The sequence below is a fragment of the Somniosus microcephalus genome, unplaced genomic scaffold (genome assembly GCF_052327205.1).
Source record: "Somniosus microcephalus isolate GS21.2 unplaced genomic scaffold, FLI_Smic_1.0 unresolved_chr1, whole genome shotgun sequence".
NCBI lineage: Eukaryota > Metazoa > Chordata > Chondrichthyes > Squaliformes > Somniosidae > Somniosus > Somniosus microcephalus.
In genome coordinates, this window is record NW_028225179.1 from 167,231,543 (window position 1) to 167,375,721 (window position 144,179).

General features: G+C 46.4%; 2 protein-coding genes across 2 annotated transcripts; both read left to right on the plus strand.

Annotated features, from left to right (window-relative positions):
* Nucleotides 1–3,653: 3,653 nt before the first annotated feature.
* Nucleotides 3,654–59,841, plus strand: LOC147096507 (uncharacterized). Its single transcript, XM_085975309.1, has 8 exons — nt 3,654–3,859; nt 6,688–6,914; nt 10,710–10,890; nt 12,225–12,331; nt 22,266–22,412; nt 26,936–27,016; nt 37,854–38,066; nt 55,439–59,841. Exons 2-8 carry the CDS (start codon nt 6,717–6,719, stop codon nt 55,556–55,558), a joined length of 1,047 nt encoding a protein of 348 aa, XP_085831435.1. The 5' UTR covers nt 3,654–3,859; nt 6,688–6,716; the 3' UTR covers nt 55,559–59,841.
* Nucleotides 59,842–61,738: 1,897 nt separating this feature from the next.
* Nucleotides 61,739–121,317, plus strand: LOC147096508 (nuclear factor 7, brain-like). Its single transcript, XM_085975310.1, has 6 exons — nt 61,739–63,808; nt 63,909–64,004; nt 64,638–64,871; nt 111,643–111,665; nt 111,758–111,873; nt 115,442–121,317. The coding sequence occupies exons 1-6, from the start codon at nt 63,416–63,418 to the stop codon at nt 115,978–115,980; spliced, it is 1,401 nt and encodes a 466-aa protein (XP_085831436.1). The 5' UTR covers nt 61,739–63,415; the 3' UTR covers nt 115,981–121,317.
* The last annotated feature ends 22,862 nt before the right edge of the window (nt 121,318–144,179 follow it).

Here is a 144,179-nt window from a genome sequence, read left to right on the forward strand (position 1 = left end):
GCCGGGTTGGATTTGTCCTGCTTTTTGTGGACAGGACATACCTGGGCAGTTTTCCACATTGTCGGATAGATGCCAGTGTTGTAGCTGTACTGGAACAGCTTGGCTAGAGGCGCGGCTAGTTCTGGAGCACACGTCTTCAGCACGATAGCCGGGATGTTGTCGGGGCCCATAGCCTTTGCTGTATCCAGTGCGCTCAGCCGTTTCTTGAGATCACGTGGAGTGAATCGAATTGGCTGAAGAATGGCTCCTGTGATGGTGGGGACCTCAGAAGGAGGCCGATATGGATCATCCACTCGGCACTTCTGGCTGAAGTTGGTTGCAAACGCTTCAGCCTTGGCTTTTGCACTCAGGTGCTGGGCTCTACCATCATTGAGAATGGAGATATTCATAAAGCCTCCTCCTCCCGTTAGTTTTTTAATGGTCCACCACCATTCACGACTGGATGTGGCAGGACTGCAGAGCTTTGATCTGATCCGTTGACTGTGGGATCGCTTGGCCCAGTCTATAGCATGCTGTTTCCACTTTTTAGCATGTTTGTAGTCCTGTGTTGCAGCTTCCCCAAGTTGGCACCTGGGAAATATAGAAAGTACAGAGGAGAAGTGAAAAAGAAAATAAGTGGGGCAAAGAGAGGGTATGAGAATAGAATGGCAGCTAAGATAACAGACGCATGGAGGCAGAGGGTATGGCTGAGGTGCTAAATGAGTACTTTGCATCTGTCTTCACCAAGGAAGATGATGCTGCCATAGACATAGTGAAGGAGGAGGTAGAGGAGATACTGGATGGGATAAAAATTGTTAAAGAGGAGGTACTAGAAAGGCTGGCTGTACTTAAAGTAGATAACGCCTTAGAAACGGGGGTGGTGCCAGAGAACTGGAGAATTGCAAAAGTTCCACCCTTGTTCAAAAAAGGGTGTAAAGTTAAACCCAGCAACTACAGGCCAGCCAGTTTGACCTCGGTAGTGGGGAAGATCTTAGAAACAAAAATCAGGGACAAAATTAACAGTCACTTGGCCAAGTGTGGATTAATTAAGGAAAGCCAGCACGGATTTGTTAAAGGGAAATTATGTTTAACCAACATGAACTAGTTTTTTGATGAGGTAACAGAGAGGGTTGATGAGGGCAATGCAGTTGACGTGGTGTACATGGATTTACAAAAGGCGTTCGACAAAGTGCCACATAATAGACTTGCCAGCAAAGTTGAAGCCCATGGAATAAAAGGGACAGTGGCAACATGGATATGAAATTAGCTAAGTGACAGGAAACAGAGAGCAGTGGTGAACGGTTGTTTTTCGGACTAAAGGAAGGTATACAGTGGTGTTCCCCTGAGGTTGGTTCTAGGACCACTGCTTTTCTTGATATATATTAATGACTTGGATGTGGGTGTACAGGGCACAATTTCAAAATTTGCAGATGACACAAAACTTGGAGGATAGTGATAGACTTCAAGAGGACATAGGCAGGCTGGTGGAATGGGCAGACACGTGGAAGATGAAATTTAACGCAGCAAAGTGTGAAGTGATACATTTTGGTAGAAAAAATGAAGAGAGGAAATATAAACTGACTGGTACAATCCTAAAGGGGGTGCATGAACAGAGAGACTTAGGGGTATATGTGCTCAAATCGTTGAAGGTGGCAGGGCAGCTTGAGAAAACAGTTAAGAACATAAGAAGTAAGAGCAGGAGTTGGCCATACGGCCCCTCGAGCCTGCTCCGCCATTCAATAAGATCATGGCTGATCATCGACCTCACCTCCACTTTCCCGCCAGATCTCCATATCCCTTGAATTCCCTAGAGTCCAAAAATCGATCGATCTCAGCCTTGAATAGACTCAAAGAATTCCAAAGATTCACAACCTGAGTGAAGAAATTCCACCTCATCTCAGTCTTAAATGGCCGACCCCTTATCCTGAGACTATGCCCTCTAGTTCTAGACACTCCAGCCAGGGGAAACAACCTCTCCGCATCTACCCTGTTAAAAAAGCATACGGGATCCTGGGCTTAATAAATAGAGGTATAGAGTACAAAAGTGTGGAAATTATGATGAACCTTTATAAAACACTGGTTCGGCCCCAACTGGAGAATTGTGTCCAATTCTGGGCACCGCACTTTAGGAAGGATGTGAAGGTCTTAGAGAGGGTGCAGAAAAGATTTACGAGAATGATTCCAGGGATGAGGGACTTCAGTTACGTGGATAGACTGGAGAAGCTGGGGTTGTTCTCCTTCGTGCAGAGAAGATTGAGAGGAGATTTGATAGAGGTGTTCAAAATCACAAGGGATCTGGACAGAGTAGGTAGAGAGAAACTGTTCCCATTGGCGGGTCGAGAACCAGAGGACACAGATTTAAGGAAATTGGCAGAATAACCAAAGGCAACATGAGGAAAAACTTTTTACTCAGTGAGTGATTAGGATCTGGAATGCACTGCCTGAAAGGGTGGTGGAGGCAGATTCAATCACGGCTTTCAAAAGGGAATTGGATAAGTACCTGAAGGAATAAAATTTGCAGGGCTACAGGGAAAGGGCGGGGGAGTGGGACTAGCTGAAGTGCTCTTGTAGAAAGCTGGCACGGACTCGACAGGCCAAATGGCCTCCTTCTGTGCTGTAATCATTCTATGATTTAAAATCTATCAACCATTAAAAAGATTCTAATTTGAACCAGAGTGTCCAAAATCAAACCCCGTACAACCCTGGGATTGCCAGCTGTTGCAGGTTGCACAAGGGTGGGGACATCTGGAAGGAGTGGGCTGAATGACCTCCTTCTGACCTGTATCATTCTGACTGTCTACAATTTTAAGTTTGTTCTGGGTCAGTTGGTAGCACTCTCTTGCCTCGGAGTCAGAAGGTTGTGGGTTCAAATCCCACTCCAGAGACTTAAGCACAAAAATCTAGGCTGACACTCCAGGGCAGTGCTGAGGGAGTGCCGCACTGTCAGAGGTGCCGTCTTTCAGATGAGACGTTAAACCGAGACCCCATCTGCCCTCTCAGGTGGACGTAAATGATCCCACGGCCACTATTTTGAAGAAGAGCAGGGGAGTTCTCCCCGGTGTCCTGGCCAATATTAATCCCTCAATCATCATAACAAAAACAGATGATCTGGTCATTATCACGTTGCTGTTTGTGGGAGCTTGCTGTGCGCAAATTGGCTGCCGCGTTTCCCACATTGCAACAGTGACTACACTTCACAAAGTACTTCATTGGCTGTAAAGTGCTTTGGGACGTCCAGTGGTCGTGAAAGGCGCTATGGAAATGCAAGTCTTTCTTTTCTTTTTAAAAAAAGATTAATAATATAAATTTGCCGATGTAATAAGCAACAGGTGGAACGAATCCTGATTATAGACACTCAATGCAACCAACAAGGACTGCAGCCTCCCAGGGTGGGTCACACCCTCGTAAGTGCGCATGCGCTGCAAAAAACACAGGTGGGTGGGGCGGGCGAGTGCGCATGCGTGTACCTCTCCCCCCTCTCTCCCTAGTGCGCTTGCGTGCACATCGCCCCATCTAGTGCGCATGCGTGTACCGCACCCTCCCTAGTGCGCATGCGTGCACTTCGCCCCTCTCCCTAGTGCGCTTGCGTGCACCTCGCTCCATCTAGTGCGCATGCGTGTACCTCTCCCCCATTCCTCCAAGTGCGCATGCGTGCACCTCTCGCACCCATGCGTGCAGCTTGCGTGCATCTCTCCCGCACTCCCGAGTGCGCATGCATGCAGCCTCCCGCCCCGCGCGCTCTCGCTCTCACTGTTGCGCATGCGCTCCTGCTGACGGCCGTTGGTCGGAGGCGGTTGCCGGTTACCGGGATTCGGAGTCTCGGCGGTGGCTTAAAAAGGCCGGGCCCGGAGCGGAGGCTTTCCCCCTTCCGGCTGGGAAGGTCGGTGACTGAGGATGGCCATGGCGGCCCGTTCCCACCAATCAGCTCCCGTTCCCACCAATCAGCTCCCACCGTTCCCACCAATCAGCTCCCACCGTTCCCACCAATCAGCTCCCACCGTTCCCACCAATCAGCTCCCACCGTTCCCACCAATGAGCTCCCGCTGTTCCCACCAATCAGCTCCCACCGTTCCCACCAATCAGCTCCCACCGTTCCCACCAATCAGCTCCCACCGTTCCCACCAATCAGCTCCCGCCATTCCCACCAATGAGCTCCCACCGTTCCCACCAATCAGCTCCCGCCATTCCCACCAATCAGCTCCCACCGTTCCCACCAATGAACTCCCTCCGTTCCCACCAATCAGCTCCCACCGTTCCCACCAATCAGCTCCCACTGTTCCCACCAATGAGCTCCCACCGTTCCCACCAATGAGCTCCTGTCGTTCCCACCAATCAGCTCCCACCGTTCCCACCAATCAGCTCCCTCCGTTCCCACCAATGAGCTCCCTCCGTTCCCACCAATGAGCTCCTGTCGTTCCCACCAATCAGCTCCCACCGTTCCCACCAATGAGTTCCCACCAATGAACTCCCTCCGTTCCCACCAATCAGCTCCCACCGTTCCCACCAATCAGCTCCCACCGTTCCCACCAATGAACTCCCTCCGTTCCCACCAATCAGCTCCCACCGTTCCCACCAATCAGCTCCCACTGTTCCCACCAATGAGCTCCCACCGTTCCCACCAATGAGCTCCTGTCGTTCCCACCAATCAGCTCCCACCGTTCCCACCAATGAACTCCCTCCGTTCCCACCAATGAGCTCCTGTCCTTCCCACCAATCAGCTCCCACCGTTCCCACCAATCAGCTCCCACCGTTCCCACCAATGAACTCCCTCCGTTCCCACCAATGAGCTCCCACCGTTCCCACCAATCAGCTCCCACCGTTCCCACCAATCAGCTCCCACCGTTCCCACCAATGAGCTCCCACCGTTCCCACCAATCAGCTCCCACCGTTCCCACCAATCAGCTCCCACCGTTCCCACCAATCAGCTCCCACCGTTCCCACCAATGAGCTCCCTCCGTTCCCACCAATCAGCTCCCACCGTTCCCACCAATTAGCTCCCACCGTTCCCACCAATGAGCTCCCTCCGTTCCCACCAATCAGCTCCCACCGTTCCCACCAATGAGCTCCCGCCGTTCCCACCAATGAGCTCCCACCGTTCCCACCAATCAGCTCCCACTGTTCCCACCAATCAGCTCCCTCCGTTCCCACCAATGAGCTCCCACCGTTCCCACCAATCAGCTCCCACCGTTCCCACCAATGAGCTCCCTCCGTTCCCACCAATCAGCTCCCACCGTTCCCACCAATCAGCTCCCTCCGTTCCCACCAATCAGCTCCCCCCGTTCCCACCAATCAGCTCCCTCCGTTCCCACCAATGAGCTCCCTCCGTTCCCACCAATCAGCTCCCACCGTTCCCACCAATGAGCTCCCACCGTTCCCACCAATGAACTCCCTCCGTTCCCACCAATGAGCTCCCACCGTTCCCACCAATGAACTCCCTCCGTTCCCACCAATGAGCTCCCACCGTTCCCACCAATGAACTCCCTCCGTTCCCACCAATGAACTCCCTCCGTTCCCACCAATGAGCTCCCACCGTTCCCACCAATGAACTCCCTCCGTTCCCACCAATGAGCTCCCACCGTTCCCACCAATGAGCTCCCACCGTTCCCACCAATCAGCTCCCACCGTTCCCACCAATGAACTCCCTCCGTTCCCACCAATGAGCTCCCACCGTTCCCACCAATCAGCTCCCACCGTTCCCACCAATGAACTCCCTCCGTTCCCACCAATGAGCTCCCTCCTTCCCTTCCCTTCCCTCACCACGAGTCCTCATCTCCAATATGCTTTTTTTTAATGCCCCTATGATTTTTATCCCCGGTTTCTGGCAGCAGTGCCCAGGAGATGAATCTTGAATTCCTGGAGACTCCAGGACAATCCTAATTCCGAGGGTTGCCTGGACACACCCTCAAACTATTGTCAAGCCTGGGCTGGGTAGACAGAAGCATCGGTGCCCACCCCCTTGATCGGGACATAAGAAATAGGAGCAGGAGTCGGCCATTCGGCCCCTCGAGCCTGCTCCGCCATTCAATAAGATCATCACTGATCTTCTACTTCATCTCCACTTTCCTGCACTATCCCCATATCCCTTGATTCCCTTAACATCCAAATATCTATCGATCTCCGCCTTGAATATCCTCAATGACTGAGCCTCCACAGCCCTCTGGGGTCGAGAATTCTAAAGATTCACCACCCTCTGAGTGAAGACATTTCTCCTCATCTCAGTCCTAAATGGTCGACCCCTTATTCTGAGACTGTGACCCCTGGTTTTAGACTCCCCAGCCAGGGAAAACATCCTTCCTGCATCTACCCCTGTAAGAATTTTACATGTTTCCATCAGAATTTACCTTTGAGTGGGTGGGAAATGTAACGGATCTGGATTCTGCCGCAGTGTCTGGTGACCGAGTCTCTTATGCAGCCGGAACCTGCCCCAAGAATGAAGAGAATTCCTGGGCTGAAATGCCTGCTCCCAGGCTGCCTCTAACTAGCAAGGGACGGCTAACAGAGACTGAGAAATGGAAAGCTAACCGCCCCCCCCACCCCCACCCACCCCCTGGCCCCGCACTACTTTTTCCTTCAGTCTTGATGGTTACAATTCCTGTTGAGATATATCACCACCTGCAACTTTGCATCCCTTTGGGTATCTCAGGAGAAGGTGGGCATAGAAAAACATGTTACAAATTGTGACTCGCTGACCTTTTCCCCAAACACTAGGCTTCCTCGATGCAGTGACTGTATCCCAGATGGCCCGTCGGAAGCTGGAGGAAGCCATCTTGGCAGCTGAAGAGTTGGGGGTCAATGAGGAAAATAACGAAGGTTACACGGAGCTGTGTGTGCGACAGCATGTCTTTCTCAGCAAGGACTCGTATGGTATCTACAGCGTGCGGTTCTCTCCTGATGCACAACACTTGGCTGTTGGATTTGGAAATGGAGCCATTCAGGTATGGGCTACGTGGAGAGGGCAAGGTTGCCGGGAAATTGGACAGGGTAAGGTGGGGGAATTGGACAGGGCAAGGTGGCAGGGGAATTGGACAGGGCAATTGGACAGGGCAAGGTGGCAGGGGAATTGGACAGGGCAAGGGGGCAGGGGAATTGGACAGGGCAAGGGGGGGGAATTGGACAGGGCAAGGGGGCAGGGGAATTGGACAGGGCAAGGGGGCAGGGGAATTGGACAGGGCAAGGGGGCAGAGGAATTGGACAGGGCAAGGGGGGGGGAATTGGACAGGGCAAGGGGGGGGAATTGGACAGGGCAAGGGGGGGGGAATTGGACAGGGCAAGGGGGCAGGGGAATTGGACAGGGCAAGGGGGGGGAATTGGACAGGGCAAGGGGGCAGGGGAATTGGACAGGGCAAGGGGGGGGGAATTGGTCAGGGCAAGGGGGGGGGAATTGGACAGAGCAAGGGGGCAGGGGAATTGGACAGGGCAAGGTGGGGGGGGAATTGGTCAGGGCAAGGTGGGGGGGGAATTGGACAGGGCAAGGTGGGGGGGAATTGGACAGGGCAAGGGGGCAGGGGAATTGGACAGGGCAAGGGGGCAGGGGAATTGGACAGGGCAAGGGGGGGGAATTGGACAGGGCAAGGGGGGGGAATTGGACAGGGCAAGGGGGCAGGGGAATTGGACAGGGCAAGGTGGCAGGGGAATTGGACAGGGCAAGGTGGGGGGGAATTGGACAGGGCAAGGGGGCAGAGGAATTGGACAGGGCAAGGTGGCAGGGGAATTGGACAGGGCAAGGTGGCAGGGGAATTGGACAGGGCAAGGGGGCAGGGGAATTGGACAGGGCAAGGTGGCAGGGGAATTGGACAGGGCAAGGTGGCAGGGGAATTGGACAGGGCAAGGGGGCAGGGGAATTGGACAGGGCAAGGGGGCAGGGGAATTGGACAGGGCAAGGGGGCAGGGGAATTGGACAGGGCAAGGTGGCAAGGGAATTGGACAGGGCAAGGGGGCAGGGGAATTGGACACGGCAAGGGGGGGGGGGAATTGGACAGGGCAAGGGGGCAGGGGAATTGGACAGGGCAAGGTGGGGGAATTGGACAGGGCAAGGGGGCAGGGGAATTGGACAGGGCAAGGGGCAGAGGAATTGGACAGGGCAAGGGGGCAGGGGAATTGGACAGGGCAAGGGGGCAGGGGAATTGGACAGGGCAAGGTGGCAGGGGAATTGGACAGGGCAAGGTGGCAGGGGAATTGGACAGGGCAAGGGGGCAGGGGAATTGAACAGGGCAAGGTGGGGGGGGAATTGGACAGGGCAAGGTGGGGGAATTGGACAGGGCAAGGTGGGGGGGAATTGGACAGGGCAAGGGGGCAGGGGAATTGGACAGGGCAAGGGGGCAGGGGAATTGGACAGGGCAAGGTGGGGGGGAATTGGACAGGGTAAAGGGGGCAGGGGAATTGGACAGGGCAAGGGGGCAGAGGAATTGGACAGGGCAAGGGGGGGGAATTGGACAGGGCAAGGGGGCAGGGGAATTGGACAGGGCAAGGGGGCAGGGGAATTGGACAGGGCAAGGGGGGGAATTGGACAGGGCAAGGGGGGGAATTGGACAGGGCAAGGGGGCAGGGGAATTGGACAGGGCAAGGGGGCAGGGGAATTGGACAGGGCAAGGTGGGGGAATTGGACAGGGCAAGGGGGCAGGGGAATTGGACAGGGCAAGGGGGGGGAATTGGACAGGGCAAGGGGGCAGGGGAATTGGACAGGGCAAGGGGGGGGGAATTGGACAGGGCAAGGGGGCAGGGGAATTGGACAGGGCAAGGGGGCAGGGGAATTGGACAGGGCAAGGGGGCAGAGGAATTGGACAGGGCAAGGTTGGCAGGGGAATTGGACAGGGCAAGGGGGCAGGGGAATTGGACAGGGCAAGGTTGGCAGGGGAATTGGACAGGGCAAGGGGGCAGGGGAATTGGACAGGGCAAGTTGGGGGAATTGGACAGGGCAAGGGGGCAGGGGAATTGGACAGGGCAAGGGGGCAGAGGAATTGGACAGGGCAAGGTGGCAGGGGAATTGGTCAGGGCAAGGGGGCAGGGGAATTGGACAGGGCAAGGGGGCAGGGGAATTGGACAGGGCAAGGGGGCAGGGGAATTGGACAGGGCAAGGGGGCAGGGGAATTGGACAGGGCAAGGGGGCAAGGGAATTGGACAGGGCAAGGGGGCAGGAGAATTGGACAGGGCAAGGGGGCAAGGGAATTGGACAGGGCAAGAGGGCAAGGGAATTGGACAGGGCAAGGTGGCAGGGGAATTGGTCAGGGCAAGGGGGCAGGGGAATTGGTCAGGGCAAGGGGGCAGGGGAATTGGACAGGGCAAGGTGGGGGAATTGGACAGGGCAAGGGGGCAGGGGAATTGGACAGGGCAAGGGGGCAGGGGAATTGGACAGGGCAAGGGGGCAGGGGAATTGGACAGGGCAAGGTGGCAGGGGAATTGGTCAGGGCAAGGTGGCAGGGGAATTGGTCAGGCCAAGGGGGCAAGGGAATTGGACAGGGCAAGGGGGCAAGGGAATTGGACAGGGCAAGGGGGGGAATTGGACAGGGCAAGGTGGGGGGGGATTTGGACAGGGCAAGGGGGCAGGGGAATTGGACAGGGCAAGGTGGGTAATTGGACAGGGCAAGGTGGGGGGGAATTGGACAGGGCAAGGTGGGGGGGAATTGGACAGGGCAAGGGAGCAGGGGAATTGGTCAGGGCAAGGGGGCAGGGAAATTGGACAGGGCAAGGGGGCAGGGGAATTGGACAGGGCAAGGGGGCAAGGGAATTGGACAGGGCAAGGGGGCAGGAGAATTGGACAGGGCAAGGGGATTGGACAGGGCAAGAGGGCAAGGGAATTGGACAGGGCAAGGTGGCAGGGGAATTGGTCAGGGCAAGGGGGCAGGGGAATTGGTCAGGGCAAGGGGGCAGGGGAATTGGTATGGGCAAGGGAGCAGGGGAATTGGTCAGGGCAAGGGGGCAGGGGAATTGGACAGGGCAAGGTGGGGGAATTGGACAGGGCAAGGGGGCAGGGGAATTGGACAGGGCAAGGTGGGGGGGAATTGGACAGGGCAAGGGGGCAGGGGAATTGGACAGGGCAAGGTGGGGGGGAATTGGACAGGGCAAGGGGGCAGGGGAATTGGACAGGGCAAGGGGGCAGGGGAATTGGACAGGGCAAGGGGGCAGGGGAATTGGACAGGGCAAGGGGGCAGGGGAATTGGACAGAGCAAGGTGGCAGGGGAATTGGACAGGGCAAGGGGGCAGGGGAATTGGACAGGGCAAGGTGGCAGGGGAATTGGACAGGGCAAGGTGGCAGGGGAATTGGTCAGGGCAAGGTGGCAGGGGAATTGGACAAGGCAAGGTAGCAGGGGAATGAAATGCAACATTCTTGATATATATGAGCATATATATATTCTATTTTATATATGGTTTAGAGAGTACAGTATTTTGAAGATATGACGTAGATCCACACTGAGCATTGCTCAGATGAACTAGCCCAGTTTCATAGAAACATGGAAAATTAGGAGCAGGAGTAGGCCATTCGGCCCTTCGATCCTGCTCCGCCATTCAATATGATCATGGCTGATCCTCTATCTCAATACCATATTCCCGATCTCTCCCCAGTTTCACTCTGTGATTTACCACATTACTTACGCCACTCTATAGCCTCTCGTTATCTAAAGTAAACTGTCTGCTTTGGCTTTGACAGGTTCTTGTCGACATATATGTTTGCTCGATATGTCTAATTTTCCCCTGCCTTCATTTTCCTTCCCTTCCTTCCTATCTCATCTCAGGTCCTGAATGCGGAGACGGGTGAGCTTACTTCAGAACTGTCTCCCGGACACCGGAAACGGCAAGCGGTCACCGCCCTGAGCTACTATCCGAAACACGTCAACTTCCTAGTGGCTGCCGGGGCTGATGGGATCATATCCGTATATAACACAGAGACCGGACGGCAAGTCGTTGGGATCAAGGGTATAGTGTGACAGTGCTTGTCTACTGCATACCACTGGGTTTCAGCATCTGTGGGCGTTTCAAATTATTTCAGTTTTTCTCTCTCGGACCATTTTTACACAGGAGTCATACATGGACATTAGGATTTTTTTTTATTCCTTTATGGGATCAGGGCGTCGCTGGCAATGCCAGCATTTATTGCCCATCCCTAATTGCCCTCGAGAAGGTGGTGGTGAGCCACTCTTCTTGAACCGCTGCAGTCCGTGTGCTGAAGGTACTCCCACAGTGCTGTTAGGGAGGGAGTGCCAGGATTTTGACTCAGCGACGATGAAGGAACGGCTGATATATTTCTAAGTCAGGACGGTGTGTGACTTGGAGGGGAACTTGGAGGTGGTGGTGTTCCAATGCGTCTGCTGCCCTTATCCTTCTAGGTGGAAGAGGTCGCGGGTTTGGGAGGTGCTGCCGAAGAAGCAGCACGGTGGCATAGTGGTTAGCACTGTTGCCTCACAGCGCCAGGGACCCGGGTTCAAATCCGGCCTCGGGTGACTGTCTGTGTGGAGTTTGCACATTCTCCCCGTGTTTGCGTGGGTTTCCTCCGGGTGCTCCGGTTTCCTCCCACAGTCCAAAGATGTGCGGGTTAGGTTGATTGGCCATGATAAAAAATTGGCCCTTAGTGTTAGGGGGGATTAAATACATGGGGTTACGGGGTTACGGGGATAGGGCTTGGGTGGGATGGCTGTCGGTGTAGGGACCGGGTGCTAGGGTTTGGATGATCAGCCATGATCTCGTTGAATGGCGGAGCAGGCTCGAAGGGCCGAATGGCCTACTCCTGCTCCTATCTTCTATGTTTCTTCTATGTAAGCCTTGGCAAGTTGCTGCAGTGCATCTTGTAGATGGTACACACTGCAGCCATGGTGCGCCGGCGGTGGAGGGAGTGAATGTTTAAGGTGGTGGCCGGGGTGCCAATCAAGCGGGCTGCTTTGTCCTGGATGGTGTCATCCCATAAACGAATTTTTAAAAAGGGAAAGGGAGGAGGGGTGGAAAGGATAAAAGGGAGGGTCTGTGATAGGGTGGGAGGCAGGAGAGATTAAATGACAAAAGGGATGATGGTACAAGGCAAAAGTGGGTGGTAATGGGACAAGTAAAGAAACAAAAGGTGGGTCCTGAGGAGGTGTAAATGGCAACAGCAGAATCATCAGCCACAGCTGCCGCCCGAAAACATGGGGGCAGAGGTTCTGGTCTGAAATTGTTGAACTCAATGTTGAGTCCGGAAGGCTATAAAGTTCGGTTAACATCGTGTCAGTGTGCGATAAATGCGTGGTGTTCACAGTGTGTTCTGCCATATCTTTTCCCAGAGGAGGAGAATGAGATTCACGCCCTGGATTTCTGCTCCGACGGGGGTGTCTACGCCACAGCCGGGAAGGATCGCCACATCCGATTGTATGACAGCAGGACCAGCCAGGTGGGACCCCCCGCTGCGCCTGCGAGGCTCCGCGTGCTGGCAACCTCGCGTATTCTGTGCGCTTTCACTTCAGCCTGCCACCATCCTTGGCCCATTCTCGAGGAGCTTGTCGGAAGGCTCGGGGCTCATAGCTCAGGGCGCCGTCGAGCTTGGGCAGAAGTTGAGATAAATCTAGGAGCAGCGGGGTCAAGTAACCATCAAGCCGGACCGGGGAAATCTTTTATTTAAGTGATTGGTTCTGTACGATAGAGAGGGTGACAGAGGTTGGGGAATGGAATGCTTTTCCACGGGGAAAGAATAGGGTTAATGGGACTAATTGGATAGCTTTTTCAAAGAGCCGGCACAGGCACGATGGACCCCAGTGGCCTCCTGTGCTGTATCGTTCTATGATTTCAGGCACACTGTGGCTGTGTTGAGCACTCTCAGGTTGGGTGTAGCAGATCCAATTGTCGAGTACATCTCCCTCCTCAGTGATCTTACTACAGACGTGAGCCTAAGCAATATGTATTGGTGGGCTTTCCCACCACAGAGACATCACAGCCAATGCGGGGCCAGGGGTGGGAACCTTGGCGGATTTCCTGCCCCCCCCCCCCCCCCCGTCCCCCTCTCCTGGCACAGGCGCTGAGTCCAATTGTAGTCCCTTGAGATTGCCTAACTTAGCGCAGATCGCAGATGGAACCTGTGAGCTGCTTTCTGTGGGTCAGGATGGCACTCTCCATTTCTCTTACTGACCAGGGAGCTTAGAATATAATCTTAAAACTTTGCTTTTGGGAAATACTTTCTCCATCCGCTCCTTTCCAAGTATTCTCCATTTCTCTTTTTAACGACTCTTTAAGTTCCTTTTCTCCTTCCTTTTTTGTCCCCGAGATTTGCGCCCATTCCAGTCGTGATTGAGGGCCAGAACCTGAGATCAGTGTGCCTCTGTTGTGACTGATTGGGTAGCCGCGGGATCCCGTTATTCTCTGATCTACAAGGTGCTCATCACTCTGGATTGAAGAGTTTAATTATAAATTGGAACAGTTGAAAGTCAACACACCATTTGCCTTCCTAACTACTGCAAGCAAACATGCAGGTGCAGCAAGCAGTTAGGAAGGCAAATGGTATGTTGGATTTGAGTACAGGAGCAAGGATGTCTTACTACAGTTGTACAGGGCCTTGGTGAGACCACACCTGGAGTACTGTGTGCAGTTTTGGTCTCCTTACCTAAGAAAGGATATACTTGCCATAGAGGGAGTGCAGCGAAGGTTCACCAGACTGATCCCTGACAGGGCTAGACAGACTGGATGCAGGGAGTGTGTTTCCCCTGGCTGGGGGGTCTAGAACGAGGGGTCACAGTCTCAGGATACAGGGTAGGACATTTAGGACTGAGATGAGGAGAAATTTCTTCACTCGGAGGGTGGTGAACCTGTGGAATTCTCTACCACAGAAGGCTGTGGAGGCCAAGTCACTGAATATATTTAAGAAGGAGATAGGTAGATTTAGACACAAAAGGCATCAAGGGGTCTGGGGAGAGACGGGAATATGGTATTGAGATAGAGGATGATCATATTCATATTCACATCAGCCATGATCATATTGGCCCAGAAATTCGGGTCGGAGGCTTCCCGCGGGTGCAAGCCCCCGACCTGCATTTACCTAGCGCGCCGGCCGTTGTGCTGTGGGCCCGCGTGGGATTCCGATCCTGGGCCTGCTCCAACTACCGGCGCGCAGTGCTTGCGTATCCCAGGGGCGTAGTTAGTTCGATGCGTCCCCTGGGATCACGTGGGCCATGGAGAGCCAATGGTAACAGGGAATGCTTCATTCATAAGTTTGACAGGAAGAACTGTCAAACCTATAAATACTATAAGCCCCAAAACATCACTAAAACCTCAAATACATTAAAAAAAAATCACATTTTTAAAATAACTATAAATTACATAAAATAACTATTTTAAACAATAATTTAAATTTTTGATAACATTAATTACAGTTTCTAACGGCTAAAAATAAACTTACCTTTCTTTAAAGTATTTAAAAATAATAAACCTGTGGAAAAAATGTTTTAATTTTAATTAATTCACCACTTACCTTGTTAAAAGCAGGCCTTGTGACTGCTTTTTACATGTCTAACTCCTGGAGACTTACCCTGCCGGAGAAACCTGCAAAAAAACGTAAGTTCCATGCGTACGCTGGTAAAGGAGGGGATTAATGCAATGGAAAGGAAGGATATTAACTCGGATGAAACGGAATCTGTATGGGTAGAAATGAGAAATAGCAAGGGGAGGAAAACATTAGTGGGTGTGATATATAGGCCTCCAAATAGTAATATGGAGGTGAGGGAAGGCATAAAAAGGGAAATTAGAGAAGCGTGCGATAAGAGCACAGCTGTCATCATGGGTGACTTTAATTTACATATTGATTGGACTACCCAAATTAGTAAAAATTCTGAGGAGGAGGAATTCCTGGAATGTTTTCGGGACGGTTATCTGGACCAATATGTCGAGGAGCCGACTCGAGATCAGGCCATTTTAGACTGGGTATTGTGGAATGAGAAGGGACTTATCAACAATCTTCTTGTACGAGGCCCCTTGGGTCAGAGCGATCATAATATGATCGAGCTCTCAGTCGAGATGGAGAGTGAGGAAATTGAATCAGAGACTAAGGTCCAGAACTTAAATAAAGGGAATTACGAGGGTATGAGACGGGAATTGGGTAAGATTGATTGGGTGGTGTTTCTGGGGGGATTGACAGTGGATAGACAATGGCAAGCATTCAAAGATAGAATGGAAGAATTCCAGAACATGTTTATACCGGTTTGGCATAAAAATAAACCTAAAAAGGTGGCTCAACCGTGGATAACGAGGGAAATTAGGGACAGCATAAAATCAAAAAAAGGGCATATCAACTGGCAAAAAAAAGCACCAGACCGGAAGATTGGGGGCAGTACAGGATACAGCAAAAGAGGACAAAGGGATTAATCAGGAAGGGGAAAATAGAATACGAAAGTAAACTTGCAGCAAACATAAAGACAGACTGCAAAAGCTTTTATCGGTATATCAGGAGGAAAAGACTGGTAAAATCCCAAGTCGGTCCCTTGCAGTCCGATTCGGGAGAATATATAATGGAGAATAAGGAAATGGCAGACCAATTAAACTCATACTTTGGTTCTGTATTCACAAAGGAGGACACAAATAACCTCCCAGGAATATCGGCAAACATAGGGACTAATGAGAGGGAGGAGCTGACAGAAATTAGTATCTCTAGGGATATGGTGTTGGGTAAGTTGAGGGGACTGAAGGCCGACAAATCCCCGGGGCCTGATAAACTACATCCTAGGGTACTTAAGGAGGTGGCCCTGGAGATAGCAGATGCTCTAAGGATCATCTTCCGGAACTCCATTGACTCGGGAACAGTACCCGTGGATTGGAGGGTAGCTAATGTTACCCCAATATTTAAAAAGGGGGGTAGAGAGAAAGCAGGGAATTATAGACCAGTAAGCCTTACATCGGTTGTGGGCAAAATGCTAGAGTCCATTATTAAGGATAAAATAGCGGAGCACTTGACAAATGGGGAAAGGATCGGACAGAGTCAACATGGATTTACAAAGGGTAAATCGTGTTTGACTAATCTGCTGGAATTTTTTGAGGAAGTAACTGGTAAAATAGATGGGGGAGAGCCAGTGGATGTGGTGTACCTTGACTTCCAGAAAGCCTTCGATAAGGTTCCACACAAAAGATTATCATGCAAAATTAAGGCTCATGGGATTGGGGGCAAAGTATTAACGTGGATAGAGAACTGGCTGGCGGATAGAAAACAGAGAGTTGGAATAAACGGCTCGTTTTCGGAGTGGCAGGCAGTGACCAGCGGGGTGCCGCAAGGATCTGTCCTGGGACCCCAGCTGTTCACAATATATATAAATGATCTGGATCAGGGAATTGGATGCAATATTTCCAAATTCGCTGACGACACTAAACTAGGAGGAGGGGTGGGCTCTGATGAGGATGTCAGGAGGCTACAGTGCGATTTGGACAGGTTGGGGGAATGGGCGGATACGTGGCAGATGCACTATAATGTGGATAAATGCGAGGTTATCCACTTTGGGGGTAAAAACAGGAGGGTAGATTATTATCTAAATGGCAATAGATTGGGAGATGGGGAAGTGCAGAGGGACCTGGGTGTTCTTGTGCACCAGTCACTGAAGGAGAGCATGCAGGTGCAACAGGCGATTAAGAAGGCAAATGGTATGTTGGCCTTCATATCAAGGGGGTTCGAGTATAGGAATAGGGATACCTTACTACAGCTGTACAAGGTGCTGGTGAGACCGCATCTGGAGTATTGTGTACAGTTTTGGTCGCCCCATCTGCGGAAGGATGTTCTTGCCATGGAAAGAGTGCAGCGGCGATTCACCAGGCTGATACCTGGAATGGCGGGAATGACCTACGAGGAGAGATTGAATAGTTTGGGCTTGTACTCACTGGAGTTTAGAAGATTGAGAGGGGATCTCATCGAAACATATAAAATTATGGCAGGCCTGGACAGGCTGAATTCAGAGAGAATGTTTCCAATGGCAGGGGAGCACAGAACCAGGGGCCACAGTCTAAAAATAGCGGGCAAATCATTTAAAACAGAGATGAGGAAGAATTTCTTCACTCAAAGAGTGGTGAGCCTGTGGAATTCCCTGCCACAGAGGGCTGTGAAGGCTAATTCAATAAATATTTTCAAGAGAGAATTGGATATATTTCTGAAGGCTAAGGGGATTAAGGGTTACGGAGAAAAGGCGGGGACGGGGTACTGAACTGGTAAGATCAGCTAAGATCTCAGACGAAGATCAGCCATGATCTCATTGAATGGCGGAGCAGGCTCGAAGGGCCGAATGGCCTACTCCTGTTCCTATCTCTATGTTTCTATGTTTCTCTCCGGCGCACGCGTTCGACCTCTGAACCCTTTCCTTTAAGGGAACGGAAGTTCCGGTTTCCCGCGCATGCGCAGTGCATGCACGAAACCGGCACTTTCGTTGGGCCTACGGGCGAGTACCCCGCGCGTACTCACCCGTGGAGACCCGAATTTCTGGGCCATTGAATGGCAGAGCAGACTCGAAGGGCCGAATGGCCTACTCCTGCTCCTATTTTTCTATGTTTCTATGTTATTTGCTTGTAAAACGGACGGAGGTTTATCAGCAGATTAACTGTAAGGTGGGTCTGAAGGGCTCCCATTGGGCCTGGTTTCAGCAAGTTAACATTGAGATACACGGCTTACAGGCAAAGTGTCGGCACGGACTGAAGGACAGAAAGCAGAGGACCACTAGTCACGTTGGGGTGATGTGTTAACCATTTAGACTTTGGAATCAAAAACACCATTTCTAAATTTGCAGATGATACCAAATTGGGAGGGATAGTCAATACTGAGGAGGACTGCAACAAATTATAGGAGGACATTAATAAACTTGCAGAATGGGCATATAGTTGGCAAATGAAGTTCAACACAGACAAATGTGAGGTTGTGGCGGTACCACTGGTTGTACCTTACATAAAGATATACATAATTCCCTTTAACTCACCTTACTGTATGTATAACTTACTTGTTGGGGCCGTTGCCCCTTTAACTTCCCTGTTGGGGCCATTGCCCCTTTAAGATGCGCCCTAGCACACTGACGTCACGTCACGTACGACGTGATGTGCGTGCGCCGGCACAGCCCGGCCTAGCGTCTTCGGCCTCAACGGCCAGCCGACAGGAGCGACGCGATCTTCCGCTCCTGCAGCAAGCACCGGCACAGCCCGGCCTCCCGACTTCGGCCTCAACGGCCAGCGACGCAACGACGCGCATCACGTGACGCCCTAAGCGCGGGAAACGCGAACAACGTGATGACGTCACAACACAAACGCGATGACGTCATCACGCTCCCCACAGGACTGCGAACTCAGTCCTCGTGGAGTCCCCGCTGGGAAAAGACCTACACCACGGTGCTCCTGCAGTCAGCCATCTTACCTGCCATCTTACCTGCTGTAATTAGTCTGTTCCTGTAAATAAACAACTTGTTAATAGTTCGTCGAAGTCAAACTCTCTTATTTAGTGGTGATCTACTCGAACCGCTACATTGGTGACCCAACGACGTGAGTACGGGAACTCATCAATTCCAACGCTACAATTGGTGAACCCGTATCTGTGAACGATTTTCACGGTAGCAACGCGCGCCTGAACCTCGTCTTCCCACAAGACGACCAACGCACAACCGACGAACAACCACGGAACAGCAACCGCCTAACATCGATTCCACCAAAAGCGACCCCGTCTTTGCGTACGTATTCGCAACGGAAGCGCAGCTTGGAGGTGAGCCCGTTTTTCACGAACGATCTCACAGAGGTAGAGCACGACCAACGGCAACCGTCGTCCACCAGCGCTACAATTGGTGGGTTTGTGAACGTCTTTCACAAACGAAGCACGCTATGGAAGCATCAGCCGTTCTGCTGTCGCTACCGCAATCCAGGGAGCCACGGTCTCCCTCGTGCTTTTTGCAGGTAGAAGCCCTGTTCGCCGAGAACATCGATGTGGCACAGACCACGCACGTGCTCACAGTCTCCGTATTCGACTCTTCTACCGCCACACGGATCGTCCGCCTCTACGTCCAAAGCAACAGCAAGTATACATCTCTCCAAGCGCGGGGTACAGCATGTTCAGGCCCACAAGATCGGAGCGCGCCCCGCGGGGATACCACGAGGACTCACCCCCGCGAAATACGAGGACCCATCCCTCGCGAACCACGACGACCCATCCCTCATGCGAAACGACGAGCCTTCTCCGCCGACGACGCACCAGCCCTTCAGCCTGCTGGTTGTGTTACCTACTACACGATTCGGCGTGAACAAAAGCGCGCCGCCCTCCCGGCTGTTTTCTCCTAAATCTACAACAGTTTCAAGTGTTGCCGCCCTCCAGGCAGAGTTTACCCCGCCCGAAAGCAACAACAACCTGGACCGTTGCTGCCCTTTATCCAGTTTTCCCTTTAGCAAACGCAAACGTCTACTGAGGCTGCACACATCGAGGACGGGTCCAACGGGCATCCTGCGGCCCCGATCAGCCACGTGAAAGTTGCTGGCCTCACTGATCGCTGATCAACGCAGCAACTCTTCACCCTCTGTTGTGTTCACGTCGTAGCACTATGGCACGCACCGTTCCGTGCGTTCCAGCCTCCCGAAGGTTTCGCTTACCTGTCAGCGAGTTCACCGACCTCGCTTGTCAAGTCCTTCTGGATCGCTCGTTTGGCGTTCCTGCAGAGTTCGTCGGAACAAGGACTTGTTTCAACATCAACGAAGACATCGCCCGCGTCCGCCCAACCTGCCCGTCACTCTGACAAGGCCTGCTGTTTCGCACGTCTCCACGGTCCTTCGCCTGACGGATACGTTTTATTCGCCACGACGCGCGTAAGGATCCGCTCACGAGCAGCATCTTCATACCTCGCCTACCAAGTCAAGACAGTACGACCACCGTGACCACCAGCTCGTCAGACCATCTCATCCTTGGACTTTCGTTAAAGCAAATTCTGGGGGGGCCTATGTGGCGGTACCACTGGTTGTACCTTACATAAAGATATACATAATTCCCTTTAACTTACCTGTTGGGGCCGTTGCCCCTTTAACTTACCTGTTGGGGCCATTGCCCCTTTAAGACGCGCCCTAGCGCGCTGACGTCACGTCATGTACGACGTGATGCGCGTGCGCCGGCACAGCCCGGCCTAGCGTCTTCGGCCTCAACGGCCAGCCGACAGGAGCAACGCGATCTTCCGCTCCTGCAGCAAGCACCGGCACAGCCCGGCCTCCCGACTTTGGCCTCAACGGCCAGCGACGCAACGACGCGCATCACGTGACGACCTAAGCACGGGAAACGCGAACAACGTGATGACGTCACAACACAAACGCGATGACGTCATCACGCTCCCCACAGGACTGCGAACTCAGCCCTCGTGGAGTCCCCGCTGGGACAAGACCTATACCACGGTGCTCCTACAGCCAGCCATCTTACCTGCTATCTTACCTGCTGTAATTAGTCTGTTCCTGTAAATAAACAACTTGTTAATAGTTTGTCGAAGTCAAACTCTCTTATTTAGTGGCGATCTACACGAACCGCTACAAGGTATTACATTTTGGTAGGAAGAATGGGGAGGTCACTGATCACTTGGAGGGTGCGAGTCTAGGTGGGGTAGAGGAACAAAGGGATCTCGGAGTACAAATACACAAATCACTAAAAGTTGCGACACAGGTTAGCAAGGCCATAAAAAAAGCAAACCAAGCACTAGGGTTTATTTCTAGAGGGATAGAATTGAAAAGTAGGGAAGTTATGCTAAACCTGTATCGAACCTTGGTTAGACCACACTTAGGGGGAGAAATTCAGTAGGTTGCGCCACCTGTTAGCGCCTTAAGAGGGCGCTAAGTGGGTCGCAAGCCAACTCGCGCCCGGGCGTGGCACTGCCCACGCCTCCCGCTAAATTCCGCGGGACATTAGTGGTGACGCGAATCGTTAGCGCTGCGCCGCTGCCGATGACGTCATCGGTGTGCACAGCGCCCCACTGACGCCCCGGCTGCGATATTCGGTAGCGCCCCCTGATTTACCGCCGGACGCTATGTCCGACGGGTTCAGGGGGGCCTACCTGCGGCCCGAGAGGCGCAAATTAAAGGCGAAGTGCGGGGCGGCCATTTTTGTTGTTGGCCGCCTGCCAGCACCTGCCTGCGCTCCCGTCCCCGGCCTCCTGAACCCCCCCCCACCCCGCGGAGTGCCGGCTGCGCTCCAAGAGCCCAGCACTTCTCTTCGGTTCCGGGCTCTTTTGCCTGCACTCCCGACCCTCAGGGGCCCAGCTGGGCCCCAGATCGCGCTGCACAAGGCCCCGCTCCTTTCAGAAGGGGAGGAAGGCCTGCAATACCGCGGCGCGACGTGCCGCAGCGTGTGGCGCTGCGGCACATATGCGCCACGATATTCACTCGCAGCGCCCTAAGAGGGATGCGGGATGCCTCCAGTAGCGCCGCGCTTCCCTTTGGGGCGCAACCACTCAATTTCCGGTGCGGGGGCGCAAATGTTTCCGGGGCGCTACTTTTAGCTGGCGCCCCAAACGGGACTATACTCAATTTCTTCCCCTTGTATTGCGTACAGTTCTGGTCGCCATATTATAAAAAGGATATCGAGGCACTGGAGAGGGCGCAGAGAAGATTTACAAGGATGATACCAGAACTGCGAGGGTATACATATCAGGAAAGGATGAACAGGCTGGGTCTCTTTTCCCTTAAGAGAAGGCTGAGGGGTGACCTAATCGAGGTCTTTAAAATTATGAAAGGTTTTGATAGAGTGGATACAGAGAGAATGTTTCCACTTGTGGGGAAGAGCAAAACTAGAGGCCTCAATATAAGATAGTCATCAAGGAATCCAATAGGGAATTCAGGAGAAACTTCTTTACCCAGAGAGTGGTGAGAATGTGGAACTCGTTACCACAGGGAGTGGTTGAAGCAAATAGTATTGATGCATTTAAGGGGAGGCTAGATAAACATACGAGGGGGAAGGGAATCGAGGGTTATGCTGATAGATTTAGATGAGGAAAGACGGGAGGAGGCTGGAGTGGAGCATAAACGCCGGCATGGACTGGTTGGGCCGAACGGCCTGGTTCTGTGCCGTACATCCGGTGTAATATAGTCAGCAGGGTGAACAGAGGGATAGCGGAAGCAGAGAAATTCGTGGCCAATCTTCCTCTAGCATGACTGGTCAATTGTTGCGTAGTGCCGGAACTATTGAGATGCGGACTGACCAGCGCGGAGATTTTCCGCTTCTGCGCTTCCCCGGCTGTGTTCCCACGACGTTCCGCCCAGTAAAATGAACGGATGGGGAGCATGGAAGCGGAAAACCCCCCCGGCCAGGATTTTATTTCCCCAGCTCTTCCTTCACCCAGCCTGACCCTGGCTTCCGTGTTGTTTCCCAACAGATAGCGAAAGTAATAGCAGCTCCCGATTTCAAGAGCTGCGACGACCTGACGCTGCTGAGCGGCCACTCGCGCCGAATCTTCGCTCTCCGCTTCCACCCGGACGAGAGCCACATCTTCCTGACCGGCGGCTGGGACAACTCCATCAAGGTAGGGCTGCACACCGTCTGATGACGGGAAGGGTGGAGTCACCCGCCACAGCCTCGGTAATGCCAAAGGCGGAGGCACTCCCGGGGAAGAGCCGAACGCAGCAGTAACAACAACTTGCATTTATGCAGCGCCCTTCACGTCGTAAAACGCCCCAAGGCGCTTCACAGGAGCGTTCTCAAGCAGCGAGCCGCATGAGCTATTAGGGACAGGTGACCAAGAACTTGGTCAAAGAGGTAGGTTCGGGCGGGTTGTCTTATGAGGGAAGGTTGGACAGGCTAGGCTTGTATCCGCTGGAGTTTAGAAGAATAAGAGGTGACTTGATTGAAACAGAAAGGGGGAAAAATTCAGTTGGTTGCGCCTCCCGTTAGCGCCTTAAGAGGGCGCTAATGGGGCGCAAAGCTACTAGCGCCCGGGCACGGCGATGTTTGCGCCGCTCGCGAAATTAACTAGACATTTTGTGGCGGCGCTAAACACTACCGCCACGATCTCCTGAGCCGGCAGATCGTGACGTCAGTCGAGTGCGCAACGCCCCGGTAGCGCCCCGGACTGGATATTGAGTGGCGCCCCCCTGCCTTACCGCCTGCCGCTAGCAACGACAGGTTGAGGGGAGCGTTTTGCAGTCAGAAAGGGACTAGGGGAGCCCTATTTAAAGGCGACCGCTTCCTGCCTTTTTCTGTCGGTGACATTTTTGCACCACGCAGTCTGAGAGAGAGAGAGAGACTTCTGGAGAGATTCAATGCTGGGTGAAGGGGTTTTGGGTACTGAGCAGCACTTTGCAGGTTTATTTTGATTTGTCCTTCCTTGCTTCGCCAGCGCTGTGAGGTAGCGTCTCGCTCCTCGGCCTTTGCGCCTTAAGAGAGGTGTTAAGCGCCTGATTTAGCGCTCCAATCACCTCCAGGGACGATAAAAGCCAAGTTTGCTGTCAGAGGCGATAATTAGTGCCAGACGCTAAACTTTGCGCACGGCCGATAATGGCGCCCCAAATGGGGCGATACCGAGTTTTTCCCCCATAAGATCCTGAGGGGTCTGGACAGGGTGGATGTGGAGAGGATGTTTCCTCTTGTGCGAGAATCTAGAACTAGGGGTCACTTTAAAAATAAGGGGTCGCCCATTTAAGGCAGAGATGAGGAGAAAAATGTTCTTACAGAGGGTCGTGAGTCTTTGGAACTCTCTCCCTCAGAGGGCGGTGGAAGCAGAGTCTTTGAATATTTTTAAGGCAGAGGTAGATAGATTCTTGGTAAGCAAGGGGGTGAAAGGTTATCGGGGGTAGGCGGGAATGTGGAGTAATCCGATCAGCCATGATCTTATTGAATGGCGGAGCAGGCTCGAAAGGCCGAATGGCCGACTCCTGCTCCTAATTCGTATGTTCGTATGTTTTAAGGAGAGTCTTAAAGGAGGAAAGAGAGGTTTAGGGAGGGAAGTCCAGAGCTTAGGTCCTCGGCAGCTGAAGGAGTGATTAATATCGGAGACGCTCAAGAGGGCAGAATTGGAGGAGCGCAGAGATCTCGGAGGGTTGTGGGGCTGGAGGAGGTTACAGAGATAGGGAGAGTTGTGGGGCTGGAGGAGGTTACAGAGATAGGGAGGGTTGTAGGGGCTGGAGGAGGTTACAGAGATAGGGAGGGTTGTAGGGCTGGAGGAGGTTACAGAGATAGGGAGGGTTGTGGGGCTGGAGGAGGTTACAGAGATAGGGAGGGTTGTGGGGCTGGAGGAGGTTACAGAGATAGGGAGGGTTGTAGGGCTGGAGGAGGTTACAGAGATAGGGAGGGTTGTGGGGCTGGAGGAGGTTACAGAGATAGGGAGGGTTGTAGGGCTGGAGGAGGTTACAGAGATAGGGAGGGTTGTGGGGCTGGAGGAGGTTACAGAGATAGGGAGGGTTGTGGGGCTGGAGGAGGTTACAGAGATAGGGAGGGTTGTGGGGCTGGAGGAGGTTACAGAGATAGGGAGGGTTGTGGGGCTTGAGGAGATTACAGAGATAGGGAGGGTTGTGGGGCTGGAGGAGGTTACAGAGATAGGGAGGGTTGTGGGGCTTGAGGAGATTTCAGTGATAGGGAGGGCTGTAGGGCTGGAGGAGGTTACAGAGATAGGGAGGGTTGTAGGGCTGGAGGAGGCTACAGCGATAGGGAGGGTTGTAGGGGCTGGAGGAGATTACAGAGATAGGGAGGGTTGTGGGGCTTGAGGAGATTACAGAGATAGGGAGGGTTGTGGGGCTGGAGGAGGTTACAGAGATAGGGAGGGTTGTGGGGCTTGAGGAGATTACAGTGATAGGGAGGGCTGTAGGGCTGGAGGAGGTTACAGAGATAGGGAGGGTTGTAGGGCTGGAGGAGGTTACAGAGATAGGGAGGGTTGTAGGGCTGGAGGAGGTTACAGAGATAGGGAGGGGTGTAGGGCTGGAGGAGGTTACAGAGATAGGGAGGGTTGTAGGGCTGGAGCAGGTTACAGAGATAGGGAGGGTTGTAGGGCTGGAGGAGATTAGAGTGATAGGGAGGGCTGTAGGGCTGGAGGAGGTTACAGAGATAGGGAGGGTTGTAGGGCTGGAGGAGGTTACAGAGATAGGGAGGGGTGTGGGGCTGGAGGAGGTTACAGAGATAGGGAGGGGTGTAGGGGCTGGAGGAGATTACAGAGATAGGGAGGGTTGTAGGGCTGGAGGAGGTTACAGAGATAGGGAGGGTTGTGGGGCTGGAGGAGGTTACAGAGATAGGGAGGGTTGTAGGGCTGGAGGAGGTTACAGAGATAGGGAGGGGTGTGGGGCTGGAGGAGGTTACAGAGATAGGGAGGGTTGTAGGGCTGGAGGAGGTTACAGAGATAGGGAGGGTTGTGGGGCTGGAGGAGGTTACAGAGATAGGGAGGGTTGTGGGGCTGGAGGAGGTTACAGAGATAGGGAGGGTTGTAGGGCTGGAGGAGATTACAGAGATAGGGAGGGTTGTAGGGCTGGAGGAGATTACAGAGATAGGGAGGGTTGTAGGGGCTGGAGGAGATTACAGAGATAGGGAAGGTTGTAGGGCTGGAGGAGGTTACAGAGATAGGGAAGGTTGTGGGGCTGGAGGAGGTTACAGAGATAGGGAGGGTTGTAGGGCTGGAGGAGGTTACAGAGATAGGGAGGGTTGTAGGGGCTGGAGGGGGTTACAGAGATAGGGAGGGGTGTAGGGGCTGGAGGAGATTACAGAGATAGGGGGGGTTGTAGGGGCTGGAGGAGGTTACAGAGATAGGGAGGGTTGTAGGGCTGGAGGAGGTTACAGAGATAGGGAGGGATGTGGGGCTGGAGGAGGTTACAGAGATAGGGAGGGTTGTAGGGGCTGGAGGGGGTTACAGAGATGGGGGGGTTGTAGGGGCTGGAGGAGGTTACAGAGATAGGGAGGGTTGTAGGGGCTGGAGGAGGTTACAGAGATAGGGAGGGTTGTAGGGCTGGAGGAGGTTACAGCGATAGGGAGGGTTGTAGTGCTGGAGGAGGCTACAGCGATAGGGAGGGTTGTAGGGGCTGGAGGAGGTTACAGAGATAGGGAGGGTTGTAGGGGCTGGAGGAGGTTACAGAGATAGGGAGGGTTGTGGGGCTGGAGGAGGTTACAGAGATAGGGAGGGTTGTGGGGCTGGAGGAGGTTACAGCGATAGGGAGGGTTGTAGGGCTGGAGGAGGCTACAGCGATAGGGAGGGTTGTAGGGGCTGGAGGAGGTTACAGAGATAGGGAGGGTTGTAGGGGCTGGAGGAGGTTACAGAGATAGGGAGGGTTGTGGGGCTGGAGGAGGTTACAGAGATAGGGAGGGTTGCAGGGGCTGGAGGAGGTTACAGAGATAGGGAGGGTTGTGGGGCTGGAGGAGGTTACAGAGATAGGGAGGGTTGTAGGGGCTGGAGGAGATTACAGAGATAGGGAGGGTTGTGGGGCTGGAGGAGGTTACAGAGATAGGGAGGGTTGTAGGGGCTGGAGGAGGTTACAGAGATAGGGAGGGTTGTGGGGCTGGAGGAGATTACAGAGATAGGGAGGGTTGTAGGGGCTGGAGGAGGTTACAGAGATAGGGAGGTTTGTAGGGGCTGGAGGAGGTTACAGAGATAGGGAGAGTTGTAGGGGCTGGAGGAGGTTACAGAGATAGGGAGGGTTGTAGGGCTGGAGGAGGTTACAGAGATAGGGTTGTGGGGCTGGAGGAGATTACAGAGATAGGGAGGGATGTAGGGGCTGGAGGAGGTTACAGAGATAGGGAGGGTTGTAGGGCTGGAGGAGGTTACAGCGATAGGGAAGGGGCGAGGCCATGGAGGGATTTGTAAACAAGGATGAGAATTTTAAAATCGCGGCGTTGCCAGTCCGCGAGCCAATGTAGGTCAGCCAATAAAGTTTAGGCCAATGGCATCTCCCGCCACCGTATCTCCTAACACCCACTCATTTCCCCCGTCTATATTATTGTTAAATCTCCACTCCGCCCCCTATTCATCCCATATATATAGTCAGTAATCCCCCTCCTCGTTCAGTGTACGTCTCTCCATAGTGTAATCCTTGTGATAAATACCTGTTATGGATGAATTTTCTATTGCTCCAGATCTGGGATAAGCGAATGGAGAAGGAGGCTCGCAGGTTCCTCAATGGCCCCCATATCTGCGGCCATGGCATCGACGTCAAGGTAAGCGACCATTGGTAAAGGAGTAAGCTCGGTGTCGCGATGGTTCGCAGCCGCTCTTTGTCCCTTCAAACCTTCTCTGCTAAAGTCAACTCCTTGCTCGGATCAAATTCCCTGGGCACTAGTACCGTATCCAAATGAGCCCGCACAGTGAAGCTGTTCGACTTTGGGGGGCATTACAAGCGTCAAAAATCCACACATACAGTGATCAGGAGTGGGAGGCCTGGCTGGTGTCCCGGTCCAGAGAGACTGAGACCAATTATTGAGCCCCCTACCCCTGGCCGGAATCATCTAAAAGCAGAAAATGCTGGAAAACACTCAGTGGGTCGGGTCGGGTCGGGTCGGGTCGGGTCAGGCAGCATGTGTGGAGAGAGAAGCAGAGTTAACGTTTCAGGTCAGTGACCACGTGTCAGAACTCACTGGTTTTGCTTTCAATCAGTCAGCTCTTTCAGCATCTGTAATTACAGATGTTTGGCCCAGTCTTCCGCAACAAGGCACCCGGTGAACACACAGCCTGGTGCCCGAGTGTGAAGTGTGAACAAACAGCCTGGTGCCCGAGTGAGAAGTCTGAACACACAGCCTGGTGCCCGAGCGAGAAGTGTGAACACACAGCCTGGTGCCCGAGTGTGAAGTGTGAACACACGGCCTGGTGCCCGAGTGTGAAGTGTGAACAAACAGCCTGGTGCCCGAGTGAGAAGTCTGAACACACAGCCTGGTGCCCGAGTGTGAAGTGTGAACACACAGCCTGGTGCCCGAGCGAGAAGTGTGAACACACAGCCTGGTGCCCGAGTGAGAAGTGTGAACACACAGCCTGGTGCCCGAGTGTGAAGTGTGAACACACAGCCTGGTGCCCGAGTGTGAAGTGTGAACACACAGCCTGGTGCCCGAGTGTCAAGTGTGAACACACAGCCTGGTGCCCGAGTGTGAAGTGTGAACACACAGCCTGGTGCCCGAGCGTGAAGTGTGAACACACAGCCTGGTGCCCGAGCGTGAAGTGTGAACACACAGCCTGGTGCCGGAGCGAGAAGTGTGAACACACAGCCTGGTGCCCGAGCGTGAAGTGTGAACACACAGCCTGGTGCCCGAGTGTGAAGTGTGAACGCACAGCCTGGTGCCCGAGTGAGAAGTGTGAACACACAGCCTGGTGCCCGAGTGTGAAGTGTGAACACACAGCCTGGTGCCCGAGTGAGAAGTGTGAACACACAGCCTGGTGCCCGAGTGTGAAGTGTGAACACACAGCCTGGTGCCCGAGTGTGAAGTGTGAACACACAGCCTGGTGCCCGAGTGTGAACACACAGCCTGGTGCCCGAGTGAGAAGTGTGAACACACAGCCTGGTGCCCGAGTGAGAAGTGTGAACACACAGCCTGGTGCCCGAGTGAGAAGTGTGAACACACATCCTGGTGCCCGAGTGAGAAGTGTGAACACACAGCCTGGTGCCCGAGTGAGAAGTGTGAACACACAGCCTGGTGCCCGAGTGAGAAGTGTGAACACACAGCCTGGTGCTCGAGTGTGAAGTGTGAACACACAGCCTGGTGCCCGAGTGAGAAGTGTGAACACACAGCCTGGTGCCCGAGTGTGAAGTGTGAACACACAGCCTGGTGCCCGAGCGAGAAGTGTGAACACACAGCCTGGTGCCCGAGTGTGAAGTGTGAACACACAGCCTGGTGCCCGAGTGTGAAGTGTGAACACACAGCCTGGTGCCTGAGCGAGAAGTGTGACCACACAGCCTGGTGCCCGAGTGAGAAGTGTGAACACTCAGCCTGGTGCCCGAGTGTGAAGTGTGAACACACAGCCTGGTGCCCGAGCGTGAAGTGTGAACACACAGCCTGGTGCCCGAGTGTGAAGTGTGAACACACAGCCTGGTGCCTGAGCGAGAAGTGTGAACACACAGCCTGGTGCCCGAGTGTGAAGTGTGAACACACACCCTGGTGCCCGAGCGAGAAGTGTGAACACACAGCCTTGTGCCCGAGTGTGAAGTGTGAACACAGCCTGGTGCCCGAGTAAGAAGTGTGAACACACAGCCTGGTGCCCGAGCGAGAAGTGTGAACACACAGCCTGGTGCCTGAGCGTGAAGTGTGAACACACGGCCTGGTGCCCGAGTAAGAAGTGTGAACACACAGCCTGGATCCCGAGCGAGAAGTGTGAACATTCAGCCTGGTGCCCGAGCGTGAAGTGTGCACACACAGCCTGGTGCCCGAGTAAGAAGTGTGAACACACAGCCTGGTGCCTGAGCGTGAAGTGTGAACACACAGCCTGGTGCCCGAGCGAGAAGTGTGAACACACAGCCTGGTGCCCGAGCGAGAAGTGTGAACACACAGCCTGGTGCCCGAGCGTGAAGTGTGAACACACAGCCTGGTGCCCGAGCGTGAAGTGTGAACACACAGCCTGGTGCCCGAGCATGAAGTGTGAACACACAGCCTGGTGCCCGAGTGTGAAGTGTGAACACACAGCCTGGTGCCCGAGCGTGAAGTGTGAACACATGGCCTGGTGCCCGAGTGAGAAGCGTGAACACACAGCCTGGTGCCCGAGCGTGAAGTGAGAACACACAGCCTGGTGCCCGAGCGTGAAGTGTGAACACACAGCCTGGTGCCCGAGTGAGAAGTGAGAACACACAGCCTGGTGCCCGAGCGTGAAGTGAGAACACACAGCCTGGTGCCCGAGCGTGAAGTGTGAACACACAGCCTGGTGCCCGAGCGAGAAGTGTGAACACACAGCCTGGTGCCCGAGCGTGAAGTGAGAACACACAGCCTGGTGCCCGAGCGTGAAGTGTGAACACACAGCCTGGTGCCCGAGCGAGAAGTGTGAACACACAGCCTGGTGCCCGAGCGTGAAGTGAGAACACACAGCCTGGTGCCTGAGCGTGAAGTGTGAACACACAGCCTGGTGCCCGAGCGAGAAGTGTGAACACACAGCCTGGTGCCCGAGCGTGAAGTGAGAACACACAGCCTGGTGCCCGAGCGAGAAGTGAGAACATACAGCCTGGTGCCCGAGCGTGAAGTGTGAACACACGGCCTGGTGCCCGAGTGAGAAGCGTGAACACACAGCCTGGTGCCCGAGCGTGAAGTGTGAACACACAGCCTGGTGCCCGAGCGAGAAGTGTGAACACACAGCCTGGTGCCCGAGCGTGAAGTGTGAACACACGGCCTGGTGCCCGAGTGAGAAGCGTGAACACACAGCCTGGTGCCCGAGCGTGAAGTGTGAACACACGGCCTGGTGCCCGAGCATGAAGTGAGAACACACAGCCTGGTGCCCGAGCGAGAAGTGTGAACACACAGCCTGGTGCCCGAGCGAGAAGTGTGAACACACAGCCTGGTGCCCGAGCGTGAAGTGTGAACACACAGCCTGGTGCCCGAGCGTGAAGTGAGAACACACAGCCTGGTGCCCGAGCGTGAAGTGTGAACACACGGCCTGGTGCCCGAGCGTGAAGTGTGAACACACGGCCTGGTGCCCGAGTGAGAAGCATGAACACACAGCCTGGTGCCCGAGCGAGAAGTGTGAACACACAGCCTGGTGCCCGAGCGAGAAGTGTGAACACACAGCCTGGTGCCCGAGCGTGAAGTGTGAACACACAGCCTGGTGCCCGAGCGTGAAGTGTGAACACACAGCCTGGTGCCCGAGCATGAAGTGTGAACACACAGCCTGGTGCCCGAGCGTGAAGTGTGAACACACAGCCTGGTGCCCGAGCATGAAGTGTGAACACACAGCCTGGTGCCCGAGTGTGAAGTGTGAACACACAGCCTGGTGCCCGAGCGTGAAGTGTGAACACACGGCCTGGTGCCCGAGTGAGAAGCGTGAACACACAGCCTGGTGCCCGAGCGTGAAGTGTGAACACACAGCCTGGTGCCCGAGCGTGAAGTGTGAACACACAGCCTGGTGCCCGAGTGAGAAGTGTGAACACACAGCCTGGTGCCCGAGTGTGAAGTGTGAACACACAGCCTGGTGCCCGAGTGAGAAGCGTGAACACACAGCCTGGTGCCCGAGCGTGAAGTGTGAACACACGGCCTGGTGCCCGAGTGAGAAGTGTGAACACACAGCCTGGTGCCCGAGCGAGAAGTGTGAACACACGGCCTGGTGCCCGAGCGAGAAGTGTGAACACACGGCCTGGTACCCGAGCGAGAAGTGTGAACACACAGCCTGGTGCCCGAGTGTGAAGTGTGAACACACAGCCTGGTGCCCGAGCGTGAAGTGTGAACACACGGCCTGGTGCCCGAGTGTGAAGTGTGAACACACAGCCTGGTGCCCGAGCGAGAAGTGTGAACACACAGCCTGGTGCCCGAGCGAGAAGTGTGAACACACAGCCTGGTGCCCGAGCGTGAAGTGAGAACACACAGCCTGGTGCCCGAGCGAGAAGTGTGAACACACAGCCTGGTGCCCGAGCGTGAAGTGTGAACACACAGCCTGGTGCCCGAGCGTGAAGTGTGAACACACAGCCTGGTGCCCGAGCGTGAAGTGAGAACACACAGCCTGGTGCCCGAGCGAGAAGTGTGAACACACAGCCTGGTGCCCGAGCGTGAAGTGAGAACACACAGCCTGGTGCCCGAGCGAGAAGTGTGAACACACAGCCTGGTGCCCGAGCGTGAAGTGTGAACACACAGCCTGGTGCCCGAGCGTGAAGTGAGAACACACAGCCTGGTGCCCGAGCGAGAAGTGTGAACACACAGCCTGGTGCCCGAGTGTGAAGTGTGAACACACAGCCTGGTGCCCGAGCGTGAAGTGCGAACACACAGCCTGGTGCCTGAGCGTGAAGTGTGAACACACAGCCTGGTGCCCGAGCGAGAAGTGTGAACACACAGCCTGGTGCCCGAGCGAGAAGTGTGAACACACAGCCTGGTGCCCGAGCGAGAAGTGTGAACACACAGCCTGGTGCCCGAGCGTGAAGTGTGAACACACAGCCTGGTGCCCGAGCGTGAAGTGTGAACACACAGCCTGGTGCCCGAGCATGAAGTGTGAACACACAGCCTGGTGCCCGAGCGTGAAGTGTGAACACACAGCCTGGTGCCCGAGCATGAAGTGTGAACACACAGCCTGGTGCCCGAGTGTGAAGTGTGAACACACAGCCTGGTGCCCGAGCGTGAAGTGTGAACACACGGCCTGGTGCCCGAGTGAGAAGCGTGAACACACAGCCTGGTGCCCGAGCGTGAAGTGTGAACACACAGCCTGGTGCCCGAGCGTGAAGTGTGAACACACAGCCTGGTGCCCGAGTGAGAAGTGTGAACACACAGCCTGGTGCCCGAGTGTGAAGTGTGAACACACAGCCTGGTGCCCGAGTGAGAAGCGTGAACACACAGCCTGGTGCCCGAGCGTGAAGTGTGAACACACGGCCTGGTGCCCGAGTGAGAAGTGTGAACACACAGCCTGGTGCCCGAGCGAGAAGTGTGAACACACGGCCTGGTGCCCGAGCGAGAAGTGTGAACACACGGCCTGGTACCCGAGCGAGAAGTGTGAACACACAGCCTGGTGCCCGAGTGTGAAGTGTGAACACACAGCCTGGTGCCCGAGCGTGAAGTGTGAACACACGGCCTGGTGCCCGAGTGTGAAGTGTGAACACACAGCCTGGTGCCCGAGCGAGAAGTGTGAACACACAGCCTGGTGCCCGAGCGAGAAGTGTGAACACACAGCCTGGTGCCCGAGCGTGAAGTGAGAACACACAGCCTGGTGCCCGAGCGAGAAGTGTGAACACACAGCCTGGTGCCCGAGCGTGAAGTGTGAACACACAGCCTGGTGCCCGAGCGTGAAGTGTGAACACACAGCCTGGTGCCCGAGCGTGAAGTGAGAACACACAGCCTGGTGCCCGAGCGAGAAGTGTGAACACACAGCCTGGTGCCCGAGCGTGAAGTGAGAACACACAGCCTGGTGCCCGAGCGAGAAGTGTGAACACACAGCCTGGTGCCCGAGCGTGAAGTGTGAACACACAGCCTGGTGCCCGAGCGTGAAGTGAGAACACACAGCCTGGTGCCCGAGCGAGAAGTGTGAACACACAGCCTGGTGCCCGAGTGTGAAGTGTGAACACACAGCCTGGTGCCCGAGCGTGAAGTGCGAACACACAGCCTGGTGCCTGAGCGTGAAGTGTGAACACACAGCCTGGTGCCCGAGCGAGAAGTGTGAACACACAGCCTGGTGCCCGAGCGAGAAGTGTGAACACACAGCCTGGTGCCCGAGTGTGAAGTGTGAACACACAGCCTGGTGCCCGAGCGTGAAGTGCGAACACACAGTCTGGTGCCCGAGCGAGAAGTGTGAACACACAGCCTGGTGCCCGAGCGAGAAGTGTGAACACACGGCCTGGTGCCCGAGTGTGAAGTGCGAACACACAGCCTGGTGCCCGAGTGTGAAGTGTGAACACACAGCCTGGTGCCCGAGCGTGAAGTGCGAACACACAGCCTGGTGCCCGAGCGAGAAGTGTGAACACACAGCCTGGTGCCCGAGCGAGAAGTGTGCACACACAGCCTGGTGCCCGAGTAAGAAGTGTGAACACACAGCCTGGTGCCCGAGCGTGAAGTGTGAACACACAGCCTGGTGCCCGAGCGAGAAGTGTGAACACACAGCCTGGTGCCCGAGCGAGAAGTGTGAACACACAGCCTGGTGCCCGAGCGTGAAGTGTGAACACACAGCCTGGTGCCCGAGCGTGAAGTGTGAACACACAGCCTGGTGCCCGAGCATGAAGTGTGAACACACAGCCTGGTGCCCGAGTGTGAAGTGTGAACACACAGCCTGGTGCCCGAGCGTGAAGTGTGAACACACGGCCTGGTGCCCGAGTGTGAACACACAGCCTGGTGCCCGAGTGAGAAGCGTGAACACACAGCCTGGTGCCCGAGCGTGAAGTGAGAACACACAGCCTGGTGCCCGAGTGAGAAGTGTGAACACACAGCCTGGTGCCCGAGTGTGAAGTGTGAACACACAGCCTGGTGCCCGAGCGAGAAGTGTGAACACACAGCCTGGTGCCCGAGTGAGAAGTGTGAACACACGGCCTGGTGCCCGAGCGAGAAGTGTGAACACACGGCCTGGTACCCGAGCGAGAAGTGTGAACACACAGCCTGGTGCCCGAGTGTGAAGTGTGAACACACAGCCTGGTGCCCGAGCGTGAAGTGTGAACACACGGCCTGGTGCCCGAGTGTGAAGCGTGAACACACGGCCTGGTGCCCGAGCGAGAAGTGTGAACACACAGCCTGGTGCCCGAGTGAGAAGTGTGAACACACAGCCTGGTGCCCGAGCGTGAAGTGTGAACACACAGCCTGGTGCCCGAGTGAGAAGTGTGAACACACAGCCTGGTGCCCGAGTGTGAAGTGTGAAGACACAGCCTGGTGCCCGAGTGTGAAGTGTGAACACACAGCCTGGTGCCCGAGCGAGAAGTGTGAACACACAGCCTGGTGCCCGAGTGTGAAGTGTGAACACACACCCTGGTGCCCGAGCGAGAAGTGTGAACACACAGCCTTGTGCCCGAGTGTGAAGTGTGAACACACAGCCTGGTGCCTGAGCGAGAAGTGTGAACACACAGCCTGGTGACCGAGCGAGAAGTGTGAACACACAGCCTGGTGCCCGAGCGTGAAGTGTGAACACACAGCCTGGTGCCCGAGCGTGAAGTGTGAACACACATCCTGGTGCCCGAGCGAGAAGTGTGAACACACAGCCTGGTGCCTGAGCGTGAAGTGTGAACACACAGCCTGGTGCCCGAGCGAGAAGTGTGAACACACAGCCTGGTGCCCGAGCGTGAAGTGTGAACACACAGCCTGGTGCCCGAGCGAGAAGTGCGAACACACAGCCTGGTGCCCGAACGTGAAGTGTGAACACACAGCCTGGTGCCCGAGCGAGAAGTGTGAACACACAGCCTGGTGCCCGAGCGTGAAGTGTGAACACACAGCCTGGTGCCCGAGTGTGAAGTGTGAACACACAGCCTGGTGCCCGAGTGAGAAGTGTGAACACACAGCCTGGTGCCCGAGTGTGAAGTGTGAACACACAGCCTGGTGCCCGAGCGAGAAGTGTGAACACACAGCCTGGTGCCCGAGCGTGAAGTGTGAACACACAGCCTGGTGCCCGAGTGAGAAGCGTGAACACACAGCCTGGGGCCCGAGCGTGAAGTGAGAACATACAGCCTGGTGCCCGAGTGAGAAGTGTGAACACACAGCCTGGTGCCCGAGTGTGAAGTGTGAACACACAGCCTGGTGCCCGAGCATGAAGTGTGAACACACAGCCTGGTGCCCGAGTGAGAAGTGTGAACACACAGCCTGGTGCCCGAGCGTTAAGTGTGAACACACAGCCTGGTGCCCGAGCGAGAAGTGTGAACACACAGCCTGGTGCCCGTGTGAGAAGTGTGAACACACAGCCTGGTGCCCGAGCGAGAAGTGTGAACACACAGCCTGGTGCCCGAGCGAGAAGTGTGAACATTCAGCCTGGTGCCCGAGCGTGAAGTGTGAACACACAGCCTGGTGCCCGAGTAAGAAGTGTGAACACACAGCCTGGTGCCCGAGCGTGAAGTGTGAACACACAGCCTGGTGCCCGAGCGAGAAGTGTGAACATACAGCCTGGTGCCTGAGCGAGAAGTGTGAACACACAGCCTGGTGCCCGAGCGTGAAGTGTGAACACACGGCCTGGTGCCCGAGCGAGAAGTGTGAACACACAGCCTGGTGCCCGAGCCTGAAGTGTGAACACACAGCCTGGTGCCCGAGCGAGAAGTGTGAACACACAGCCTGGTGCCTGAGCGAGAAGTGTGAACATACAGCCTGGTGCCTGAGCGTGAAGTGTGAACACACAGCCTGGTGCCCGAGCGAGAAGTGTGAACACACAGCCTGGTGCCCGAGCGAGAAGTGTGAACACACAGCCTGGTGCCCGAGCCTGAAGTGTGAACACACAGCCTGGTGCCCGAGCGAGAAGTGTGAACACACAGCCTGGTGCCCGAGTGTGAAGTGTGAACACAGCCTGGTGCCTGAGCGTGAAGTGTGAACACACAGCCTGGTGCCCGAGCGTGAAGTGTGAACACACAGCCTGGTGCCCGAGTGTGAAGTGTGAACACACAGCCTGGTGCCCGAGCGTGAAGTGTGAACACACAGCCTGGTGCCCGAGCGAGAAGTGTGAACACACAGCCTGGTGCCCGAGCGTGAAGTGTGAACACACAGCCTGGTGCCCGAGTGTGAAGTGTGAACACACAGCCTGGTGCCCGAGTGAGAAGTGTGAACACACAGCCTGGTGCCCGAGCGTGAAGTGTGAACACACAGCCTGGTGCCCGAGTGTGAAGTGTGAACACACAGCCTGGTGCCCGAGTGTGAAGTGTGAACACACAGCCTGGTGCCCGAGTGTGAAGTGTGAACACACAGCCTGGTGCCCGAGTGAGAAGTGTGAACACACAGCCTGGTGCCCGAGCGAGAAGTGTGAACACACAGCCTGGTGCCCGAGTGAGAAGTGTGAACACACAGCCTGGTGCCCGAGCGAGAAGTGTGAACACACAGCCTGGTGCCCGAGCGTGAAGTGTGAACACACAGCCTGGTGCCCGAGCGAGAAGTGTGAACACAGCCTGGTGCCCGAGCGAGAAGTGTGAACACAGAGCCTGGTGCCCAAACGAGAAGCGAGGCCCTCTCTGTTCCTCCCATGGTCTATCTCCACCAGGTTAACACTAACGGGGAAAAATTGAGTCATGCCCCCTTTGGGGCGCTAACTTCGCCAGCGCCCGAAAAGTTAGCGCCCCCCCACGGCCGATTTTCCCAGGTAGCTCCCCGAGAGGGAGGAGGGGTGCTACTGGAAACGCCCCGCGTCCCTCTTGTGGCGCTGCGAGGCAATATTCTCCCCTTATTAAATGGGGGGGTGCCTGGCCACCAGGGAGTGGGAGTGCCGGCAAAGGAGCCCGGCACTCAAGAGGAGTCTGTGTGGTAAGGGCACTCCCACAGTGCTGTTAGGGAGGAAGCTCCAGGATTTGGACCCAGCGATTGAGTTCATTGTCCCGAGGTCCAGGCTCCTGCTCCACAAGACACTCTCTCGGCGGGCAGGTATATTTGTGGGTATAACAACATGTATTTATATAGCGCCTTTAATGTAGTAAAACGTCCCAAGGCGTTGCACAGGAGTATTATAAGACACAAAATTTGACACCGAGCCACATAAGGAGAAATTAGGGCAGGTGACCAAAAGCTTAAGTCAAAGAGGTAGGTTTTAAGGAGCGTCTTAAAGGAGGAGAGAGAGGTAGCGAGGCGGAGAGGTTGAGGCAGGGAATTCCAGAGCTTAGGGCCCAGGCAACAGAAGGCACGGCCACCGATGGTGGAGCGATTATAATCAGGGGTGCTCAAGAGGACAGAATTAGAGGAGCGCAGATATCTCGGGGGTTTTTGTGGGGCTGAAGGAGATTACAGAGATAGGGAGGGGCGAGGCCATGGAGGGATTTGAAAACAAGGATGAGAATTTTGAAATCGAGGCGCTGCATAACTGGGAGCCAATGTAGGTCAGCGAGCACAGGGGTGATGGGCGAACGGGACTTGGTGCGAGTTAGGACACAGGGCAGCCGAGTTTTGGATGACCTCAAGTTTACCTAGGGTGGGATGTGGGAGGCCAGCCAGGAGTGCGTTGGAATAGTCACACGATGACTCACGCAACAGGTTGTTCTACAACGCCCCTACAGTCGAACAGCCTGCAGCTACTCGACCGTGAAGTGCGCCACTAGGGCAAGATATTTAGAGAGCTACTGATGCATTTGGAGGTGTGCCCAGTATTAGACATCCAGCGAGCGAGAGGAGAAAGAAGAGAGAGAGAGAGAGAAAGGAGGCAGGAAAGAGAGAGGATGTGGGTGCAGGACAGTTTGAAACCTGTCGTTCTGAATGGGAGAGGGAAGGTCTAACGCTGGAATCCTGTGGACTGTTTCAGGGCAGCCATATCCTGACGGGGGCGTGGGTGGCCCGCAATGCCCTGAAGCTCTGGGATTATCGCAGCCTGCGGCTGGAGAAGACCATCCCCTTCCCCCTGGGCAAGGGCCAGAGCGAGCTCCTCTACACAGCCCAGTTCTGCAACAGCGACGTGGTTATCGCCGGCGGGAGCGGAACCCACAGCGCTCACGCCATCAACCACAATACCGATCAGGTAAGCACCGCAGCCCCACAGGTACCTGGCCCAGGTAAGGATCGCCGGCAGCGCGCGGCAGACTGTCGCCAGGTCAATGCAGGGAGTGGGGGGGGTTATTGGGTGGGAGCGAAGGCTAAGGAAGGTGCAGTCCTGAAATGGTTATGGTCCTGGACGAGCGCCGCCCCCCCACCCCCAGAAGTTGTCAGCTGAAATCCACCCCTGGAACTTTGTGGGCTAGCATGCAGAAAATGACCACGGGAGCTACTGGATTGGTTGTCCACAGATCATGCCACACCTGTCCAGCCTGGCCGACGCACCACTCCAGTCCCACACTGCACGCTTGACGCGGAATGGCCCAGCAAGCCATTCAGTTGCAACACAATTGATTCAAGGAAGCCCGTCACCTTCTCCGGGCAGCTTGGGCTGGGCCATCAATGTGGCCTCAACAGCGTCGCCCACATCCTGGAGCAAAGCTCACCGAGCGTGGTGAAATCGCCCATTTACCATGAACCCACTAAGCAGCTGAGCCGTGCACAGCAGGACGGCGCTGATTGGGCAGAAACATGGCAAATGCACTATAAAGTGGGTAAATGTGAGGTTATCCACTTTGGTGGCAAAAACAGGAAGGCAGATTATTATTTGAATGGCAATAGATTGGGAGAAGGGGAAGTGCAAAGAGACCTGGGTGTTCTTGTGCACCAGTCGCTGAAGGTAAGCATGCAGGTGCAGCAGGCGGTTAAGAAGGCAAATGGTATGTTGGCCTTCGTAGCGAGAGGGTTTAAACTAACTTGGCAGGGGGATGGGATACAGAGTGGAGCTATAGTGGGGGGTGATTTGCAGCCAAATACACAGGAAAAAACAAGTCAGCTGGGAAGGCAGAGAAAATATGTGAGGGCAAAAGGGAATATGGCAAGGCTGGAAGGCATTTATTTTAATGCAAGGAGTCTTGCAAATAAGGTGGATGAACTGAAGTTGTTGTTGAACACATGGGAGTACGATATTGTTGCTATCAGGGAGACATGGTTGAGGGAGGGTCAGGACTGGCAGCTCAATATTCCGGGGTATAGAATCTTCAGGAGAGACAGAGGGGGGTGTAAAAGGGGAGGGGGTGTTGCAATATTAATTAAGGAGTCGATTACTGCTGTAAGGAGGGATGATATATTAGCGGGTTCCTCTAATGAGGCCATATGGGTAGAACTTAAAAACAAAAAGGGGGCAAGCACCTTGCTGGGAGTGTACTATAGGCCCCCAAACAGTCAGGGGGAGATAGAGGAACAGATATGTAGGCAAATCTCAGAGAAGTGCGAAAATAATAGGGTAATAATAGTGGGGGATTTCAACTTCCCCAATATTAATTGGGATAGTCAGGGTGTGAAAGGCTTAGAGGGTGCAGAATTCTTAAAGTGCATCCAGGAGAGTTTTTTGAGCCAACATGTAGAAAGTCCTACAAGAGAGGGGGCGGTACTGGACCTAATTCTAGGGAATGTAGCCGGGCAAGTGGTGGAAGTGTCAGTAGGAGAGCATTTTGGCGACAGTGACCATAATTCGGTGAGATTTAAGGTGGTCATGGAAAAAGACAAAGACGGCCCGGAAATAAGGGTTCTAAATTGGGGGAAGGCCGATTTTAATATGATAAGGCAGAATCTGGCCAAAGTGGACTGGGAGCAGCTACTTATAGGAAAATCCACATCAAAACAGTGGGAGACTTTCAGAAGGGAAATAGAGAGAGTACAACGCCAACATGTTCCTGTAAAGGTCAAGGGTGGGACCAACAAGCAAAGGGAACCTTGGATGACAAGGGATATACAAAAATGCATTAGGAATAAAAGGGGGGCTTTTGGCAGTTACAAAAGACTAAAGACGGAGGAAGCCCTAGAGGAGTATAAAAAGTGCAGGGGCATACTTAAAAAAGAAATTAGGAGGGCGAGGAGGGGCCATGAAATAACACTGGCGAGCAAAATAAAGGAAAATCCTAAGATGTTTTATAAGTATATTAAGGGCAAGAGGATAACCAGGGAAAGGGTAGGGCCCATTAGGGACCAAAGTGGCAATCTGTGTGTAGAGCCAGATGATGTAGGCGGGGTTTTAAATGAATTTTTTGCATCTGTGTTCACTATGGAGAAAGATGATGTAGACATAGAAATCGGGCAAGGGGACTGTGACATACTTGAACATATTAGCATCGAGAGGGAGGAGGTACTAGCGGTTTTAGCAGGCCAAAAAGTGGATAAATCCCCAGGCCCGGATGAGATGTATCCCAGGCTGTTGTGTGAGGCAAGGGAGGAGATTGCAGGGGCTCTGACACAAATTTTCAGAACCTCTCTGGCCACAGGGGATGTACCAGAGGACTGGAGAACAGCTAACGTAGTACCATTATTCAAGAAGGGTAGCAGGGATAAACCAGGGAATTACAGGCCAGTGAGCCTAACATCTGTGGTAGGGAAATTATTGGAAAAAATTCTGAGGGACAAAATTAGTCTCCACTTGGAGAGGCAAGGATTAATCGGGGATAGTCAGCATGGCTTTGTCAAGGGTAAATCATGTCTGACAAATCTGATTGAATTTTTCGAGGGGGTGACTAGGTGTGTGGATGAGGGAAATGCTGTGGATGTGGTTTACATGGACTTCAGTAAAGCTTTTGACAAAGTCCCGCATAGGAGACTGGTCAAGAAGGTAAGAGCCCATGGGATCCAGGGTGCCTTGGCGCGTTGGAACCTAAACTGGCTGAGTGGCAGGAGGCAGAGGGTGATGGTCGAAGGTTGCTTTTGTGACTGGAAGCCTGTGTCTAGTGGGGTACCTCAGGGATCGGTGCTGGGTCCCTTGCTGTTTGTGATCTACATAAATGATTTGGATGAGAATGTAAAAGGTATGATCAGTAAGTTCGCAGATGACACGAAAATTGGTGGGGTGGTAAATTGTGAGGAGGAAAGCCTCAGGCTACAGGAAGATATAAACGAGTTGGTCAGATGGGCGGAAAAGTGGCAAATGGAATTTAACCCTGAAAAGTGCGAGGTGATGCATTTTGGATGGACAAATAAGGCAAGGGAGTACACAATGAGTGGTAGGACCCTAGGAAGTGCAGAGGGTCAGAGGGACCTTGGTGTGCATGTACATAGATCCCTGAAGGCAGCGGAACAGGTAGATAAGGTGGTTAAAAAGGCATATGGGATACTTGCCTTCATTAGCCGAGGCATAGAATATAAGAGCAGGGAGGTTATGATGGGGCTGTACAAAACGCTGGTGAGGCCACAGCTGGAGTACTGTGTGCAGTTCTGGTCGCCTCACTATAGGAAGGATGTGATTGCTTTAGAGAGGGTGCAGAGAAGATTCACCAGGATGTTACCTGGGATGGAGCGCCTCAGCTATGAAGAAAGACTAAACAGGCTGGGGTTGTTTTCATTGGAGCAAAGAAGGCTGAGGGGGGACCTGATTGAGGTGTACAAAATGATGAGGGGCATAGATAGGGTAGATAAAGAGGAACTTTTCCCCTTAGTAGGGGGGGTCAATAACAAGGGGGCATAGATTCAAGGTAAGGGGCAGGAGATTTAGAGGGGATTTGAGGAGGAACTTTTTCACCCAGAGGGTGGTTGGAATCTGGAACTCTCTGCCTGAAAGGGTGGTAGAGGCAGGAACCCTCACAACATTCAAGAAGCATTTGGATGAGCACTTGAAATGCCATTGCATACAAGGCTATGGACCAAATGCTGGAAAATGGGATTAGACTGGACAGGGATTGATGGACGGCGCAGACACGATGGGCCGAAGGGCCTCTTTCTGTGCTGTATAACTCTATGACTCAGTACAGGAACAAGGATGTCTTGCTGCAGTTGTACTGGGCCTTGGTGACACCACATCTTGAGTATTGTGTGCAGTTTTGGTCGCCTTATCTGAGGAAGGATGTTCTTGCCATGGAAGGAGTGCAGCGAAGATTCACCAGGCTGATACCTGGGATGGCAGGAATGACGTATGAGGAGAGATTGTGTCGATTGGGCTTATACTCACTGGAGTTTAGAAGATTGAGAGGGGATCTGATCGAAACCTTTAAAATTCTGTCAGGCCTGGACAGACTAGATGCAGGAAGGATGATCCCAATGGCCGCGGAGTCCAGAACCGGGTGTCACAGTCTAAGGATAAGGGGTAAGCCATTTAGGACTGAAATGAGGAGGAATTTCTTCACCCAGAGAGTGGTGAACCTGTGGAATTCTCTGCCACAGAGGGCGGTGGAGGCCAGTTCATTAAAAATATTCAAGAAGGAGTTGGATATATTTCTTAAGGCTAAAGGGATCAAGGGATATGGGGAGAAAGCAGGGACAGGGCACTGAGTTTGGATGATCAGCCATGATCTCATTGAATGGCGGAGCAGGCTCGAGGGGCCGAATGGCCTACTCCTGTTCCTATCTTCTATGTTTCTATGTTTAATCCTGCTCTGTGCCGAGTGGGCTGATGGCAGCAATGGGGATGCTGCACTTGGCCTCAGCACCCTGGGTTCGATTGCTGTCCAGTGTCCCCGCCTGAGGTGGACGACTCAGGACCCCCTACAGTCAAATAACCTGCCAGCATTCGCACCGAGTGATGGTTCAAGCCACGGATGGTGAGCTTTGGGACTGCACCCCAGCATTGAGTCAACACTCTGCACAGGCGACGGGGGGGGGGAAGAGTGGATGTGTTGGGCCTGCATGTTGGGGTACGGTCACTCTCAGAGGGGCCGCTCCCAGAGGGTCACTCCTGAAGGGGTCACTCTCGAAGCGGGTCACTCTCGGAGGGGTGGGTCGCTTTCGAAGGGGTCACTCTCGGAGGTGTCGGTCACTCTCGGAGGAGTCACTCTCAAGAGGGGCCACTCCCAGAAGGGTCACCCCTGAAGGGGTCACTCTCGGTGGGGGTCACTCTCGAAGAGATCACTCTCGGAGGGATGGGTCACTCTTGGAGGGTTCGGTCACTCTCGGAGGGGTGGGTCACTCTCGGAGGGTTCAGTCACTCTCGGAGGGGTGGGTCACAGAGGGTTCGGTCACTCTCGAAGAGATCACCCTCGGAGGGGTGGGTCACTCTTGGAGGGTTCGGTCACTCTCGGAGGGGTGGGTCACTCACGGAGGGTTCGGTCACTCTCGGAGGGATCACTTGCGGAGTGGTCGGTCACTCTCGGAGGGGTGGGTCACTCGCGGAGGGTTCGGTCACTCTTGGAGGGGTCACTCTCGGAGGGGTGGGTCACTCTTGGAGGGGTCACTCTCGGAGGGGTGGGTCACTCTTGGAGGGTTCGGTCACTCTCGGAGGGTTGGGTCACTCTTGGAGGGGTCACTTTCGGAGGGGTGGGTCACTCGCGGAGGGTTCGGTCACTCTCGAAGAGATCACTCTCAGAGGGGTGGGTCACTCTTGGAGGGTTCGGTCACTCTTGGAGGGGTGGGTCACTCGCAGAAGGTTTGATCACTCGGAGGGATCACTCGCGGAGTGGTCGGTCACTCTCGGAGGGGTGGGTCACTCTTGGAGGCGTGGGTCACTCTTGGAGGGGTCACTCTTGGAGGGTTCGGTCATTCTCAGAGGGGTGGGTCACTCTTGGAGGGGTCACTCTCAGAGGGGTGAGTCACTCGCGGAGGGTTCGGTCACTCGCGGAGGGGTGGGTCACTCTTGGAGGGGTGGGTCACTCTTGGAGGGGTCACTCTCGGAGCGGTGGGTCATTCGCGGAGGGTTCGGTCACTCTCGGAGGGGTGGGTCACTCTTCGAGGGTTCGGTCACTCTCGGAGCAGTGGGTCACTCTCAGGGACACTCTCATAGAATCATAGAAAGTTACAGCACGCAAGGAGGCCATTTCGGCCCATCGTGTCCGCGCCGGCCAACAAAGAGCTATCCAGCCTAATCCCATTTCCCAGCTCTTGGTCCGTAGCCCTGCAGGTTCGAGCATCCCAAGTGCACATCCAAGTACTTTTTAAATGTGGTTCGGGTTTCTGCCTCTACCACCCTTTCAGGCAGTGAGTTCCAGACCCTCACAACCCTCTGGGTGAAGAAATTTCCCCTCAAATCCCCTCTAAACCTTCCACCAATTACTTTAAATCTGTGCCCCCTGGTTTTTGACCCCTCTGCTAAGGGAAATAGCTCCTTTCGATCCACTTTATCTAGGTCCCTCATAATTTTATACACCTCAATAAGGTCTCCCCTCAGCCTCCTCTGTTCCAAGGAAAACAGACCCAGCCTATCCAGTCTTTCCTCATAGCTAAGATTCTCTACTCCCAGCAACATCCTTGTAAATCTCCTCTGTACCCTCTCTAGTGCAATCACATCTTTCCTGTAATGTGGTGACCAGAACTGCACGCAGTACTCCAGCGGAGGCCTAACTAGTGTTTTATACAGTTGAAGCATAACCCCCCTGCTCTTGTATTCTATGCCACGGCTAATAAAGGCAAGCATTCCGTATGCCTTCTTAACCACCTTATCTACCTGGCATTACCTCACACTTCTCCGGATTAAATTCCATTTGCCACTGTTCTGCCCACCTGACCAATATATTGATATCTTCCTGCAGTCTACAGCTTCCTTCTTCAGTATCAACCACACAGCCGATTTTAGTATCATCTGCAAACTTCTTAATCATACCCCCAATATTCAAGTCTAGATCATTGATATATACCACAAAAAACAATGGACCTAGTACTGAGCCCTGCGGAACCCAACTGGAAACAGCCTTCCAGTCACAAAAACACCCATCAACCATTACCCTCTGCTTCCTACCTCCGAGCCAGTTTTGAATCCAACTTGACACTTTGTCCTGGATCCCCTGGGCTTTTAACTTCATGACCAGTCTGCCATGTGGAACCTTATCAAAAGCCTTGCTAAAATCCACATAGACTACATCAAACGCACTACCCTCATCTACCCTCCTTGTTACCTCCTCAAAAAATTCAATCAAGTTTGTCAGACACGACCTTCCCTTAACAAATCCGTGCTGACTATCCTTGATTAATCTGTGTCTTTCTAAATGAAGATTTATCCTGTCCTTCAGAATTTCTTCCAATAATTTTCCCACCGCCGAGGTTAGGCTGACTGGCCTGTAATTACTCGGTCTATCCTTTTCTCCCTTTTTAAACAAGGGTACCACATTAGCAGTCCTCCAGTCCTCCGGCACCACACCTGAAGCCAGAGAGGATTGGAAAATGATGGTCAAGGCCTCTGCTATTTCCTCTCTTGCTTCGCTTAACAGCCTGGGATACATTTCATCTGGGCCTGGGGATTTATCCACTTTTAAAGCTGCTAAACCCCTTAATACTTCCTCTCTCACTATGTTTATTTCATCTAATATTTCACACTCCTCCCCCCGATAGCAATGTCTGCTTCGCCCCCTCCTTTGTGAAAACAGACGCAAAGTATTCATTAAGAACCCTACCGACGTCTCCCGCCTCCACACACACATTACCCTCATGATCTCTAATAGGCCCTACCCTTTCTTTAGTTATCCTCTTACTCTTAATATATTTATAAAACATCTTTGGGGTTTTCCTTGATTTTACTTGCCAAGAATTTTTCATGCTCTCTCTTTGCTTTCCTAATATCATTTTTAATTGCACCCCTGCACTTTCTGTACTCCTCTAAAGATTCTGGAGTATTTAGCCCTCGGTATCTGTCATACAACTCCCTTTTTTTCTTTATCCTACCCTGTATGTCCCTCGACATCCAGGGGGCTCTAGATTTGTCCACCTCTTTTCTTTAAGGGCACGTATTTGGTCTGAACCCTCCGGATCTCCTCCTTGAATGCCTCCCACTGCTCTGACACTGATTTACCTTCAAGTAGCTGTTTCCAGTCCACTATGGCTAAATCCCCTCTGAGCTTAGCAAAATTTGCTTTTCCCCAATTTAGAATGTTTATTCCTGGTCTATCCTTGTCCTTTTCCATAACTACCTTAAATCTAACTGAATTATGGTCACTAGCACCAAAATGCTCCCCCACTGATACGCCTTCTACCTGCCCAGCTTCATTCCCTGAAACTAAGTCCAGAACTGCCCCCTCCCTTGTTGGGTTTGCTACATACTGGCTAAAAAAGTTCTCCTGGATGCATTTTAGGAATTCTAATTTTCACACTAATTTCATCCCAGTTAATATTGGGGTAGTTGAAATCCCTTACTATTACTGCCTTATAGTTTTTGCACTTCTCAGAAATTTGTCTACATATTGGTTCTTCTATCTCCCTCTCACTGTTTGGGGGTCTGTAGTACACTCCCAGCAGTGTGATCGCCCCTTTTTTGTTTTTCAATTTGACCCATATGGCCTTGTTTGATGATCCCTCCAACATATCATCCCTCCCCACCGTTGTAATAGTTTCTTTAATCAATACCATGACCCCCCACTCCCTTTTTACCTCCCTCTCTATCCCATCTGAAAGTCCTGTAACCAGGAATGTTGAGCTGCCATACCTGCCCCTCTTTCAGCCACGTCTCTGTAATAACTATAATATCATAGTCCCAAGTATCTACCTGTGCCCTCAGCCCATCTGCCTTGTTCGCTATACTCCTTGCATTGAAGTATAAACCATTTAGTACAGGCAAACCTCCTTGTTGACTACTATCTAGCCCTTGATTCCTCTGTCCTTCCAATTTACTTTCTGCGTTTTTGTTTTCCAATTCCAGTTTTTCTTCCCTCCCTACTGACTCTATACTTAGATTCCCACCCCCCCTGCCAAGCTAGTTTAAACCCTCCCCAGCAGCACCAGCAAACCCTCCCGCGAGGATATTGTTCCCATTCCCGTTGAGGTGCAACCCGTCTGGCTTGTAGAGGTCCCACCTCCCCCAGAAACGGTTCCAATTCCTCAGGAATCTAAAGCCCTCCCTCCTACACCATCTTTCCAGCCACGCATTCATCTGCTCTATCTTCCTATTTCTCTCGGAGGGTTCGGTCTCTCTCGGAGGGGTGTGTCACACTCAGGGTCACTCTCGCGGTGAGTCACTCTCGGAGGGGTCACTCTCGGAGGGTTCGGTCACTCTCGGAGTAGTCACTCTCGGAGGGTTCGATCACTCTCGGAGGGTTCGGTCTCTCTCGGGGGGGTGTGTCACACTCAGGGTCACTCTCAGAGGGTTCGGTCTCTCTCGGAGGGGTGTGTCACACTCAGGGTCACTCTCGGAGGGCTGGGTCACTCGGAGGGGTGTGTCACACTCAGGGTCACTCTCGGAGGGGTGTGTCACACTCAGGGTCACTCTCGGAGGGTTTGGTCTCTCGGGGGGGGTGTCACACTCAGGGTCACTCTCGGAGGGTTCGGTCTCTCTCGGGGGGGTGTGTCACACTCAGGGTCACTCTCGGAGGGTCCGGTCACTCTCGGAGGGGTGTGTCACACTCAGGGTCACTCTCGGAGGGTCCGGTCTCTCTCGGAGGGGTGTGTCACACTCAGCGTCACTCTCGGAGGGGTGGGTCACTCTCAGAGGGGTGTGTCACACTCAGGGTCACTCTCGCGGTGAGTCACTCTCGGAGGGTTCGGTCTCTCTCGGGGGGGTGTGTCACACTCAGGGTCACTCTCGCGGTGAGTCACTCTCGGAGGGGTCACTCTCGGAGGGTTCGGTCTCTCTCGGAGGGGTGTGTCACACTCAGGGTCACTCTCGCGGTGAGTCACTCTCGAAGGGGTCACTCTCAGAGGGTTCGGTCTCTCTCGGAGGGGTGTGTCACACTCAGGATCACTCTCGGAGGGTTCGGTCTCTCTCGGAGGGGTGTGTCACACTCAGGGTCACTCTCGGAGGGTTTGGTCACTCTCGGAGGGGTGTGTCACACTCAGGGTCACTCTCGGAGGGTTTGGTCACTCTCGGAGGGGTGTGTCACACTCAGGGTCACTCTCACGGTGAGTCAATCTCGGAGGGGTCACTCGGAGGGCTCAGTCACTCTCGGAGGGGTCACTCTCGGAGGGTTCGGTCTCTCTCGGAGAGGTCACTCTCGGAGGGTTCGGTCTCTCTCGGAGGGGTGTGTCACACTCAGGGTCACTCTCGGAGGGGTGGGTCACTCTCGGAGGGGTGTGTCACACTCAGGGTCACTCTCGGAGGGCTGGGTCACTCGGAGGGGTGTGTCACACTCAGCGTCACTCTCGGAGGGGTGTGTCACACTCAGGGTCACTCTCGGAGGGTTCGGTCTCTCGGAGAGGTGTGTCACACTCAGGGTCACTCTCGGAGGGTTTGGTCACTCTCGGAGGGGTGTGTCACACTCAGGGTCACTCTTGGAGGGTTCGGTTACTCTCGGAGGGGTGTGTCACACTCAGGGTCACTCTCGGAGGGGTGTGTCACACTCAGGGTCACTCTCGGAGGGTTCGGTCTCGGAAGGGTGTGTCACACTCAGGGTCACTCTTGGAGGGGTGTGTCACACTCAGGGTCACTCTCGGAGGGTTCGGTCTCTCTCGGAGGGGTGTGTCACACTCAGGGTCACTCTCGGAGGGTTCGGTCTCTCGGAGGGGTGTGTCACACTCAGGGTCACTCTCGGAGGGTTCGGTCTCTCTCGGAGGGGTGTGTCACACTCAGGGTCACTCTCGGAGGGGTGTGTCACACTCAGGGTCACTCTCGGAGGGTTCGGTCTCTCTCGGAGGGTTCGGCCATAATCAGAGGGCTGGGTCATTCTCGGGGTCACTCTCGGAGGGTTCGGCCACTATTGAAGGGGTGGGCCACTCCCAGGGTCACTCTCGGATGGGGTCACACTCGGAGGGGTCAGTCACTCTCGGGGTTACTCTCGGAGGGTTCGGTCACTATCGGAGTGGTCATGCTCGGAGGGCTGGTTCACTCTCGTGGTCACTCTTGGAGTGATCGGTCACTCTTGGAGGGGTCAGTCTCGGAGGGTTCGGTCTCTCTCAGTGGGTTCGGTCTCTCTCGGAGGGGTGTGTCACTCTCGGGGTCACTCTCGGAGGGTTCGGTCTCTATCAGTGGGTTCGGTCTCTCTCGGAAGGGTCACTCTCGGAGGGGTGTGTCACTCTTGGAGGGGTCAATCTCGGAAGGGACGGTCACTCTCGGAGGGGTCAGTCTCGGAAGGGACGGTCACTCTTGGAGGGGTCACTCTCGGAGGGGTGTGTCACTCTCAGGGTCACTCTCGGAGGGGTCAAGCTCGGAGGGTTCGGTCTCTCTCGGAGTGGTCACTCATGGAGGGGTCACTCTCGGAGGGTTCGGTCTCTCTCGGAGTGGTCACTCATGGAGGGGTCACTCTCGGAGGGTTCGGTCTCTCTCGGAGAGGTCACTCTCGGAGGGGTGTGTCACTCGGGGTCACTCTCGGAGGGGTTGGTCACTATCGGAGAGGTCACTCTCGGCAGGGCGGGCCACTCAGGGTCACTCTCGGAGGGTTCGGTCTCTCTCGGAGAGGTCACTCTCGGAGGGGTGTGTCACTCTCGGGGTCACTCTCGGAGGGGTCGGTCACTATCGGAAAGGTCACTCTCGGCAGGGCGGGCCACTCTCAGGGTCACTCTCGGAGGGTTCGGTCACTATCGGAGGGGTCACGCTCGGAGGGCTGGGTCACTCTCGGGGTCACTCTCGGAGTGATCGGTCACTCTTGGAGGGGTCACTCTCGGAGGGTTCGGTCTCTCTTGGAAGGGTCACTCTCGGAGGGGTGTGTCACACTCAGGGTCAATCTCGGAGGGTTCGGTCTCTCTCGGAGGGGTGTGTCACACTCAGGGTCACTCTCGGAGGGGTGGGTCACTCGGAGGGGTGTGTCACACTCAGGGTCACTTTCGGAGGGTTCGGTCTCTCTCGGAGGGGTGTGTCACACTCAGGGTCACTCTCGGAGGGGTGGGTCACTCGGAGGGGTGTGTCACACTCAGGGTCACTCTCGGAGGGGTGTGTCACACTCAGGGTCACTCTCAGAGGGTTCGGTCTCAGAGGGGTGGGTCACACTCAGCGTCACTCTCGGAGGGGTGTGTCACACTCACGGTCACTCTCGGAGGGTTCAGTCTCTCTCGGGGGGGTGTGTCACACTCAGGATCACTCTCGGAGGGTTCGGTCTCTCTCGGAGGGGTGTGTCACACTCAGGGTCACTCTCGGAGGGGTGTGTCACACTCAGCGTCACTCTCGGAGGGTTCAGTCTCTCTCGGGGGGGGTGTGTCACACTCAGGATCACTCTCGGAGGGTTCGGTCTCTCTCGGAGGGGTGTGTCACACTCAGGGTCACTCTCGGAGGGTTTGGTCACTCTCGGAGGGGTGTGTCACACTCAGGGTCACTCTCGGAGGGTTTGGTCACTCTCGGAGGGGTGTGTCACACTCAGGGTCACTCTCACGGTGAGTCAATCTCGGAGGTGTCACTCGGAGGGCTCAGTCACTCTCGGAGGGGTCACTCTCGGAGGGTTCGGTCTCTCTCGGAGGGGTGTGTCACACTCAGGGTCACTCTTGGGGTGAGTCACTCTCGAAGGGGTCACTCTCAGAGGGTTCGGTCTCTCTCGGAGAGGTCACTCTCGGAGGGTTCGGTCTCTCTCGGAGGGGTGTGTCACACTCAGGGTCACTCTCGGAGGGGTGGGTCACTCTCGGAGGGGTGTGTCACACTCAGGGTCGCTTTCGGAGCGTTCGGTCTCTCGGAGGGGTGTGTCACACTCAGGGTCACTCTCGGAGGGCTGGGTCACTCGGAGGGGTGTGTCACACTCAGCGTCACTCTCGGAGGGGTGTGTCACACTCAGGGTCACTCTCGGAGGGTTCGGTCTCTCTCGGGGGGGTGTGTCACACTCAGGATCACTCTCGGAGGGTTCGGTCTCTCGGAGGGGTGTGTCACAGTCAGGGTCACTATCGGAGGGTTCGGTCTCGGAGAGGTGTGTCACACTCAGGGTCACTCTCGGAGGGTTTGGTCACTCTCGGAGGGGTGTGTCACACTCAGGGTCACTCTTGGAGGGTTCGGTTACTCTCGGAGGGGTGTGTCACACTCAGGGTCACTCTCGGAGGGGTGTGTCACACTCAGGGTCACTCTCGGAGGGGTGTGTCACACTCAGGGTCACTCTTGGAGGGGTGTGTCACACTCAGGGTCACTCTCGGAGGGTTCGGTCTCTCTCGGAGGGTTCGGCCATAATCAGAGGGCTGGGTCATTCTCGGGGTCACTCTCGGAGGGTTCGGCCACTATTGAAGGGGTGGGCCACTCCCAGGGTCACTCTCGGATGGGGTCACACTCGGAGGGGTCAGTCACTCTCGGGGTTACTCTCGGAGGGTTCGGTCACTATCGGAGTGGTCATGCTCGGAGGGCTGGTTCACTCTCGTGGTCACTCTTGGAGTGATCGGTCACTCTTGGAGGGGTCAGTCTCGGAGGGTTCGGTCACTCTCGTGGTCACTCTTGGAGTGATCGGTCTCTCTCGGAAGGGTCACTCTCGGAGGGGTCAGTCTCGGAAGGGACGGTCACTCTCGGAGGGGTCAGTCTCGGAAGGGACGGTCACTCTTGGAGGGGTCACTCTCGGAGGGGTGTGTCACTCTCAGGGTCACTCTCGGAGGGGTCAAGCTCGGAGGGTTCGGTCTCTCTCGGAGTGGTCACTCATGGAGGGGTGTGTCACTCGGGGTCACTCTCGGAGGGGTTGGTCTCTCTCGGAGAGGTCACTCTCGGAGGGGTGTGTCACTCGGGGTCACTCTCGGAGGGGTTGGTCACTATCGGAGAGGTCACTCTCGGCAGGGCGGGCCACTCAGGGTCACGCTCGGAGGGTTCGGTCTCTCTCGGAGAGGTCACTCTCGGAGGGGTGTGTCACTCTCGGGGTCACTCTCGGAGGGGTTGGTCACTATCGGAGAGGTCACTCTCGGCAGGGCGGGCCACTCAGGGTCACGCTCGGAGGGTTCGGTCTCTCTCGGAGAGGTCACTCTCGGAGGGGTGTGTCACTCTCGGGGTCACTCTCGGAGGGGTCGGTCACTATCGGAAAGGTCACTCTCGGCAGGGCGGGCCACTCTCAGGGTCACTCTCGGAGGGTTCGGTCACTATCGGAGGGGTCACGCTCGGAGGGCTGGGTCACTCTCGGGGTCACTCTCGGAGTGATCGGTCACTCTTGGAGGGGTCACTCTCGGAGGGTTCGGTCTCTCTTGGAAGGGTCACTCTCGGAGGGGTGTGTCACTCTCGGAGGGGTGTGTCACACTCAGGGTCAATCTCGGAAGGGACGGTCACTCTCGGAGGGGTCACTCTCGGAGGGGTGTGTCACTCTCGGAGGGGTGTGTCACACTCAGGGTCACTCTCGGAGGGGTGTGTCACACTCAGGGTCACTCTCAGAGGGTTCAGTCTCTCTCGGAGGGGTGTGTCACACTCACGGTCACTCTCGGAGGGTTCAGTCTCTCTCAGAGGGGTGTGTCACACTCACGGTCACTCTCGGAGGGTTCAGTCTCTCTCGGAGGGGTGTGTCACACTCAGGATCACTCTCGGAGGGTTTGGTCACTCTCGGAGGGGTGTGTCACACTCAGGATCACTCTCGGAGGGTTTGGTCACTCTCGGAGGGGTGTGTCACACTCAGGGTCACTCTCACGGTGAGTCAATCTCGGAGGTGTCACTCGGAGGGCTCAGTCACTCTCGGAGGGGTCACTCTCGGAGGGTTCGGTCTCTCTCGGAGGGGTGTGTCACACTCAGGGTCACTCTCGGAGGGGTGGGTCACTCTCGGAGGGGTGTGTCACACTCAGGGTCGCTTTCGGAGCGTTCGGTCTCTCTCGGAGGGGTGTGTCACACTCAGGGTCACTCTCGGAGGGCTGGGTCACTCGGAGGGGTGTGTCACACTCAGCGTCACTCTCGGAGGGGTGTGTCACACTCAGGGTCACTCTCGGAGGGTTCGGTCTCTCTCGGGGGGGTGTGTCACACTCAGGATCACTCTCGGAGGGTTCGGTCTCTCGGAGGGGTGTGTCACACTCAGGGTCACTCTCGGAGGGTTCGGTCTCTCTCGGAGGGGTGTGTCACACTCAGGGTCACTCTCGGAGGGGTGTGTCACACTCAGGGTCACTCTCGGAGGGTTCGGTCTCTCTCGGAGGGTTCGGCCATAATCAGAGGGCTGGGTCATTCTCGGGGTCACTCTCGGAGGGTTCGGCCACTATTGAAGGGGTGGGCCACTCCCAGGGTCACTCTCGGATGGGGTCACACTCGGAGGGGTCAGTCACTCTCGGGGTTACTCTCGGAGGGTTCGGTCACTATCGGAGTGGTCATGCTCGGAGGGCTGGTTCACTCTCGTGGTCACTCTTGGAGTGATCGGTCACTCTTGGAGGGGTCAGTCTCGGAGGGTTCGGTCTCTCTCGGAGAGGTCACTCTCGGAGGGGTGTGTCACTCTCGGGGTCACTCTCGGAGGGGTCGGTCACTATCGGAAAGGTCACTCTCGGCAGGGCGGGCCACTCTCAGGGTCACTCTCGGAGGGTTCGGTCACTATCGGAGGGGTCACGCTCGGAGGGCTGGGTCACTCTCGGGGTCACTCTCGGAGTGATCGGTCACTCTTGGAGGGGTCACTCTCGGAGGGTTCGGTCTCTCTTGGAAGGGTCACTCTCGGAGGGGTCAATCTCGGAAGGGACGGTCACTCTCGGAGGGGTCACTCTCGGAGGGGTGGGTCACTCTCGGAGGGGTGTGTCACACTCAGGGTCACTCTCGGAGGGGTCGGTCACTCGGAGGGGTGTGTCACACTCAGGGTCACTCTCGGAGGGGTGTGTCACACTCACGGTCACTCTCAGAGGGTTCGGTCTCAGAGGGGTGGGTCACACTCAGCGTCACTCTCGGAGGGTTCAGTCTCTCTCGGGGGGGGTGTGTCACACTCAGGATCACTCTCGGAGGGTTTGGTCACTCTCGGAGGGGTGTGTCACACTCAGGGTCACTCTCGGAGGGTTTGGTCACTCTCGGAGGGGTGTGTCACACTCAGGGTCACTCTCACGGTGAGTCAATCTCGGAGGTGTCACTCGGAGGGCTCAGTCACTCTCGGAGGGGTCACTCTCGGAGGGTTCGGTCTCTCTCGGAGGGGTGTGTCACTCGGGGTCACTCTCGGAGGGGTTGGTCACTATCGGAGAGGTCACTCTCGGCAGGGCGGGCCACTCAGGGTCACGCTCGGAGGGTTCGGTCTCTCTCGGAGAGGTCACTCTCGGAGGGGTGTGTCACTCTCGGGGTCACTCTCGGAGGGGTTGGTCACTATCGGAGAGGTCACTCTCGGCAGGGCGGGCCACTCAGGGTCACGCTCGGAGGGTTCGGTCTCTCTCGGAGAGGTCACTCTCGGAGGGGTGTGTCACTCTCGGGGTCACTCTCGGAGGGGTCGGTCACTATCGGAAAGGTCACTCTCGGCAGGGCGGGCCACTCTCAGGGTCACTCTCGGAGGGTTCGGTCACTATCGGAGGGGTCACGCTCGGAGGGCTGGGTCACTCTCGGGGTCACTCTCGGAGTGATCGGTCACTCTTGGAGGGGTCACTCTCGGAGGGTTCGGTCTCTCTTGGAAGGGTCACTCTCGGAGGGGTCAATCTCGGAAGGGACGGTCACTCTCGGAGGGGTCACTCTCGGAGGAGTGTGTCACTCTCAGGGTCACTCTCGGAGGAGTGTGTCACTCTCAGGGTCACTCTCGGAGGGATGTGTCACTCTCGGAGGAGTCACTCTCGGAGGAGTGTGTCACTCTCAGGGTCACTCTCGGAGGGGTGTGTCACTCTCGGAGGGGTCAATCTCGGAAGGGACGGTCACTCTCGGAGAGGTCACTCTCGGCGGGGCGGGCCACTCTCAGGGTCACTCTCGGAGGGATGTGTCACTCTCGGAGGGGTCACTCTCGGAGGGGTGTCACACTCTCGGAGGGGTCACTATCGGAGGGATGTGTCACTCTCGGAGGGGTCACTCTCGGAGGGGTGTCACACTCTCGGAAGGGTCACTATCGGAGGGATGTGTCACTCTCGGAGGGGTCACTCTCGGAGGGATGTGTCACTCTCGGAAGGGTCACTATCGGAGGGATGTGTCACTCTCGGAGGGGTCACTCTCGGAGGGATGTGTCACTCTCGGAAGGGTCACTATCGGAGGGATGTGTCACTCTCGGAGGGGTCACTCTCGGAGGGATGTGTCACTCTCGGAAGGGTCACTATCGGAGGGATGCGTCACTCTCGGAGGGGTCACTCTCGGAGGGATGTGTCACTCTCGGAGGGGTCACTCTCGGAGGGATGTCACACTCTCGGAGGGGTCACTATCGGAGGAGTGTGTCACTCTCAGGGTCACTATCGGAGGGATGCGTCACTCTCGGAGGGGTCACTCTCGGAGGGATAGGTTACAGGTCCAGACATGCTGTGTGGGAAGGTAAAATAAAAGGGAAAAGCAGATGGGCCAACCCCACAACATCTCTCCGAGTGGCATTGACAGCATTCTGGGGAGGATCGCGAGGGGACAAAACAGGGGAAGGAGGGAGGGACATAAATTAAGGTAAAATACCCTTTAAATTAAAACTATCTCCAATATGTAACCATTAGTGGGGAAAATGCAGCGGGTCTTACTGTTAACTTTGTGCTTCTGTTGCCTGCTTCTCCTCGCAGGACCTAGGTGGGATCGTGCTGGGCAGGAACACTGTACAGGCTGTGGATAGTATTCTTGATGGGCAGCTGTTGGCAGTGGCTGGAGTCGATGGAAACTTGCACATCGCTGCTCTCTGTTAGCCTGCTTAATACGGGCAGGTTTTTTGCTTGCGTGCTCTTACTTGCTGAACCCTGTCTACCGGGGGGCGGGGGGAATGTGTAGTGCCTGCTCGACACTTCATTATCAGGAACCACAAGCTGCGCATGCAGAGTTTCCCCAAGATCTGCCCCAGGGCAACGGACGCACCACAGCAAGAGCAGAAAATTTCCCCGCACCTTTCAAAAACACTGCCATAGTTGGAATTCTGCTTTACAGGACTCACCATCAGAAATGAAGCTACCTCTCAGCTCTCTCCAGTCCCGCAGCCTCTCGGGGAGCAGTGCTGTAACAGTTACTTGTCAATGTGAATTCAGCAAATACCTGCAAGTTCAGCGGGGTTACCATTGCCAGAGAAAGGACAGTTAAAGCACAGCAAATCATTTTCGTAGTTTAAAATTCGACCTACGTCACACTGACTGTACTTCAGAAAGTAATTCATTGATTAATTGCACCGTTCTGAAGTGGTGATGGCGTTATATCGGTAAACCTGAACTGGGATAGAGTGGGGTTTTGACACCATCCAAGGGGGACTTTCACTGAAGTTAACATAGCCGCCCTACCCACTACAAACATGGCCATCCTACCCACTACAAACATGGCCATCCTACCCACTACAAACATGGCCGCCCTACCTACAACAAACATGGCCATCCTATCCACTACAAACATGGTCATCCTACCCACTACAAACATGGCCGCCCTACCCACTACAAACATGGCCATCCTACCCACAACAAACATGGCCGCCCTACCCACTACAAACATGGCCATCCTACCCACTACAAACATGGCCGTTCTACCCACTACAAACATGGCCGCCCTACCGACTACAAACATGGCCACCCTACCCACTACAAACATGGCCACCCTGCCCACTACAAACATGGCCGCTCCACCCACTACAAACATGGCCGCCCTGCCCACTACAAACATGGCTGCCCTGCCCACTACAAACATGGCCGCCCTACCCACTACAAACATGGCCGCCCTGCCCACTACAAACATGGCCGCCCTACGCACTACAAACATGGCAACCCTACCCACAACAAACAGCCGCCCGGCCCATGACAAACATGGCCACCCAGCCTACAACAAACATTGCCACCTTACCCCCTACAAACATGGCAACCCTACCCACTACATACATGGCCGCCCCACCCACTACAAACATGGCCGCCCTACCCACTACAAACATGGCCGCCCTATCCACTACAAACATGGCCGCCCTACCCACTACAAACATGGCCGCCCTACCCGCAACAAACATGGCCACCCTACCCACAACAAACATGGCCGCCCTACCCACAACAAACATGGCTGCCCTACCCACTACAAACATGGCCGCCCTACCCACTACAAACATGGCCGCCCTACCCACTACAAACATGGCTGCCCTACCCACTACAAACATGGCCGCCCTACCCACTACAAACACGGCCGCCCTATCCACTACAAACATGGCCGCCCTACCCACTACAAACATGGCCATCCTACCCACTACAAACATGGCCGCCCTACCCACTACAAACATGGCCGCCCTACCCACTACAAACATGGCCGCCCTACCCACTACAAACATGGCCGCCCTACCCACAACAAACATGGCCGCCCTACCCACTACAAACATGGCCACCCTACCCACTACAAACATGGCCGCCCTACCCGCAACAAACATGGCCGCCCTATTCACTACAAACATGGCCCTCCTACCCACTACAAACATGGCCGTTCTACCCACTACAAACATGGCCGCCCTACCCACTACAAACATGGCCGCCCTGCCCACTACAAACATGGCCGCCCTGCCCACTACAAACATGGCCGCTCCACCCACTACAAACATGGCCACCCTGCCCACTACAAACATGGCCGCCCTGCCCACTACAAACATGGCCGCCCTACCCACTACAAACATGGCCGCCCTACCCACTACAAACATGGCCGCCCTACGCACTACAAACATGGCAACCCTACCCACAACAAACATGGCAACCCTACCCACTACAAACAGCCGCCCGGCCCATGACAAACATGGCCACCCAGCCTACAACAAACATTGCCACCTTACCCCCTACAAACATGGCAACCCTACCCACTACATACATGGCCGCCCTACCCACTACAAACATGGCCGCCCTACCCACTACAAACATGGCCGCCCTATCCACTACAAACATGGCCACCCAACCCACTACAAACATGGCCGCCCTACCCACTACAAACATGGCAATCCTACCTACAACAAACATGGCCATCCTACCCACTACAAACATGGCCGCCCTACCCACTGCAAACATGGCCACCCTACCCACTACAAACATGGCCGCCCTACCCACTACAAACATGGCCGCCCTACCCACTACAAACATGGCCACCCTACCCACTACAAACATGGCCGCCCTACCCATTACAAACATGGCTGCCCTACGCACTACAAACATGGCCATCCTACCCACTACAAACATGGCCGCCCTACCCACAACAAACATGGCCGTCCTACCCACTATAAACATGGCAACCCTACCCACAACAAACATGGCAACCCTACCCACTACAAACAGCTGCCCGGCCCACGACAAACATGGCCACCCAGCCCACGACAAACATTGCCACCTTACCCCCTACAAACATCCAACCCTACCCACTACAAACATGGCCGCCCTACCCACTACAAACATGGCCGCCCTACCCACTACAAACATGGCAACCCTACCTACAACAAACATGGCCATCCTATCCACTACAAACATGGCCTCCCTACCCACTACAAACATGGCCGCCCTACCCACTACAAACATGGCCGCCCTACCCACTACAAACATGGCCGCCCTACCCACTACAAACATGGAAACCCTACCTACAACAAACATGGCCATCCTACCCACTACAAACATGGCCACCCTACCCACTGCAAACATGGCCGCCCTACCCATTACAAACATGGAAACCCTACCTACAACAAACATGGCCATCCTACCCACTACAAACATGGCCACCCTACCCACTGCAAACATGGCCACCCTACCCACTGCAAACATGGCCGCCCTACCCACTACAAACATGGCCGACCTACCTACTACAAACATGGCCGCCCTACCCACTACAAACATGGCCATCCTACCCACTACAAGCATGGCCGCCCTACCCACTACAAACATGGCCGTCCTACCCACTACAAACAGCCGCCCAGCCCATGACAAACATGGCCGCCCTACCCACTACAAACATGGCAACCTTACCCACAACAAACATGGCCATCCTACCCACTACAAGCATGGCCGCCCTACCCACAACAAACATGGCCGTCCTACCCACTACAAACAGCCGCCTGGCCCACGACAAACATGGCCGTCCAGCCCACGACAAATATTGCCACCTTACCCCCTACAAACATGGCCGCTCTAGCCAGTATAAACATGGCCACCCTACCCACTGCAAACATGGCCACTCTACCAAGTATAAACATGGCCGCCCGGCCCATGACAAATATGCCCATCCTACCCACTACAAACATGGCCGCTCTACCCACAACAATCATGGCCGTCCTACCCACCACAAACAGCCGCCCTACCCACCACAAACATGGCCGCCCAGCCCACGACAAACATGGCCGCCCGGCCCACAACAAACATGGCCGCCTGGCACACGACAAACATGGCCACCTTGCCCCCTACAAACATGGCCGCTCTACCCAGTATAAACATGGCCGCCCGGCCCACAACAAACAATATTTTCATTGTACCTGACCTAGGATTACCCACAGTTTTTGGTATTTTACAGTTACGTTGCAACTTGTGCTTATTTTAATATGCTGTTCTTATAATTTTTTTATAAGAAATGAGGCTATGCCTTCCACCTTCCTTTTGGATACGTGAACTTTCAGACATCCCCACCAACTCTATGCACCAGACTTACCAAGGGAGCTGCCTGGGTTTCCCCAGTGTTGTCTATGTACCCTGATACCATTCACCAGTACAGACTGAACGCAGAATGATTCCCCCTTCCCAAAGGGTTCTAGGTGAAAACCAGAGATTGGGAGGATGGCTGGGGTTGAAGCGGAGTCGCAGAAACATCGCTTGGTGTGTAGCGTGATGTGTATAACCTGGAGCAGTGCAAGGTAGACATGGGATTCCAGGATGGGAAGACAATCCCTACCTCGGTCTGATTAACATGGTTAGTGCAGAAAGATTCCCCACACAGTCTAGCTGTAATTCTGCAGCTTGTAATGTTTCCAATAAAATTGCTGTTTTGATTGCGACTTTTCCATTCCAGTCTAACTTCAGTATTTTCACTGTCTGACCCAGGACTAACAGTTCTGCGCTACTGACCAGCCTTAACAAGGACACAGAGTACTTGCAGAGCTTCACAGACAAAGCTTTACTATTTTCAAATACAGAGCAAGTGTTAAAGCAAGATCCATTTAACTTAAAATACAAAGTCTCGTTTTAAATCAATATTTGAATCTTGAAATTGAAGACTTGCATTGAGATGGACCAGTTTAAGAACACTGCTACAATTGGTCCCTTCCAGGTCAGCACACACACCTACACACACTGCTCACACCTACACACACTGCTCACACCTACACACACTGCTCACACCTATACACACAGTGCTCACACCTACACACACTGCTCACACCTACACACACTGCTCACACCTATACACACACACTGCTCACACCTACACACAGTGTTCACACCTATACACACGCAGTGCTCACACCGACACACACACTGCTCACACCTACACACACTGCTCACACCTATACACACAGTGCTCACACCTACACACACTGCTCACACCTACACACAGTGTTCACATCTATACACACACACGGCTCACACCTACACACAGTGTTCACACCTATACACACGCAGTGCTCACACCGACACACACACTGCTCACACCTACACACAGTGTTCACACCTATACACACGCAGTGCTCACACCGACACACACACTGCTCACACCTACACACACAGTGCTCACACCTACACACACTGCTCACACCTACACACAGTGTTCACACCTATACACACACACTGCTCACACCTACACACAGTGTTCACACCTATACACACGCAGTGCTCACACCAACACACACACTGCTCACACCTACACATACACACACTGCTCACACCTACACACAGTGCTCACACCTACACACACAGTGCTCACACCTACACACAGTGCTCACACCTATACACACGCAGTGCTCACACCGACACACACACTGCTCACACCTACACACACACACTGCTCACACCTACACATACACACACTGCTCACACCTACACATACACACACTGCTCACACCTACACACACGCACTGTGCTCACACATACACACACAGTGCTCACATCTACACCTACACACACTGCTCACACCTACACACAGTGCTCACACCTACACACACTGCTCACACCTACACACAGAGCTCACACCTACACAGTGTTCATACCTACACACAGTGCTCACACCTATACACAGTGCTCACACCGATACACACACTGTTCACACCTACACACACACAGTGCTCACACCTACACACACGGTGCTCACACCTACACACAGTGCTCACACCTATACACACACTGTTCACACCTGCACACACAGTGCTCACACCTACACACACAGTGCTCACAACTACACACATACACACTGCTCACACCTACACACACTGCTCATACTACACACACACACTGCTCACACCTACACACACACAGTGCTCACACCTACACACATTGCTCACACCTACACACACACACAGTGCTCACACCACACACACTGCTCACACCTACACACACAGTGCTCACACCTACACAGTGCTCACACCTACACACACTGCTCACACCTACACACAAAGTGCTCACACCTACACACTGCTCACACCTACACACACACACAGTGCTCACACCACACACACTGCTCACACCTACACACACAGTGCTCACACCTACACAGTGCTCACACCTACACACACTGCTCACACCTACACACAAAGTGCTCACACCTACACACTGCTCACACCTACACACACACAGTGCTCACACCTACACACACTGTTCACACCTACACACACTGCTCACACCTACACACACTGCTCACACCTACACACACACACTGCTCACACCTACACACACAGTGCTCACACCTACACACACTGCTCACACCTACACACACAGTTCTCACACCTACACACACACAGTGCTCACACCTACACACAGTGCTAACACCTACACACACACACTGGTCACACCTACACACACACATTGCTCACACCTACACACAGTGCTCACACCTACACACACACACAGTGCTCACACCTACACACACTGCTCACACCTACACACACACATTGCTCACACACAGTGCTCACACCTACACAGAAACACACCACTTATTTGGATGTCAGATGGCTGCCACCACACACTCTTCATTGTCCTAGTGCCCTGTAACATCAGCAGTGCTTCATCCTTCATTGCAAGGGTGAAACAGTACCCAATCTCGCCCATTATACCTCACTGGACAGCTCCCCCCGCTAGGTGCCCAGTCTTGGGGAGTAACCATGGAGTCTAACACCATGTAACACTGGAATTATCTCACCCATTATACCTCACTGGACAGGTTCTCCCACCAGTTCCACTCAAAACAATAGGCACCCTAGCAGCAGCTCATTACAATAATGGCCCAGAAATTCGGGTTGGGGGCTTCCCGCGGGTGCAAGCCCCCAACCTGCACTTACCTTGCGTGCCGGCCGTTGAGCTGTGGGCCCGCGTGGAATTCCGATCCTGGGCCTCCTCCAACTGCCGGCGCGCAGTGCTTGCGTATCCCAGGGGCGCAGTTAGTTCGATGCGTCCCCTGGGATCACGTGGGCCATGGAGAGCCAATCGGAGCAGGGAATGCTCCATTCATAAGTCTGACAGGAAGAGCTGTCAAGACTTATAAATACTACGGCCCCAAAATAGCACTAAATCTTCAAATAAATTTTTTTTTAAATCACATTTTTAAAATAAGTTACAAATTACATGAAATAACTATTTTAAACAATAATTTAAATTTTTGAAATAAATAATTTTATTTTCTAACGGGGCTAAAAATCAACTTACCTTGCTTTAAAGTATTTAAAAATAATAAACCTGTGGAAAAAATGTTTTAATTTTAATTAATTCACCACTTACCTTGTAAAAAGCAGGCCTTAAGCCTGCTTTTTAAATGTCTAACTCCTGGAGACTTACCCTCACGGGAAAACCTGTAAAAAGACCTGAAGTTTGATGCGGACGCGCTGCCTCTCCTGCGCATGTGTTCGACCTCTGAACCCCTTTCTTCAGAGGAACGGAAGCGCCGGTTTCCCGCGCATGCGCAGTGCATGCAGGAAACCGGCACTTCCATCGGGCCTACGGGTGAGTACCCCGTGCATAATCACCCGTGGAGACCCGAATTTCTGGGCCAGTGTGTTTAAAACAGTATCTGGTCATTATCACAATGCTGTTTGTGGGAGCTTGCTGTGCGCAAATTGGCTGCTGGGTTTCCTACATTATAACAGCGACTGCAATTTAAAAAAAAGTACGTCATTGGCTGTAAAGTGCTTTGGGACGTCCTGAGGTCGTGGAAGGTGCTGTAGAAATGCAAGCATATCGTGGTACAAGGGGAAAATTTGCTTTCTACCATTTCCCAAAGCAGATCCCAGTGAAACGTGGTAACATTGTTGACTGCTCAGGAGTGCACGTACACACACACACACATGCAGAAAGTAGGAACCTGGGCGGAATCCTCCCCTCCCCACCGAGCGTGGAACTGAAAGCAGTCTGAGTCAGGAAGTCGTGGGTGTGGAGATGGCGGCGAGTTTTGCAGAGGAATTAACCTGCGCCGTCTGCCTTGAGCTGTTTAACGACCCAGTTAGCCTGGACTGCGGCCACAACTTCTGCCGGGTTTGCCTGACTGAATATTGGGACAAACAGCAGACACAGGCCTGTCCGGCGTGTCGCCAGGTGACCCCCAACAGAAACCTCAAGGTCAACTGGAACTTAGTGAACCTGGCTGAGAAAGTTCGAGACCTGCAGCTCAGCCCGGAAGAGAAGCAAAGCGAAGTCTGCGAGGAGCACCGGGAGAAGGTGAAGCTGCTATGTCAGACCGACGACGAATTGATCTGCCTTATTTGTCGGGACGGGAGAAGGCATAAAAACCACTCCTTCATCCCTCTGACTGAGGCCGTCGATGTCGCCAAGGTAACAAACTGCTTTTATCACTTCATATTGCTTCACTCAGTCACTTTCATAGCCTGCTGGCTGAACATTTCCTGTTGGGACTTTGCCCCTTAAATTCCAGGAGAAACTGCAGTCAGCATTGGACTCGGCAGCAGACAGGAAGGCCCGCGGGCTGGAGAGTGAATCTGAACAGAAACAGAAGATTTCAGCCATCAGGGTGAGTGCTCCCTCTCTGCTGCTTCTCTTGGGCCTCAGTCCGCTCTCTTTTCGCCCTCTTGCTCTAAGGTTCCCCCGCCCCCACCCAACCCCTGCTCTAGCCCTGAACTCACATCTTTCTCCAGTTTCTCTCCAATCTCCCCTCGCGACCTCGCCGCGCTCATCTTGTGCATGAGACCCACCTCCTGCTCCCTCGACCCTGTTCCCACCAAACTGCTGACCACCCAACTTCCTTTTCTGGCTCCCATGTTAGCTGACATTGTCAACGGTTCTCCTCAGATACTGTCGCCCTCGCCCTCAAATCTGCCGTCATCGCCCCCCAAGATATCTACTTTCCTCTAACTCTGCCCTCTTGAGCATCCCTGATTATAACCGCTCCACCATTGGTGGCCGTGCCCTCTGTTGCCTCGGCCCTAAGCTCTGGAATTCCCTGCCGAAGTCTCTCCGCCTCTCTACCTCTCTTTCCTCCTTTAAGACGCTTCTTAAAACCAACCTGCCCAAATTTCTCCTTATGTGGCTCGGTGTCAAATCTTTTTGCCTTTTAATACTCCTGTGCAGCGCCTTGGGATTTAGTATGTTAAAAGCAACAATAAGTTGTTGTTGTTGTGTATTGTTTACCCACTTCACTCCAGAGGATCAGTCGACCCGCTTGCAGCATCACGTTACAGCTCAGTTTGGGAAAATGCACCAGGTCCTGAATGAAAAAGAGCAGCGAATAACCAGAGACCTCAAGGAGCGAGAGCGGGAGCTTCTACAGAGGATGGAACGTAACCTTCAGGGAATTCAGCAACAGTTAGAAAGCGCTGAGGCAGAAATGTCATTCATTCGGAGACAACTCGAGGAACAAGACACACTCACTTTCCTGAAGGTAACGAGCGCTTGTTCCATGAGAATAAATGGCCCACAGTCACAGTGAATTGATAAACTGCCCACAGTTACAGTGAATTGATAAACTGTCCACAGTTACAGTGAATTGATAAACTGCCCACAGTTACAGTGAATTGATAAACTGTCCACAGTTACAGTGAATAGATAAACTGTCCACAGTTACAGAGAATTGATAAACTGTCCACAGTTACAGTGAATTGAGAAACTGTCCACAGTTACAGTGAATTGATAAACTGTCCACAGTTACAGTGAATTGATAAACTGTCCACAGTTACAGTGAATTGATAAACTGCCCACAGTTACAGTGAATTGATAAACTGTCCACAGTTACAGTGAATTGATAAACTGCCCACAGTTACAGTGAATTGATAAACTGTCCACAGTTACAGTGAATTGATAAACTGTCCACAGTTACAGTGAATTGATTAACTGCCCACAGTTACAGTGAATTGATAAACTGCCCACAGTTACAGTGAATTGATAAACTGTCCACAGTTACAGTGAATTGATAAACTGTCCACAGTTACAGTGAATTGATAAACTGTCCACAGTTACAGTGAATTGATAAACTGCCTGCAGTTGCAGTGAATTGATAAACTGCCCACAGTTACAGTCAATTGATAAACTGTCCACAGTTACAGTGAATTGATAAACTGCCTACAGTTACAGTGAATTGATAAACTGTCCACAGTTACAGTGAATTGATAAACTGTCCACAGTTACAGTGAATTAATAAACTGCCCACAGTTACAGTGAATTGATAAACTGCCTACAGTTACAGTGAATTGATAAACTGTCCACAGTTACAGTGAATTGATAAACTGCCCACAGTTACAGTGAATTGATAAACTGCCCACAGTTACATTGAATTAATAAACTGCCCACAGTTACAGTGAATTGATAAACTGCCCACAGTTACAGTGAATTGATAAACTGCCCACAGTTACAGTGAATTGATAAACTGTCCACAGTTAGAGTGAATTGATAAACTGTCCACAGTTATGGTGAATTGATAAACTGCCCACAGTTACAGTGAATTGATAAACTGTCCACAGTTACAGTGAATTGATAAACTGTCCACAGTTACAGTGAATTGATAAACTGTCCACAGTTACAGTGAATTAATAAACTGTCCACAGTTACAGTGAATTGATAAACTGTCCACAGTTACAGTGAATTGATAAACTGTCCACAGTTACAGTGAATTGATAAACTGTCCACAGTTACAGTGAATTGATAAACTGCCTACAGTTACAGTGAATTGATAAACTGTCCACAGTTACAGTGAATTGATAAACTGTCCGCAGTTACAGTGAATTAATAAACTGCCCACAGTTACAGTGAATTGATAAACTGTCCACAGTTACAGTGAATTGATAAACTGTCCACAGTTACAGTGAATTGATAAACTGTCCACAGTTACAGTGAATTGATAAACTGTCCACAGTTACAGTGAATTGATAAACTGTCCACAGTTACAGTGAATTGATAAACTGCCCACAGTTACAGTGAATTGATAAACTGTCCACAGTTACAGTGAATTGATAAACTGCCCACAGTTACAGTGAATTGATAAACTGCCCACAGTTACAGTGAATTGATAAACTGCCCACAGTTACAGTGAATTGATAAACTGCCCATAGTTACAGTGAATTGATAAACTGTCCACAGTTACAGTGAATTAATAAACTGTCCACAGTTACAGTGAATTGATAAACTGCCCACAGTTACAGTGAATTGATAAACTGTCCACAGTTACAGTGAATTAATAAACTGCCCACAGTTACAGTGAATTGATAAACTGTCCACAGTGACAGTGAATTGATAAACTGTCCACAGTTACAGTGAATTGATAAACTGTCCACAGTTACAGTGAATTGATAAACTGTCCACAGTTACAGTGAATTGATAAACTGTCCACAGTTACAGTGAATTGATAAACTGCCCACAGTTACAGTGAATTAATAAACTGCCCACAGTTACAGTGAATTGATAAACTGTCCACAGTTACAGTGAATTAATAAACTGTCCACAGTTACAGTGAATTGATAAACTGTCCATAGTTACAGTGAATTGATAAACTGCCCACAGCTACAGTGAATTGATAAACTGTCCATAGTTACAGTGAATTGATAAACTGTCCACAGTTACAGTGAATTGATAAACTGTCCACAGTTACAGTGAATTGATAAACTGTCCACAGTTACAGTGAATTGATAAACTGTCCACAGTTACAGTGAATTGATAAACTGTCCACAGTTACAGTGAATTGATAAACTGTCCACAGTTACAGTGAATTGATAAACTGTCCACAGTTACAGTGAATTGATAAACTGTCCACAGTTACAGTGAATTGATAAACTGCCCACAGTTACAGTGAATTGATAAACTGCCCACAGTTACAGTGAATTGATAAACTGTCCACAGTTACGGTGAATTGATAAACTGTCCACAGTTACAGTGAATTGATAAACTGTCCACAGTCACGGTGAATTGATAAACTGTCCACAGTTACAGTGAATTGATAAACTGCCCACAGTTACAGTGAATTGATAAACTGTCCACAGTTACAGTGAATTGATAAACTGCCCACAGTTACAGTGAATTGATAAACTGCCCACAGCTACAGTAAATTGATAAACTGTCCATAGTTACAGTGAATTGATAAACTGCCCACAGTTACAGTGAATTGAGAAACTGCCCACAGTTACAGTGAATTGATAAACTGCCCACAGTTACAGTGAATTGATAAACTGTCCATAGTTACAGTGAATTGATACTGTCCACAGTTACAGTGAATTGATAAAGTGTCCACAGTTACACTGAATTGATAAACTGTCCACAGTTACAGTGAATTGATAAACTGCCCACAGTTACAGTGAATTGATAAACTGTCCACAGTTACAGTGAATTGATAAACTGTCCACAGTTACAGTGAATTGATAAACTGCCCACAGTTACAGTGAATTGATAAACTGTCCACAGTTACAGTGAATTGATAAACTGCCCACAGTTACAGTGAATTGATAAACTGCCCACAGTTACAGTGAATTGATAAACTGTCCACAGTTACAGTGAATTGATAAACTGCCCACAGTTACAGTGAATTAATAAACTGCCCACAGTTACAGTGAATTGATAAACTGTCCACAGTTACACTGAATTGATGAACTGCCCATAGTTACAGTGAATTGATAAACTGTCCACAGTTACAGTGAATTGATCAACTGTCCACAGTTGCAGTGAATTGATAAACTGTCCACAGTTACAGTGAACTGATAAACTGTCCACAGTTACAGTGAATTGATAAACTGTCCACAGTTACAGTGAATTGATAAACTGTCCACAGTTACAGTGAACTGATAAACTGTCCACAGTTACAGTGAACTGATAAACTGCCCACAGTTACAGTGAATTGATAAACTGTCCACAGTTACAGTGAATTGATAAACTGTCCACAGTTACAGTGAATTGATAAACTGCCCATAGTTACAGTGAATAGATAAACTGCCCACAGTTGCAGTGAACTGATAAACTGTCCACAGTTACAGTGAATTGATAAACTGTCCACAGTTACAGTGAATTGATAAATTGTCCACAGTTACAGTGAATTGATAAACTGCCCACAGTTACAGTGAATTGATAAACTACCCACCATTACAGTGAATTGATAAACTGCCCATAGTTACAGTGAATAGATAAACTGCCCACACTTACAGTGAATTGATAAACTGTCCACAGTTACAGTGAATTGATAAACTGCCCACAGTTACAGTGAATTGATAAACTGTCCACAGTTACAGTGAATTGATAAACTGCCCACAGTTACAGTGAATAGATAAACTGCCCACAGTTACAGTGAATTGATAAACTCCCCACAGTTACAGTGAATTGATAAACTGTCCACAGTTACAGTGAATTGATAAACTGCCCACAGTTACAGTGAATTGATAAACTGCCCACAGTTACAGTGAATTGATAAACTGTCCACAGTTACAGTGAATTGATAAACTGCCCACAGTTACAGTGAATTGATAAACTGTCCACAGTTACAGTGAATAGATAAACTGTCCACAGTTACAGTGAATTGATAAACTGTTCACAGTTACAGTGAATAGATAAACTGCCCACAGTTACAGTGAATTGATAAACTGTCCACAGTTACAGTGAATTGATAAATTGTCCACAGTTACAGTGAATTGATAAACTGCCCACAGTTACAGTGAATTGATAAACTGTCCACAGTTACAGTGAATTGATAAACTGCCCACAGTTACAGTGAATTGATAAACTGTCCACAGTTACAGTGAATTGATAAACTGTCCACAGTTACAGTGAATTGATAAACTGCCCACAGTTACAGTGAATTGATAAACTGCCCACAGTTACAGTGAATAGATAAACTGCCCACAGTTACAGTGAATTGATAAACTGTCCACAGTTACAGTGAATTGATAAACTGCCCACAGTTACAGTGAATTGATAAACTGCCCACAGTTACAGTGAATTGATAAACTGTCCATAGTTACAGTGAATTGATACTGTCCACAGTTACAGTGAATTGATAAAGTGTCCACAGTTACACTGAATTGATAAACTGTCCACAGTTACAGTGAATTGATAAACTGCCCACAGTTACAGTGAATTGATAAACTGTCCACAGTTACAGTGAATTGATAAACTGTCCACAGTTACAGTGAATTGATAAACTGCCCACAGTTACAGTGAATTGATAAACTGTCCACAGTTACAGTGAATTGATAAACTGCCCACAGTTACAGTGAATTGATAAACTGCCCACAGTTACAGTGAATTGATAAACTGTCCACAGTTACAGTGAATTGATAAACTGCCCACAGTTACAGTGAATTAATAAACTGCCCACAGTTACAGTGAATTGATAAACTGTCCACAGTTACACTGAATTGATGAACTGCCCATAGTTACAGTGAATTGATAAACTGTCCACAGTTACAGTGAATTGATCAACTGTCCACAGTTGCAGTGAATTGATAAACTGTCCACAGTTACAGTGAACTGATAAACTGTCCACAGTTACAGTGAATTGATAAACTGTCCACAGTTACAGTGAATTGATAAACTGTCCACAGTTACAGTGAACTGATAAACTGTCCACAGTTACAGTGAACTGATAAACTGCCCACAGTTACAGTGAATTGATAAACTGTCCACAGTTACAGTGAATTGATAAACTGTCCACAGTTACAGTGAATTGATAAACTGCCCATAGTTACAGTGAATAGATAAACTGCCCACAGTTGCAGTGAACTGATAAACTGTCCACAGTTACAGTGAATTGATAAACTGTCCACAGTTACAGTGAATTGATAAATTGTCCACAGTTACAGTGAATTGATAAACTGCCCACAGTTACAGTGAATTGATAAACTACCCACCATTACAGTGAATTGATAAACTGCCCATAGTTACAGTGAATAGATAAACTGCCCACACTTACAGTGAATTGATAAACTGTCCACAGTTACAGTGAATTGATAAACTGCCCACAGTTACAGTGAATTGATAAACTGTCCACAGTTACAGTGAATTGATAAACTGCCCACAGTTACAGTGAATAGATAAACTGCCCACAGTTACAGTGAATTGATAAACTCCCCACAGTTACAGTGAATTGATAAACTGTCCACAGTTACAGTGAATTGATAAACTGCCCACAGTTACAGTGAATTGATAAACTGCCCACAGTTACAGTGAATTGATAAACTGTCCACAGTTACAGTGAATTGATAAACTGCCCACAGTTACAGTGAATTGATAAACTGTCCACAGTTACAGTGAATAGATAAACTGTCCACAGTTACAGTGAATTGATAAACTGTTCACAGTTACAGTGAATAGATAAACTGCCCACAGTTACAGTGAATTGATAAACTGTCCACAGTTACAGTGAATTGATAAATTGTCCACAGTTACAGTGAATTGATAAACTGCCCACAGTTACAGTGAATTGATAAACTGTCCACAGTTACAGTGAATTGATAAACTGCCCACAGTTACAGTGAATTGATAAACTGTCCACAGTTACAGTGAATTGATAAACTGTCCACAGTTACAGTGAATTGATAAACTGCCCACAGTTACAGTGAATTGATAAACTGCCCACAGTTACAGTGAATAGATAAACTGCCCACAGTTACAGTGAATTGATAAACTGTCCACAGTTACAGTGAATTGATAAACTGCCCACAGTTACAGTGAATTGATAAACTGTCCACAGTTACACTGAATTGATAAACTGCCCACAGTTACACTGAATTGATAAACTGTCCACAGTTACAGTGAATTGATAAACTGCCCACAGTTACAGTGAATTTATAAACTGCCCACAGTTACAGTGAATTGAGAAACTGTCCACAGTTACAGTGAATTGATAAACTGCCCACAGTTACAGTGAATTGATAAACTGCCCACAGTTACAGTGGATTGATAAACTGCCCACAGTTACAGTGAATGGATAAACTGTCCACAGTTACAGTGAATTGATACTGTCCACAGTTACAGTGAATTGATAAACTGTCCACAGTTACAGTGAATTGATAAACTGTCCACAGTTACAGTGAATTGATACTGTCCACAGTTATAGTGAATTGATAAACTGTCCACAGTTACAGTGAATTGATAAACTGCCCACAGTTACACTAAATTGATAAACTGTCCACAGTTACAGTGAATAGATAAACTGCCCACAGTTACAGTGAATTGATAAACTGTCCACAGTTACAGTGAATTGATAAACTGTCCACAGTTACAGTGAATTGATAAACTGTCCACAGTTACAGTGAATTGATAAACTGTCCACAGTTACAGTGAATTGATAAACTGTCCACAGTTACAGTGAATTGATAAACTGTCCACAGTTACAGTGAATTGATAAACTGTCCACAGTAACAGTGAATTGATAAACTGCCCACAGTTACAGTGAATTGATAAACTGCCCACAGTTACAGTGAATTGATAAACTGTCCACAGTTACAGTGAATTGATAAACTGTCCACAGTTAGAGTGAATTGAGAAACTGTCCACAGTCACGGTGAATTGATAAACTGTCCACAGTTACAGTGAATTGATCAACTGCCCACAGTTACAGTGAATTGATAAACTGTCCACAGTTACAGTGAAGTGATAAACTGCCCACAGTTACAGTGAATTGATAAACTGCCCACAGTTACAGTGAAATGACAAACTGTCCACAGTTACAGTGAATTGATAAACTGCCCACAGTTACAGTGAATTGAGAAACTGCCCACAGTTACAGTGAATTGATAAACTGTCCACAGTTACAGTGAATTGATAAACTGTCCACAGTTACAGTGAATTGATAAACTGTCCACAGTTACAGTGAATTGATAAACTGTCCACAGTTACAGTGAATTGATAAACTGCCCACAGTTACAGTGAATTGATAAACTGCCCACAGTTACAGTGAATTGATAAACTGTCCATAGTTACAGTGAATTGATACTGTCCACAGTTACAGTGAATTGATAAACTGCCCACAGTTACAGTGAATTGATAAACTGCCCACAGTTACAGTGAATTGACAAACTGTCCATAGTTACAGTGAATTGATACTGTCCACAGTTTCAGTGAATTGATAAACTGTCCACAGTTACACTGAATTGATAAACTGTCCACAGTTACAGTGAATTGATAAACTGCCCACAGTTACAGTGAATTGATAAACTGTCCACAGTTACAGTGAATTGATAAACTGCCCACAGTTACAGTGAATTGATAAACTGTCCACAGTTACAGTGAATTGATAAACTGCCCACAGTTACAGTGAATTGATAAACTGTCCACAGTTACAGTGAATTGATAAACTGTCCACAGTTACACTGAATTGATAAACTGTCCACAGTTACATTGAATTGATAAACTGTCCACAGTTACTGTGAATTGATAAACTGTCCACAGTTACAGTGAATTAATAAACTGCCCACAGTTACAGTGAATTGATAAACTGTCCACAGTTACAGTGAATTGATAAACTGTCCACAGTTACAGTGAATTGATAAACTGTCCACAGTTACAGTGAATTGATAAACTGTCCACAGTTACAGTGAATTGATAAACTGTCCACAGTTACAGTGAATTGATAAACTGCCCACAGTTGCATTGAATTGATAAACTGCCCACAGTTACAGTGAATTGATAAACTGCCCACAGTTACAGTGAATTGATAAACTGTCCACAGTTACAGTGAATTGATAAACTGTCCACAGTTACAGTGAATTAATAAACTGTCCACAGTTACAGTGAATAGATAAACTGCCCACATTTACAGTGAATTGATAAACTGCCCACAGTTACAGTGAATTAATAAACTGCCCACAGTTACAGTGAATTGATAAACTGTCCACAGTTACAGTGAATTAATAAACTGTCCACAGTTACAGTGAATAGATAAACTGCCCACAGTTACAGTGAATTGATAAACTGCCCACAGTTACAGTGAATTGATAAACTGCCCACAGTTACAGTGAATTGATAAACTGTCCACAGTTACAGTGAATTGATAAACTGCCCACAGTTACAGTGAATTGATAAACTGTCCACAGTTACAGTGAATAGATAAACTGCCCACAGTTACAGTGAATTGATAAACTGTCCACAGTTGCAGTGAATTGATAAACTGCCCACAGTTACAGTGAATTGATAAACTGTCCACAGTTACACTGAATTGATAAACTGCCCACAGTTACACTGAATTGATAAACTGTCCACAGTTACAGTGAATTGATAAACTGCCACAGTTACAGTGAATTGATAAACTGCCCACAGTTACAGTGAATTGAGAAACTGTCCACAGTTACAGTGAATTGATAAACTGCCCACAGTTACAGTGAATTGATAAACTGCCCACAGTTACAGTGGATTGATAAACTGCCCACAGTTACAGTGAATTGATAAACTGTCCACAGTTACAGTGAATTGATACTGTCCACAGTTACAGTGAATTGATAAACTGTCCACAGTTACAGTGAATTGATAAACTGCCCACAGTTACAGTGAATTGATAAACTGTCCACAGTTACAGTGAATTGATACTGTCCACAGTTACAGTGAATTGATAAACTGTCCACAGTTACAGTGAATTGATAAACTGCCCACAGTTACACTAAATTGATAAACTGTCCACAGTTACAGTGAATAGATAAACTGCCCACAGTTACAGTGAATTGATAAACTGTCCACAGTTAGAGTGAATTGAGAAACTGTCCACAGTCACGGTGAATTGATAAACTGTCCACAGTTACAGTGAATTGATCAACTGCCCACAGTTACAGTGAATTGATAAACTGTCCACAGTTACAGTGAATTGATAAACTGCCCACAGTTACAGTGAATTGATAAACTGCCCACAGTTACAGTGAAATGACAAACTGTCCACAGTTACAGTGAATTGATAAACTGCCCACAGTTACAGTGAATTGAGAAACTGCCCACAGTTACAGTGAATTGATAAACTGTCCACAGTTACAGTGAATTGATAAACTGTCCACAGTTACAGTGAATTGATAAACTGTCCACAGTTACAGTGAATTGATAAACTGTCCACAGTTACAGTGAATTGATAAACTGCCCACAGTTACAGTGAATTGATAAACTGCCCACAGTTACAGTGAATTGATAAACTGTCCATAGTTACAGTGAATTGATACTGTCCACAGTTACAGTGAATTGATAAACTGCCCACAGTTACAGTGAATTGATAAACTGCCCACAGTTACAGTGAATTGACAAACTGTCCATAGTTACAGTGAATTGATACTGTCCACAGTTTCAGTGAATTGATAAACTGTCCACAGTTACACTGAATTGATAAACTGTCCACAGTTACAGTGAATTGATAAACTGCCCACAGTTACAGTGAATTGATAAACTGTCCACAGTTACAGTGAATTGATAAACTGCCCACAGTTACAGTGAATTGATAAACTGTCCACAGTTACAGTGAATTGATAAACTGCCCACAGTTACAGTGAATTGATAAACTGTCCACAGTTACAGTGAATTGATAAACTGTCCACAGTTACACTGAATTGATAAACTGTCCACAGTTACATTGAATTGATAAACTGTCCACAGTTACTGTGAATTGATAAACTGTCCACAGTTACAGTGAATTAATAAACTGCCCACAGTTACAGTGAATTGATAAACTGTCCACAGTTACAGTGAATTGATAAACTGTCCACAGTTACAGTGAATTGATAAACTGTCCACAGTTACAGTGAATTGATAAACTGTCCACAGTTACAGTGAATTGATAAACTGTCCACAGTTACAGTGAATTGATAAACTGCCCACAGTTGCATTGAATTGATAAACTGCCCACAGTTACAGTGAATTGATAAACTGCCCACAGTTACAGTGAATTGATAAACTGTCCACAGTTACAGTGAATTGATAAACTGTCCACAGTTACAGTGAATTAATAAACTGTCCACAGTTACAGTGAATAGATAAACTGCCCACATTTACAGTGAATTGATAAACTGCCCACAGTTACAGTGAATTAATAAACTGCCCACAGTTACAGTGAATTGATAAACTGTCCACAGTTACAGTGAATTAATAAACTGTCCACAGTTACAGTGAATAGATAAACTGCCCACAGTTACAGTGAATTGATAAACTGCCCACAGTTACAGTGAATTGATAAACTGCCCACAGTTACAGTGAATTGATAAACTGTCCACAGTTACAGTGAATTGATAAACTGCCCACAGTTACAGTGAATTGATAAACTGTCCACAGTTACAGTGAATAGATAAACTGCCCACAGTTACAGTGAATTGATAAACTGTCCACAGTTGCAGTGAATTGATAAACTGCCCACAGTTACAGTGAATTGATAAACTGTCCACAGTTACACTGAATTGATAAACTGCCCACAGTTACACTGAATTGATAAACTGTCCACAGTTACAGTGAATTGATAAACTGCCACAGTTACAGTGAATTGATAAACTGCCCACAGTTACAGTGAATTGAGAAACTGTCCACAGTTACAGTGAATTGATAAACTGCCCACAGTTACAGTGAATTGATGAACTGCCCACAGTTACAGTGGATTGATAAACTGCCCACAGTTACAGTGAATTGATAAACTGTCCACAGTTACAGTGAATTGATACTGTCCACAGTTACAGTGAATTGATAAACTGTCCACAGTTACAGTGAATTGATAAACTGCCCACAGTTACAGTGAATTGATAAACTGTCCACAGTTACAGTGAATTGATACTGTCCACAGTTACAGTGAATTGATAAACTGTCCACAGTTACAGTGAATTGATAAACTGCCCACAGTTACACTAAATTGATAAACTGTCCACAGTTACAGTGAATAGATAAACTGCCCACAGTTACAGTGAATTGATAAACTGTCCACAGTTAGAGTGAATTGAGAAACTGTCCACAGTCACGGTGAATTGATAAACTGTCCACAGTTACAGTGAATTGATCAACTGCCCACAGTTACAGTGAATTGATAAACTGTCCACAGTTACAGTGAATTGATAAACTGCCCACAGTTACAGTGAATTGATAAACTGCCCACAGTTACAGTGAAATGACAAACTGTCCACAGTTACAGTGAATTGATAAACTGCCCACAGTTACAGTGAATTGAGAAACTGCCCACAGTTACAGTGAATTGATAAACTGTCCACAGTTACAGTGAATTGATAAACTGTCCACAGTTACAGTGAATTGATAAACTGTCCACAGTTACAGTGAATTGATAAACTGTCCACAGTTACAGTGAATTGATAAACTGCCCACAGTTACAGTGAATTGATAAACTGCCCACAGTTGCAGTGAATTGATAAACTGTCCATAGTTACAGTGAATTGATACTGTCCACAGTTACAGTGAATTGATAAACTGCCCACAGTTACAGTGAATTGATAAACTGCCCACAGTTACAGTGAATTGACAAACTGTCCATAGTTACAGTGAATTGATACTGTCCACAGTTTCAGTGAATTGATAAACTGTCCACAGTTACACTGAATTGATAAACTGTCCACAGTTACAGTGAATTGATAAACTGCCCACAGTTACAGTGAATTGATAAACTGTCCACAGTTACAGTGAATTGATAAACTGCCCACAGTTACAGTGAATTGATAAACTGTCCACAGTTACAGTGAATTGATAAACTGCCCACAGTTACAGTGAATTGATAAACTGTCCACAGTTACAGTGAATTGATAAACTGTCCACAGTTACACTGAATTGATAAACTGTCCACAGTTACATTGAATTGATAAACTGTCCACAGTTACTGTGAATTGATAAACTGTCCACAGTTACAGTGAATTAATAAACTGCCCACAGTTACAGTGAATTGATAAACTGTCCACAGTTACAGTGAATTGATAAACTGTCCACAGTTACAGTGAATTGATAAACTGTCCACAGTTACAGTGAATTGATAAACTGTCCACAGTTACAGTGAATTGATAAACTGTCCACAGTTACAGTGAATTGATAAACTGCCCACAGTTGCATTGAATTGATAAACTGCCCACAGTTACAGTGAATTGATAAACTGCCCACAGTTACAGTGAATTGATAAACTGTCCACAGTTACAGTGAATTGATAAACTGTCCACAGTTACAGTGAATTAATAAACTGTCCACAGTTACAGTGAATAGATAAACTGCCCACATTTACAGTGAATTGATAAACTGCCCACAGTTACAGTGAATTAATAAACTGCCCACAGTTACAGTGAATTGATAAACTGTCCACAGTTACAGTGAATTAATAAACTGTCCACAGTTACAGTGAATAGATAAACTGCCCACAGTTACAGTGAATTGATAAACTGCCCACAGTTACAGTGAATTGATAAACTGCCCACAGTTACAGTGAATTGATAAACTGTCCACAGTTACAGTGAATTGATAAACTGCCCACAGTTACAGTGAATTGATAAACTGTCCACAGTTACAGTGAATAGATAAACTGCCCACAGTTACAGTGAATTGATAAACTGTCCACAGTTGCAGTGAATTGATAAACTGCCCACAGTTACAGTGAATTGATAAACTGTCCACAGTTACACTGAATTGATAAACTGCCCACAGTTACACTGAATTGATAAACTGTCCACAGTTACAGTGAATTGATAAACTGCCACAGTTACAGTGAATTGATAAACTGCCCACAGTTACAGTGAATTGAGAAACTGTCCACAGTTACAGTGAATTGATAAACTGCCCACAGTTACAGTGAATTGATAAACTGCCCACAGTTACAGTGGATTGATAAACTGCCCACAGTTACAGTGAATTGATAAACTGTCCACAGTTACAGTGAATTGATACTGTCCACAGTTACAGTGAATTGATAAACTGTCCACAGTTACAGTGAATTGATAAACTGCCCACAGTTACAGTGAATTGATAAACTGTCCACAGTTACAGTGAATTGATACTGTCCACAGTTACAGTGAATTGATAAACTGTCCACAGTTACAGTGAATTGATAAACTGCCCACAGTTACACTAAATTGATAAACTGTCCACAGTTACAGTGAATAGATAAACTGCCCACAGTTACAGTGAATTGATAAACTGTCCACAGTTACAGTGAATTGATAAACTGCCCACAGTTACAGTGAATTGATAGACTGTCCACAGTTACAGTGAATTGATAAACTGTCCACAGTTACAGTGAATTGATAAACTGCCCACAGTTACAGTGAATTGATAAACTGTCCACAGTTACAGTGAATTGATAAACTGCCCACAGTTACAGTGAATTAATAAACTGCCCACAGTTACAGTGAATTGATAAACTGTCCACAGTTACAGTGAATTAATAAACTGTCCACAGTTACAGTGAATAGATAAACTGCCCACAGTTACAGTGAATTGATAAACTGCCCACAGTTACAGTGAATTGATAAACTGCCCACAGTTACAGTGAATTGATAAACTGTCCACAGTTACAGTGAATTGATAAACTGCCCACAGTTACAGTGAATTGATAAACTGTCCACAGTTACAGTGAATAGATAAACTGCCCACAGTTACAGTGAATTGATAAACTGTCCACAGTTGCAGTGAATTGATAAACTGCCCACAGTTACAGTGAATTGATAAACTGTCCACAGTTACACTGAATTGATAAACTGCCCACAGTTACACTGAATTGATAAACTGTCCACAGTTACAGTGAATTGATAAACTGCCACAGTTACAGTGAATTGATAAACTGCCCACAGTTACAGTGAATTGAGAAACTGTCCACAGTTACAGTGAATTGATAAACTGCCCACAGTTACAGTGAATTGATAAACTGCCCACAGTTACAGTGGATTGATAAACTGCCCACAGTTACAGTGAATTGATAAACTGTCCACAGTTACAGTGAATTGATAAACTGCCCACAGTTACAGTGAATTGATAAACTGTCCACAGTTACAGTGAATAGATAAACTGCCCACAGTTACAGTGAATTGATAAACTGTCCACAGTTGCAGTGAATTGATAAACTGCCCACAGTTACAGTGAATTGATAAACTGTCCACAGTTACACTGAATTGATAAACTGCCCACAGTTACACTGAATTGATAAACTGTCCACAGTTACAGTGAATTGATAAACTGCCACAGTTACAGTGAATTGATAAACTGCCCACAGTTACAGTGAATTGAGAAACTGTCCACAGTTACAGTGAATTGATAAACTGCCCACAGTTACAGTGAATTGATGAACTGCCCACAGTTACAGTGGATTGATAAACTGCCCACAGTTACAGTGAATTGATAAACTGTCCACAGTTACAGTGAATTGATACTGTCCACAGTTACAGTGAATTGATAAACTGTCCACAGTTACAGTGAATTGATAAACTGCCCACAGTTACAGTGAATTGATAAACTGTCCACAGTTACAGTGAATTGATACTGTCCACAGTTACAGTGAATTGATAAACTGTCCACAGTTACAGTGAATTGATAAACTGCCCACAGTTACACTAAATTGATAAACTGTCCACAGTTACAGTGAATAGATAAACTGCCCACAGTTACAGTGAATTGATAAACTGTCCACAGTTAGAGTGAATTGAGAAACTGTCCACAGTCACGGTGAATTGATAAACTGTCCACAGTTACAGTGAATTGATCAACTGCCCACAGTTACAGTGAATTGATAAACTGTCCACAGTTACAGTGAATTGATAAACTGCCCACAGTTACAGTGAATTGATAAACTGCCCACAGTTACAGTGAAATGACAAACTGTCCACAGTTACAGTGAATTGATAAACTGCCCACAGTTACAGTGAATTGAGAAACTGCCCACAGTTACAGTGAATTGATAAACTGTCCACAGTTACAGTGAATTGATAAACTGTCCACAGTTACAGTGAATTGATAAACTGTCCACAGTTACAGTGAATTGATAAACTGTCCACAGTTACAGTGAATTGATAAACTGCCCACAGTTACAGTGAATTGATAAACTGCCCACAGTTGCAGTGAATTGATAAACTGTCCATAGTTACAGTGAATTGATACTGTCCACAGTTACAGTGAATTGATAAACTGCCCACAGTTACAGTGAATTGATAAACTGCCCACAGTTACAGTGAATTGACAAACTGTCCATAGTTACAGTGAATTGATACTGTCCACAGTTTCAGTGAATTGATAAACTGTCCACAGTTACACTGAATTGATAAACTGTCCACAGTTACAGTGAATTGATAAACTGCCCACAGTTACAGTGAATTGATAAACTGTCCACAGTTACAGTGAATTGATAAACTGCCCACAGTTACAGTGAATTGATAAACTGTCCACAGTTACAGTGAATTGATAAACTGCCCACAGTTACAGTGAATTGATAAACTGTCCACAGTTACAGTGAATTGATAAACTGTCCACAGTTACACTGAATTGATAAACTGTCCACAGTTACATTGAATTGATAAACTGTCCACAGTTACTGTGAATTGATAAACTGTCCACAGTTACAGTGAATTAATAAACTGCCCACAGTTACAGTGAATTGATAAACTGTCCACAGTTACAGTGAATTGATAAACTGTCCACAGTTACAGTGAATTGATAAACTGTCCACAGTTACAGTGAATTGATAAACTGTCCACAGTTACAGTGAATTGATAAACTGTCCACAGTTACAGTGAATTGATAAACTGCCCACAGTTGCATTGAATTGATAAACTGCCCACAGTTACAGTGAATTGATAAACTGCCCACAGTTACAGTGAATTGATAAACTGTCCACAGTTACAGTGAATTGATAAACTGTCCACAGTTACAGTGAATTAATAAACTGTCCACAGTTACAGTGAATAGATAAACTGCCCACATTTACAGTGAATTGATAAACTGCCCACAGTTACAGTGAATTAATAAACTGCCCACAGTTACAGTGAATTGATAAACTGTCCACAGTTACAGTGAATTAATAAACTGTCCACAGTTACAGTGAATAGATAAACTGCCCACAGTTACAGTGAATTGATAAACTGCCCACAGTTACAGTGAATTGATAAACTGCCCACAGTTACAGTGAATTGATAAACTGTCCACAGTTACAGTGAATTGATAAACTGCCCACAGTTACAGTGAATTGATAAACTGTCCACAGTTACAGTGAATAGATAAACTGCCCACAGTTACAGTGAATTGATAAACTGTCCACAGTTGCAGTGAATTGATAAACTGCCCACAGTTACAGTGAATTGATAAACTGTCCACAGTTACACTGAATTGATAAACTGCCCACAGTTACACTGAATTGATAAACTGTCCACAGTTACAGTGAATTGATAAACTGCCACAGTTACAGTGAATTGATAAACTGCCCACAGTTACAGTGAATTGAGAAACTGTCCACAGTTACAGTGAATTGATAAACTGCCCACAGTTACAGTGAATTGATAAACTGCCCACAGTTACAGTGGATTGATAAACTGCCCACAGTTACAGTGAATTGATAAACTGTCCACAGTTACAGTGAATTGATACTGTCCACAGTTACAGTGAATTGATAAACTGTCCACAGTTACAGTGAATTGATAAACTGCCCACAGTTACAGTGAATTGATAAACTGTCCACAGTTACAGTGAATTGATACTGTCCACAGTTACAGTGAATTGATAAACTGTCCACAGTTACAGTGAATTGATAAACTGCCCACAGTTACACTAAATTGATAAACTGTCCACAGTTACAGTGAATAGATAAACTGCCCACAGTTACAGTGAATTGATAAACTGTCCACAGTTACAGTGAATTGATAAACTGCCCACAGTTACAGTGAATTGATAGACTGTCCACAGTTACAGTGAATTGATAAACTGTCCACAGTTACAGTGAATTGATAAACTGCCCACAGTTACAGTGAATTGATAAACTGTCCACAGTTACAGTGAATTGATAAACTGCCCACAGTTACAGTGAATTAATAAACTGCCCACAGTTACAGTGAATTGATAAACTGTCCACAGTTACAGTGAATTAATAAACTGTCCACAGTTACAGTGAATAGATAAACTGCCCACAGTTACAGTGAATTGATAAACTGCCCACAGTTACAGTGAATTGATAAACTGCCCACAGTTACAGTGAATTGATAAACTGTCCACAGTTACAGTGAATTGATAAACTGCCCACAGTTACAGTGAATTGATAAACTGTCCACAGTTACAGTGAATAGATAAACTGCCCACAGTTACAGTGAATTGATAAACTGTCCACAGTTGCAGTGAATTGATAAACTGCCCACAGTTACAGTGAATTGATAAACTGTCCACAGTTACACTGAATTGATAAACTGCCCACAGTTACACTGAATTGATAAACTGTCCACAGTTACAGTGAATTGATAAACTGCCACAGTTACAGTGAATTGATAAACTGCCCACAGTTACAGTGAATTGAGAAACTGTCCACAGTTACAGTGAATTGATAAACTGCCCACAGTTACAGTGAATTGATAAACTGCCCACAGTTACAGTGGATTGATAAACTGCCCACAGTTACAGTGAATTGATAAACTGTCCACAGTTACAGTGAATTGATACTGTCCACAGTTACAGTGAATTGATAAACTGTCCACAGTTACAGTGAATTGATAAACTGCCCACAGTTACAGTGAATTGATAAACTGTCCACAGTTACAGTGAATTGATACTGTCCACAGTTACAGTGAATTGATAAACTGTCCACAGTTACAGTGAATTGATAAACTGCCCACAGTTACACTAAATTGATAAACTGTCCACAGTTACAGTGAATAGATAAACTGCCCACAGTTACAGTGAATTGATAAACTGTCCACAGTTACAGTGAATTGATAAACTGCCCACAGTTACAGTGAATTGATAGACTGTCCACAGTTACAGTGAATTGATAAACTGTCCACAGTTACAGTGAATTGATAAACTGCCCACAGTTACAGTGAATTGATAAACTGTCCACAGTTACAGTGAATTGATAAACTGTCCACAGTTACAGTGAATTGATAAACTGTCCACAGTTACAGTGAATTGATAAACTGTCCACAGTTACAGTGAATTGATAAACTGCCCACAGTTACAGTGAATTGATAAACTGCCCACAGTTACAGTGAATAGATAAACTGCCCACAGTTACAGTGAATTGATAAACTGTCCACAGTTACAGTGAATTGATAAACTGCCCACAGTTACAGTGAATTGAGAAACTGTCCACAGTTACAGTGAATTGATAAACTGCCCACAGTTACAGTGAATTGATAAACTGCCCACAGTTACAGTGGATTGATAAACTGCCCACAGTTACAGTGAATTGATAAACTGTTCACAGTTACAGTGAATTGATACTGTCCACAGTTACAGTGAATTGATAAACTGCCCACAGTTACAGTGAATTGATAAACTGTCCACAGTTACAGTGAATTGATACTGTCCACAGTTACAGTGAACTGATAAACTGTCCACAGTTACAGTGAATTGATAAACTGCCCACAGTTACACTAAATTGATAAACTGTCCACAGTTACAGTGAATAGATAAACTGCCCACAGTTGCAGTGAATTGATAAACTGTCCACAGTTACAGTGAATTGATAAACTGTCCACAGTTACAGTGAATTGATAAACTGCCCACAGTTACAGTGAATTGATAAACTGCCCACAGTTACAGTGAATAGATAAACTGCCCACAGTTACAGTGAATTGATAAACTGTCCACAGTTACAGTGAATTGATAAACTGCCCACAGTTACAGTGAATTGAGAAACTGTCCACAGTTACAGTGAATTGAGAAACTGCCCACAGTTACAGTGAATTGATAAACTATCCACAGTTACAGTGAATAGATAAACTGCCCACAGTTAGAGTGAATTGATAAACTGCCCACAGTTACAGTGAATTGACACACTGCCCACAGTTAGAGTGAATTGATAAACTGCCCACAGTTACAGTGAATTGATAAACTGTCCACAGTTACAGTGAATTGATAAACTGCCCACAGTTACAGTGAATTGATAAACTGCCCACAGTTACAGTGAATTGATAAACTGTCCACAGTTACAGTGAATTGATAAACTGCCCACAGTTACAGTGAATTGATAAACTGTCCACAGTTACAGTGAATTGATAAACTGCCCACAGTTACAGTGAATTGATAAACTGCCCACAGTTACAGTGAATTGATAAACTGCCCACAGTTACAGTGAATTGATAAACTGTCCACAGTTACAGTGAATTGATAAACTGTCCACAGTTACAGTGAATTAATAAACTGCCCACAGTTACAGTGAATTGATAAACTGCCCACAGTCACAGTGAATTGATAAACTGTCCACAGTTACAGTGAATTGATACACTGCCCACAGTTACAGTGAATTGATAAACTGCCCACAGTTACAGTGAATTGATAAACTGTCCACAGTTACACTGAATTGATAAACTGCCCACAGTTACAGTGAATTGATAAACTGTCCACAGTTACAGTGAATTGATAAACTGCCCACAGTTACAGTGAATTGATAAACTGTCCACAGTTACAGTGAATTGATAAACTGTCCACAGTTACACTGAATTGATAAACTGTCCACAGTTACAGTGAATTGATAAACTGTCCACAGTTACAGTGAATTGATAAACTGTCCACAGTTACAGTGAATTAATAAACTGCCCACAGTTACAATTAATTGATAAACTGTCCACAGTTACAGTGAATTGATAAACTGTCCACAGTTACAGTGAATTGATAAACTGTCCACAGTTACAGTGAATTGATAAACTGTCCACAGTTACAGTGAATTGATAAACTGCCCACAGTTACAGTGAATTGATAAACTGCCCACAGTTACAGTGGATTGATAAACTGCCCACAGTTACAGTGAATTGATAAACTGTTCACAGTTACAGTGAATTGATACTGTCCACAGTTACAGTGAATTGATAAACTGTCCACAGTTACAGTGAATTGATAAACTGCCCACAGTTACAGTGAATTGATAAACTGTCCACAGTTACAGTGAATTGATACTGTCCACAGTTACAGTGAACTGATAAACTGTCCACAGTTACAGTGAATTGATAAACTGCCCACAGTTACACTAAATTGATAAACTGTCCACAGTTACAGTGAATAGATAAACTGCCCACAGTTGCAGTGAATTGATAAACTGTCCACAGTTACAGTGAATTGATAAACTGCCCACAGTTACAGTGAATTGATAAACTGTCCACAGTTACAGTGAATTGATAAACTGTCCACAGTTACAGTGAATTGATAAACTGCCCACAGTTACAGTGAATTGATATACTGTCCACAGTTACAGTGAATTGATAAACTGTCCACAGTTACAGTGAATTGATAAACTGTCCACAGTTACAGTGAATTGATAAACTGTCCACAGTTACAGTGAATTGATAAACTGCCCACAGTTACAGTGAATTGATAAACTGCCCACAGTTACAGTGAATAGATAAACTGCCCACAGTTACAGTGAATTGATAAACTGTCCACAGTTACAGTGAATTGATAAACTGCCCACAGTTACAGTGAATTGATAAACTGCCCACAGTTACACTAAATTGATAAACTGTCCACAGTTACAGTGAATAGATAAACTGCCCACAGTTACAGTGAATTGATAAACTGTCCACAGTTACAGTGAATTGATAAACTGCCCACAGTTACAGTGAATTGATAGACTGTCCACAGTTACAGTGAATTGATAAACTGTCCACAGTTACAGTGAATTGATCAACTGCCCACAGTTACAGTGAATTGATAAACTGTCCACAGTTACAGTGAATTGATAAACTGCCCACAGTTACAGTGAATTGATAAACTGCCCACAGTTACAGTGAAATGACAAACTGTCCACAGTTACAGTGAATTGATAAACTGCCCACAGTTACAGTGAATTGAGAAACTGCCCACAGTTACAGTGAATTGATAAACTGTCCACAGTTACAGTGAATTGATAAACTGTCCACAGTTACAGTGAATTGATAAACTGTCCACAGTTACAGTGAATTGATAAACTGTCCACAGTTACAGTGAATTGATCAACTGCCCACAGTTACAGTGAATTGATAAACTGTCCACAGTTACAGTGAATTGATAAACTGCCCACAGTTACAGTGAATTGATAAACTGCCCACAGTTACAGTGAAATGACAAACTGTCCACAGTTACAGTGAATTGATAAACTGCCCACAGTTACAGTGAATTGAGAAACTGCCCACAGTTACAGTGAATTGATAAACTGTCCACAGTTACAGTGAATTGATAAACTGTCCACAGTTACAGTGAATTGATAAACTGCCCACAGTTACAGTGAATTGATAAACTGCCCACAGTTACAGTGAATTGATAAACTGTCCATAGTTACAGTGAATTGATACTGTCCACAGTTACAGTGAATTGATAAACTGCCCACAGTTACAGTGAATTGATAAACTGCCCACAGTTACAGTGAATTGACAAACTGTCCATAGTTACAGTGAATTGATACTGTCCACAGTTTCAGTGAATTGATAAACTGTCCACAGTTACACTGAATTGATAAACTGTCCACAGTTACAGTGAATTGATAAACTGCCCACAGTTACAGTGAATTGATAAACTGTCCACAGTTAGTGAATTGATAAACTGCCCACAGTTACAGTGAATTGATAAACTGTCCACAGTTACAGTGAATTGATAAACTGCCCACAGTTACAGTGAATTGATAAACTGTCCACAGTTACAGTGAATTGATAAACTGTCCACAGTTACACTGAATTGATAAACTGTCCACAGTTACATTGAATTGATAAACTGTCCACAGTTACTGTGAATTGATAAACTGTCCACAGTTACAGTGAATTAATAAACTGCCCACAGTTACAGTGAATTGATAAACTGTCCACAGTTACAGTGAATTGATAAACTGTCCACAGTTACAGTGAATTGATAAACTGTCCACAGTTACAGTGAATTGATAAACTGTCCACAGTTACAGTGAATTGATAAACTGTCCACAGTTACAGTGAATTGATAAACTGCCCACAGTTGCATTGAATTGATAAACTGCCCACAGTTACAGTGAATTGATAAACTGCCCACAGTTACAGTGAATTGATAAACTGTCCACAGTTACAGTGAATTGATAAACTGTCCACAGTTACAGTGAATTAATAAACTGTCCACAGTTACAGTGAATAGATAAACTGCCCACATTTACAGTGAATTGATAAACTGCCCACAGTTACAGTGAATTAATAAACTGCCCACAGTTACAGTGAATTGATAAACTGTCCACAGTTACAGTGAATTAATAAACTGTCCACAGTTACAGTGAATAGATAAACTGCCCACAGTTACAGTGAAGTGATAAACTGCCCTCAGTTACAGTGAATTGATAAACTGCCCACAGTTACAGTGAATTGATAAACTGTCCACAGTTACAGTGAATTGATAAACTGCCCACAGTTACAGTGAATTGATAAACTGTCCACAGTTACAGTGAATAGATAAACTGCCCACAGTTACAGTGAATTGATAAACTGTCCACAGTTGCAGTGAATTGATAAACTGCCCACAGTTACAGTGAATTGATAAACTGTCCACAGTTACACTGAATTGATAAACTGCCCACAGTTACACTGAATTGATAAACTGTCCACAGTTACAGTGAATTGATAAACTGCCACAGTTACAGTGAATTGATAAACTGCCCACAGTTACAGTGAATTGAGAAACTGTCCACAGTTACAGTGAATTGATAAACTGCCCACAGTTACAGTGAATTGATAAACTGCCCACAGTTACAGTGGATTGATAAACTGCCCACAGTTACAGTGAATTGATAAACTGTCCACAGTTACAGTGAATTGATACTGTCCACAGTTACAGTGAATTGATAAACTGTCCACAGTTACAGTGAATTGATAAACTGCCCACAGTTACAGTGAATTGATAAACTGTCCACAGTTACAGTGAATTGATACTGTCCACAGTTACAGTGAATTGATAAACTGTCCACAGTTACAGTGAATTGATAAACTGCCCACAGTTACACTAAATTGATAAACTGCCCACAGTTACAGTGAATTGATAAACTGCCCACAGTTACAGTGAATTGATAAACTGTCCACAGTTACAGTGAATTGATAAACTGCCCACAGTTACAGTGAATTGATAGACTGTCCACAGTTACAGTGAATTGATAAACTGTCCACAGTTACAGTGAATTGATAAACTGCCCACAGTTACAGTGAATTGATAAACTGTCCACAGTTACAGTGAATTGATAAACTGTCCACAGTTACAGTGAATTGATAAACTGTCCACAGTTACAGTGAATTGATAAACTGTCCACAGTTACAGTGAATTGATAAACTGCCCACAGTTACAGTGAATTGATAAACTGCCCACAGTTACAGTGAATAGATAAACTGCCCACAGTTACAGTGAATTGATAAACTGTCCACAGTTACAGTGAATTGAGAAACTGTCCACAGTTACAGTGAATTGATAAACTGTCCACAGTTACAGTGAATTGATAAACTGCCCACAGTTACAGTGAATTGATAAACTGCCCACAGTTACAGTGGATTGATAAACTGCCCACAGTTACAGTGAATTGATAAACTGTTCACAGTTACAGTGAATTGATACTGTCCACAGTTACAGTGAATTGATAAACTGCCCACAGTTACAGTGAATTGATAAACTGTCCACAGTTACAGTGAATTGATACTGTCCACAGTTACAGTGAACTGATAAACTGTCCACAGTTACAGTGAATTGATAAACTGCCCACAGTTACACTAAATTGATAAACTGTCCACAGTTACAGTGAATAGATAAACTGCCCACAGTTGCAGTGAATTGATAAACTGTCCACAGTTACAGTGAATTGATAAACTGCCCACAGTTACAGTGAATTGATAAACTGTCCACAGTTACAGTGAATTGATAAACTGTCCACAGTTACAGTGAATTGATAAACTGCCCACAGTTACAGTGAATTGATATACTGTCCACAGTTACAGTGAATTGATAAACTGTCCACAGTTACAGTGAATTGATAAACTGTCCACAGTTACAGTGAATTGATAAACTGTCCACAGTTACAGTGAATTGATAAACTGCCCACAGTTACAGTGAATTGATAAACTGCCCACAGTTACAGTGAATAGATAAACTGCCCACAGTTACAGTGAATTGATAAACTGTCCACAGTTACAGTGAATAGATAAACTGCCCACAGTTACAGTGAATTGAGAAACTGTCCACAGTTACAGTGAATTGAGAAACTGCCCACAGTTACAGTGAATTGATAAACTATCCACAGTTACAGTGAATAGATAAACTGCCCACAGTTAGAGTGAATTGATAAACTGCCCACAGTTACAGTGAATTGACACACTGCCCACAGTTAGAGTGAATTGATAAACTGCCCACAGTTACAGTGAATTGATAAACTGTCCACAGTTACAGTGAATTGATAAACTGCCCACAGTTACAGTGAATTGATAAACTGCCCACAGTTACAGTGAATTGATAAACTGTCCACAGTTACAGTGAATTGATAAACTGCCCACAGTTACAGTGAATTGATAAACTGTCCACAGTTACAGTGAATTGATAAACTGCCCACAGTTACAGTGAATTGATAAACTGCCCACAGTTACAGTGAATTGATAAACTGCCCACAGTTACAGTGAATTGATAAACTGTCCACAGTTACAGTGAATTGATAAACTGTCCACAGTTACAGTGAATTAATAAACTGCCCACAGTTACAGTGAATTGATAAACTGCCCACAGTCACAGTGAATTGATAAACTGTCCACAGTTACAGTGAATTGATACACTGCCCACAGTTACAGTGAATTGATAAACTGCCCACAGTTACAGTGAATTGATAAACTGTCCACAGTTACACTGAATTGATAAACTGCCCACAGTTACAGTGAATTGATAAACTGTCCACAGTTACAGTGAATTGATAAACTGCCCACAGTTACAGTGAATTGATAAACTGTCCACAGTTACAGTGAATTGATAAACTGTCCACAGTTACACTGAATTGATAAACTGTCCACAGTTACAGTGAATTGATAAACTGTCCACAGTTACAGTGAATTGATAAACTGTCCACAGTTACAGTGAATTAATAAACTGCCCAAAGTTACAGTTAATTGATAAACTGTCCACAGTTACAGTGAATTGATAAACTGTCCACAGTTACAGTGAATTGATAAACTGTCCACAGTTACAGTGAATTGATAAACTGCCCACAGTTACAGTGAATTGATAAACTGCCCACAGTTACAGTGAATTGATAAACTGCCCACAGTTACAGTGGATTGATAAACTGCCCACAGTTACAGTGAATTGATAAACTGTTCACAGTTACAGTGAATTGATACTGTCCACAGTTACAGTGAATTGATAAACTGTCCACAGTTACAGTGAATTGATAAACTGCCCACAGTTACAGTGAATTGATAAACTGTCCACAGTTACAGTGAATTAATAAACTGCCCACAGTTACAATTAATTGATAAACTGTCCACAGTTACAGTGAATTGATAAACTGTCCACAGTTACAGTGAATTGATAAACTGTCCACAGTTACAGTGAATTGATAAACTGCCCACAGTTACAGTGAATTGATAAACTGTCCACAGTTACAGTGAATTGATAAACTGCCCACAGTTACAGTGAATTGATAAACTGCCCACAGTTACAGTGGATTGATAAACTGCCCACAGTTACAGTGAATTGATAAACTGTTCACAGTTACAGTGAATTGATACTGTCCACAGTTACAGTGAATTGATAAACTGTCCACAGTTACAGTGAATTGATAAACTGCCCACAGTTACAGTGAATTGATAAACTGTCCACAGTTACAGTGAATTGATACTGTCCACAGTTACAGTGAACTGATAAACTGTCCACAGTTACAGTGAATTGATAAACTGCCCACAGTTACACTAAATTGATAAACTGTCCACAGTTACAGTGAATAGATAAACTGCCCACAGTTGCAGTGAATTGATAAACTGTCCACAGTTACAGTGAATTGATAAACTGCCCACAGTTACAGTGAATTGATAAACTGTCCACAGTTACAGTGAATTGATAAACTGTCCACAGTTACAGTGAATTGATAAACTGCCCACAGTTACAGTGAATTGATATACTGTCCACAGTTACAGTGAATTGATAAACTGTCCACAGTTACAGTGAATTGATAAACTGTCCACAGTTACAGTGAATTGATAAACTGTCCACAGTTACAGTGAATTGATAAACTGCCCACAGTTACAGTGAATTGATAAACTGCCCACAGTTACAGTGAATAGATAAACTGCCCACAGTTACAGTGAATTGATAAACTGTCCACAGTTACAGTGAATTGATAAACTGCCCACAGTTACAGTGAATTGATAAACTGCCCACAGTTACACTAAATTGATAAACTGTCCACAGTTACAGTGAATAGATAAACTGCCCACAGTTACAGTGAATTGATAAACTGTCCACAGTTACAGTGAATTGATAAACTGCCCACAGTTACAGTGAATTGATAGACTGTCCACAGTTACAGTGAATTGATAAACTGTCCACAGTTACAGTGAATTGATCAACTGCCCACAGTTACAGTGAATTGATAAACTGTCCACAGTTACAGTGAATTGATAAACTGCCCACAGTTACAGTGAATTGATAAACTGCCCACAGTTACAGTGAAATGACAAACTGTCCACAGTTACAGTGAATTGATAAACTGCCCACAGTTACAGTGAATTGAGAAACTGCCCACAGTTACAGTGAATTGATAAACTGTCCACAGTTACAGTGAATTGATAAACTGTCCACAGTTACAGTGAATTGATAAACTGTCCACAGTTACAGTGAATTGATAAACTGTCCACAGTTACAGTGAATTGATCAACTGCCCACAGTTACAGTGAATTGATAAACTGTCCACAGTTACAGTGAATTGATAAACTGCCCACAGTTACAGTGAATTGATAAACTGCCCACAGTTACAGTGAAATGACAAACTGTCCACAGTTACAGTGAATTGATAAACTGCCCACAGTTACAGTGAATTGAGAAACTGCCCACAGTTACAGTGAATTGATAAACTGTCCACAGTTACAGTGAATTGATAAACTGTCCACAGTTACAGTGAATTGATAAACTGTCCACAGTTACAGTGAATTGATAAACTGCCCACAGTTACAGTGAATTGATAAACTGCCCACAGTTACAGTGAATTGATAAACTGTCCATAGTTACAGTGAATTGAAACTGTCCACAGTTACAGTGAATTGATAAACTGCCCACAGTTACAGTGAATTGATAAACTGCCCACAGTTACAGTGAATTGACAAACTGTCCATAGTTACAGTGAATTGATACTGTCCACAGTTTCAGTGAATTGATAAACTGTCCACAGTTACACTGAATTGATAAACTGTCCACAGTTACAGTGAATTGATAAACTGCCCACAGTTACAGTGAATTGATAAACTGTCCACAGTTAGTGAATTGATAAACTGCCCACAGTTACAGTGAATTGATAAACTGTCCACAGTTACAGTGAATTGATAAACTGCCCACAGTTACAGTGAATTGATAAACTGTCCACAGTTACAGTGAATTGATAAACTGTCCACAGTTACACTGAATTGATAAACTGTCCACAGTTACATTGAATTGATAAACTGTCCACAGTTACTGTGAATTGATAAACTGTCCACAGTTACAGTGAATTAATAAACTGCCCACAGTTACAGTGAATTGATAAACTGTCCACAGTTACAGTGAATTGATAAACTGTCCACAGTTACAGTGAATTGATAAACTGTCCACAGTTACAGTGAATTGATAAACTGTCCACAGTTACAGTGAATTGATAAACTGTCCACAGTTACAGTGAATTGATAAACTGCCCACAGTTGCATTGAATTGATAAACTGCCCACAGTTACAGTGAATTGATAAACTGCCCACAGTTACAGTGAATTGATAAACTGTCCACAGTTACAGTGAATTGATAAACTGTCCACAGTTACAGTGAATTAATAAACTGTCCACAGTTACAGTGAATAGATAAACTGCCCACATTTACAGTGAATTGATAAACTGCCCACAGTTACAGTGAATTAATAAACTGCCCACAGTTACAGTGAATTGATAAACTGTCCACAGTTACAGTGAATTAATAAACTGTCCACAGTTACAGTGAATAGATAAACTGCCCACAGTTACAGTGAAGTGATAAACTGCCCTCAGTTACAGTGAATTGATAAACTGCCCACAGTTACAGTGAATTGATAAACTGTCCACAGTTACAGTGAATTGATAAACTGCCCACAGTTACAGTGAATTGATAAACTGTCCACAGTTACAGTGAATAGATAAACTGCCCACAGTTACAGTGAATTGATAAACTGTCCACAGTTGCAGTGAATTGATAAACTGCCCACAGTTACAGTGAATTGATAAACTGTCCACAGTTACACTGAATTGATAAACTGCCCACAGTTACACTGAATTGATAAACTGTCCACAGTTACAGTGAATTGATAAACTGCCACAGTTACAGTGAATTGATAAACTGCCCACAGTTACAGTGAATTGAGAAACTGTCCACAGTTACAGTGAATTGATAAACTGCCCACAGTTACAGTGAATTGATAAACTGCCCACAGTTACAGTGGATTGATAAACTGCCCACAGTTACAGTGAATTGATAAACTGTCCACAGTTACAGTGAATTGATACTGTCCACAGTTACAGTGAATTGATAAACTGTCCACAGTTACAGTGAATTGATAAACTGCCCACAGTTACAGTGAATTGATAAACTGTCCACAGTTACAGTGAATTGATACTGTCCACAGTTACAGTGAATTGATAAACTGTCCACAGTTACAGTGAATTGATAAACTGCCCACAGTTACACTAAATTGATAAACTGCCCACAGTTACAGTGAATTGATAAACTGCCCACAGTTACAGTGAATTGATAAACTGTCCACAGTTACAGTGAATTGATAAACTGCCCACAGTTACAGTGAATTGATAGACTGTCCACAGTTACAGTGAATTGATAAACTGTCCACAGTTACAGTGAATTGATAAACTGCCCACAGTTACAGTGAATTGATAAACTGTCCACAGTTACACTGAATTGATAAACTGTCCACAGTTACAGTGAATTGATAAACTGTCCACAGTTACAGTGAATTGATAAACTGTCCACAGTTACAGTGAATTGATAAACTGCCCACAGTTACAGTGAATTGATAAACTGCCCACAGTTACAGTGAATAGATAAACTGCCCACAGTTACAGTGAATTGATAAACTGTCCACAGTTACAGTGAATTGAGAAACTGTCCACAGTTACAGTGAATTGATAAACTGTCCACAGTTACAGTGAATTGATAAACTGCCCACAGTTACAGTGAATTGATAAACTGCCCACAGTTACAGTGGATTGATAAACTGCCCACAGTTACAGTGAATTGATAAACTGTTCACAGTTACAGTGAATTGATACTGTCCACAGTTACAGTGAATTGATAAACTGCCCACAGTTACAGTGAATTGATAAACTGTCCACAGTTACAGTGAATTGATACTGTCCACAGTTACAGTGAACTGATAAACTGTCCACAGTTACAGTGAATTGATAAACTGCCCACAGTTACACTAAATTGATAAACTGTCCACAGTTACAGTGAATAGATAAACTGCCCACAGTTGCAGTGAATTGATAAACTGTCCACAGTTACAGTGAATTGATAAACTGCCCACAGTTACAGTGAATTGATAAACTGTCCACAGTTACAATGAATTGATAAACTGTCCACAGTTACAGTGAATTGATAAACTGCCCACAGTTACAGTGAATTGATATACTGTCCACAGTTACAGTGAATTGATAAACTGTCCACAGTTACAGTGAATTGATAAACTGTCCACAGTTACAGTGAATTGATAAACTGTCCACAGTTACAGTGAATTGATAAACTGCCCACAGTTACAGTGAATTGATAAACTGCCCACAGTTACAGTGAATAGATAAACTGCCCACAGTTACAGTGAATTGATAAACTGTCCACAGTTACAGTGAATAGATAAACTGCCCACAGTTACAGTGAATTGAGAAACTGTCCACAGTTACAGTGAATTGAGAAACTGCCCACAGTTACAGTGAATTGATAAACTATCCACAGTTACAGTGAATAGATAAACTGCCCACAGTTAGAGTGAATTGATAAACTGCCCACAGTTACAGTGAATTGACACACTGCCCACAGTTAGAGTGAATTGATAAACTGCCCACAGTTACAGTGAATTGATAAACTGTCCACAGTTACAGTGAATTGATAAACTGCCCACAGTTACAGTGAATTGATAAACTGCCCACAGTTACAGTGAATTGATAAACTGTCCACAGTTACAGTGAATTGATAAACTGCCCACAGTTACAGTGAATTGATAAACTGTCCACAGTTACAGTGAATTGATAAACTGCCCACAGTTACAGTGAATTGATAAACTGCCCACAGTTACAGTGAATTGATAAACTGCCCACAGTTACAGTGAATTGATAAACTGTCCACAGTTACAGTGAATTGATAAACTGTCCACAGTTACAGTGAATTAATAAACTGCCCACAGTTACAGTGAATTGATAAACTGCCCACAGTCACAGTGAATTGATAAACTGTCCACAGTTACAGTGAATTGATACACTGCCCACAGTTACAGTGAATTGATAAACTGCCCACAGTTACAGTGAATTGATAAACTGTCCACAGTTACACTGAATTGATAAACTGCCCACAGTTACAGTGAATTGATAAACTGTCCACAGTTACAGTGAATTGATAAACTGCCCACAGTTACAGTGAATTGATAAACTGTCCACAGTTACAGTGAATTGATAAACTGTCCACAGTTACACTGAATTGATAAACTGTCCACAGTTACAGTGAATTGATAAACTGTCCACAGTTACAGTGAATTGATAAACTGTCCACAGTTACAGTGAATTAATAAACTGCCCAAAGTTACAGTTAATTGATAAACTGTCCACAGTTACAGTGAATTGATAAACTGTCCACAGTTACAGTGAATTGATAAACTGTCCACAGTTACAGTGAATTGATAAACTGCCCACAGTTACAGTGAATTGATAAACTGCCCACAGTTACAGTGAATTGATAAACTGCCCACAGTTACAGTGGATTGATAAACTGCCCACAGTTACAGTGAATTGATAAACTGTTCACAGTTACAGTGAATTGATACTGTCCACAGTTACAGTGAATTGATAAACTGTCCACAGTTACAGTGAATTGATAAACTGCCCACAGTTACAGTGAATTGATAAACTGTCCACAGTTACAGTGAATTGATACTGTCCACAGTTACAGTGAACTGATAAACTGTCCACAGTTACAGTGAATTGATAAACTGCCCACAGTTACACTAAATTGATAAACTGTCCACAGTTACAGTGAATAGATAAACTGCCCACAGTTGCAGTGAATTGATAAACTGTCCACAGTTACAGTGAATTGATAAACTGCCCACAGTTACAGTGAATTGATAAACTGTCCACAGTTACAGTGAATTGATAAACTGTCCACAGTTACAGTGAATTGATAAACTGCCCACAGTTACAGTGAATTGATATACTGTCCACAGTTACAGTGAATTGATAAACTGTCCACAGTTACAGTGAATTGATAAACTGTCCACAGTTACAGTGAATTGATAAACTGTCCACAGTTACAGTGAATTGATAAACTGCCCACAGTTACAGTGAATTGATAAACTGCCCACAGTTACAGTGAATAGATAAACTGCCCACAGTTACAGTGAATTGATAAACTGTCCACAGTTACAGTGAATTGATAAACTGCCCACAGTTACAGTGAATTGATAAACTGCCCACAGTTACACTAAATTGATAAACTGTCCACAGTTACAGTGAATAGATAAACTGCCCACAGTTACAGTGAATTGATAAACTGTCCACAGTTACAGTGAATTGATAAACTGCCCACAGTTACAGTGAATTGATAGACTGTCCACAGTTACAGTGAATTGATAAACTGTCCACAGTTACAGTGAATTGATAAACTGCCCACAGTTACAGTGAATTGATAAACTGTCCACAGTTACAGTGAATTGATAAACTGTCCACAGTTACAGTGAATTGATAAACTGTCCACAGTTACAGTGAATTGATAAACTGTCCACAGTTACAGTGAATTGATAAACTGCCCACAGTTACAGTGAATTGATAAACTGCGCACAGTTACAGTGAATAGATAAACTGCCCACAGTTACAGTGAATTGATAAACTGTCCACAGTTACAGTGAATTGATAAACTGTCCACAGTTACAGTGAATTGATAAACTGCCCACAGTTACAGTGAATTGATAAACTGCCCACAGTTACAGTGGATTGATAAACTGCCCACAGTTACAGTGAATTGATAAACTGTTCACAGTTACAGTGAATTGATACTGTCCACAGTTACAGTGAATTGATAAACTGCCCACAGTTACAGTGAATTGATAAACTGTCCACAGTTACAGTGAATTGATACTGTCCACAGTTACAGTGAACTAATAAACTGTCCACAGTTACAGTGAATTGATAAACTGCCCACAGTTACACTAAATTGATAAACTGTCCACAGTTACAGTGAATAGATAAACTGCCCACAGTTGCAGTGAATTGATAAACTGTCTACAGTTACAGTGAATTGATAAACTGCCCACAGTTACAGTGAATTGATAAACTGTCCACAGTTACAGTGAATTGATAAACTGTCCACAGTTACAGTGAATTGATAAACTGCCCACAGTTACAGTGAATTGATATACTGTCCACAGTTACAGTGAATTGATAAACTGTCCACAGTTACAGTGAATTGATAAACTGTCCACAGTTACAGTGAATTGATAAACTGTCCACAGTTACAGTGAATTGATAAACTGCCCACAGTTACAGTGAATTGATAAACTGCCCACAGTTACAGTGAATAGATAAACTGCCCACAGTTACAGTGAATTGATAAACTGTCCACAGTTACAGTGAATTGATAAACTGCCCACAGTTACAGTGAATTGAGAAACTGTCCACAGTTACAGTGAATTGAGAAACTGCCCACAGTTACAGTGAATTGATAAACTATCCACAGTTACAGTGAATAGATAAACTGCCCACAGTTAGAGTGAATTGATAAACTGCCCACAGTTACAGTGAATTGACACACTGCCCACAGTTAGAGTGAATTGATAAACTGCCCACAGTTACAGTGAATTGATAAACTGCCCACAGTTACAGTGAATTGATAAACTGTCCACAGTTACAGTGAATTGATACTGTCCACAGTTACAGTGAACTGATAAACTGTCCACAGTTACAGTGAATTGATAAACTGCCCACAGTTACACTAAATTGATAAACTGTCCACAGTTACAGTGAATAGATAAACTGCCCACAGTTGCAGTGAATTGATAAACTGTCCACAGTTACAGTGAATTGATAAACTGCCCACAGTTACAGTGAATTGATAAACTGTCCACAGTTACAGTGAATTGATAAACTGTCCACAGTTACAGTGAATTGATAAACTGCCCACAGTTACAGTGAATTGATATACTGTCCACAGTTACAGTGAATTCATAAACTGTCCACAGTTACAGTGAATTGATAAACTGTCCACAGTTACAGTGAATTGATAAACTGTCCACAGTTACAGTGAATTGATAAACTGCCCACAGTTACACTAAATTGATAAACTGTCCACAGTTACAGTGAATAGATAAACTGCCCACAGTTACAGTGAATTGATAAACTGTCCACAGTTACAGTGAATTGATAAACTGCCCACAGTTACAGTGAATTGATAGACTGTCCACAGTTACAGTGAATTGATAAACTGTCCACAGTTACAGTGAATTGATAAACTGCCCACAGTTACAGTGAATTGATAAACTGTCCACAGTTACATTGAATTGATAAACTGTCCACAGTTACAGTGAATTGATAAACTGTCCACAGTTACAGTGAATTGATAAACTGTCCACAGTTACAGTGAATTGATAAACTGCCCACAGTTACAGTGAATTGATAAACTGCCCACAGTTACAGTGAATTGATAAACTGTCCACAGTTACAGTGAATTGATAAACTGTCCACAGTTACAGTGAATTGATAAACCGCCCACAGTTACAGTGAATTGAGAAACTGTCCACAGTTACAGTGAATTGATAAACTGTCCACAGTTACAGTGAATTGATAAACCGCCCACAGTTACAGTGAATTGAGAAACTGTCCACAGTTACAGTGAATTGATAAACTGCCCACAGTTACAGTGAATTGATAAACTGCCCACAGTTACAGTGGATTGATAAACTGCCCACAGTTACAGTGAATTGATAAACTGTTCACAGTTACAGTGAATTGATACTGTCCACAGTTACAGTGAATTGATAAACTGCCCACAGTTACAGTGAATTGATAAACTGTCCACAGTTACAGTGAATTGATACTGTCCACAGTTACAGTGAACTGATAAACTGTCCACAGTTACAGTGAATTGATAAACTGCCCACAGTTACACTAAATTGATAAACTGTCCACAGTTACAGTGAATAGATAAACTGCCCACAGTTGCAGTGAATTGATAAACTGTCCACAGTTACAGTGAATTGATAAACTGCCCACAGTTACAGTGAATTGATAAACTGTCCACAGTTACAGTGAATTGATAAACTGTCCACAGTTACAGTGAATTGATAAACTGCCCACAGTTACAGTGAATTGATAAACTGTCCACAGTTACAGTGAATTGATAAACTGTCCACAGTTACAGTGAATTGATAAACTGCCCACAGTTACAGTGAATTGATATACTGTCCACAGTTACAGTGAATTGATAAACTGTCCACAGTTACAGTGAATTGATAAACTGTCCACAGTTACAGTGAATTGATAAACTGTCCACAGTTACAGTGAATTGATAAACTGCCCACAGTTACAGTGAATTGATAAACTGCCCACAGTTACAGTGAATAGATAAACTGCCCACAGTTACAGTGAATTGATAAACTGTCCACAGTTACAGTGAATTGATAAACTGCCCACAGTTACAGTGAATTGAGAAACTGTCCACAGTTACAGTGAATTGAGAAACTGCCCACAGTTACAGTGAATTGATAAACTATCCACAGTTACAGTGAATAGATAAACTGCCCACAGTTAGAGTGAATTGATAAACTGCCCACAGTTACAGTGAATTGACACACTGCCCACAGTTAGAGTGAATTGATAAACTGCCCACAGTTACAGTGAATTGATAAACTGCCCACAGTTACAGTGAATTGATAAACTGTCCACAGTTACAGTGAATTGATACTGTCCACAGTTACAGTGAACTGATAAACTGTCCACAGTTACAGTGAATTGATAAACTGCCCACAGTTACACTAAATTGATAAACTGTCCACAGTTACAGTGAATAGATAAACTGCCCACAGTTGCAGTGAATTGATAAACTGTCCACAGTTACAGTGAATTGATAAACTGCCCACAGTTACAGTGAATTGATAAACTGTCCACAGTTACAGTGAATTGATAAACTGTCCACAGTTACAGTGAATTGATAAACTGCCCACAGTTACAGTGAATTGATATACTGTCCACAGTTACAGTGAATTCATAAACTGTCCACAGTTACAGTGAATTGATAAACTGTCCACAGTTACAGTGAATTGATAAACTGTCCACAGTTACAGTGAATTGATAAACTGCCCACAGTTACACTAAATTGATAAACTGTCCACAGTTACAGTGAATAGATAAACTGCCCACAGTTACAGTGAATTGATAAACTGTCCACAGTTACAGTGAATTGATAAACTGCCCACAGTTACAGTGAATTGATAGACTGTCCACAGTTACAGTGAATTGATAAACTGTCCACAGTTACAGTGAATTGATAAACTGCCCACAGTTACAGTGAATTGATAAACTGTCCACAGTTACATTGAATTGATAAACTGTCCACAGTTACAGTGAATTGATAAACTGTCCACAGTTACAGTGAATTGATAAACTGTCCACAGTTACAGTGAATTGATAAACTGCCCACAGTTACAGTGAATTGATAAACTGCCCACAGTTACAGTGAATTGATAAACTGTCCACAGTTACAGTGAATTGATAAACTGTCCACAGTTACAGTGAATTGATAAACCGCCCACAGTTACAGTGAATTGAGAAACTGTCCACAGTTACAGTGAATTGATAAACTGTCCACAGTTACAGTGAATTGATAAACCGCCCACAGTTACAGTGAATTGAGAAACTGTCCACAGTTACAGTGAATTGATAAACTGCCCACAGTTACAGTGAATTGATAAACTGCCCACAGTTACAGTGGATTGATAAACTGCCCACAGTTACAGTGAATTGATAAACTGTTCACAGTTACAGTGAATTGATACTGTCCACAGTTACAGTGAATTGATAAACTGCCCACAGTTACAGTGAATTGATAAACTGTCCACAGTTACAGTGAATTGATACTGTCCACAGTTACAGTGAACTGATAAACTGTCCACAGTTACAGTGAATTGATAAACTGCCCACAGTTACACTAAATTGATAAACTGTCCACAGTTACAGTGAATAGATAAACTGCCCACAGTTGCAGTGAATTGATAAACTGTCCACAGTTACAGTGAATTGATAAACTGCCCACAGTTACAGTGAATTGATAAACTGTCCACAGTTACAGTGAATTGATAAACTGTCCACAGTTACAGTGAATTGATAAACTGCCCACAGTTACAGTGAATTGATATACTGTCCACAGTTACAGTGAATTGATAAACTGTCCACAGTTACAGTGAATTGATAAACTGTCCACAGTTACAGTGAATTGATAAACTGTCCACAGTTACAGTGAATTGATAAACTGCCCACAGTTACAGTGAATTGATAAACTGCCCACAGTTACAGTGAATAGATAAACTGCCCACAGTTACAGTGAATTGATAAACTGTCCACAGTTACAGTGAATTGATAAACTGTCCACAGTTACAGTGAATTGATAGACTGTCCACAGTTACAGTGAATTGATAAACTGTCCACAGTTACAGTGAATTGATAAACTGCCCACAGTTACAGTGAATTGATAAACTGTCCACAGTTACAGTGAATTGATAAACTGTCCACAGTTACAGTGAATTGATAAACTGTCCACAGTTACAGTGAATTGATAAACTGTCCACAGTTACAGTGAATTGATAAACTGCCCACAGTTACAGTGAATTGATAAACTGCCCACAGTTACAGTGAATTGATAAACTGCCCACAGTCACAGTGAATTGATAAACTGTCCACAGTTACACTGAATTGATAAACTGTCCACAGTTACAGTGAATTGATAAACTGTCCACAGTTACAGTGAATTGATAAACTGTCCACAGTTACAGTGAATTGATAAACTGCCCACAGTTACAGTGAATTGATATACTGTCCACAGTTACAGTGAATTGATAAACTCTCCACTGTTACAGTGAATTGATAAACTGTCCACAGTTACAGTGAATTGATAAACTGTCCACAGTTACAGTGAATTGATAAACTGCCCACAGTTACAGTGAATTGATAAACTGCCCACAGTCACAGTGAATTGATAAACTGTCCACAGTTACAGTGAATTGATACACTGCCCACAGTCACAGTGAATTGATAAACTGCCCACAGTTACAGTGAATTGATAAACTGTCCACAGTTACAGTGAATTGATAAACTGCCCACAGTTACAGTGAATTGATAAACTGCCCACAGTTACAGTGAATTGATAAACTGTCCACAGTTACAGTGAATTGATAAACTGCCCACAGTTACAGTGAATTGATAAACTGTCCACAGTTACAGTGAATTGATAAACTGCCCACAGTTACAGTGAATTGATAAACTGCCCACAGTTACAGTGAATTGATAAACTGCCCACAGTTACAGTGAATTGATAAACTGTCCACAGTTACAGTGAATTGATAAACTGTCCACAGTTACAGTGAATTAATAAACTGCCCACAGTTACAGTGAATTGATAAACTGCCCACAGTCACAGTGAATTGATAAACTGTCCACAGTTACAGTGAATTGATACACTGCCCACAGTTACAGTGAATTGATAAACTGCCCACAGTTACAGTGAATTGATAAACTGTCCACAGTTACAGTGAATTGATAAACTGCCCACAGTTACAGTGAATTGATAAACTGTCCACAGTTACAGTGAATTGATAAACTGCCCACAGTTACAGTGAATTGATAAACTGTCCACAGTTACAGTGAATTGATAAACTGTCCACAGTTACACTGAATTGATAAACTGTCCACAGTTACAGTGAATTGATAAACTGTCCACAGTTACAGTGAATTGATAAACTGTCCACAGTTACAGTGAATTAATAAACTGCCCACAGTTACAGTTAATTGATAAACTGTCCACAGTTACAGTGAATTGATAAACTGTCCACAGTTACAGTGAATTGATAAACTGTCCACAGTTACAGTGAATTGATAAACTGCCCACAGTTACAGTGAATTGATAAACTGTCCACAGTTACAGTGAATTGATAAACTGCCCACAGTTACAGTGAATTGATAAACTGCCCACAGTTACAGTGGATTGATAAACTGCCCACAGTTACAGTGAATTGATAAACTGTTCACAGTTACAGTGAATTGATACTGTCCACAGTTACAGTGAATTGATAAACTGTCCACAGTTACAGTGAATTGATAAACTGTCCACAGTTACAGTGAATTGATACTGTCCACAGTTACAGTGAACTGATAAACTGTCCACAGTTACAGTGAATTGATAAACTGCCCACAGTTACACTAAATTGATAAACTGTCCACAGTTACAGTGAATAGATAAACTGCCCACAGTTGCAGTGAATTGATAAACTGTCCACAGTTACAGTGAATTGATAAACTGCCCACAGTTACAGTGAATTGATAAACTGTCCACAGTTACAGTGAATTGATAAACTGTCCACAGTTACAGTGAATTGATAAACTGCCCACAGTTACAGTGAATTGATATACTGTCCACAGTTACAGTGAATTGATAAACTCTCCACTGTTACAGTGAATTGATAAACTGTCCACAGTTACAGTGAATTGATAAACTGTCCACAGTTACAGTGAATTGATAAACTGCCCACAGTTACAGTGAATTGATAAACTGCCCACAGTTACAGTGAATAGATAAACTGCCCACAGTTACAGTGAATTGATAAACTGTCCACAGTTACAGTGAATTGATAAACTGCCCACAGTTACAATGAATTGAGAAACTGTCCACAGTTACAGTGAATTGAGAAACTGCCCACAGTTACAGTGAATTGATAAACTGCCCACAGTTACAGTGAATAGATAAACTGCCCACAGTTAGAGTGAATTGATAAACTATCCACAGTTACAGTGAATTGACACACTGCCCACAGTTAGAGTGAATTGATAAACTGCCCACAGTTACAGTGAATTGACAAACTGTCCACAGTTACAGTGAATTGATAAACTGCCCACAGTTACAGTGAATTGATAAACTGTCCACAGTTACAGTGAATTGATAAACTGTCCACAGTTACAGTGAATTGATAAACTGCCCACAGTTACAGTGAATTGATAAACTGCCCACAGTTACAGTGAATTGATAAACTGCCCACAGTTACAGTTAATTGATAAACTGTCCACAGTTACAGTGAATTGATAAACTGTCCACAGTTACAGTGAATTGATAAACTGTCCACAGTTACAGTGAATTGATAAACTGCCCACAGTTACAGTGAATTGATAAACTGTCCACAGTTACAGTGAATTGATAAACTGCCCACAGTTACAGTGAATTGATAAACTGCCCACAGTTACAGTGGATTGATAAACTGCCCACAGTTACAGTGAATTGATAAACTGTTCACAGTTACAGTGAATTGATACTGTCCACAGTTACAGTGAATTGATAAACTGTCCACAGTTACAGTGAATTGATAAACTGCCCACAGTTACAGTGAATTGATAAACTGTCCACAGTTACAGTGAATTGATACTGTCCACAGTTACAGTGAACTGATAAACTGTCCACAGTTACAGTGAATTGATAAACTGCCCACAGTTACACTAAATTGATAAACTGTCCACAGTTACAGTGAATAGATAAACTGCCCACAGTTGCAGTGAATTGATAAACTGTCCACAGTTACAGTGAATTGATAAACTGCCCACAGTTACAGTGAATTGATAAACTGTCCACAGTTACAGTGAATTGATAAACTGTCCACAGTTACAGTGAATTGATAAACTGCCCACAGTTACAGTGAATTGATATACTGTCCACAGTTACAGTGAATTGATAAACTGTCCACAGTTACAGTGAATTGATAAACTGTCCACAGTTACAGTGAATTGATAAACTGTCCACAGTTACAGTGAATTGATAAACTGCCCACAGTTACAGTGAATTGATAAACTGCCCACAGTTACAGTGAATAGATAAACTGCCCACAGTTACAGTGAATTGATAAACTGTCCACAGTTACAGTGAATTGATAAACTGCCCACAGTTACAGTGAATTGAGAAACTGTCCACAGTTACAGTGAATTGAGAAACTGCCCACAGTTACAGTGAATTGAGAAACTGCCCACAGTTACAGTGAATAGATAAACTGCCCACAGTTAGAGTGAATTGATAAACTATCCACAGTTACAGTGAATTGACACACTGCCCACAGTTAGAGTGAATTGATAAACTGCCCACAGTTACAGTGAATTGATAAACTGTCCACAGTTACAGTGAATTGATAAACTGCCCACAGTTACAGTGAATTGATAAACTGCCCACAGTTACAGTGAATTGATAAACTGTCCACAGTTACAGTGAATTGATAAACTGCCCACAGTTACAGTGAATTGATAAACTGTCCACAGTTACAGTGCATTGATAAACTGCCCACAGTTACAGTGAATTGATAAACTGCCCACAGTTACAGTGAATTGATAAACTGCCCACAGTTACAGTGAATTGATAAACTGTCCACAGTTACAGTGAATTGATAAACTGTCCACAGTTACAGTGAATTAATAAACTGCCCATAGTTACAGTGAATTGATAAACTGCCCACAGTCACAGTGAATTGATAAACTGTCCACAGTTACAGTGAATTGATAAACTGTCCACAGTTACAGTGAATTGATAAACTGTCCACAGTTACAGTGAATTAATAAACTGCCCACAGTTACAGTTAATTGATAAACTGTCCACAGTTACAGTGAATTGATAAACTGTCCACAGTTACAGTGAATTGATAAACTGTCCACAGTTACAGTGAATTGATAAACTGCCCACAGTTACAGTGAATTGATAAACTGTCCACAGTTACAGTGAATTGATAAACTGCCCACAGTTACAGTGAATTGATAAACTGCCCACAGTTACAGTGGATTGATAAACTGCCCACAGTTGCAGTGAATTGATAAACTGTTCACAGTTACAGTGAATTGATACTGTCCACAGTTACAGTGAATTGATAAACTGTCCACAGTTACAGTGAATTGATAAACTGCCCACAGTTACAGTGAATTGATAAACTGTCCACAGTTACAGTGAATTGATACTGTCCACAGTTACAGTGAACTGATAAACTGTCCACAGTTACAGTGAATTGATAAACTGCCCACAGTTACACTAAATTGATAAACTGTCCACAGTTACAGTGAATAGATAAACTGCCCACAGTTGCAGTGAATTGATAAACTGTCCACAGTTACAGTGAATTGATAAACTGCCCACAGTTACAGTGAATTGATAAACTGTCCACAGTTACAGTGAATTGATAAACTGTCCACAGTTACAGTGAATTGATAAACTGCCCACAGTTACAGTGAATTGATATACTGTCCACAGTTACAGTGAATTGATAAACTGTCCACAGTTACAGTGAATTGATAAACTGTCCACAGTTACAGTCAATTGATAAACTGTCCACAGTTACAGTGAATTGATAAACTGCCCACAGTTACAGTGAATTGATAAACTGCCCACAGTTACAGTGAATAGATAAACTGCCCACAGTTACAGTGAATTGATAAACTGTCCACAGTTACAGTGAATTGATAAACTGCCCACAGTTACAGTGAATTGAGAAACTGTCCACAGTTACAGTGAATTGAGAAACTGCCCACAGTTACAGTGAATTGATAAACTGCCCACAGTTACAGTGAATAGATAAACTGCCCACAGTTAGAGTGAATTGATAAACTATCCACAGTTACAGTGAATTGACACACTGCCCACAGTTACAGTGAATTGATAAACTGCCCACAGTTACAGTGAATTGATAAACTGTCCACAGTTACAGTGAATTGATAAACTGCCCACAGTTACAGTGAATTGATAAACTGCCCACAGTTACAGTGAATTGATAAACTGTCCACAGTTACAGTGAATTGATAAACTGCCCACAGTTACAGTGAATTGATAAACTGTCCACAGTTACAGTGAATTGATAAACTGCCCACAGTTACAGTGAATTGATAAACTGCCCACAGTTACAGTGAATTGATAAACTGCCCACAGTTACAGTGAATTGATAAACTGTCCACAGTTACAGTGAATTGATAAACTGTCCACAGTTACAGTGAATTAATAAACTGCCCACAGTTACAGTGAATTGATAAACTGCCCACAGTCACAGTGAATTGATAAACTGTCCACAGTTACAGTGAATTGATACACTGCCCACAGTTACAGTGAATTGATAAACTGCCCACAGTTACAGTGAATTGATAAACTGTCCACAGTTACAGTGAATTGATAAACTGCCCACAGTTACAGTGAATTGATAAACTGTCCACAGTTACAGTGAATTGATAAACTGCCCACAGTTACAGTGAATTGATAAACTGTCCACAGTTACAGTGAATTGATAAACTGTCCACAGTTACACTGAATTGATAAACTGTCCACAGTTACAGTGAATTGATAAACTGTCCACAGTTACAGTGAATTGATAAACTGTCCACAGTTACAGTGAATTAATAAACTGCCCACAGTTACAGTTAATTGATAAACTGTCCACAGTTACAGTGAATTGATAAACTGTCCACAGTTACAGTGAATTGATAAACTGTCCACAGTTACAGTGAATTGATAAACTGCCCACAGTTACAGTGAATTGATAAACTGTCCACAGTTACAGTGAATTGATAAACTGCCCACAGTTACAGTGAATTGATAAACTGCCCACAGTTACAGTGGATTGATAAACTGCCCACAGTTACAGTGAATTGATAAACTGTTCACAGTTACAGTGAATTGATACTGTCCACAGTTACAGTGAATTGATAAACTGTCCACAGTTACAGTGAATTGATAAACTGCCCACAGTTACAGTGAATTGATAAACTGTCCACAGTTACAGTGAATTGATACTGTCCACAGTTACAGTGAACTGATAAACTGTCCACAGTTACAGTGAATTGATAAACTGTCCACAGTTACAGTGAATTGATAAACTGTCCACAGTTAGTGAATTGATAAACTGCCCACAGTTTCAGTGAATTGATAAACTGCCCACAGTTACAGTGAATTGATAAACTGTCCACAGTTACAGTGAATTAATAAACTGTCCACAGTTACAGGGAATTGATAAACTGCCCACAGTTACAGTGAATTGATAAACTGTCCACAGTTACAGTGTATTGATAAACTGTCCAGTTACAGTGAATTGATAAACTGCCCACAGTTACAGTGAATTGATAAACTGTCCACAGTTACAGTGAATTGATAAACTGCCCACAGTTACAGTGAATTGATAAACTGCCCACAGTTACAGTGAATTGATAAACGGCCCACAGTTACAGTGAATTGATAAACTGTCCACAGTTACAGTGAATTGATAAACTGCCCACAGTTACAGTGAATTGATAAACTGCCCACAGTTACAGTGAATTGATAAACTGCCCACAGTTACAGTGAATTGATAAACTGCCCACAGTTACAGTGAATTGATAAACTGCCCACAGTTACAGTGAATTGATAAACTGCCCACAGTTACAGTGAATTGATAAACTGTCCACAGTTACAGTGAATTGATAAACTGTCCACAGTTACAGTGAATTGATAAACTGTCCACAGTTACAGTGAATTGATAAACTGCCCACAGTTACAGTGAATTGATAAACTGTCCACAGTTACAGTGAATTGAGAAACTGTCCACAGTTACAGTGAATTGATAAACTGTCCACAGTTATAGTGAATTGATAAACTGCCCACAGTTATGGTGAATTGATAAACTGTCCACAGTTACAGTGAATTGATAAACTGCCCACAGTTATGGTGAATTGATAAACTGTCCACAGTTACAGTGAATTGATAAACTGTCCACAGTTACAGTGAATTGATAAACTGTCCACAGTTACAGTGAATTGATAAACTGCCCACAGTTACAGTGAATTGATAAACTGCACCGATTAGATCATGATATTTGGGATGGTGATATATTGCACTGATTGTGATAGAAGCATAGAAACATAGAAGATAGGAGCAGGAGTAGGCCATTCGGCCCCTCGAGCCTGCTCCGCCATTCAATGAAATCATGGCTGATCATCCAAATTCAGTACCCTGTCCCTGCCTTCTCCCCATATCCCTTGATCCCTTTAGCCTTAAGAAATATATCCAACTCCTTCTTGAATATATTTAATGAACTGGCCGCCACCGCCCTCTGTGGCAGAGAATTCCACAGGCTCACCACTCTCCGGGTGAAGAAATTCCTCCTCATCTCAGTCCTAAATGGCTTCCCCCTTATCCTTAGACTATGACCCCTGGTTCTGGACTCCCCGGCCATCGGGAACATCCTTGCTGCATCTAGTCTGTCCAGGCCTGACAGAATTTCATAGGATTCGATGAGATCCCCTCTCAATCTTCTTAACTCCAGTGAGTATAAGCCGAATCGACACAATCTCTCCTCATACGTTATTCCTGCCATCCCAGGTATCAGCCTGCACTCCTTCCATGGCAAGAACATCCTTCCTCAGATAAGGCGACCAAAACTTCACACAATATTCAAGGTGCTGTCTCACCAAGGCCCTGTACAACTGCAGCAAGACATCCTTGTTCCTGTACTCAAACCCTCTTGCTACGAAGGCCAACAATGATGTATATTTGGGATGGTGGCATATTGCACTGATTGTGATGTATATTTGGGATGTGATATATTGCACTGATTGTGATGTATATTTGGGATGGTGGCATATTGCACTGATTGTGATGTATATTTGAGATGGTGATATATTGCTCTGATTGTGATGTATATTTGAGATGGCGGTATATTGCACTGATTGTGATGTATATTTGAGATGGTGATATATTGCACTGATTGTGATGTATATTTGAGATGGTGGTATATTGCACTGATTGGATGTATATTTGGGATGGTGATATATTGCACTGATTGGATGTATATTTGAGATGGTGATATATTGCACTGATTGTGATGTATATTTGAGATGGTGATATATTGCACTGATTGTGATGTATATTTGAGATTGTGATATATTGCACTGATTGTGATGTATATTTGAGATGGTGGTATATTGCACTGATTGGATGTATATTTGGGATGGTGATATATTGCACTGATTGGATGTATATTTGAGCTGGTGATATATTGCACTGATTGTGATGTATATTTCAGATTGTGATATATTGCACTGATTGTGATGTATATTTGAGATGGTGATATATTGCACTGATTGTGATGTATATTTGAGATGGTGGTATATTGCACTGATTGGATGTATATTTGGGATGGTGATATATTGCACTGATTGGATGTATATTTGAGATGGTGGTATATTGCACTGATTGTGGTGTATATTTGAGATGGTGATGTATTGCACTGATTGTGATGTATATTTGAGATGGTGGTATATTGCACTGATTGTGATGTATATTTGAGATGGTGGTATATTGCACTGATTGTGATGTACATTTGGGATGGTGGTATATTGCACTGATTGTATTGTGATTCCTGCCCTGACTAAACTCAGACTTTCTGTTTGTTTCAGGGTGAATTGTCTGGGAAAACGAGGTATGAGATTGTGCCTAGACTAATCTTTTGATCAGTTCGACATTGTCCCTACCTAAAAATGATGTTCTAATGCTCAATATTGGTGCTTACAGAAGCGGTGAAGATCCTGTTTTGCTCTCATTGGTGGATGGGGAGCTATCCCTGGGGCCGAATGAAGGCCTCTTGCAATACATGGCATGGAGAGAAATGTTCGACAGCCTCAGCCCAGGTAAAGAGCAGCCTATTCACTCCTTCTAAACAGGTCAGTATTTACAGCAGTTTCAAGGGTGTGTGGGAGACCAGGATACAGTCTAAATGCTCAGCAATGTCAAAGTTCACAGCGGCTTTCCCAAAGTGCGCTGAGAATGATTTCTGGATAATGGCACAGAAATTCAGGTGGGAGGCTTCCCGCGGGTGTAAGCCCCCGACCTGCACTTACCTTGCGCGCCGGCCGTTGAGCTGTGGGCCCCCGTGGAATTGCGATACTGGGCCACCTCTAACTGCCGGCGCGCAGTGCTTGCGTATCCCAGGGGCGCAGTTAGTTCGATGCATCCCCTGGGATCACGTAGGCCATGGAGAGCCAATCGGAGCAGGGAATGCTTCATTCATAAGTTTGACAGGAAGGGCTGTCAAACTTATAAATATTATAAGCCGCAAAACATCACTAAATCTTCAAATAAATTTTTAAAAAACATCACATTTTTTAAATAAACTATAAATTACATGAAATAACTATTTTAAACAATAATTTAAATTTTTGAAAAAAATAATTTTATTTTCTAATGGCTAAAATTAAACTTACGTTTCTTTAAAGTATTTAAAAATAATAAACCTGTGGAAAAAATGATTTCATTTGAATTAATTCACCACTTACTTTGTAAAAAGCAGGCCTTGTGACTGCTTTTTATATGTGTAACTTCTGCAGACTTACCTTCCCGGGAAAACCTGCAAAAAAAACGTAAGTTCGATGCGCACGCGCTGCCTCTCCCGCGCACGCGTTCCACCTTTTAACCCCTTCTTTCAGGGGAACGGAAGTGCCGGTTTCCCGTGCATGCGCAGTGCATGCAGGAAACCGGCACTTCCATCGGGCCTACGGGTGAGTACCCTGTGCGTACTCACCCGTGGAGACCCGAATTTCTGGGCCATTATCTATCTGTCTCTGACACACAATCACACTCAGGGAACTCCTGCCATGTCATGTCATGATGTCCTGTAATTGGAGCCTCTGGCCCTGCCGTTAACACTGTTTGTCCATCCACGTCCTGGGGGCATTCCTGCAGTGCAGTGAAGGTTCACAGTGACAGTAAACCACGGGCGAGTGTGAGGAGAGGAAGGGTTTAAAAACAATCAGCAAAGGGTACACGGGTTCATAGCAAGTCATAGAGTTGCCAGCTTTAGTCAGAGAGCTTAGGTCATAGAATCAGAGAGATTTACGGCACAGAAGGAGGCCATTCAGCCCATCGTGTCCGCGCCGGCCGACAAAGAGCTATCCAGCCTAATCCCACTTTCCAGCTCTTGGTCCGTAGCCCTGTGGGTTACGGCACTTCAAGCGCACATCCAAGTACTTTTTAAATGTGATGAGGGTTTCCGCCTCTCCCACCCTTTCAGGCAGTGGGTTCCAGACCCCCACCACCCACTGGGTGAAAACATTTCCCCTCAAATCCCCTCTAAACCTTCTCCCAATTACTTTAAATCTATGCCCCCTGGTTATTGGCTTCTCTGCTAGGGTTAATAGGTCCTTCCTATCCACACTATCTAGGCCCCTCATAATATTATACACCTCAATAAGGTCTCCCCTCAGCCTCCTCTGTTCCAACGAAAACAAACCCAGCCTATCCAATCTTTCCTCATAGCTAAAATTCCCCAGCCCAGGCAACATCCTCGTAAATCTCCTCTGTACCCTCTCTAGTGTGATCGCATCTACATTTCCAAACCCATTATTCATCAACAATTTATTGCGTTTCACTCTGTAAGGCTCTGTAAGTGTTTAATGGGACCATTCCCAAGGTTTGTTAAGGTCCATTCTCCAGTAATATCAGACAGCACAGTTCAGTGTGGAGCTCAGCTTCTCCACTTTAGCCGAGTGCAGAATGTTCTGGGAAACCTGATTTTATATATAGAGGGAGATAGAGCCGGGAAACAAAATGGGGCCGTTAGATATCAGACTGAAGAAGGAAATATTCGGGCTGCAGGGCCATTGTACTCATGGAAGAGATGGGACTGGCCCTTGCTCTTGTCCTCGCCCCCGCCCCTAGCCTCCTCCTCCTAAGCCCCGCCCCTGCCCTCACCCACGCCCCCATCCTCGCCCCCGCTCACGCACCCGTCTCCCCCCCTCCTCCCCGCGTCCCTATACCTGCCGGCCCTAGGCACCCTGTTCCATTCGCAATTCCTGGGCTCACAGCATGTGGACACCTCTTCTGGAATTGTTGCAACTGGGAACCCCCCCCCACTGCCCTGAGGTACCTGGAAATCCCCCTGTCTGCCCCACATGGTTCCGGGGATGGGGGATCTTAGCTACAAGGACAGGTTGCAGAAGCTGGATTTGTTTTCATTAGAGCAAAGGAGGTTGAGGGGTGATTTGATCGAGGTGTACAAGGTTATGACTGGTTTGGATAGGCTAGATGGGGAAAGGCTGTTCCCATTAGTTGATGGTACAAGGACCAGGGGACACAGATTTAAGGTTTTGGGCAAGAGATACAGGGGGGACGTGAGGAAAAACTTATTTATGTAGCGAGTGGTGAGGACCTGGGACTCACTGCCGACGGAAGTGGTGGAAGCGGAGACTCAATGTCTTCAAAGGGGAGACTGGATAGGCACTTGAGGGAAATAAACTTGCAGGGCTACGGAGATAGTGCGGGGCAATGGGACTGACTGGATTGCTCTACAGAGAGCCGGCAGGGACTCGATGGGCCGAATGGCCTCCTTCTGTGCTAATTGGGTTGGGGCGCCAAAGTGGCGCAAAAGTCGCCTGAGCGCAGGATTTAGCGCAGCGATCGGAGTGATACCGATCACCAGAAATTCAGTTTCAGTGCCCCTCGAGGGACACGGGGCGAGGCTCGAGGCGCTCCGCGTCCCTCTTAGAGCGCTGAAACTGATTATCGCAGCGCAACGTGCCGCAGCGCCACACGCTGCGGCACGGCACGCTGCGGTACTGCAGGCCTTCCTCCCACTGTTAAGGGGGAGGTGCCTGCAACAGCGCGATCCCCGCTAGCGAGTGCCGGCAAATGAGCCCGGCACCAAGGAGAAGTGCCAGGCTCTCGGGAAACAGCCGGCAATGCCGCGGGGGCGGTGGGGGGGTGATTAGGAGGCCGGGGACGGAGGTGCTGGCAGGCAGCCGCCGAAAAAGCGGCCGCCCCGCACCTCCACCTTAACTTGCGCCGCTGCCGGCACAGTAAGGCCCCGTGAACCGGGCGCGGGTAGCGAACGGCGCAACTGCGGCGTTCGCTACCAAATATCACGAACGGGGCACGAATGGGGCGCTGCGCACACCGATGACGTCATCGGTGGCGGCGCAGCGCAAATGCCTAACGCCACCATTAGCGCCCCTACTGAATATCGCGGGAGGCGCAGCCAGTGGCGCTACAGCCACTGACTGCCTCTTTAGGCGCTAACAGGTGGCGCTACTCACCCAATTTCGCCCCCTATGACTCTCTGACTCTATGACATCCAGCGGTCCGATACCAGAAAGGTGAGGGCCCTCCCCTCAGAGTAATCAATCCCAGCAAGAAACGAAATCACTGACTGTGTTATTTTACCAGCGATAAATCACTGACTGTGTTATTTTAACCTTCCCCCAGCTCCAGCCTCTCTGACTCTGGATCCGAACACAGCCCATCCCCGGCTCATCCTGTCTGAGGACCGGACCAGTGTCAGATTCGGAAGCATACGGCTGCCGCTCCCTGACACCCCGGAGAGGTTTGATACCTGGGTCTTTGTCCTGGGATCAGAGGGGTTCACATCAGGGAGACACTACTGGGAGGTGGAGGTGGGGGACAAGACTGCGTGGGAGATCGGAGTGGCCCAAGAGTCTATCAGGAGGAGGGGCAACATCGACAGTAGACCTGAGGATGGATACTGGGCTGTGCGGCTGCAAAATGGGAATCAATATGAAGCTCGTACCTCCCCACGGACCCCCCTCACCCTGAGTGTGAAGCCCCAGAGGATTGGGGTCTACCTGGACTATGAGGGCGGGCAGGTGTCATTTTACAATGTGGACAACATGTCCCATCTCTACACTTTCACCCACACCTTCACTGAGGGCATCTTCCCCATCTTCAATCCCTGGACGAATTCCGATGGGAGAAACGCGGAGCCACTGAGAATCCGCTGGGTTTGAGGTCCCGATCGGTCTGATCTCCATTGGCCAGATTCCCCTGACTCAGGGTTATTGTCAGAGTCCCAGGGCGGGAGACACAGAGGGAGCCTGACAATAACCAACGGCTTTGCATTAACAACAGAGAGCCCCAGGTGGGCAGAGGAAATGCTTCAAAGACACCCTCAAAGCCTCCTTGAAAAAGTGTAACATCCCCACCGACACCTGGGAATTCCTGGCCCAAGACCGCACAAAGTGGAGGAGAAGCATCTGGGAAGGCGCCGAACACCTCGAGTCTCTTCGCCGGGAGCAAGCGGAAGCCAAGCGCAAGGAGCGCACGTCAACCCAAGCACCCCACCCACCCGCCCCTTCAACCACCATCTGCCCCGCCTGTGACAGAGACTGTAGGTCCCGCATTGGACTCATCAGCCAGCTGAGAACTCATTTTTAATGTGGAAGCAAGTCATCCTCGGTTCCGAGGGACTGCCTAAGAAGAAGAAAGTTATTAAATTATAAATGGTAACGGAATATAAAATAATATCACGCCCCCCCCCCATCACCGTGAGCAGGAGGTGAACCCTGAGACCCTCTCCTGAAATGGAGACGTTGAATTAATCGCCCCCGCCCCCTCTCAGCGTGTGAGTTGCCTTTAATTCAGGGGCCTGTCAATGCCCAGTTTATGGGGCGAATTTCACATCCAGTGCCATGGAGTCTGCGCTGATGACGCGTTGCTGCCCTCAGGTCCCACATGCCGACAATGGGAAGTGGGTGAATCAATCTGGAGACACATCGCTGTAGCTTTGTATAGGATTTCTCCCTCCATTCCTTTCCCCGGCCTGCGGCGAGATGTCTGAACGGTAAAGGCGGGTGGAATTCGCCAGCAGGGATTCCCGGCTTCCAGGTCCCGCCCCATTCCCATTGATCCACAGACATTGTGCTCAGGGCCCAATCAGAATTCCAGGCCCACAGTCTCTTGAGAATGTGTTACAAAGAGTGCTGTCCTGGCTGCAAGTTTTACATAGAAACATAGAAGATAGGAGCAGGAGTAGGCCATTCGGCCCTTCGAGCCTGCTCCACCATTCAACGAGATCATGGCTGATCATCCAAACCCTAGCACCCGGTCCCTATACCGACAGCCATCCCACCCAAGCCCTATCCCCGTAACCCCACGTATTTAATCCCCCCTAACACTAAGGGCCAATTTTTATCATGGCCAATCAACCTAACCCGCACATCTTTGGACTGTGGGAGGAAACCGAAGCACCCGGAGGAAACCCACGCAAACACGGGGAGAATGTGCAAACTCCACACAGACAGTCACCCGAGGCCGGATTCGAACCTGGGTCCCTGGCGCTGTGAGGCAACAGTGCTAACCACTATGCCACCGTGCTGTGGGGGAAAGTATGACTCACTGATTCCAAATATAGACGGACAGATGGAGGCAATTCGGCCCATCGTGCCTGTGCCGGCTCTTAACAAAAACAGATAATCATAATCATATTCATAATCATAATCAACTTTATTGTCATTGTTAGTGCGCAAGTGCAGTACAACGAAATGTAGGCTTGCGGCTCCCGAGAGTGTACATTTAGATTAAGACATTTAAACATTCAACATTCATTTGGCTTGTAATACATTAACATTAACATAAACATAATAAAGTGCATTGGCAGATGTGCAGGCTTTAGAGTTTATTTGTGGAGTTCAGTAGGATGACAGCCCTGGGAAAGAAGCTGTTCCTAAATCTGGTCGTTCGGGTGCGAATGCATCTGTAGCGTCTCCCAGATGTCAGGAGGGCGAACAGACTGTGGCTGGGGTGGGTAGGGTCTTTGATGATGGTCCGTGACCTCCGTAAACAGCGTTTCTGGTATATGTGCTCTATGGTCGGTAGCCGGGTGCCGGTAATGCGTTGGGCAGTTTTGACTACCCACTGCAGGGCTTTCCGGTCATAGTAGCTACAGCTGCCATACCATACTGTGATACAGTTCGTCAGGATGCTCTCTATTGTGCAGCGGTAAAAGTTAGAGAGGATCAGGGGTGACAGGTTACATCCCTTCAGCCTCCTTAGGAAATATAGGCGCTGCTGGGCCTTCTTCACCAGAGAGGAGGTATTGAGTGACCAGGAGAGGTCTTCCGTGATGTGGACTCCGAGAAACTTAAAGCTGTCCACCCTTTCCACCACAGCCCCATGGATGTGTCATGTTCTGGTCATTTTCACATTGTTGTTTGTGGGAGCTTGCTGTGCGCTGATTGGCTGCCGCCTTTCCCACCTCAAAAGTACTTCGTTGGCTGTAAAGCACTTTGAGACGTCCGGTGGTCGTGAAAGGCGCTATATAAATGCAAGCCTTTCTTTTTTGGTCGAGCTCTCCAATGAATCCCACTCCCCCCTGCTCTTTCCCCGTGGCCCTGCAAATTTCTCCTTTGCGAGTATTGATCCAATTCCCTTTTGAAAGTGACTATTGAATTCGCTTCCACCGCCCTTTCAGGCAGCGCATTCCAGATCACAACAACTCGCTGTGTAAAACAAAATCCTCCTCATCTCCCACCTGATTCTTCTGCCAGTCATCTTCAATCTGTGTCCTCTGGTTACTGACCCTCCTGCCACTGGAAACAATTTCTCCTGATTTACTCTATCAAAACCCCTCATGATTTTGAACACCTCTATCTCAACCTTCTCTGCTCGAAGGAGAACAACCCCAGCTTCTCCAGTCTCTCCACATCACTGAAGTTCCCCCATCCCTGACATCTTCTCGATTTATTTTGTACAGTTATTGTTGAATCTGAGGGACTGTGGGGGTGAAATCCGAATTGGGCGGGGGGGAGTAACACAGACAGGAAGGCGCCTGCCGCCAGTTAGACGCCCCTCCCAATATTCAGCTCTATTGACGTCAGCGGAACTGACTGTCAGACGGGATGTGTAATGGGCGGCTGGTGCAATACTGCCCGGTTTACGTCCCCTGACTGTCCAAATCACAGCAAATCCCCGTCCCACCTACAGCCTGGTTTACAAAGACTGCCTACCCGTCATCTGGGGTCTTGGGCTGTTGTACAGGTGAGCGCTTTCTCGCTCTGCATATGCTCAAAGAATTGCCTTCAGAGGTTTCAGCTGTAGTTTAGAATTATCAGTAGACGAAAGAGTTAAGTCAAGTCCTAGACGTTAGATGGGTCCTTTGAGTTACTGGCTTTTGATTCATGATTGCGAAGAGATTAGATGATTGACCTATAGTAACTTGTTGAATCGCTGCCCCTTCATTCACCTGTTCACCATTTCTTTTACAAAGTTATCCACGTTTTATTCTCAAGGTCTGCTGCGAGTCACTCGTCGCTTTCTAAGACTGAATGGAGATCTTACGGTGGCACAAGGTTGGCCAGTATGGAAGAACCTTCACCAAACAGGGTTTGACCTGGGCATGTTACCGAGCCTTTACCTGGAGATCCAGGTAACGATAGGGTTTAGGGAGTTGGGACTCGCCCATGAGAGGGATCTCGGACACGAGAGCCAGGTATGAAACCGTCCTGATGACTCGGTCTCATTCTGGATCTGGTGAAGCAACAGGCTGCTGCTGTCAGCACCAGAACAGATGTTGGGGAGGTCCATGGACGTCAGTCCGCCGTCTTGCTGATGGGAAATTTTGGGGGGCAATTTTAACCCAAACCCGCCCGTCGGGGAACTGACGGGATCTGGCGCAATACTGGCTTCACACCCCGCCCAATTTTACACCCCTTGCAGTCAGCGGCGTGACTTATATTGGCGGGGTGTGAATCCGGCGCTCCACCCGATCTCCCGGGACTCCCGCCCAGAGAGTTGGGTTAAAGTTACCCCACATCCATAGTTCCAATTCATTCCTGAAGCACAACAGGAAATTGTGGGACAGGAGCCCAGTGAAGGAAGTGTTAGGTACTTAAACAATCTCGCAAGACTACATGTAGGGAAGGAGCAAAGTTTGCTGATAAGGGAAGCAATATAATACAAATCGCTTTATTGGCATGATAAGGTACATCTTATGTTGCCAAAGCATCAAAATACATTTATGGTTGAACACATAAACGCGGTTCCATTCTTACAGTGTATAAACAGGTATATCCCTGAGTTTATAAATATATTTTCGCCTTGTTTATATATACTCTTGTCTTAGTTTACTGGTTGTCCCTCTGTTCATGGCAAGCTGTAACATAGTGTGCCGCCAGTGTTACACAGCTTCTCTCCTCCCCCAGTAGGAATGGGAGTTTTTGGTTGTCAGTCAGATTTCTGAATTCAGGGCATATTTGTGAGAATTTTTGATAGAAATTCTCTCTGATGCCCTGATATTTTCCACAGGCTGTGAGGAAGTGCATCTCTGTCTCAACTACTCCCTGACTGCAGTGAGAGCATATCCTGTCTTCTCTTGGCAGCCTGGTCTGCCTGTGTCTGCCTTTTTCGATCGCTAGGCTATGTTCGCTAAGTCTGTACCTTGTCAAGGTTCTTCTCAGTTTGTTATCCCTGCAAGTTAGATGTAGGATATCTGTGACAGGAATGCAACAGAGAGATGGGGTACTCTTTAATTTGGACCCAAAAAAAAAAGAAAAAAAAAACAAACCCAATTTGACTGTAAATAAACAAAAGTTCAACTAAAACTTAACAAATCAAATTAAAATTTGGTTTTCCGGGTTGATAATGCACTCCAGTCCCCGCGGCGCCCACCGGTCGCGGAAATACTCAAGCGCGCCAGCGGACACCGCGTGCTCCATCTCCAGGGCCACCCGGGCGCGAACATGGCCGCGGAAGAGAGGCAGGCAATCCCAGAGAGATGGGGAAATACACCTTGCCGATCGAATGGGCGGCCTGCGTCAGTTCAATCATTTTATTCCTCGGCCGAGAAATGAGTCTGGGGCGGCGGCACACACTGGGCAGGATCAGATCGGCTGCCCGTTTTACGCAGCGCCTGACATTCAGTTCCGGTGCAGTCACCCGCCCGTTTTGCCACATCGCCCGAGGCGAGTTTCCAGGGGCCTCGTCTTTAATTCAGTGAGTGTCCTTCAGACTAAAAGGATCTGCTTGGCAGGTGTAACAAGACTCGCATAGGCTGTACTTACCCGGCCTTCAGTGGAGGGGTAGTCGAGAGTGTGCGCCCCTGGGATGGAAAGCTGAGCGCTGCAGGGAAGGTGGACCATCTTCTGGCGCCCCGGACTTGGCATTGAGCAATCGGCTCAGTTTACACACGGTGTGTGAGCTGAACAACATTTACTATAATATTGCATGAATATTACAAGTATTCCTGGCTACAAACTCTTATATAATGAATATGTATTGTCTTCATTTACTATATGCACTGTATTAATCTCATATATTCATGTTAAAAATAAAGACAGATCTCAAGGGGACTCAGGTGTGCGGACAGTTTCATTGAAGGTCTTGAACTCAACTGCAATTCAGCGGGAAGCTTAACAACCTACACGGTGTTTATAGAGTCACACAGTGTATATAGAGTCACACAGGCCTAGAAATTCACTATGGCCCCGCCAGCTGGCTAGCGCCCAAAAGTTAGCGCTGGGCGGGAAGCCTGTAGCGATCGTCAGATATTCATTGTTAGCGCCCCAATTCGGAACCGGGCGCTATATCAGGGTGTGCCCGCCTCCGCTTGGGGCGCTGACACTGAATATCAGCGCTCTTGGCGCCGCTGCGCCAGCCGCTGCGAAGCAGCAGGCTGCGGTACTGCAGGCCTCCTCCTTCTCTTAAGGGGGAGCTGCCTGCAACGGGGAGATTGCCGCTGGATAGTGCCGGCAAATGAGCCCGGCACCACAGAGAAGTGCCGGGCTCGCGTAAAGCAGCCGGCAATGCTGCGGGGGTGGGGGGGGGTGGAGGAGGCCGGCGAAGGAGGTGCGGGCAGGCGGCCGCCGAAAAAGCGGCCGGCTGCACCTTCCGCTTTAAAGCGCCCCGCTAAGGCAGCAGGACGGCCCCGTTTTCTGGTCGCTGTTTGCGGCCGCTTCGGAGGAGGGGGCCGCAACTAAATATGGGGATCGGGCCGGTTTCAGGGCGGAACCGGGGCACTGCGCACACCGATGACGTCATCGGTGCCGGCGCAACGCTAACGGCTACTGCCGCCAATACCGCTGCGCTGAATATCTGCGCAAACTCATTTCTGGCACAAAATCACACTTTAGGCGTTAACTGGGCGCAAAGCTGGCAGCGCCTTAATGAATTTCTAGGCCACAGTGTTTATAGAGTCACACAGTGTTTATAGAGTCACACAGTGTTTATAGAGTCACACCGTGTTTACAGAGTCACACAGTGTTTATAGTGTCACACAGTGTTTATAGAGTCACACAGTGTTTATAGAGTCACACGGTGTTTATAGAGTCACACGGTGTTTATAGAGTCACACGGTGTTTATAGAGTCACACGGTGTTTATAGAGTCACACGGTGTTTATAGAGTCACACGGTGTTTATAGAGTCACACGGTGTTTATAGAGTCACACGGTGTTTATAGAGTCACACAGTGTATATAGAGTCTCACAGTGTTTATAGAGTCACACCGTGTTTATAGAGTCACACAGTGTTTATAGAGTCACACAGTGTATATAGAGTCACACAGTGTTTATAGAGTCACAGTGTTTATAGAGTCACACCGTGTTTATAGAGTCACACGGTGTTTATAGAGTCACACGGTGTTTATAGAGTCACACGGTGTTTATAGAGTCACACAGTGTATATAGAGTCACACCGTGTTTATAGAGTCACACAGTGTTTATAGAGTCACACGGTGTTTATAGAGTCACACAGTGTTTATAGAGTCACACAGTGTTTATAGAGTCACACAGTGTATATAGAGTCACACCGTGTTTATAGAGTCACACAGTGTTTATAGAGTCACACGGTGTTTATAGAGTCACACAGTGTATATAGAGTCACACAGTGTTTATGGAGTCACACAGTTTATAGAGTCACACAGTGTTTATAGAGTCACACAGTGTTTATAGAGTCACACAGTGTTTATAGAGTCACACAGTGTTTATAGAGTCACACGGTGTTTATACAGTCACACGGTGTTTATAGAGTCACACCGTGTTTATAGAGTCACACCGTGTTTATAGAGTCACACCGTGTTTATAGAGTCACACGGTGTTTATAGAGTCACACCGTGTTTATAGAGTCACACAGTGTTTATAGAGTCTCACGGTGTTTACAGAGTCACACCGTGTTTACAGAGTAACACAGTGTTTATAGAGTCACACAGTGTTTATAGAGTCACACTGTGTTTATAGAGTCACACAGTGTTTATACAGTCACACCGTGTTTATAGAGTCACACAGTGTTTATACAGTCACACGGTGTTTATAGTGTCACACGGTGTTTATAGAGTCACACGGTGTTTATAGAGTCACACAGTGTTTATAGAGTCACACAGTGTTTTTGAGTCACACGGTGTTTATAGAGTCACACAGTGTTTATAGAGTCACACAGTGTTTATAGAGTCACACCGTGTTTATAGAGTCACACAGTGTTTATACAGTCACACTGTGTTTATAGTGTCACACGGTGTTTATAGAGTCACACAGTGTATATAGAGTCACACAGTGTATATAGAGTCACACAGTGTTTATAGAGTCACACACTGTTTATAGAGTCACACAGTGTTTATAGAGTCACACAGTGTTTATAGAGTCACACAGTGTTTATAGAGTCACACGGTGTTTATAGAGTCACACAGTGTTTATAGAGTCACACAGTGTTTATAGAGTCACACGGTATTTATAGAGTCACACAGTGTTTATAGAGTCACACCGTGTTTATAGAGTCACACAGTGTTTATAGAGTCACACAGTGTTTATAGTGTCACACTGTGTTTATAGAGTCACACGGTGTTTATAGAGTCACACGGTGTTTATAGAGTCACACGGTGTATATAGAGTCACACAGTGTATATAGAGTCCCACAGTGTTTATAGAGTCACACCGTGTTTATAGAGTCACACAGTGTTTATAGAGTCACACGGTATTTATAGAGTCACACAGTGTTTATAGAGTCACACAGTGTTTATAGTGTCACACAGTGTTTATAGAGTCACACAGTGTTTATAGAGTCACAAAGTGTTTATAGAGTCACACAGTGTTTATAGAGTCACACGGCGTTTATAGAGTCACACAGTGTTTATAGAGTCACACCGTGTTTATAGAGTCACACGGTGTTTATAGAGTCACACGGTGTTTATAGAGTCACACGGTGTTTATAGAGTCACACGGTGTTTATAGAGTCACACCGTGTTTATAGTGTCACACCGTGTTTATAGAGTAACACGGTGTTTATAAAGTCACACAGTGTATATAGAGTCACACCGTGTTCATAGAGTCACACAGTGTTTATAGAGTCACACAGTGTTTATAGAGTCACACAGTGTATATAGTGTCACACAGTGTATATAGAGTCACACAGTGTATATAGAGTCACACAGTATTTATAGAGTCACACAGTGTTTATAGAGTCACACAGTATTTATAGAGTCACACGGTGTTTATAGAGTCACACGGTGTTTATAGAGTCACACAGTGTTCATAGAGTCACACAGTGTTTATAGTGTCACACAGTGTTTATAGAGTCACACAGTGTTTATAGAGTCACAAAGTGTTTATAGAGTCACACGGTGTTTATAGAGTCACAAGGTGTTTATAGAGTCACACAGTGTTTATAGAGTCACACCGTGTTTATAGAGTCACACAGTGTTTATAGAGTCACACAGTGTTTGTAGAGTCACACAGTGTTTATAGTCACACAGTGTTTATAGAGTCACACCGTGTTTATAGAGTCACACAGTGTATATAGAGCCACACCGTGTTTATAGAGTCACACAGTGTTTATAGAGTCACACAGTGTTTATAGTGTCACACAGTGTTTATAGAGTCACACAGTGTTTATAGAGTCACACAGTGTCTATAGAGTCACACAGTGTATATAGAGTCACACAGTGTATATAGAGTCACACAGTGTTTATAGAGTCACACGGTGTTTATACAGTCACACGGTGTTTATAGAGTCACACCGTGTTTACAGAGTCACACCGTGTTTATAGAGTCACACCGTGTTTTTAGAGTCACACAGTGTTTATAGAGTCACACAGTGTATATAGAGTCACACCGTGTTTATAGAGTCACACAGTGTATATAGAGTCACACCGTGTTTATAGAGTCACACAGTGTTTATAGAGTCACACGGTGTTTATAGAGTCACACAGTGTTTATAGAGTCACACAGTGTTTATAGAGTCACACGGTGTTTATCGAGTCACACAGTGTTTATAGAGTCACACAGTGTTTATAGAGTCACACAGTGTATATAGAGTCACACAGTGTTTATAGAGTCACAAAGTGTTTATAGAGTCACACAGTGTTTATAGAGTTACACAGTGTTTATAGAGTCACACAGTGTTTATAGAGTCACACGGTGTTTATAGAGTCAGACAGTGTTTATAGAGTCACATGGTGTTTATAGAGTCACACAGTATTTATAGAGTCACACGGTGTTTATAGAGTCACACAGTGTTTATAGAGTCACAGAGTGTATATAGAGTCACACGGTGTTTATAGAGTCACACAGTGTTTATAGAGTCACACCGTGTTTATAGAGTCACACCGTGTTTATCGGGTCACACAGTATTTATAGAGTCACACGGTGTTTATAGAGTCACACGGTGTTTATAGAGTCACACGGTGTTTATAGAGTCACACGGTGTTTATAGAGTCACACAGTGTTTATAGAGTCACACAGTGTTTATAGAGTCACAGTGTTTATAGAGTCACACCGTGTTTATAGAGTCACACGGTGTTTATAGAGTCACACGGTGTTTATAGAGTCACACGGTGTTTATAGAGTCACACCGTGTTTTCGAGTCACACACTGTTTATAGAGTCACACAGTGTTTATAGAGTCACACAGTGTATATAGAGTCACACAGTGTTTATAGAGTCACACAGTGTTTATAGAGTCACACCGTGTTTATAGAGTCACACCGTGTTTATAGAGTCACACAGTGTATATAGAGTCATACAGTGTTTATAGAGTCACACGGTGTTTATAGAGTCACACGGTGTTTATAGAGTCACACAGTGTTTATAGAGTCACACGGTGTTTATAGAGTCACACGGTGTTTGTAGAGTCACACGGTGTTTATAGAGTCACACGGTGTTTATAGAGTCACACGGTATTTATAGTCACACGGTGTTTATAGAGTCACACAGTGTATATAGAGTCACACAGTGTTTATAGAGTCACACAGTGTATATAGAGTCACACAGTGTATATAGAGTCACACCGTGTTTATAGAGTCACACAGTGTTTATAGAGTCACACAGTGTTTATAGAGTCACACAGTGTATATAGAGTCACACAGTGTTTATAGAGTCACACAGTGTTTATAGAGTCACACCGTGTTTATAGAGTCACACCGTGTTTATAGAGTCACACAGTGTATATAGAGTCACACAGTGTTTATAGAGTCACACCGTGTTTATAGAGTCACACAGTGTTTATAGAGTCACACAGTGTTTATAGAGTCACACAGTGTATATAGAGTCACACAGTGTTTATAGAGTCACACAGTGTTTATAGAGTCACACAGTGTTTATAGAGTCACACAGTGTTTATAGAGTCACACGGTGTTTATAGAGTCAGACAGTGTTTATAGAGTCACACGGTGTTTATAGAGTCACACAGTGTTTATAGAGTCACACGGTGTTTATAGAGTCACACGGTGTTTATAGAGTCACACGGTGTTTATAGAGTCACACGGTGTTTATAGAGTCACACGGTGTTTATAGAGTCACACGGTGTTTATAGAGTCACACGGTGTTTATAGAGTCACACAGTGTTTATAGAGTCACACGGTGTTTATAGAGTCACATGGTGTTTATAGAGTCACACAGTGTTTATAGAGTCACACGGTGTTTATAGAGTCACACAGTGTTTATAGAGTCACAGAGTGTATATAGAGTCACACGGTGTTTATAGAGTCACACAGTGTTTATAGAGTCACACGGTGTTTATAGAGTCACACAGTGTTTATAGAGTCACACAGTGTTTATAGAGTCACACAGTGTTTATACAGTCACACGGTGTTTATAGAGTCACACCGTGTTTATAGAGTCACACCGTGTTTATAGAGTCACACCGTGTTTATCGAGTCACACAGTATTTATAGAGTCACACAGTGTTTATAGAGTCACACGGTGTTTATAGAGTCACACGGTGTTTATAGAGTCACAGTGTTTATAGAATCACACAGTGTATATAGAGTCACACCGTGTTTATAGAGTCACACCATGTTTATAGAGTCACACCATGTTTATAGAGTCACACAGTGTTTATAGAGTCACACGGTGTTTATAGAGTCACGCGGTGTTTATAGAGTCACACCATGTTTATAGAGTCACACAGTGTTTATAGAGTCACACCATGTTTATAGAGTCACACAGTGTTTATAGAGTCACACAGTGTATATAGAGTCACACAGTGTTTATAGAGTCACACGGTGTTTATAGAGTCACACGGTGTTTATAGAGTCACACGGTGTTTATAGAGTCACACGGTGTTTATAGAGTCACACGGTGTTTATAGAGTCACACGGTGTTTATAGAGTCACACGGTGTTTATAGAGTCACACGGTGTTTATAGAGTCACACGGTGTTTATAGAGTCACACGGTGTTTATAGAGTCACACGGTGTTTATAGAGTCACACGGTGTTTATAGAGTCACACAGTGTTTATAGAGTCACACAGTGTATATAGAGTCACACAGTGTTTATAGAGTCACACAGTGTTTATAGAGTCACACAGTGTTTATAGAGTCACACGGTGTTTATAGAGTCACACGGTGTTTATAGAGTCACACGGTGTTTATAGAGTCACACGGTGTTTATAGAGTCACACGGTGTTTATAGAGTCACACGGTGTTTATAGAGTCACACGGTGTTTATAGAGTCACACGGTGTTTATAGAGTCACACGGTGTTTATAGAGTCACATGGTGTTTATAGAGTCACACAGTGTTTATAGAGTCACACGGTGTTTATAGAGTCACACAGTGTTTATAGAGTCACACAGTGTATATAGAGTCACACCGTGTTTATAGAGTCACACAGTGTATATAGAGTCACACCGTGTTTATAGAGTCACACAGTGTTTATAGAGTCACACGGTGTTTATAGAGTCACACAGTGTTTATAGAGTCACACAGTGTTTATAGAGTCACACGGTGTTTATCGAGTCACACAGTGTTTATAGAGTCACACAGTGTTTATAGAGTCACACAGTGTATATAGAGTCACACAGTGTTTATAGAGTCACAAAGTGTTTATAGAGTCACACAGTGTTTATAGAGTCACAAAGTGTTTATAGAGTCACACGGTGTTTATAGAGTCACACAGTGTTTATAGAGTCACAGTGTTTATAGAGTCACACGGTGTTTATAGAGTCACACAGTGTTTATAGAGTCACACAGTGTTTATAGAGTCACACAGTATATAGAGTCACACGGTGTTTATAGAGTCACACGGTGTATATAGAGTGACACGGTGTTTATAGAGTCACACAGTGTTTATAGAGTCACACCGTGTTTATAGAGTCTCACAGTGTTTATAGAGTCACACGGTGTTTATAGAGTCACACGGTGTTTATAGAGTCACACGGTGTTTATAGAGTCACACGGTGTTTATCGAGTCACACGGTGTTTATAGAGTCACACGGTGTTTATAGAGTGACACGGTGTTTACAGAGTCACACAGTGTTTATAGGGTCACACAGTGTTTATGGAGTCTCACAGTGTCTATAGAGTCACACAGTGTTTATAGAGTCACACAGTGTCTATAGAGTCACACAGTGTTTATAGAGTCACACAGTGTTTATACAGTCACACAGTGTTTATAGAGTCACACAGTGTAGAGTCACACAGTGTTTATAGAGTCACACTGTGTTTATAGAGTAACACAGTGTTTATAGAGTCACACAGTGTTTATAGTGTCACACAGTGTTTATAGAGTCACATGGTGTTTATAGAGTCACACAGTGTTTATAGAGTCACACGGTGTTTATAGAGTCACACAGTGTTTATAGAGTCACAGAGTGTATATAGAGTCACACGGTGTTTATAGAGTCACACAGTGTTTATAGAGTCACACCGTGTTTATAGAGTCACACCGTGTTTATCGAGTCACACAGTATTTATAGAGTCACACCGTGTTTATAGAGTCACACGGTGTTTATAGAGTCACACGGTGTTAATAGAGTCACACGGTGTTTATACAGTCACACGGTGTTTATAGAGTCACACGGTGTTAATAGAGTCACACGGTGTTTATAGAGTCACACAGTGTTTATAGAGTCACACGGTGTTTATAGAGTCACACGGTGTTTATAGAGTCACATAGTGTTTTTTGAGTCACACAGTGTATCTAGAGTCACACAGTGTTTATAGAGTCACACCGTGTTTATAGAGTCACGCAGTGTTTATAGAGTCACACAGTGTTTATAGAGTCACACAGTGTATATAGAGTCACACAGTGTTTATAGAGTCACACAGTGTTTATAGAGTCACACAGTGTTTATAGAGTCACACAGTGTTTATAGAGTCACACGGTGTTTATAGAGTCAGACAGTGTTTATAGAGTCACACGGTGTTTATAGAGTCACACAGTGTTTATAGAGTCACACGGTGTTTATAGAGTCACACAGTGTTTATAGAGTCACAGAGTGTATTTCAAGTCACACGGTGTTTATAGAGTCACACAGTGTTAATAGAGTCACACCGTGTTTATAGAGTCACACCGTGTTTATCGAGTCACACAGTATTTATAGAGTCACACCGTGTTTATAGAGTCACACGGTGTTTATAGAGTCACACGGTGTTTATAGAGTCACACGGTGTTTATAGAGTCACACAGTGTTTATAGAGTCACACAGTGTTTATTGAGTCACACAGTGTTTAAAGAGTCACAGTGTTTATAGAGTCACAACGTGTTTATAGAGTCACACCGTGTTTATAGAGTCACACAGTGTTTATAGAGTCACACGGTGTTTATAGAGTCACACAGTGTTTATAGAGTCACACAGTGTTTATAGAGTCACACGCTGTTTATAGAGTCACACGGTGTTTATAGAGTCACACGGTGTTTATAGAGTCACACCGTGTTTATAGAGTCACACCGTGTTTATAGAGTCACACCGTGTTTATAGAGTCACACGGTGTTTATAGAGTCACACGGTGTTTATGGAGTCACACAGTGTTTGTAGAGTCACACGGTGTTTATAGAGTCACACGGTGTTTATAGAGTCACACGGTGTTTATAGAGTCACACGGTGTTTATAGAGTCACACGGTGTTTATAGAGTCACACGGTGTATATAGAGTCACACGGTGTTTATAGAGTCACACGGTGTATATAGAGTCACACTGTTTATAGAGTCACACAGTTTATAGAGTCACACCGTGTTTATAGAGTCACACGGTGTTTATAGAGTCACACAGTGTTTATAGAGTCACACAGTGTTTATAGAGTCACACAGTGTTTATAGAGTCAGACAGTGTTTATAGAGTCACACAGTGTTTGTAGAGTCACACAGTGTTTATAGAGTCACACCGTGTTTATAGAGTCACACAGTGTATATAGAGCCACACCGTGTTTATAGAGTCACACAGTGTTTATAGAGTCACACAGTGTTTATAGTGTCACACAGTGTTTATAGAGTCACACAGTGTTTATAGAGTCACACAGTGCTTATACAGTCACACGGTGTTTATAGAGTCACACTGTGTTTATAGAGTCACACAGTGTTTATAGAGTCACACAGTGTTTATAGAGTCACACTGTGTTTATAGAGTCACACTGTGTTTATAGAGTCACACAGTGTTTATAGAGTCAGACAGTGTTTATAGAGTCACACAGTGTTTATAGAGTCACACAGTGTTTATAGAGTCACACCGTGTTTATAGAGTCACACGGTGTTTATAGAGTCACACGTTGTTTATAGAGTCACACGGTGTTTATAGAGTCACACAGTGTTTATGGAGTCACACGGTGTTTTTAGAGTCACACGGTGTTTATAGAGTCACACAGTGTTTATAGAGTCACACCGTGTTTATAGAGTCACACCGTGTTTATAGAGTCACACTGTGTTTATAGAGTCACACAGTGTTTATAGAGTCACACAGTGTCTATAGAGTCACACAGTGTTTATAGAGTCACACCGTGTTTATAGAGTCACACGGTGTTTATAGAGTCACACGGTGTTTATAGAGTCACACCGTGTTTATAGAGTCACACGGTGTTTATAGAGTCAGACAGTGTATATAGAGTCACACAGTGTTTATAGAGTCACACAGTGTTTATAGAGTCACACAGTGTATATAGAGTCACACCGTGTTTATAGAGTCACACAGTGTTTATAGAGTCACACAGTGTTGAAAGAGTCACACAGTGTATATAGAGTCACACAGTGTTTATAGAGTCACACAGTGTTTATAGAGTCACACGGTGTTTATAGAGTCACACGGTGTTTATAGAGTCACACGGTGTTTATAGAGTCACACGGTGTTTATAGAGTCACACCGTGTTTATAGAGTCACACAGTGTTTATAGAGTCACACAGTGTTTATAGAATCACACCGTGTTTATAGAGACACACCGTGTTTATAGAGTCACACAGTGTTTATAGAGTCACACAGTGTTTATAGTGTCACACAGTGTTTATAGTGTCACACGGTGTTTATAGAGTCAGACAGTGTTTATAGAGTCACACAGTGTTTATAGAGTCACACGGTGTTTATAGAGTCACACGGTGTTTTTAGAGTCACACAGTGTTTATAGAGTCACACGGTGTTTATAGAGTCACACAGTGTTTATAGAGTCACAGTGTTTATAGAGTCACACGGTGTTTATAGAGTCACACAGTGTTTATAGAGTCACACAGTGTTTATAGAGTCACACAGTATATAGAGTCACACGGTGTTTATAGAGTCACACGGTGTATATAGAGTGACACGGTGTTTATAGAGTCACACAGTGTTTATAGAGTCACACGGTGTTTATAGAGTCACACGGTGTTTATAGAGTCACACGGTGTTTATAGAGTCACACGGTGTTTATCGAGTCACACGGTGTTTATAGAGTCACACGGTGTTTATAGAGTGACACGGTGTTTACAGAGTCACACAGTGTTTATAGGGTCACACAGTGTTTATGGAGTCTCACAGTGTCTATAGAGTCACACAGTGTTTATAGAGTCACACAGTGTCTATAGAGTCACACAGTGTTTATAGAGTCACACAGTGTTTATACAGTCACACAGTGTTTAAAGAGTCACACAGTGTAGAGTCACACAGTGTTTATAGAGTCACACTGTGTTTATAGAGTAACACAGTGTATATAGAGTGACACAGTGTTTATAGAGTCACACAGTGTTTATAGAGTCACACCGTGTTTATAGAGTCACACCGTGTTTATAGACTCACACAGTGTCTATAGAGTCACACAGTGTTTATAGAGTCACACAGTGTCTATAGAGTCACACAGTGTTTATAGAGTCACACAGTGTTTATAGAGTCACACAGTGTTTATAGTGTCACACGGTGTTTATAGAGTCACACAGTGTATATAGAGTCACAGCGTTTATAGTGTCACACGGTGTTTATAGAGTCACACAGTGTTTATAGAGTCACACGGTGTTTATAGAGTCACACGGTGTTTATAGAGTCACACAGTGTATATAGAGTCACAGTGTTTATAGAGTCACACCGTGTTTATAGAGTCACACCGTGTTTATAGAGTCACACCGTGTTTATAGAGTCACACAGTGTTTATAGAGTCACACTGTGTTTATAGAGTCACACAGTGTTTATAGAGTCACACAGTGTTTATAGAGTCACACAGTGTTTATAGAGTCACACAGTGTTTATAGAGTCACACGGTGTTTATAGAGTCACACGGTGTTTATAGAGTCACACGGTGTTTATAGAGTCACACCGTGTTTATAGAGTCACACAGTGTTTATAGAGTCACACCGTGTTTATAGAGTCACACAGTGTTTATAGAGTCACACGGTGTTTATAGAGTCACACAGTGTTTATAGAGTCACACAGTGTTTATAGAGTCACACGGTGTTTATGGAGTCACACGGTGTTTATAGAGTCACACAGTGTATATAGAGTCACACAGCGTTTATAGTGTCACACGGTGTTTATAGAGTCACACAGTGTTTATAGAGTCACACGGTGTTTATAGAGTCACACGGTGTTTATAGAGTCACACAGTGTTTTTAGAGTCACACAGTGTTTATAGAGTCACACCGTGTTTATAGTCACACCGTGTTTATCGAGTCACACAGTGTTTATAGAGTCACACTGTGTTTATAGAGTCGCACAGTGTTTATAGAGTCACACAGTGTTTATAGAGTCACACGGTGTTTATAGAGTCACACGGTGTTTATAGAGTCACACGGTGTTTATAGAGTCACACGGTGTTTATAGAGTCACACGGTGTTTATAGAGTCACACCGTGTTTATAGAGTCACACCGTGTTTATAGAGTCACACAGTGTTTATAGAGTCACACAGTGTTTATAGAGTCACACAGTGTTTATAGAGTCACACAGTGTTTATAGAGTCACACGGTGTTTATAGAGTCACACATTGTTTTTAGAGTCACACAGTGTTTATAGAGTCACACAGTGTATATAGAGTCACAGTGTTTATAGAGTCACACCGTGTTTATAGAGTCACACAGTGTTTATAGAGTCACACAGTGTATATAGAGTCACACAGTGTTTATAGAGTCACACGGTGTTTATAGAGTCACACAGTGTTTATAGAGTCACACAGTGTTTATAGAGTCACACAGTGTTTATAGAGTCACACAGTGTTTATAGAGTCACACGGTGTTTATAGAGTCAGACAGTGTTTATAGATTCACATGGTGTTTATAGAGTCACACAGTGTTTATAGAGTCACACGGTGTTTATAGAGTCACACAGTGTTTATAGAGTCACAGAATTTATATAGAGTCACACGGTGTTTATAGAGTCACACGGTGTTTATAGAGTCACACCGTGTTTATAGAGTCACACCGTGTTTATAGAGTCACACAGTGTTTATGGAGTCACACAGTGTTAATAGAGTCACACGGTATTTATAGAGTCACACGGTGTTTATAGAGTCACACGGTGTTTATAGAGTCACACAGTGTATTTAGAGTCACACAGTGTATATAGAGTCACACCGTGTTTATAGAGTCACACCGTGTTTATAGAGTCACACAGTGTTTATAGAGTCACACGGTATTTATAGAGTCACACAGTGTTTATAGAGTCACACAGTGTTTATAGTGTCACACGGTGTTTATAGAGTCACACGGTGTATATAGAGTCACACAGTGTTTATAGTGTCACACGGTGTTTATAGAGTCACACGGTGTTTATAGAGTCACACGGTGTTTATAGAGTCACACGGTGTTTATAGAGTCACACAGTGTATATAGAGTCACACAGTGTTTATAGAGTCACACCGTGTTTATAGAGTCACACAGTGTTTATAGAGTCACACAGTGTTTATAGAGTCACACAGTGTTTATAGAGTCACACAGTGTTTATAGAGTCACACGGTGTTTATAGAGTCACATGGTGTTTTTAGAGTCACACAGTGTTTATAGAGTCACACGGTGTTTATAGAGTCACACAGTGTTTATAGAGTCACACAGTGTTTATAGAGTCACACAGTGTATATAGAGTCACACAGTGTTTACAGAGTCACACAGTGTTAATAGAGTCACACAGTGTTTACAGAGTCACACAGTGTTTATAGAGTCACACAGTGTTTATAGAGTCACACGGTGATTATAGAGTCAGACAGTGTTTATAGAGTCACATGGTGTTTATAGAGTCACACAGTGTTTATAGAGTCACACGGTGTTTATAGAGCCACACAGTGTTTATAGAGTCACAGAGTGTATATAGAGTCACACGGTGTTTTTTGAGTCACAAAGTGTTTATAGAGTCACACCGTGTTTATAGAGTCACACCGTGTTTATCGAGTCACACAGTATTTATAGAGTCACACGGTGTTTATAGAGTCACACGGTGTTTATAGAGTCACACGGTGTTTATAGAGTCACACGGTGTTTATAGAGTCACACTGTGTTTATAGAGTCACACAGTGTTTATAGAGTCACACCGTGTTTATAGAGTCACACAGTGTTTATAGAGTCACACGGTGTTTATAGAGTCACACGGTGTTTATAGAGTCACACAGTGTTTATAGAGTCACACGGTGTTTATAGAGTCACACGGTGTTTATAGAGTCACACGGTGTTTATAGAGTCACACGGTGTTTATAGAGTCACACGGTGTTTGTAGAGTCACACGGTGTTTATAGAGTCACACGGTGTTTATAGAGTCACACGGTGTTTATAGAGTCACACGGTATTTATAGTCACACGGTGTTTATAGAGTCACACAGTGTATATAGAGTCACACAGTGTTTATAGAGTCACACAGTGTATATAGATTCACACAGTGTATATAGAGTCACACCGTGTTTATAGAGTCACACAGTGTTTATAGAGTCACACAGTGTTTATAGAGTCACACAGTGTATATAGAGTCACACAGTGTTTATAGAGTCACACAGTGTTTATAGAGTCACACCGTGTTTATAGAGTCACACCGTGTTTATAGAGTCACACAGTGTATATAGAGTCACACAGTGTTTATAGAGTCACACAGTGTTTATAGAGTCACACAGTGTTTATAGAGTCACACAGTGTATATAGAGTCACACAGTGTTTATAGAGTCACACAGTGTTTATAGAGTCACACAGTGTTTCTAGAGTCACACAGTGTTTATAGAGTCACACGGTGTTTATAGAGTCAGACAGTGTTTATAGAGTCACACGGTGTTTATAGAGTCACACGGTGTTTATAGAGTCACACGGTGTTTGTAGAGTCACACAGTGTTTATAGAGTCACACGGTGTTTATAGAGTCACACGGTGTTTATAGAGTCACACGGTGTTTATAGAGTCACACGGTGTTTATCGAGTCACACGGTGTTTATAGAGTCACACGGTGTTTATAGAGTCACACGGTGTTTATAGAGTCACACGGTGTTTATAGAGTCACACGGTGTTTATAGAGTCACACAGTCTTTATAGAGTCACACAGTCTTTATAGAGTCACACAGTGTTTATAGAGTCACACAGTGTTTATACAGTCAGACAGTGTTTATAGAGTCACATGGTGTTTATAGAGTCACACAGTGTTTATAGAGTCACACGGTGTTTATAGAGTCACACAGTGTTTATAGAGTCACAGAGTGTATATAGAGTCACACGGTGTTTATAGAGTCACACAGTGTTTATAGAGTCACACCGTGTTTATAGAGTCACACCGTGTTTATCGAGTCACACAGTATTTATAGAGTCACACCGTGTTTATAGAGTCACACGGTGTTTATAGAGTCACACGGTGTTAATAGAGTCACACGGTGTTTATAGAGTCACACGGTGTTTATAGAGTCACACGGTGTTTATAGAGTCACACAGTGTTTATAGAGTCACACGGTGTTTATAGAGTCACACGGTGTTTATAGAGTCACACAGTGTATATAGAGTCACACAGTGTTTTTTGAGTCACACAGTGTATATAGAGTCACACAGTGTTTATAGAGTCACACCGTGTTTATAGAGTCACACAGTGTTTATAGAGTCACACAGTGTTTATAGAGTCACACAGTGTATATAGAGTCACACAATGTTTATAGAGTCACACAGTGTTTATAGAGTCACACAGTGTTTATAGAGTCACACGGTGTTTATAGAGTCAGACAGTGTTTATAGAGTCACACGGTGTTTATAGATTCACACAGTGTTTATAGAGTCACACGGTGTTTATAGAGTCACACAGTGTTTATAGAGTCACAGAGTGTATTTCGAGTCACACGGTGTTTATAGAGTCACACAGTGTTTATAGAGTCACACCGTGTTTATAGAGTCACACCGTGTTTATCGAGTCACACCGTGTTTATAGAGTCACACCGTGTTTATAGAGTCACACGGTGTTTATAGAGTCACACGGTGTTTATAGAGTCACACGGTGTTTATAGAGTCACACGGTGTTTATAGAGTCACACGGTATTTATAGTCACACGGTGTTTATAGAGTCACACAGTGTATATAGAGTCACACAGTGTTTATAGAGTCACACAGTGTATATAGAGTCACACAGTGTATATAGAGTCACACCGTGTTTATAGAGTCACACAGTGTTTATAGAGTCACACAGTGTTTATAGAGTCACACAGTGTATATAGAGTCACACAGTGTTTATAGAGTCACACAGTGTTTATAGAGTCACACCGTGTTTATAGAGTCACACCGTGTTTATAGAGTCACACAGTGTATATAGAGTCACACAGTGTTTATAGAGTCACACCGTGTTTATAGAGTCACACAGTGTTTATAGAGTCACACAGTGTTTATAGAGTCACACAGTGTATATAGAGTCACACAGTGTTTATAGAGTCACACAGTGTTTATAGAGTCACACAGTGTTTATAGAGTCACACAGTGTTTATAGAGTCACACGGTGTTTATAGAGTCAGACAGTGTTTATAGAGTCACACGGTGTTTATAGAGTCACACAGTGTTTATAGAGTCACACGGTGTTTATAGAGTCACACGGTGTTTATAGAGTCACACGGTGTTTATAGAGTCACACGGTGTTTATAGAGTCACACGGTGTTTATAGAGTCACACGGTGTTTATAGAGTCACACGGTGTTTATAGAGTCACACAGTGTTTATAGAGTCACACGGTGTTTATAGAGTCACATGGTGTTTATAGAGTCACACAGTGTTTATAGAGTCACACGGTGTTTATAGAGTCACACAGTGTTTATAGAGTCACAGAGTGTATATAGAGTCACACGGTGTTTATAGAGTCACACAGTGTTTATAGAGTCACACGGTGTTTATAGAGTCACACAGTGTTTATAGAGTCACACAGTGTTTATAGAGTCACACAGTGTTTATACAGTCACACGGTGTTTATAGAGTCACACCGTGTTTATAGAGTCACACCGTGTTTATAGAGTCACACCGTGTTTATCGAGTCACACAGTATTTATAGAGTCACACAGTGTTTATAGAGTCACACGGTGTTTATAGAGTCACACGGTGTTTATAGAGTCACAGTGTTTATAGAATCACACAGTGTATATAGAGTCACACCGTGTTTATAGAGTCACACCATGTTTATAGAGTCACACCATGTTTATAGAGTCACACAGTGTTTATAGAGTCACACGGTGTTTATAGAGTCACGCGGTGTTTATAGAGTCACACCATGTTTATAGAGTCACACAGTGTTTATAGAGTCACACCATGTTTATAGAGTCACACAGTGTTTATAGAGTCACACAGTGTATATAGAGTCACACAGTGTTTATAGAGTCACACGGTGTTTATAGAGTCACACGGTGTTTATAGAGTCACACGGTGTTTATAGAGTCACACGGTGTTTATAGAGTCACACGGTGTTTATAGAGTCACACGGTGTTTATAGAGTCACACGGTGTTTATAGAGTCACACGGTGTTTATAGAGTCACACGGTGTTTATAGAGTCACACGGTGTTTATAGAGTCACACGGTGTTTATAGAGTCACACGGTGTTTATAGAGTCACACGGTGTTTATAGAGTCACACAGTGTTTATAGAGTCACACAGTGTATATAGAGTCACACAGTGTTTATAGAGTCACACAGTGTTTATAGAGTCACACAGTGTTTATAGAGTCACACGGTGTTTATAGAGTCACACGGTGTTTATAGAGTCACACGGTGTTTATAGAGTCACACGGTGTTTATAGAGTCACACGGTGTTTATAGAGTCACACGGTGTTTATAGAGTCACACGGTGTTTATAGAGTCACACGGTGTTTATAGAGTCACACCGTGTTTATAGAGTCACACGGTGTTTATAGAGTCACATGGTGTTTATAGAGTCACACAGTGTTTATAGAGTCACACGGTGTTTATAGAGTCACACAGTGTTTATAGAGTCACACAGTGTATATAGAGTCACACCGTGTTTATAGAGTCACACAGTGTATATAGAGTCACACCGTGTTTATAGAGTCACACAGTGTTTATAGAGTCACACGGTGTTTATAGAGTCACACAGTGTTTATAGAGTCACACAGTGTTTATAGAGTCACACGGTGTTTATCGAGTCACACAGTGTTTATAGAGTCACACAGTGTTTATAGAGTCACACAGTGTATATAGAGTCACACAGTGTTTATAGAGTCACAAAGTGTTTATAGAGTCACACAGTGTTTATAGAGTCACAAAGTGTTTATAGAGTCACACGGTGTTTATAGAGTCACACAGTGTTTATAGAGTCACAGTGTTTATAGAGTCACACGGTGTTTATAGAGTCACACAGTGTTTATAGAGTCACACAGTGTTTATAGAGTCACACAGTATATAGAGTCACACGGTGTTTATAGAGTCACACGGTGTATATAGAGTGACACGGTGTTTATAGAGTCACACAGTGTTTATAGAGTCACACCGTGTTTATAGAGTCTCACAGTGTTTATAGAGTCACACGGTGTTTATAGAGTCACACGGTGTTTATAGAGTCACACGGTGTTTATAGAGTCACACGGTGTTTATCGAGTCACACGGTGTTTATAGAGTCACACGGTGTTTATAGAGTGACACGGTGTTTACAGAGTCACACAGTGTTTATAGGGTCACACAGTGTTTATGGAGTCTCACAGTGTCTATAGAGTCACACAGTGTTTATAGAGTCACACAGTGTCTATAGAGTCACACAGTGTTTATAGAGTCACACAGTGTTTATACAGTCACACAGTGTTTATAGAGTCACACAGTGTAGAGTCACACAGTGTTTATAGAGTCACACTGTGTTTATAGAGTAACACAGTGTTTATAGAGTCACACAGTGTTTATAGTGTCACACAGTGTTTATAGAGTCACATGGTGTTTATAGAGTCACACAGTGTTTATAGAGTCACACGGTGTTTATAGAGTCACACAGTGTTTATAGAGTCACAGAGTGTATATAGAGTCACACGGTGTTTATAGAGTCACACAGTGTTTATAGAGTCACACCGTGTTTATAGAGTCACACCGTGTTTATCGAGTCACACAGTATTTATAGAGTCACACCGTGTTTATAGAGTCACACGGTGTTTATAGAGTCACACGGTGTTAATAGAGTCACACGGTGTTTATACAGTCACACGGTGTTTATAGAGTCACACGGTGTTAATAGAGTCACACGGTGTTTATAGAGTCACACAGTGTTTATAGAGTCACACGGTGTTTATAGAGTCACACGGTGTTTATAGAGTCACATAGTGTTTTTTGAGTCACACAGTGTATCTAGAGTCACACAGTGTTTATAGAGTCACACCGTGTTTATAGAGTCACGCAGTGTTTATAGAGTCACACAGTGTTTATAGAGTCACACAGTGTATATAGAGTCACACAGTGTTTATAGAGTCACACAGTGTTTATAGAGTCACACAGTGTTTATAGAGTCACACAGTGTTTATAGAGTCACACGGTGTTTATAGAGTCAGACAGTGTTTATAGAGTCACACGGTGTTTATAGAGTCACACAGTGTTTATAGAGTCACACGGTGTTTATAGAGTCACACAGTGTTTATAGAGTCACAGAGTGTATTTCAAGTCACACGGTGTTTATAGAGTCACACAGTGTTAATAGAGTCACACCGTGTTTATAGAGTCACACCGTGTTTATCGAGTCACACAGTATTTATAGAGTCACACCGTGTTTATAGAGTCACACGGTGTTTATAGAGTCACACGGTGTTTATAGAGTCACACGGTGTTTATAGAGTCACACAGTGTTTATAGAGTCACACAGTGTTTATTGAGTCACACAGTGTTTAAAGAGTCACAGTGTTTATAGAGTCACAACGTGTTTATAGAGTCACACCGTGTTTATAGAGTCACACAGTGTTTATAGAGTCACACGGTGTTTATAGAGTCACACAGTGTTTATAGAGTCACACAGTGTTTATAGAGTCACACGCTGTTTATAGAGTCACACGGTGTTTATAGAGTCACACGGTGTTTATAGAGTCACACCGTGTTTATAGAGTCACACCGTGTTTATAGAGTCACACCGTGTTTATAGAGTCACACGGTGTTTATAGAGTCACACGGTGTTTATGGAGTCACACAGTGTTTGTAGAGTCACACGGTGTTTATAGAGTCACACGGTGTTTATAGAGTCACACGGTGTTTATAGAGTCACACGGTGTTTATAGAGTCACACGGTGTATATAGAGTCACACGGTGTATATAGAGTCACACTGTTTATAGAGTCACACAGTTTATAGAGTCACACCGTGTTTATAGAGTCACACGGTGTTTATAGAGTCACACAGTGTTTATAGAGTCACACAGTGTTTATAGAGTCACACAGTGTTTATAGAGTCAGACAGTGTTTATAGAGTCACACAGTGTTTGTAGAGTCACACAGTGTTTATAGAGTCACACCGTGTTTATAGAGTCACACAGTGTATATAGAGCCACACCGTGTTTATAGAGTCACACAGTGTTTATAGAGTCACACAGTGTTTATAGTGTCACACAGTGTTTATAGAGTCACACAGTGTTTATAGAGTCACACAGTGCTTATACAGTCACACGGTGTTTATAGAGTCACACGGTATTTATAGTCACACGGTGTTTATAGAGTCACACAGTGTATATAGAGTCACACAGTGTTTATAGAGTCACACAGTGTATATAGATTCACACAGTGTATATAGAGTCACACCGTGTTTATAGAGTCACACAGTGTTTATAGAGTCACACAGTGTATATAGATTCACACAGTGTATATAGAGTCACACCGTGTTTATAGAGTCACACCGTGTTTATAGAGTCACACAGTGTTTATAGAGTCACACGGTGTTTATAGAGTCACACAGTGTTTATAGAGTCACACAGTGTTTATAGAGTCACACGGTGTTTATCGAGTCACACAGTGTTTATAGAGTCACACAGTGTTTATAGAGTCACACAGTGTATATAGAGTCACACAGTGTTTATAGAGTCACAAAGTGTTTATAGAGTCACACAGTGTTTATAGAGTTACACAGTGTTTATAGAGTCACACAGTGTTTATAGAGTCACACGGTGTTTATAGAGTCAGACAGTGTTTATAGAGTCACATGGTGTTTATAGAGTCACACAGTATTTATAGAGTCACACGGTGTTTATAGAGTCACACAGTGTTTATAGAGTCACAGAGTGTATATAGAGTCACACGGTGTTTATAGAGTCACACAGTGTTTATAGAGTCACACCGTGTTTATAGAGTCACACCGTGTTTATCGGGTCACACAGTATTTATAGAGTCACACGGTGTTTATAGAGTCACACGGTGTTTATAGAGTCACACGGTGTTTATAGAGTCACACGGTGTTTATAGAGTCACACAGTGTTTATAGAGTCACACAGTGTTTATAGAGTCACAGTGTTTATAGAGTCACACCGTGTTTATAGAGTCACACGGTGTTTATAGAGTCACACGGTGTTTATAGAGTCACACGGTGTTTATAGAGTCACACCGTGTTTTCGAGTCACACACTGTTTATAGAGTCACACAGTGTTTATAGAGTCACACAGTGTATATAGAGTCACACAGTGTTTATAGAGTCACACAGTGTTTATAGAGTCACACCGTGTTTATAGAGTCACACCGTGTTTATAGAGTCACACAGTGTATATAGAGTCATACAGTGTTTATAGAGTCACACGGTGTTTATAGAGTCACACGGTGTTTATAGAGTCACACAGTGTTTATAGAGTCACACGGTGTTTATAGAGTCACACGGTGTTTGTAGAGTCACACGGTGTTTATAGAGTCACACGGTGTTTATAGAGTCACACGGTATTTATAGTCACACGGTGTTTATAGAGTCACACAGTGTATATAGAGTCACACAGTGTTTATAGAGTCACACAGTGTATATAGAGTCACACAGTGTATATAGAGTCACACCGTGTTTATAGAGTCACACAGTGTTTATAGAGTCACACAGTGTTTATAGAGTCACACAGTGTATATAGAGTCACACAGTGTTTATAGAGTCACACAGTGTTTATAGAGTCACACCGTGTTTATAGAGTCACACCGTGTTTATAGAGTCACACAGTGTATATAGAGTCACACAGTGTTTATAGAGTCACACCGTGTTTATAGAGTCACACAGTGTTTATAGAGTCACACAGTGTTTATAGAGTCACACAGTGTATATAGAGTCACACAGTGTTTATAGAGTCACACAGTGTTTATAGAGTCACACAGTGTTTATAGAGTCACACAGTGTTTATAGAGTCACACGGTGTTTATAGAGTCAGACAGTGTTTATAGAGTCACACGGTGTTTATAGAGTCACACAGTGTTTATAGAGTCACACGGTGTTTATAGAGTCACACGGTGTTTATAGAGTCACACGGTGTTTATAGAGTCACACGGTGTTTATAGAGTCACACGGTGTTTATAGAGTCACACGGTGTTTATAGAGTCACACGGTGTTTATAGAGTCACACAGTGTTTATAGAGTCACACGGTGTTTATAGAGTCACATGGTGTTTATAGAGTCACACAGTGTTTATAGAGTCACACGGTGTTTATAGAGTCACACAGTGTTTATAGAGTCACAGAGTGTATATAGAGTCACACGGTGTTTATAGAGTCACACAGTGTTTATAGAGTCACACGGTGTTTATAGAGTCACACAGTGTTTATAGAGTCACACAGTGTTTATAGAGTCACACAGTGTTTATACAGTCACACGGTGTTTATAGAGTCACACCGTGTTTATAGAGTCACACCGTGTTTATAGAGTCACACCGTGTTTATCGAGTCACACAGTATTTATAGAGTCACACAGTGTTTATAGAGTCACACGGTGTTTATAGAGTCACACGGTGTTTATAGAGTCACAGTGTTTATAGAATCACACAGTGTATATAGAGTCACACCGTGTTTATAGAGTCACACCATGTTTATAGAGTCACACCATGTTTATAGAGTCACACAGTGTTTATAGAGTCACACGGTGTTTATAGAGTCACGCGGTGTTTATAGAGTCACACCATGTTTATAGAGTCACACAGTGTTTATAGAGTCACACCATGTTTA

Coding starts and splice junctions, on each gene's coding strand:
- LOC147096507 (XM_085975309.1), top strand. CDS start 6,717: ATGGCCCGTCGGAAGCTGGAGGAAGCCATCTTGGCAGCTGAAGAGTTG. Junction 10,891..12,224: donor GCAAGTCGTTGGGATCAAGG/GTATAGTGTGAC, acceptor ATCTTTTCCCAG/AGGAGGAGAATGAGATTCAC. Junction 27,017..37,853: donor GCCATGGCATCGACGTCAAG/GTAAGCGACCAT, acceptor GGACTGTTTCAG/GGCAGCCATATCCTGACGGG.
- LOC147096508 (XM_085975310.1), top strand. CDS start 63,416: ATGGCGGCGAGTTTTGCAGAGGAATTAACCTGCGCCGTCTGCCTTGAG. Junction 64,005..64,637: donor AGAAGATTTCAGCCATCAGG/GTGAGTGCTCCC, acceptor TTCACTCCAGAG/GATCAGTCGACCCGCTTGCA. Junction 111,874..115,441: donor GTTCGACAGCCTCAGCCCAG/GTAAAGAGCAGC, acceptor ACCTTCCCCCAG/CTCCAGCCTCTCTGACTCTG.